At 46.2% G+C, this 133250-nt stretch overlaps 15 protein-coding genes and 1 long non-coding RNA gene across 21 annotated transcripts in view; 9 read left to right on the top strand and 7 right to left on the bottom strand.

The window, feature by feature from the left end:
* Positions 1 to 3497, bottom strand: part of LOC117836593 (uncharacterized) — an 8250-nt gene extending 4753 nt beyond the window's left edge. For all 3 annotated transcript variants that reach the window (XM_034716055.2, XM_034716056.2, XM_072291157.1), the window contains exon 1: positions 139 to 3497. In XM_034716055.2, coding sequence (XP_034571946.1) covers positions 139 to 3378 — 3240 coding nt within the window. In that variant the 5' untranslated portion in view covers positions 3379 to 3497. The remainder of the gene's footprint in view (positions 1 to 138) is intronic.
* Positions 3498 to 6357: 2860 nt separating this feature from the next.
* On the bottom strand, positions 6358 to 10316 carry LOC117835207 (putative disease resistance protein RGA3). Its single transcript, XM_034714581.2, has 3 exons — positions 9369 to 10316; positions 6591 to 8777; positions 6358 to 6423 (listed from the first exon to the last, which is right to left on the bottom strand). The coding sequence occupies exons 1-3, from the start codon at positions 10314 to 10316 to the stop codon at positions 6358 to 6360; spliced, it is 3201 nt and encodes a 1066-aa protein (XP_034570472.2).
* Positions 10317 to 15665: 5349 nt separating this feature from the next.
* Positions 15666 to 17065, top strand: LOC117835206 (protein MAIN-LIKE 2-like). The gene is made up of 3 exons (XM_034714580.1): positions 15666 to 15911; positions 16077 to 16490; positions 16898 to 17065. The coding sequence occupies exons 1-3, from the start codon at positions 15666 to 15668 to the stop codon at positions 17063 to 17065; spliced, it is 828 nt and encodes a 275-aa protein (XP_034570471.1).
* Positions 17066 to 20255: 3190 nt separating this feature from the next.
* LOC117837347 (polygalacturonate 4-alpha-galacturonosyltransferase) lies at positions 20256 to 25404 on the top strand. The gene is made up of 8 exons (XM_034716956.2): positions 20256 to 20436; positions 22196 to 22227; positions 22311 to 22371; positions 22468 to 22511; positions 22714 to 23051; positions 23126 to 23483; positions 23596 to 24183; positions 24847 to 25404. The coding sequence occupies exons 1-8, from the start codon at positions 20364 to 20366 to the stop codon at positions 25120 to 25122; spliced, it is 1770 nt and encodes a 589-aa protein (XP_034572847.1). The 5' UTR covers positions 20256 to 20363; the 3' UTR covers positions 25123 to 25404.
* A 1048-nt stretch (positions 25405 to 26452) lies between these two features.
* Positions 26453 to 31517, bottom strand: LOC117837348 (uncharacterized). Its single transcript, XM_034716957.2, has 13 exons — positions 31150 to 31517; positions 30933 to 31031; positions 30710 to 30811; positions 30120 to 30263; positions 29227 to 29321; positions 29004 to 29133; positions 28831 to 28935; positions 28564 to 28670; positions 28431 to 28482; positions 28008 to 28097; positions 27844 to 27928; positions 27689 to 27753; positions 26453 to 26746 (listed from the first exon to the last, which is right to left on the bottom strand). The coding sequence occupies exons 1-13, from the start codon at positions 31411 to 31413 to the stop codon at positions 26657 to 26659; spliced, it is 1428 nt and encodes a 475-aa protein (XP_034572848.1). The 5' UTR covers positions 31414 to 31517; the 3' UTR covers positions 26453 to 26656.
* A 3851-nt stretch (positions 31518 to 35368) lies between these two features.
* LOC117835082 (costars family protein) lies at positions 35369 to 37945 on the top strand. The gene is made up of 2 exons (XM_034714441.2): positions 35369 to 35562; positions 37548 to 37945. The coding sequence occupies exons 1-2, from the start codon at positions 35482 to 35484 to the stop codon at positions 37728 to 37730; spliced, it is 264 nt and encodes an 87-aa protein (XP_034570332.1). The 5' UTR covers positions 35369 to 35481; the 3' UTR covers positions 37731 to 37945.
* Positions 37946 to 45710: 7765 nt separating this feature from the next.
* LOC117840808 (uncharacterized) lies at positions 45711 to 46760 on the bottom strand. Its single transcript, XM_034721343.2, has one exon. It carries the CDS (start codon positions 46608 to 46610, stop codon positions 46083 to 46085), a length of 528 nt encoding a protein of 175 aa, XP_034577234.1. The 5' UTR covers positions 46611 to 46760; the 3' UTR covers positions 45711 to 46082.
* Positions 46761 to 85928: 39168 nt separating this feature from the next.
* LOC117839759 (1,4-dihydroxy-2-naphthoyl-CoA thioesterase 1) lies at positions 85929 to 92167 on the bottom strand. 2 transcript variants are annotated; one of them, XM_034720173.2, is made up of 3 exons: positions 91898 to 92167; positions 91596 to 91787; positions 85929 to 86264 (listed from the first exon to the last, which is right to left on the bottom strand). In XM_034720173.2, exons 1-3 carry the CDS (start codon positions 92063 to 92065, stop codon positions 86109 to 86111), a joined length of 516 nt encoding a protein of 171 aa, XP_034576064.1. In that variant the 5' UTR covers positions 92066 to 92167; the 3' UTR covers positions 85929 to 86108. The 2 variants fall into 2 exon arrangements, with proteins under 2 accessions (XP_034576064.1, XP_034576065.1); XM_034720174.2 differs by lacking the exons at positions 91596 to 91787; positions 91898 to 92167 and adding an exon at positions 87583 to 89630.
* Positions 92168 to 95299: 3132 nt separating this feature from the next.
* Positions 95300 to 99145, top strand: LOC117839338 (uncharacterized protein At4g38062). Of its 2 annotated transcripts, none has more exons than XM_034719642.2 (2): positions 95300 to 95669; positions 95760 to 99145. In XM_034719642.2, exons 1-2 carry the CDS (start codon positions 95630 to 95632, stop codon positions 98888 to 98890), a joined length of 3171 nt encoding a protein of 1056 aa, XP_034575533.1. In that variant the 5' UTR covers positions 95300 to 95629; the 3' UTR covers positions 98891 to 99145. The 2 variants fall into 2 exon arrangements, with proteins under 2 accessions (XP_034575533.1, XP_072147051.1); XM_072290950.1 differs by having other exon boundaries at positions 95301 to 95475.
* Positions 99146 to 99507: 362 nt separating this feature from the next.
* Positions 99508 to 100879, bottom strand: LOC140221384 (uncharacterized). The gene has a single exon (XM_072290939.1). It carries the CDS (start codon positions 100546 to 100548, stop codon positions 99730 to 99732), a length of 819 nt encoding a protein of 272 aa, XP_072147040.1. The 5' UTR covers positions 100549 to 100879; the 3' UTR covers positions 99508 to 99729.
* Positions 100880 to 105871: 4992 nt separating this feature from the next.
* On the top strand, positions 105872 to 110604 carry LOC117839780 (HIPL1 protein). Its single transcript, XM_034720198.2, has 7 exons — positions 105872 to 106063; positions 106168 to 106343; positions 107283 to 108074; positions 108151 to 108367; positions 109031 to 109209; positions 109553 to 109794; positions 109954 to 110604. The coding sequence occupies exons 1-7, from the start codon at positions 105937 to 105939 to the stop codon at positions 110420 to 110422; spliced, it is 2202 nt and encodes a 733-aa protein (XP_034576089.1). The 5' UTR covers positions 105872 to 105936; the 3' UTR covers positions 110423 to 110604.
* A 2204-nt stretch (positions 110605 to 112808) lies between these two features.
* LOC117836877 (beta-glucuronosyltransferase GlcAT14B) lies at positions 112809 to 116299 on the top strand. Its single transcript, XM_034716395.2, has 4 exons — positions 112809 to 114048; positions 114138 to 114213; positions 114305 to 114420; positions 115419 to 116299. The coding sequence occupies exons 1-4, from the start codon at positions 113436 to 113438 to the stop codon at positions 115967 to 115969; spliced, it is 1356 nt and encodes a 451-aa protein (XP_034572286.1). The 5' UTR covers positions 112809 to 113435; the 3' UTR covers positions 115970 to 116299.
* An 8499-nt stretch (positions 116300 to 124798) lies between these two features.
* LOC117835960 (uncharacterized) lies at positions 124799 to 126128 on the bottom strand. The gene is made up of 2 exons (XR_004635983.2): positions 125988 to 126128; positions 124799 to 125430 (listed from the first exon to the last, which is right to left on the bottom strand). It is a non-coding gene; the product is annotated as an uncharacterized lncRNA (long non-coding RNA).
* Positions 125172 to 126584, top strand: LOC117835959 (uncharacterized). The gene is made up of 2 exons (XM_034715297.2): positions 125172 to 125443; positions 126031 to 126584. Exons 1-2 carry the CDS (start codon positions 125172 to 125174, stop codon positions 126068 to 126070), a joined length of 312 nt encoding a protein of 103 aa, XP_034571188.1. The 3' UTR covers positions 126071 to 126584.
* A 3133-nt stretch (positions 126585 to 129717) lies between these two features.
* On the top strand, positions 129718 to 132843 carry LOC117836402 (UDP-glycosyltransferase 91A1). 2 transcript variants are annotated; one of them, XM_072291124.1, is made up of 3 exons: positions 129718 to 130340; positions 130455 to 131351; positions 131767 to 132843. In XM_072291124.1, the coding sequence occupies exons 1-2, from the start codon at positions 129921 to 129923 to the stop codon at positions 131343 to 131345; spliced, it is 1311 nt and encodes a 436-aa protein (XP_072147225.1). In that variant the 5' UTR covers positions 129718 to 129920; the 3' UTR covers positions 131346 to 131351; positions 131767 to 132843. The 2 variants fall into 2 exon arrangements, with proteins under 2 accessions (XP_072147225.1, XP_034571706.1); XM_034715815.2 differs by lacking the exon at positions 131767 to 132843 and having other exon boundaries at positions 129719 to 130340; positions 130455 to 131484.
* On the top strand, positions 131740 to 132843 carry LOC117836403 (UDP-glycosyltransferase 91A1-like). The gene has a single exon (XM_034715816.2). It carries the CDS (start codon positions 131740 to 131742, stop codon positions 132649 to 132651), a length of 912 nt encoding a protein of 303 aa, XP_034571707.1. The 3' UTR covers positions 132652 to 132843.
* Positions 132844 to 133250: the final 407 nt, after the last annotated feature.

Raw genomic sequence — 133250 nt, 5'->3', positions numbered from 1 at the left:
TGCATGCGAACATGTAGAACAAGTCAAGAAGAGAGAGATGTTCATTATATTAGATGGTTGGTTGTTATCTCATTAACAAGATGAAATAAGGATGTCACTGAAAAGCCAAAAGAGAGAAGAAGTTGACACCAATTTTACCTGTGGATGATTGAAGTGGCATGATGACCCATATGAGCAGCTCCCGTTTAACATGTAAAAACGGCAGTTCAGTTTACCAGGCCTCTGTGGGTATCCTGCAGAGAAACCAATATTCTCCCTCCTTGCCTCCTGATCTTCCTCAGCATAACCATACGTTCTTGTTCTCAGTTGATCACTGGTGCATTGCTCCACCACCTTATCTTGATCTTGTACAGAAACACCATCCTCAACTTGATCTGCCACCACAATGTCCTCCTCTTGCAAAGATTCCACAGCAATGTCAACCTTGGCTGCACCCAATATGCTAACAACACCTTCTTGCTCCACCACTTCCTGATCTTCTGCAGCATTATCATCTGTGGTTGTTCTCTGTTGATCACTGGTGCATTGCTCCATCACATTACCCTCATCTCGTACAGAAATGTCAACCCCACCTTGCTCTGCAGGCACCACATCCTCATCCTCTTGTGACTCCACACCACTGCCATCCTTAGCTGCACCTTGTTTGCTAGTGGCATCTTCCACACCATTCTCATCGTTGGTTGCTCTTGATTCGTCGCCTGCAGATTGCTCCACTTCCTTGTCTTGATCTTCAACAGTAGTGCCACCTGCAGTCGCACCCCTTTCAAAAACAGCACCTTCTTTCTCCACCACCTCTTGGCATTCTACCACATTATCTTCCATGGTTGTTCTTTGATCACTGGTGTATTGCTTCACCACATTACCCACATCTCGTACGGAGATGCCATCCCCACCTTGCTCTGTAACCACCACGTCCTCCTCTTGTGAATCCACACCACTGCCATCTTTGATTACACCTTGTTTGTCAATTATATCTTCTTGATCCACCTTCTCGTTATCTTCCACACCATTCTCATTCTTGGTTGATGTCAATTCGTCACCAGAAGAGTGCTCTACTTCCTTCTCTTGATCTTCAATATCAATGCCATCCGTGGTCACAACCCCTTCAACAACAGCACCTTGCTCCCCAATCTCTTGATTTTCTGCAGCATTATCATCAGTGGTTGCTCTCAGTTGATCAATGGTGTACTGTTCCACATTACTCACGTCTGGTAGAGATATGGCATCCCCACCTTGCTCTACAACCACTACGATGTTCTCCTCTAGTAACACCACACCATTGCCATCCTTGATCACACCATGTTTGTCAATGACATCTTCTTGATCCACCATCTTCTCGTTAACTTCCACAGCATTTCCATCCTTGGTTGCTCTTGATTCGTCACCAGCAGATTGTTTCACTTCCTTCTCTTGATCTTCAACAGCAATGTCATCTGTTGCCGCATCCCTATCAACAATGGCACATTCTTCCTCCACCACCTCTTGACCTTCTGCAGCGTTATCAACCACGGTTGTTTTTATTTGACCACTGGTGCATAGCTCCACCACCTTATCTTGATTACGTACAAAAATGTCACCCTCACATTGCTCTGCCACCATTACATCCTCCTCTTGCAATTCCACAATAAAGCCATCCTTGGCTGCATTCAGTACGCCAACAGCACCTTCTTGCTTCACCGGCCTCTCCTTTTCTTCCACAACATTGCCATCCTTGGCTACTCTTGATTCATCATTGGTGCATTCTTCTATAGCTTCCAAAGTAGTGTAATACTCAGTTGCCCCTTCTTGCTCCAGTACTTCTTGATCTTGCGCAGCATTATCATCTGCGGATGCTTTCAATTGATTACCAGTGAACAGCTCCACCACCTTATGCTGATCTTGCACAGAAATGCTGTCCTCACTTTGCTCTGCCACCACCACATCCCCCTCCTCTTGTGATTCCCCAGTAGCACAATCCTTAGCTGCATACAGAATGCCAACAGCAACTACTTGCTCCGCCACCTTGTCCTTTTCTTCCACAACATTGCCATCCTTGACTGCTCTTGATCCATCATTAGTGCATTGTTCTACAGCTTCCACAGCAATGTAATACTCAGTTGCACCTTCATGCTTCATCACGTCTTGATCCTGTGCAGCATTATCATCTGTGGCTGTTATCAATTGATCACCAGAGCACTGATCCACCACCTTATGCTGATCTTGTACAGAAATGACATCCTCATCCTCCTCTTGCTCTGCAACCACCACATCCTCCTCTTGCAATTCCACAGGAGTACCATCCTTGGCTGCATCCAGTAAGCCAGGAGCACCTTCTAGTTCCACCGCCCTCTCCTCTTCTTCCACGATATTGCCATCTTTCACTTCTTTTGACCCATCATTGGTGCATTGTTCTACAGCTTCCAGAGTAGTGTAATACTCGGTTGCCTCTTCCTGCTTCACCAAATCTTGATCTCGCCCAGCATTATCCTCTGTGGTTGTTCTCAATTGATCACCAGTGCACAGCTCCACCACCTCAAGTTGATCTTGTACAGAAATGACATCCTCACCTTGCTCTGCCACCACCACATCCTCCTCTTCCTCTTGCGATCCCACAGCAACACCATCCTCGGCAGCATCCAGTATGCTAACAGCACCTTCTTGCTCTGTCACCTTCTCATTTACTTCCACAGCATTGTCATCCTTGACTGCCCTTGTTTCATCACCAGCACATTGCTCTACTGCAGCGTTGTTACTCTGATCTTCCACTACAGCAGCACAATCCTCAGTGGCCCCTTCTTGCTCCACCACCTCCTCTTGATCTTGGACCATGCAACCGTCCACGGCTGCCCCCAATTCATCACCTTGGCACTGCTCCCCCTCCTCCTGACCAAGCAAAGAGAAATCATTTCTGTTCGCAGAGCACTCATCAACAGCAAGACCTTCCTTCTCCCGATCTTCAGCTGTAGGCCACACTTGCTCCTCCGCCGGTACTAGCCCTAGATCCTCCTCCCCCATACCTGCGCCAAGCCCAGCAACCCGATCCTCCCCGTGCTGAGGCTGGAGAGAAACCAATGGGGGCAGGTGGGGGCTGCTGATGGCCGACGCCGCGTCGGAGGCAGGGGTGCCGCTGCCGTCGGCGGGGGTAGCGGGGCCCGCGTGGAGCAGGAGCCCGAGGCCCACGTTGGGCGCCGGCGGCTTGGGGCTGGAGAACCGGCCGATCGCCGCGGAGAGAGAGGCGGGGAGAGGAATGGAGGCGAAGAGCCTCCTCCCGAGGCCACCGCCACCGCCACCAGCAGCAGCGGCGGGCTTGGGCTTGGAGGTGGGCGACGGCGACGAAGGCGGCGGATCCGCGGCCCCCAGGGCGTCCTTGTACTCGTCCTCGTCCTCCACCCCAGCCATGGCGGCGGCGGGGGGAGCGCGGAGAGAGGAGGGGAGGGAGGAGAAAACCCTAAACCCTCGATCAGTGTGGAAGCTCACGACACGCAACCACCCCTCGTCTGGCTGTCACCCACTCACGCTTTCCTCTCCTCGGTTACTTTTGTAGGAAGGAGAGCACAGCGAATGGGCTTCGTGGGCCGTGGGCCGCGGTTTCGTATTGGTTGTATAGGGATTTGTATGGAATGTTGTTACCACGAGATCGTCTTGGATCTGTCGCCTTGGTAAGCTAAACTTGTGACTTGTATGTCTAGGGCTTGGATTATTTAATTTCAAAATGCATGCTTCATCTCGGATTCGGGTCTTTTAGTTTGATTAGCTTCGTTTGCTATTGCTCTGATCGGATTTATGAGCCTCCTAAACCAAAAATTTTTATCTTTGACTAAGGATTGACAATACTAAGTTTCATTATGGAACAATAGTTTCATTAATATACAAGTATTTTTATTTAAGATAGATATTTTTATGGATATTGTTAGCCAAATGCCACTTTGTAGACACTATCGATATTTTTTATGCTCTTATATTTCTACTTGAATGAAGTGTCCAGGAATTTTTTTTTATACGGAAAATGACCAGGGATTTGGTATCAACGAGATCGAGAGAGGAGAGAATAATACCATAGCTGGGGGCCATTCCATCAATAAAATATATGATGGCCTGCGCTGTTGCGCGTAGGCCCAACAACCATGGCGTGGAAAATCGAATATTAGGTGTGACGAATTGTGATGGCACACTTCTAATATGTTGAATTATATCGGCATATTTCCAAAACGTGATAATTGTAATGGCACGTATCAAAGTGCAGACTAGCAGCAAGCCGGCACATAAAGGTGACGTAAGGAAAAGAAGTTGCGCAATGTAACGCCTAAGCAATGGAAATCTTTTTGCCTTTTTCTATAAAAATATCATGTTCAATTCAAGAGTTTTGTTACAATGTTTTTGAAGTACTAGCGGTACTTGCATCTACTTTCCTTTCTTATCCTTTTTAAAAAAACTAAATAGATTTACACATAATTGAAAAGACATCATAGTAATTTTTCATTATTTTTATATTTGATCCTTGGTACTTATTTTGTTTCCACGTTCGATTTCGCCGGATGAACGGCTCTCATTTTCATTTTTTTTGAGGCACTCTAAAATTCCTCTCAATTCAATTCATGTGGCTCACTGCTCGCTTCAATTCACGTTCGAGCGTGCCCTCGTCTCCTGAAATGCCCCGACAGGCGACAGCTACCACGCACCAAGCAGCTATCACTCTGCACAGCATATCCATCTCATCAAATTCCTTGTTAGCATTCTACCATACCCTGTCATTGAATTTTTCCTTCCCGATGACATCAATATCAAAGGCTATTGTGGCGATTTCCTAAGATTTTGGCACAGCCATCCACTTCCCTGAGTCAAAAACATCAGAGCAGATAATCGATGGCCCGGTTTTCTGACAGTATTTGGTGGCCTTAAAACATCAGGGTGCTCATCTGCTTCATGACCTCCATCCTCTTGTTCAGCTCCTGGACATTCCTTCCGATTTTGCGTGTAGCTGTGAGTATGTATGAGGGCCCCATTTGACAGTGACATGTTTCGGCCAGTATATCCCGGGGTCTTGGCAAGTGTTAGTATTTTTGGTTGGTCGGCTAGCTCCATGCAACTTCTGATCCTTGGTTCCTTGACCAACAATGTAAAAAAGTGTTAGCGGTAGAATAGAACTTGACAACTGAGCGCCTGAATCAATGGAGGGTTTTCTTGACAGAGACCTGAGACCTGCAGGAGGAATCGGTGCAGAGTAGTTGGACAGAGACATGTAGGAAGCTTACTGCAAAGACATGGTAAATTACTTGCTGAACAATCACTTCATCACTTGTCATCTGGCAGTAGATGCACCCTCAAATGTGGGAACAAATTCTAGCCGAAACACACACATGCATTTTTTTTTTCCAATGACGGAGATTTAAGTTTGCGTTCCTGACCTCCACTTAGGAGAAAGCAGAGTGATGATAATTTGGCAATTTATTCCGTGTCATGTAGCGTGTCCTAATTAGGAGGAACTGAAGAAGAAATGCACAGGACGGATGCATTAGCTATGATTACAGCTACTCGTGTTGCTGTTGTTCTGTAGCCAGTTAACGCAGCATCACAGTTAGCATTCCTCTTTTTTAGGCTGTAGTCTCAATTGCGTGCGCAATTCTAGCTTACTGTTTTCTTTTTCGAAAACAATCACCTTGTTTAATAATCAGAAGCAGCGCCAGTGCCAAGATCTGTATTCTGGAGGAAACAAGGGGTGGCAAACCGTCAAAGAAGAAATTTTAATAGTGGGAAGTTGTTAGAATAGTTGCTGAATTTATCTGCCCCTAGAGTAACTGAATATACAAGTTTCCAGTGGCTTCACCATTGCTTGGAATTAAATTCTTGGATATTTCAAGGAAGTTTTTTGTAAGAAAAAAGAAATTTCAGAAAAGTTGATTTTCACCATGCTCATTACATCCATGATTACGCAATTAATGGGATCTAAGAGGAGGTCGATGTCTAGCTATGTGCCTATATGTAGATTTACCTTAAAGGATGTTTTCACAATCTCATAAATTTGTCAGACTTTATAAACATATTTCTAATAATAAATAGTGATTGGAGACTATGGCTTGTCCAAAACGATGTATTTTGACCGGAGGGAACATGGAACCATACTGCAATCTGCAACCGACTAGTTTTGCTTCAATATTCCCAGCTCCTGAAAACTCTGTTTGGAAGCAGTAGATGGTATAAACGGTGCTTCAATTTGAAGGCTGCCTTACGAAGGTTGGAGAATATAAGCACTGATCTGAACTAGACCTTTACATCATCAACAAACAGATGACCCTCGTCAGGAAATGCCGTGCCAAGGTGCTGGCTGGTACGAAGGGTTCTATAGGAAGTTAGTAACCACCTGAAGGCTTACCGTTAGAATCATTCATGCATTCCTCGTGTTCTTCGGTTCCCCTGTTCTTGCACCACCTCCGTATCATAGGCACCCTGCAGGCATGCAAGTAAGATTAGAGGAGAAAGATGCACCATCATCATCATGTGCCCTGATTTTAAAAGCCTGAACAGTGATGTCATGTATCTGCTGTCTGCAGGTATCCAACATGAAGATCTAAACAAGAATGGATGCAAACTTATTGAGTGCATGTATGATGTACCTGCAATCTGCAGGCCTTGGTGATGTTCGTGTCAAAGCAAGATGTTGACTTGGTATAGAGGACATAGTGCTTGTATGTTCCATCAGGCTGTCTGCCTCCACGAGCATTCAGTCGTTGGACATGCTGGATCTTACCCCACTCCGAGGTGGCATCTCGCGAGGATATCATTTGGAGTAGTCTTAGGCTGCATTTAATGTCCAACTTGTTTATTTCCACCTCTCGCAGGTATTCTGGGAGTGTTTCAGCATCCAAGTCATCCCAAGAGATGCTCCGTAGCACTGGCAAATCCTCCAAGACCTCTAGCGCTGGGCAATTCATAATTTCAATCTTTTGCAAACTTGAATTGTTACTGACCCTCCAAAGTTCTGGGTTCTGACTCAAATGAAGCTCGACAAGCGATGGAAAATTCTCGATAGAGACTAGGTGCAGGATATTCATCAGACACAACTTTCTAAGGGATCTTGCCTGGCATGCAAGTCCTGGAGGAAGACGCCTCAGCTTGCAGCTGTCAATTCTAAGCGACTGAAGAACAGGCATTGCTCGAACTTGCTCGTCCCAATCCCATTCCCTCCATTCCATCACCTTGTCAAAAACAAGTTCCCTCAGCTTGGGAAATGCAACACCAACACCACAAGAAAGATGACAATGCTGCGTTGTGCCAGTGCTTGTTTCTGTTATCTCTGCTGTCTCATCTGTGCCGGTTGCATCACCACCTAAGGAGGGGAGGAGGAATGCATGTCCGATAGACTCAATTGATGGAGCATGAAGGATCTGAATATAGTCAAGGAAGGGTATCTGGCCTAAACCAGACGGCAGCTGCTTACAGCATGGGTAATCCTGTATCACCAGCAGCCTTAAGTTCTGGAATGCTGCCATCCTTGCCATCCACTTAGGCACCTGATGTCCAAGGTAGCCAGTAAGAACAATGTCTTGTATGCAAGGTGGAGGGCGTAGATCATCCAACACTTCTTCGATTTGTGTAGTATGATACTCTTTGCAGTCTTCTACTTCATTCTTGTCTTTGAGCATACTGCCACATTTAAGCCCCAACTGTGTGAGGTGGGATTTACTGCTTAGCTTAGCTTCAGCCACCATAGAACCAGGAAATGCCTTCTCCAAACCCTCTATGGTCAGCAACTTGAGTTTTGACAGAGATCCCAATTCTCCCAAGCTACACCGTTCACCTATACTGTCCTGTAAGTTGGTAGGAAACCCCCACAACTGGACCAAATTTTGTAGATTTCCGAAACCCCTAACTATTGATGATATCTTGGTTCCTCTTATGTCTAGTGACATCAGTTGTTGCAGCTTCACGATGCTGTCTGGTAGTTGCATCAAATTTTTACATCTATTAAGGGCCATATGCTGTAGGAATTTCAAATTTCCTATACCTCGTGGGATTGTCGTTATGCCTGTGCCTTCAAGTCCCAAGTATCTCAAATGCCTCAAGTCACAAATAGACTCTGGCAGTTCATCAAGATCTGCATCTTGCAGATGTAATACACGTAGATAAGAAAATTTATTCAGTAAAAACTTCAGCTCAACTGTGGTGGTCCCAAATAGCATCAAGGTTCTCAGTGACTTTTGTTTTTGTAAAGATGCACATTCTACTTCTTTCTTTGACACGGATAAGCGGCGGAACTTCAGGTCGCCCATGGAACTGCCTTTTCCCTCACTTACCAGCAACCCTGCATCTCTTATTACATACTGTGCAAAGGAGCGAACAACATCATGCATGATCCATCCTGACTGATCCTTGATTTGAGTGTCATATTCTAAAAGGTTCCTTGAGATCAACTCTTTATAGTACTCTATTCCTAAATCTTCCGGTAGCTGAGAACCAGTGTCATCTCTTACAAAACCTTCTGCAATCCACATCTGGACAATAGTTCTACGCCGAATTACTTTGCTCTTAGGAATTAGCGAACATTGTAAAAAACACTGCTTCAAAGGAGGAGACAATTCTTGGTAGCTCAAGAAGACTGCATTGTTAAGATCGTCACTCATTAAGGACCATGCAGAGTGGTCAAGAATGTCCATCCAAGCACCTCTTCTTCTGCTTCTGCTGAGTAGAAGTCCTCCAACAACCTTAACTGCAAGTGACAATCCATCACATCTTTTCACAATATCCATACCGATATCCTCTAACCCAACAATCTCGGATTTATCCTCATCGTTGAAAATTACCTGCTTGAAAAAAAAGGAATGGGTATAGTAAACAATGTATACAGTATAAATAAAAACTCTTGAAACATATGGTTTGAGCCAATAACTTGCAAGAAAAAGATAGAGCAATCATCGAACAATTTAAATGAGATGTCAAGGTGATGTACAATGTATCGCTTGTTTTCCACTTAAAAGTGTTGGACAAGAAATTTTCTGCTGAAGGGTGGAGTATTTTTTTTAACTCGAGGACCACATAAACTATTACTCCCTCCATTTTTGTTTGTAAGGCGCACAAGCATATCAAGATTCAAACTTTACCATCTTTGATCAATAATGTAACAAGTTTTATTTTTATAATGTGAACTTTATATGGTTGGATTCGTAATCAAATATACTCTACAATGAATCATAAGTTTATAAGCCTAAACAATATATATGATAAATAAATGATCAAAGTGCAGTTTGGAAGACCATACCAAGTCATACCGTGCAAAAAAACGGAGGGAGTACATGCTAGGAGCAACAGTCTTCAGGATTTAGCTTGTCAACATGGTGGAAGAATTGTGTTTTCATCCTACATGCAACTCCATGATTTCTCGTAGTGACCAACACCTGGCTACCTGGAGCACCATCATTAAGTGGGACCCTAAGAAGTTCATTCCAGATGCTATCGCTCCACACATCATCCATCACCAGCAAAAACTTCTTGTGTCTCGCTGCACGTTTCACCGCACATTCAAGTTGGTCCTTGTCTCCAACAGAACCCCTGTACTCAGACTTACCATCAAGAGCAGCTAAAACCCTCTGAAGAACATCAGTTTCATCCACATCCTGGTTAACACTAAGCCATATCCTCGTGTCGAACATTTCCTCCACAGCACTGTCATTAAAAATCATACGAGCTAGAGTGGTTTTACCTATACCTCCAGGGCCAACGATAGCAATGCTAACGACAACTATGGAATTGTCCAAACATTTGGCACTAGTACCCACTTGGCTGAAGAGGTAATTCACAAGCATTCTCGTATCTTGCTCAATCTTCTCTCCAACAATATCAGAGCGGATGATCGATGATCCAGACTTTTGATGGTATTTAACAGCCTTGTGGTCGTGATACCTGGATGAGCCTACCACCTTCGAGATGAAATCAAAGTGTTTGCTCCTTTCCATAATGCCCTCCAGCCTCTTGTTAAGTGCTTGGATCTTCCTTCCAATTTTGTATGTACCGCCGGGGTTGCAATGACAGAAGAGGATAGAGATTTTGCAACACTTGAACATGGATGAGGTTGAAGGTTCCTTTTCCCACTGCAGGATCTGCCACTTGTCAATTACGTTGTCCATGTCATACATGGCGTCTCGGAGCTCACTCACCCAATTTCCCAAAGTAGCATTGCCGTTGAAGATGAGGTTCCTCTCAGCATCGACCAATATGCTGCTGAGATCACTGAATATCCTCTGAAGCTTGCTGATCTCTCCAGGCACACCCAAGAGTATATCAGTTTCTTGCCTGACTATGTGGAAAAGCATGGCAGCCAACCTCAATGCAAATGCTTCCAGCATCGCCACTGCAGAGTCAGGAACTAGGTAACAGCTTAGAAAATTATGTGTGAATGAACGCTGCAGATTCCAAAATGTGAGCTTTTACAGTGGAGCTCTAGCACTAGTAAAGAAAGTAGTGCTCAACTTCGAGTGGTCATCTATCAGCAGTACCAATTGACGGAGACATGTTTCAGCCTGTATTTTGTCATGGCAAGTGGTGGTATTTTGTTTGGTCGGCTAGCTTCATGAAACTTTTGTACCATGTTTCCTTTCACCAATCAAGTCAAGATTGGTAGTAAGAGCAAATGTAAACTACCGGAGATTGCTTCGTATCACAGAAAGATTCTGACTGACCATAGACCACCAAACGCCCGAATCAGTGGAGAGTTGTTGACAGAGACCTGAGATCTGCAGGATCAATCAGCAGACTGCAGAGTAGTTTGGCAGAGACATGCAGGAAGCTTACTAGCAAAGTTGCAGTGACATCATCTAACAGTAGAGGCCAACTCAACTAGACAGCAACATGTGGGAACAAATTCAAGCCGAAACACACACGCTTAACTTTTTCCCTTGAGGATGGAGATTAAAGTGCATTTCCAACCACTTTAGGAGAAACCAACCCCTTGATGCTATTGACCACTTTTTCCCCCGAGTTCACAAACACATGTATAATGCTAGACTGACCATTTCTTATCTTGATCATGTAGTAGCATGCGCTAATAAAAATTTGAAGAAAAGCATTCCTTTCCACGATTAAAGCAACATGTAGTATCCTTTAGCCAACAGACATGGATATGTTAAATAGTCTAAAATTAACATTTTTTTAGATTATAGTCTAAAAGTAGTCTAAACACGCGTGCACATCTCGTTTATTTTATTTTTTGAGAAATCATCTCGTAGGGTAATCATCAACAACGTCAGAGCAGAGAGTATTTTTTTTTCCAGAGAGCCAGGCATGTTTACTTGAACTGCAGCTTTTGAACTTTTATGAGAAACTGCTGCTGGCTTTTTTTATTCTGACTTACGAAGAGGTAAAGAAAGCAATCCGCTCCAAGGCGACAAGGTGTCTTCGGGCTCACGGCTCAAAGGAGAATTTTTTTATTTTTATATTTTTTTACCATTTTGCAGAAATAAATAGTCGAACCAAAAATTGTAAAATAGTCTTATGTCGCTGCACCAAATGACGGAAGGCACTATCGCCGTATGAAACGGCGGTTAGGGTCCTTACCGCCCCCCCCCCATCCGGCGGGCCACCCACGGGTTCGAATGGCGGGGGGTTCGAGGAAGCTTCGCCATTTGAACCGGCGGTAAGGGTGCCCCGCTAGTTTAAACGGCGGAAGGCATCCCTTACCGCCGGATGAACCGGCGGGGTCGCCCATTATATAAACATCGCGCGCCGCGCCCTTCCAGACCAGACCGAGCGCCCACGCGTAGATCGACCGAGCGAGCCAGAGTGAGCTAGAAAGGGAGGGAGGGAGGGAGAGGAGAAGGAAGGAAGGAGGGGAGGAGGAGGGAGCAGTTCTTCAGTCGTCGCTTCATTTCAGGTATTTTTTTTAAATCTCGTAGTTTAGATAATGTAGATAGTGCAGTGGATAGATTTAGTAGTGCATAGATCTAGTGGTTAGTTTAGTAGATCTGATACTTAGAAAAATCTAGCGGATTTTAGACATAGAAACATGTAGCTTAGTTGTATAGTAGATTTAGCTTAGGTATTTAGTTCACAGTAAATTTAGTTTATTGTTTTATGTAGATTAAATTTATATGAATATTATTTGCATTGCTAGGGTTACATTTTGTTTAGGTATTAACAATGTAGTTTTTATAGGGGTACTCAGAATTATTAGATTTAGTGAGAACCTTTGTACTTGTCGCGTATATTATTCTGGGTACATGCCTATGATAAATTTAGTTCATAAGGTTGGTTTAGTGTTAAATAGTTGTTAGTGAATGATAGAATCAAATGATTCCACCGTTTATTGAAATGAAGGTATCGTTGTAGTTAACTGATTTAAGTTATTGAGAGTAATTTGGACTGCTCGTTTTGTGTATGTTGGCAGGTATGTCGGATAGTATATTTCTAAGTATTCTATGGTCCGGGGAAGGTTAGATATGGTCTAGAAGGGGTAGATTTGAGTGGATTTCCATATTTCTACAAGTACTTACCAAGAGCAAGAGAGAGGACTTGGTGGGCATATGTAGGTGGCTTTGTAAGGATTTCGGTGTTAATAGAGATCAAGCGGATGTGTCTGTGAGGGTTGTAGTGAAGAGACGTCCCGACATAAACCTTTGGGAGCTGCTCCCGCTTGAAGGAACCCCGAGCTACTGAACTTATGTAAAGGGTTGCACGAGGCAGGGTTTACCGATCATATGGTATGTTCAACTGTTCACGAAGGCTGGGTCTAGCAGTCAGGTGGAGAAAGAAGTGGGAGGTGCTGAAGTTGAAGCGGAGGAAGATATGGATAGTACTGAGGGGGCAAACTAAGAACTTGATAATGATGGGGAAGAAAGGGGAGATGCAAATGATGATGTTGCAGTCCGTGAGCCAAATGGGAAGGCTGATGAGGGGGAATAAATTGCTGAGTTAGTTGAGCAGGTGGAGAGGAAAGGAGAGGAGGCCAATGGTGCCGTGGATGATGACTCGTCTGATGAGGAAGATGCTTACCTTGTCCCGCGGAAGTGGTCAAATTATGACCATTCCGCCCTACAGGTCAATGTAGGGGAAAATGTCCCTTGGGAGTACAGGGAGAATGAGGTATGCGTGGGTGCTTTGTACCCAAGTGGGGATGAGGTGAAGGCAGCTGTGAAGAGATGGTCCACTTTATCTTTGCAGCGTCAGTTCAGGAGAACAGCAACCTAACGGTGTATGATGTCTGCTTTATGAGAAATGATTGCTCGTTCAGGGTGCACGCATACAAGGGAAAATGGAAGGATTACCGAGATGTGACTAGAGTGGTTGAGCACCAATGCTTACTGGCTAAATTGGAAGGAACACACCACAACCTCACTGTTGATTTAGTTGCTCAATACATGTATCCTCATATAGTGCAGAATCCTAGCTTCGAGCCCAAGTCCATTGGTTGTGCCATAGAGGAGAAATTCAAGTATAAGATTAGCTACAGCAAAGCTTACCGAGCGAAGCAGAAGGCGCTGGAGATGAAGTGAGGTACGTTCGAAGCATCCTATGACAACCTCCCTATCCTGTTGCACACCATGTGCCAGAGGAACCCAGGAAGCTTCTACGATAGGAAAACCTATCCATGTGCTCATTTTCTAGGGAAACAGGTCCTGCAACGGTCATTCCTAGCGTTGGGTCCTTGCATTGAGGCTTTCCAGCGATGTCGACCAATCATTTGCATTGATGGCACATTTCTGACTGGAAGGTATAAAGGAACAATATTGACAGCCATTAGGTTCGATAGCAACAATCAGGTGTTGTTGCTTGTGATTGCATTTGTGGAGAAGGAGTCTCGAGATAGCTGGTATTAGGTCCTGGAGAGGGTGAAAAACATGATTATGATGGACGTGGAGGGGGTTTGTCTCATTCATGATTGCCACAAAGGCATTATACAAGCAATCGAAGACCTACAGAAAGGAAGTCAGAAGCATTTCACGTTGGCGATATGGCCAAACTTGAAAAGTAGGTGGTGCATGAGCCATATGGGTGCAAACTACCATAGGAAATTAGAGAACAAGACTCTTATGACATTGTTCAAGCGGCTATGCAGCCAGAATTAAGAGAGGAAATTCAACCTGCTGTGGAAGAAACTTGAGTACCTTACAAAGAAACAATGCGAACAACTAGCGAAGAGGACGGTCAACAGCGAGGCCGACCACCCTGTGTCTCTGGAGGGCGTTGGGCTCGATGGTCCGAATGCCTGGCGAAGATGGGGAAGATCCATCAAGATCTTCTCATAGTAGATTGAGAATGAGCCGAAGGAAAAGTGGACATTACTCTTTGATGAGGGAGGTGCTTGGCGGGGTATAATGACTACAAACTTAGCTGAGGTTTACAACTAGATCCTGTGTGGTGTTAGGGGACTACCCCTTGTTGGTATCGTGGAATTCTTCATGTATCGCACCATGAAATACTTCAAGGAAAGGTACCAGTTGGCTGATAACTCAATGCATGACAATCACAGAATATATGGGTACAAGATGATAGAGTACATGGAGGAAGCGATTAAGAAAGCTCATTTGCATCGTGTGAATGAAGTGGGAGCCGTGGAACGCCAGTTCGATGTTGTTTGCAGGGACAAAGCTCGAATGGGTGGGAGGCGCGAGAAGCACACACAGGAGTGCATCATCAGCAATGAAGGATATGTTTGCTGTTGCCATAAGCTAAGGTTGCTGCACAGGCCTTGCACCCATGTCATTGCTGCATGCATCGAGACGAGGGGACTTCAGCCTCGTCGGTTCGTGTCGCACTATTTCTTGAAGGAAACCATATGGCATACTTGGAGGAACAAGATTTATGGATATCGTTTACTAGGAGACTTCGTCAACAGTCTTGGTAATGCCATATGCTATATTCCTGACCCTGATCCAAAAATGTTCCAATGGGTCGAGCGACGTAAGAACAGACGTATCCGGAACAACATGGATCAATCTGAAGCAGGTCCGGATATCCGCCTCTGCTCCAAGTGTCATGAAGCTGGTCACACCTACAAGAACTGCCCGCCAACGACATATGGAAGTGTGAGCACCCAAGCTGAACAATCAATTGTTGACAGAAATGCTGTAGCGCATGGTCGGGGTCGTTGTGCACGTAGCAACAATGATGGGCTTCTGTAATTCATGTGTTATATGGAAGTGAAGTCGTTGTGTTTTAAGTTTGTGAAGTCTTTGTGTCTTAAGTTTGTCAAGTAGTTGTGATACATGTTTCTGTACTCGTAATTCAGGTGAACCTTCTGAAATGTAATGTAATATGTAACCTAAGTTGTGGTATTATGACCATGTAATGTAATATCGTTGACTATTTCATTTGCAATATCTCATTTGCAGTTTGTTTTATTTCATTTAAGTCTTGAAGTCATTATTTTTTTGGGCGCGTACTTATATTTTTTGTGTTGCAGGTATGGCGCACCCAGTTCTAGAGGGGTTCCAGACCCCTGAGTTGCTCGATCCTACCTTGGACGGCCTTCACAGGTTGTTCATGTCAGCCGTACGGGGTTCGAGGCTGAGCACGTTTCGGGCACGTAACCCCCCTTTCGACAATGCTGATCGACGCACGTTGGATTCTGAGGTATGTCGTACTTAGTAAAATTTATATGTTTAGTTCTAACATTACGTTGTTTGAACTAATTAATGTTATGTATGGTACATGTTACGTGCTCGGGCCTTCTCCCTATAGCCAGGTTGGTTGAGGGGGACATGGTCGACGGCGCTACGCGGCCCGGGGAGAAGTCTACATGGTTCCACTTTGACATGTCACTGCTAGCAGCTCTGCTGGACCTGTGGCGGCTGGAGACGCACACCTTCCACCTCCCAGTGGATGAGATGGCCCCCACACTTAAGAACGTCTCCCTGCTACTTGGCCTTCCTTGCGTCAGGGGTGCCGTTGCCGCGGTGGACGTCCCACCTATCTGGCGTGATGAGCTGTTGGACCGGTTTGCCAACGTTCAGTGCAAAGATGGTGCCCTACCATACCGCACCTTTAGCTTAACACACAAGCCACGAAGGTGTGGCTCTTGCAGTTCAGTGTGAGTACTTAGTTATCTGCATGTCCAAATAGTTTTGTGTAACTATTGATAATTTTTCAACTAATTGTATTTTATTGTGCAGGCCGACTACATGAGTGACACCGCCGCCGCCGCCACAGTAGCGCGACACTTGGAGGCGTACCTGTTGTGGCTCTTCGGGTGGATCATGCTGTGCACGTCGCAGGGGAACTCGGTGCCTAAGCACCTCTTTCCTTATGTGAGGGCCATTGCGGAGTCCCCGCTCGACGACGTTCTGCAATACAGCTGGGGTTCAGCTATATTGGCAACCACCTATAGGGGTCTTTGCATGGGCTGTGGCAAGGTTGCCTCGGCGAAGCCAATATTCCTTGGCTGCCCGTTGCTGCTTCAGCTATGGTCGTACGAGCGGTTCCCGATTGGAAGGCCACGGATTGACATGTCCCCCTACCAGGAGCTGCCTTTGGACCACAACGACGTCAACAAGCCCACGATGGGGTCATTGTGGTGCTTGAGGAAGGTACGGTGCTTCAACTACAATTATTCGATTCATATCATACTCTGCAATTTTCATACGAGACTGTTTAAATAAATACCGAATAACCAAGAAATACATTATACTCATAGCTGCCAAATACCAGTTGCATGTTAGATACTACATTGTACCAATAAATTCTAATGCTTAATTTTTCCAACTAAATCAACATGGTATTTATGTGCAAAAAGATATATCCATTATTTATGATTCTTATTTTTTTTGAACTATCATCAATCATTATTTATGTTGTATTTCACCATTTCACTCTGAATTCATGATCTTCCCAAATGTATTGTTTACGATGGAATAAATTCATGAACTTGCTATGGAAAATGTACATTGCCTATAGTTATTAGCAATCACCTTTATTGTGATTTTATTCGTTGTAGGGATTGTGGGTTGGAGTGCAGACAAAGAAGTCGTACCCGGACTTCGTCGGTGAGTTCAACGCTCTTGTCGATACCGATGTGAGGTGGAGACCCTACACCATCGACGAGGTGCAGGCTCGTGCCCTGCATGGCCTCTCTTCGCTGTGCCATCAGGACATGAAGTACTAGAGGATGACGAGGCCACTAGTCTATGACATCCACGTCGAGGACTACGCGGTTCACCGTGTCACGAGGCAATTTGTCCTGTACCAGTAGTCCCCACTTCCTGTTACGTCTGCAGTCCCGACCGCCGTTCATAGGTACGCCCCACCCTTTGATTCTTCTTCCAATATGGATTTTTTGTTTATCTAACTCGCTGCACGATAGTTATGTTAGGGGTAGCCGTCAGGGTGGTGGTGGACCTGGGGTCCAGTGGGCTTTGAGGATGGTTCAGTGGGTCGATATGTAGACGACCGCTTTAGATGAGGTGGTGCGGGAGGACCATGCGCACGACGACGACGCTTGCGTAGCGTACCTTCAGTGGTTCTTGCCGAGGACCAGGATGCAGGTCACGTACGTTCTGAGTCAGTCACCGACGGAGACCACGCCTGTCACGCAGACGTACCCGCGCTCGAGGGACGTCAACTTCGACATCACGGTAAGCTTATGCATCATTTGTTACTCAAACTGCATCATGTGGCTAACTTGAACCCTATCCTTTTGTCAAAAGTGCGACGTTATTGCAGAGGTCACCACTGAGCTGAGGTACGGCGTCGACCACTTCCAGCTGCTGTCTATGCAGCAGCACGAGACGCTGTAAAGGAGGGCCTTAGGCGCCTGCAGTAGGTTCCTGTGGGCCGTCAGATGTCGTGATGGTCGGGGGGACATCGTGCTTCCACCATGGGCTGCCTACCCCTTTCGTCCTCTCCAGCTCCTACGCACAAGGCCAGTACGTCCTCTCAACCACCCGTTCATCCGCCGTACTCGGGCCCTTGTACTACACCACAGGCAGATGCGCCAGTGGCCGGGACGTCCTAGGGCACACCAGCACCACTACCGTTTTGGCATGCTGCTGCCGGCCCGTCCACTCTTCCGCAGTACGTGACCCTGACAGGTACGTGAACGTTATTTTTTCATACACCATTGATGAAATGTTGTCCAATTTACCTTTCTAACTAATAATTCCTTAACACAGCCCCACAGATGTACGGAGCTTACAGTGGAGCGGGACCCTCTTTAGCTGCAACAGGCATAGAGCTACGCCACTATGGTGCGTGATGAATACATGTTTTCTATTCCATTTTAAATATGCAACGAGACTAACAATACCATTTCCTTCGTTGCATAACAGGGTTCGCAGACCGCGGAAGGGCTTCGGAGGACTCCGTCGAGGAGGAGGGACAGAGGTCCAGCATCCATGCATGAGACGATCTTTTCAGACCCGAGCCTAACGTGATCGGTGCCTCACAGTTGCGTGACGCCCTGGAGGCTCCTACACAGGGCGCGACCTAGGAGCTTGCGACACCACTTGCGGTCGCAGCAGGACATCCGCCTCGTGACGTGGCCCCACGGGAGGCCCTTGACGTACGACCAACAGTAGACCAGAGCAGCGCAACGGGCAGTAAGGTGTGGTCGTGGTCGAGGTGACTAGCCTCGTTTTAAGTGAGGACACATTTAGTGCGTAGGACCTCTTTTATCTTTTATATGCCGGTGCAGACTATCATGTGTACGATTATATAACATACGATGTGTGGTCATTCGTAGACTACTCTATCTAGGTTGGGAGTTTAATGATTTTCAATGATTTCATGCAATCACTCCACCTCTCTCAAAAATGTCATAAAAAATTAAAGGAACAATATTCAAAATAGAGGTACAGCCTCAGAAGTTACGTATTGCAATGAAACTACATAATTGAAATAATCGATAAAAATGAAGGAAAAATAATTGATAAAAGTCAACAAAAATGAAAGAAAATAATTGAAAGAGTGCTTATAGCCATTTCAACCGGCTATAGCATTGCCAATCCGGCGGGGGGGGGGGGGGGGGGGGGGCGCTGAAACGGCGGAATATACCTTACCACCTTACGAAACGGCGGTAAGGCCCCCTCCGCCGTTCCAGTTGGCGAGGCAGGCCCGCATGTGGCAGCCGGTACAGCGAAAAGAGCCTTATCGCCATTTGGTCCGACTACGTACGTCCATTTTAGCAAATTTTTTATTCGACTATTTATTTCTGCAAAAATGGTAATAAAAATAAAAATAAAAATAAATCCTCAAAGGATCACTCCGCAGCAGGGCCGTGGCGCTGTCCATGGTGCTGGTGACGAAGCTCGCCAGAGTCGCCGGGGATAATTGTGGGGGCTGCTTGCCTGTTTAAATGGGCCGAATTCCGGCCCAACTGATAATTTGCTTTGACAACTACAGTCAGCCAAAAAAAATCTTTGGACCGGCGAGGAAAATAAACTAATTTCCACCTTTCAAAAAAATAAACAAATTCCATACCGGTTTTAAGGACGGTATCATTTCTTCCAATAAAATAATAAATTAGTTACTTTGTTCTAAATATCATATATTCGGTGGAGGAAATAAGAAATAGTAATTTGTCAAATTTGTGGTTAACTTAGGTCCTTTTGTCTTTTACGATGAGAAAGAGCGCGCGTAAAGCAGCTAAATATATTCAGGACATTCATCATTGCCCATTTTCTTTCCTTAGTGACATCCTGCAACTAATTTAAAATGACGTTAGGTTCTTTTCTATAACTTCTACTTTTTTATTTTTAAGCAGTCCTTTCCAACCTTTTGAGCATGGAGGAACTTCTTGTGATTATCAAAGTTTTCCTCAAGATGAAAAACAATTAGTATCTCACGGATTGATACCTTTGGACACAGGCATTTAGCTGACAAATGAGTCGAGAATAGGGGCATTGTTAATTCATTTCTAAAAATGAGGACATGTATAGAGTTACACCTATTTTTCTCATCTCTTTTAATCTTTTCTCTTTAGCCAATAAAAAGTCCGATATATTATTCATCTATTTTTTATTCCTTCCGTCCCAAATTATAGGTCGTTTGGTCGTTCTAACTTTTGTAGATTCATAAATTTTGTTATGCACTTAGATATACTCATAAGCTAAAACGATTTATAAATTGGGACAGAGGGAGTAGTCATTAAATTTGTACACTAAGTCTACGTATCAGTAATACTAGAATGAATACAGCTTCACATTTTCTCAATGAAAATTCTCTAAATTCTAAATTATTTTTCTAGAAAGAAAAAGAATTCAAAAGTTCTTTTTATTCGGGACCTGTCAAACACGGCACCGACACTAACAGGTGTGAAATGGACCCTTGTCAGTGACCGAAGGGCGGAGCAGTGCCAGTATCGAGTGTACTGGCCGCCACCACTCGTCCCCTCCCCTCGAAAGCCCGCACGAGCCCTCCCCCTTCCTCCTCCAATCAGTTTCCGATCCGACCCGAGCCGGCCGGCCATGGCGATTAGGGCTGGCGGCTCCGCCCTCCTCGCCCTCGCCGTCCTCCTCGCCGCCTCCTCCTGCCTCCAAGGTAATGCCGCTCGCGACCCAGCCCCCATCTGCCCTTCTCTCTGAACCTCCCCCCACCTTTTCCCTTGCGCCGCGCCTCCGGGGATTCCGCTCTCGCGAATCCCGCGACGGAGTGGCTGTAGATCCGTGCGGTTTCTCCCATCCGCGGCGCGGGAACGGTCCCGATCGTGAGGCGGCGTGGGGTTGCGCCGCAGCAGATTGGGACACTTGCCGAGTTTGGGAGGATTCCATCGCCAAATTTGGTTCTGTGACTGTTTCATGTGGGAATGCCGGAATGGGGTTATCACAGGAGACGACTTGTATCTGGGGATTACATGTAGTTTGGTTCTCTGACTGTCTCGGTACATTGGTACGAGAGATTCTGCACTGTAATTTCTAGCGCGGTAGAATTATGGAACGGTGCATTTTTCTATTGATTGATCGGTTTCAGTACCTTAAGCAGATTTCGATGCTAATGTTATTTGATATGTTCTAGTATACCTTGTCCTGTTGCATCTTCTAGTGTTGATATCATTGTGTCATGAAATGTAGGCGGCCACTAGGGCCCTTTGCATTTCAGAGCATACTCTCGCATATCTAAGGAATTTCCTGGAACTATAACTTCATATAAAGACAATTTTGACTGTTTTCCTCTCTGTGACACCATGGTGATCCCTATTTTTCATGTTAGCAATCATAGCTGCACTTACACCCACCTTACAGTTCGATCCTGGTTACCTGACTAACTGCTAAAAACAAGGATTAGAGTACTGCACAAGGAAATAAGGCAAATACATGCTTCTATGCAGTCTACTATTTTCTATTATACAGTGTAATAGACCTGTTTTTTGGTTACTGCTATCTGGGCCATTGGGCTTCAGCATTGTGCTAGTATCAACCTAGGATGTCATTTGTTTCATAGACTATACCTTCTATTCAATGCCTTTCAAGCAATCATTTTGCATAGCATCAGCATGTTCTATTCTTTTTGGTTTTTGTTCGTTTGTGTCACCTGGAGTGTGGCAGCACTTCAGCAGCAATGTTCGCTGTGTCATTTCTTTAAAGCACATAACATTTACAGAGGAAAACGATAGCAGGTGCCATTTCTCAATGGCTTAGAGCACATCGCAAACAATTCAGACATACACTTTTCTTGTAGTCAATAAGTGTATACTTTATTTTCACACAGTTTAAGTTATGATGCTGCATCTCAATGGCAGATGCCAACAAAGTTAAGGATTTTCATTTACTCGTTTGACTCTTGTATGACCAATTGGCTGTCAAAGAAACTCTTTACTGTCAGTTTGCTCAGACATGTAAATAAAACTCATACAGGGCACTACTAGATATGCTACACTTGGCACTTTCATTTTGGAAAGTGCCAACTGTACTTCAGATTAGAATGCTATCCTTGCCCGTTTAGATGATAATAACAGCAAAGCCTTCACTAAACTACTCAACCCTTAGTCTAAAGTTTGGGCCTCTTTTGAATTGTTGGAAACAACAATGCTGTGTTCTGTTGCTGATGTTAACAGTTTGCTTTCACCCATTTTATTTTGGTAGGACCATTATTTCGGTTGGAACCATTTTAGTGTTTGGTTAGCATTCTGACTTGTTCACATATTTAAGAAGAAATGACATGAAGTAATAAGTTACTGGAAGATTTACAATAAAGGCATGAGAACTATGGCTTGAACCTTGAATATCTTCTAGGTTTTTTTGTTGATTGTTGAATCTGTTTTCTCAACTCATGCTAATGCAATTGTTTATGCTTTGTGCAGCTCGAGTGGATCAACTTCATCATGGAAGACAGGCTAGTAAAATATTATCCTGCCTTGTTTCTTTCTTCTGTGTCAAGATATATGTGATTATATTGTCAGGCTTCTGTGATGGTAGGTATCCGACTGGAGTAGGAAACACAACTTTGAACTGCAAAATTTGTCCTCAAGTCAAATGGGTGGGTAACTGAGTATTGATGCCATTTGTTTGTTGCAAGTGAGTTTATCTACTAAGGCCAGCGCATATAACTTGGGGCTTTAATTTTTTAACGCAGACGACCTTCATCTCCTGGGAAGGCCAGAAGAAATAACACGCAGGGTAACATCTTCCCCTTCAGTACTTATCTGTGTAAATTGCAATATTAGTTGGGGTGATTTTATTTGTGCTTACTTCATCATTTTCATCAGCAGTCAATTTCCTTCTTGTGTTATTTTTTCATGAATCACACTATCACAGCTTATTCTGAAATAGAATCTTGTCTCCATTTATCTCTGACAATTTTGATACTTCCCTATTGTAGAAATTAAGGGATAGAAGAACTGGTGTGAGGAAGAAAATGGAAGTAGTGCAGCAGGATGATGAAGCCCTAGTGAAACTTGAGAACACGGGTATCGAACGCTCGAAAGCTGTTGATTCTGCTGTTCTGGGAAAATATAGCATATGGAGACGTGAAAATGAAAATGAGAAGGCAGACTCAAGGGTTCGTCAGATGCGAGATCAAATGATCATGGCCAGAATATATTCTGTTCTTGCCAAATCCAGGGACAAGCTTGATCTTTATCAGGAATTACTCGCAAGGCTCAAGGAAAGCCAGCGCTCCCTTGGGGAAGCTACTGCTGACGCTGAACTTCCTAAGAGGTGGTGCCGGCTTGAGCTGTTCTTTTGCCAAATTTTTTCTCTCTCTACTGATTTCTCTCTTCTCTAATTTGCAGTGCTTCGGAGAGAATCAAAGCAATGAGTCAAGTTTTGTCAAAAGCAAGGGATTTATTGTACGATTGCAAGGCTATTACCCATCGTTTAAGAGCGATGCTTCTGTCAGCTGATGAACAGGTCCGGAGCTTAAAGAAGCAGAGCACCTTCCTTAGCCAGTTGGCAGCTAAGACAATCCCAAATGGCATCCATTGTCTTTCCATGCGCTTAACAATAGACTATTACCTTCTCTCTCCAGAGAAAAGAAAGTTCCCTAACAGCGAGAACTTGGAAAATCCAGATCTTTATCATTATGCTCTTTTCTCAGACAATGTTTTGGCAGCATCAGTTGTGGTCAACTCAACCATCATGAATGCGAAGGTTAGGACAATCTGATCTTCAAATTGAAAGCGCAATTTCTTCATTATGTGTATCATTGAATGACCCAATTATATAGCAATATAGCATTTCTGATTTTGCTATAAATTTGCAGGAGCCTGAAAAACATGTATTTCATCTTGTTACTGACAAACTGAACTTTGGGGCTATGAACATGTGGTTTTTGCTGAATCCACCTGGGGATGCAACAATCCATGTTGAAAATGTCGATGACTTCAAATGGCTAAATTCCTCTTACTGTCCTGTTCTGAAGCAGCTTGAGTCTGCGGCTATGAAAGAGTACTATTTCAAGGCTGATCGTCCGAAAACACTCTCTGCTGGTTCCTCTAATCTGAAGTATCGAAACCCAAAATATCTTTCCATGCTCAACCATCTAAGATTTTACCTCCCTCAAGTCTATCCCAAGTTGAATAAAATCCTTTTCCTAGATGATGACATAGTTGTCCAGAGGGACCTGACTGGACTCTGGGAGGTCGATCTTAATGGAAATGTTAATGGGGCGGTGGAAACATGTGGAGAGAGCTTTCACCGATTTGACAAGTACCTCAACTTCTCAAATCCAAATATTTCTCAGAATTTCGATCCTAATGCTTGCGGTTGGGCTTATGGAATGAACATGTTTGATCTGGAAGAATGGAAGAGGAAAGATATTACTGGAATTTACCACAAATGGCAGAACATGGTGAGTTGCTAATAAGGTTTACTTGCTTTCATACTCGCTTTTCTTTTGAATATTGCATTTTCTGCTCCAGCTTGCCTGTATGGAGCCTGGTGTTTCAGATATCCACCAAGTGATCTTTCCCATAATCATGCATACATAAACAAATCGTATGCACAAAGCAACATGCGAATATTTTATCATGAGCATGATTGCATTTTATACTCATCAGTAAATAATTAATTGATTTATGAGTTCATGACCTGTGCTTTGTCGAAGGAAACTGCAGTTAAATTTTGCATACCATTTTCAGCTGCTAGTACATCAATTAGTTCATTAATGTGGTGTTTGGTTTGAGGAATCACCTCATCAATAGGATTGCCCATCACAATTTGATCCCACAATTTTGGTGGGATGACCCCATTCATCATGTTTGTACTAATTATGTGCATACGAGGAATGAGTTGGTGATGGATCAACCCATTCCTTTCCTCAAACCAAACAAGAATTTTGAGAAGTGAGATGATGATGGACCACCCCATTCCTCAACCAAACAACCCCTAACAGATGCAGGGCTTCTAAAAATAATGAAAACATAAATATACTGGCTGAGATGCGCAGTTCGTTGTGTACATTCACCGAATTCCACAACTGTATTTCACACTACTTCCCTTTTTCTTTTTACAGAACGAAAACAGGCTGCTCTGGAAATTGGGGACACTGCCACCAGGTCTTCTAACTTTCTACAAGCTGACACACCCTCTGGACAAATCATGGCATGTGCTTGGCCTAGGATACAACCCAACCATTGAACGCTCAGAAATAGACAATGCCGCGGTCATCCACTACAATGGGAACATGAAGCCTTGGCTGGAGATTGCAATGACGAAGTACCGACCTTACTGGACAAAGTACATCAATTATGAGCATCCCTATATTCATGGATGCAAGATCAGCCAATAGACACCAGCTAAAGTAAAGTATTCTTCTGTGATGAACATTGGATTTAGATGGGGCTACAAATGAAGTCCCCTGTTAGTAGTATAACTCTACAATATGTTCTTTATTCGTGTTATTAGGATTGTTAGGTATCCTGTGTATGTAGTTCCGTCACCCATTTGTGGTGCCTTCTCCCCTAGGCCATTATTGGTTCTTGTTTAAATTCCTTCACTTTTCGTCATGAAAAGAAGAAAAATGAGCTTTGTGCATCAGCAGATAAATGCAATCTGTCTGAATTTGAGTCAACCTGTCTGAATTTGAGTGGTTATGATTTCATTTGAACTGTAGTATCAAGTGTTCCTTTCAACATTCATGGCAGCATTCTATTGCCACAAGGTGTTAAATATGCCATCTTGTTGGTGCATGAATTTTATATGAATTATTAGTCTAGTTGAATAATTAATATGAGATGCTCCAGTGGGTACATAGGCCCCGTTTGGCTGGCTGAATCAGTTCCGATTCTTCTTTGAATCACTAGAAATGCTGCCAAACGGTCACAGAAGAAATCGGTTCCAGCTAGAAACGTTTCTAGTGTTTCTGCTTTTTTCTACTATGGATCAGAAACACCACCCAGGTAGTTCTGCTTTTTTCTACTATGGATCAGAATCACCACCCAGGTAGTTTCTTGTGATTCCAATTCTTGTTGTCCTACCTCCCATCTAATCTATAAACATTTCTATTAGTCCTTTTTAAGCGCAACAAGTTAAAATGGGTCGCAATTTAAACGTTCTTCAGTCAAAAAAAATCAATATTTTTTAAATATATCAATTTCTATAATTTTTTATATAAATATATTGCTTTTAACTGTGAACCTGAATCTAGCCGGTTAGCCAAACAATTCTACAAAAGTGATTCTGATTCATACGAGAAATGTTTTCGAAGAGAATCTGGATACGAAACAAAACGTTTTCGAAGAGAATCTGGATACGAAACGTTTCTATGAGAATTTAGATCCCTACCAAACACGCCCGTAGTCTGGGTATCACATAAGTAGTACGTAAGCTAGTCGTTTTTTTTCCTTGTGACAGCAGATTAGCAATTTAACTCGTACCATGTCGAACTTGATTATGCCAGCTAAATATTGGTCAAGAGTTTCTTCCAGAAACTTCTTTTTGATTATTTATGTTATTAAGTAACATATTGATTAGATTTTATTTTTCTTTGGGTTATATCGATTATATTGAGAACTGGTTCGTCAGGCTGGGTTTTTTGGATACCAACGCACGATCAGATCTCCTTATTACGTGCATGACCCTGTGCAAGATAAACATTTGCAGAGGAATGCACAAAACCATATCTATAACCCATTAATTTATTGAACATAAAGCTTCCAGGTATGCGCATATTAGTGCAATGTACATGCTCAAGCGTCCATAAACTGCTGATTTTATGTAGTATTGTTGTATACTGACTATACTTCCTATGATGCACACTGGCACACTATGCACCAACAGTCACATGGCCTCCAGAAGCTGGCTATTCAACATCATATCTGATCCTAATAGGAGTAAGCAGCTTGTAGAGCATCGGCCTTTTCGGATGCCACCGAAGCATCTGCGCCTCTTCCATCCAATGAGTATGCTTTCGCCTGGGAAAAAATGAAACAAAATCAAACTTTAATAGATTTGACTTAAAACGGAGTACAAATGGAATCCAAGTATCTCATGAAAACCAGTGATGAAAAAATGGACTGAATAAACTGTGAAGCCAGCTGTCAGGATCAAAATGAAACAAAATCAAACTTTAATAGATTTGACTTAAAACGGAGTACAAATGGAATCCAAGTATCTCATGAAAACCAGTGATGAAAAAATGGACTGAATAAACTGTGAAGCCAGCTGTCAGGATCGCAATCTCTATGATAATCCTAGTGTCATGGTCAAAGTAGTGTCCAGTTTCTATAATTCGAGACATACAAGCACACACAAAAAAAGATCTTCCTACACTACTCCATGTGTGCCTCAATAATATCATAATATTATTAATTTATCTGGTCCATTATGTAAATCTAACTGTGGGGAAAAACCAGGCTTAAAATTGTCAACAAAAGTACATTTTTCAGAAAGGTGTTACAAGAACTCAGAAGCTTCCCTATCTTAAGGTTCCCAATTTTGCTAGGATCTTCAATAACTCACAATAACGATGCTTTATGTGTGGACCAAGCATTTCAATATTTGTACCAGTTGGCCAGTTTAGAGCTGTCATCTTTATTAGGCTGGTAAATAAAACTCAAATTCAGAATTTTACATCTTAGCATCTGCTTATATGCCAAGAGAACGTCTGTGATATCTAAAGAAACAGTAAGATTGATGCAAAAATTCAGCCTGTAGTGCACAAAATAAATTTATCTTAAATCTACAAACTGTTGTTATCTATGCCTTGTCTTTCTGCAAAGTGATCCCACGGATTATCAGCCAAAAAAACTCAAATATTTACCAGCTCAGTTCAGAAATACTTCAGAGTTTTTCCGTTAGGAAACACTGGCCAATATAACAGAATGAAAAGAACACAATCGTGGAAGCAATGTTACCAGCAAACGCCACAGGAAGGGTGCCCCATCTCGTTTCCTTATTTGTTTGCCAAGCACATCAATTGCTGTGTAACATTAAAACTGCATTAGCTCCTAACACAGGGAGGAACATAAAGAGGTATAGTTCAATTTAGTGACTAAAGAAGACCACATACCTTTCGAAGTCTCTCCAGCACTTATTAGAACAACGTACCAAACTTCATTAAAGACATCCACTTGTTCATCTGATGCACCGATCATCTGATTGCACCATTTGTTACCTTTAGCAAACATAAACAAATTTATATTTACTTGTGTTAAAGTCCTAAAGGGTTCCAACCTTATAACCAAGCGCATCAAAGTCTGGACCCAGAGTGTCAAAGACCGTCTTGTGCTCTTCATTTCCAAATTGATAAACAGCCTCCGCTAGCTATGTGAAAGAAAGTAACAAAAGAAAGCAACATTTATCAATGTTCTTGGAGAAGATTTGTGACATAATTTTTATTTGTGCAGTGCTGTAATAGGCAAGGAAGTAAATAAATGAGCAAAGAAAATTACAAAAACAACAAGCTATAGGAATGCAGCTCATCAGAAAATTAGTTTGCATGTATGCCATGGAGCATAATTTGTGTGCAGTGATATTTAGGCAGAAATAAGATAAATCACACCATACTGTTAATGCTTACTACTAGGGTGAGTAAATACTCAGTACATATGATGTGTCTCTCGTTGTACTTGAACGTGTACAGAAAAATTAGCATACCTGGAGGGCCTTCTGCATCACTTGCTGCCTATCTTTGTCCATCGAACTGACCCTGCAATCAGGTAGATTTGCAGCATTAATAACTATAATGGAACCTAATTATGTTCCTTTAAAAGAAAAGACCATATCTGACCTTGACTTCAAAGATTCCAACATATTTTGTGCACTTTTTAACTCGCCCGTAATTGATAGCGCCCATAAAATAAGCAAATCAAGGAGCCATTCCACATGCCATATAGACTGAAAAAAGTTCAAACTGTCATTTAGAAGAATGAGCTTCATACAGCTTTAGTTCAGATCAGTAAAATAGGAATAGGTAGCTAATTAGTGTAGTTAACTATGTAGTCTATGTGCCAACCTACCGCAGGTGTTTCAAATGTGTTGAGAGAAATGTCAGTACCTCATCCTTTAGTGCATCGAGAAATGTTGTTAACCTCTCTTTAGCAGGATGTACATGACCACGCACATACAACCGTAGCAGCAACCCTAGAGCATTCAAATACACCTGAATGCATGATAAGCTATTCAGTGTCCCAACATCTGTGTCTAAGGAAAAATAACTAGCAAAAATACCTCCGCGGCCTCACAGTCACTTTTCTCAAGTTCCTTCATGATATTTTGATCATATACATCTAGGACTTTCTGTAAAGGGGATTCAGCTTCCAAGTAACAAACAGCGACATGCCACCAGTTGTGAGTAAGCCTGTAAGAGAAGAAAATGATGTTTTCTAAGAAACCATGAGCATGACCTTTGAATTATAACAATACAACACAAATTGTGTGGAAAACTACATACAAAAATGATGTGCATGCAATCCATGATGGAGAACATGATTCCATGAACTCAGTAGCTTCTCTGAAGCGACATTCCTGCTGAAAAACGTGGCACAACTGCACGAAGAAAACTAAAATGTTTGTTTTAGTGGAACTTTTTGTTATTGGAAATGTGCACATATCAGCTAAGTGAAACAGTACATTGTTAAGATACAATTTTTCTAACTGGAAAGAAGCCACAGAGTGCCTGCATAACTCAGCAAGAGCTATCCCATATAGCAATGAAACAATGATCATGCTCTATTCACAAAGGATAAATAGTATCCGGCTTCTGAAGCAACGGACGAATCAAATGAAGAAGCAGGCGGGGAGATGTAGGCCCACAATTAGCGAACCATAAGGATTTCTCATGCACGGACCTGATTCAACCAATTGACTAAGACAAAATCTAATTGTTTAGTTATATGCCCCATAATGCAACATGGTTCAGATTTCCCAGAGGCATGTCTATTGTCTGCTATCACCAAGCTCTACATGCCAGCTGCTGCTTGCCTTCAGTTATTGGTGGGTACCGGTTACACTGTGCTAAACAACCAATGATCTAAATTCCATATGTCCATGCATTGATGAGTGGGACCAGCATGCTCATGATAACCTTTTTATTTTCAGGAGTGTTAGAAGTTTCTGAAAACACAAACCTACATACACTTATGGGCCAGCTAAATCAAAATTTGCATTTCCTGAAAAAAAAACACAAATTGCAATTGCTAGTACTAGATCCTGCACAGAAACCCATCCAATTGTTATTCTTTCATCATATTTCTACTGAATGGATCCAACACGGGAAGCATTTAAAGTTATAGTTAGAGACAAGATAAAAGAACTACTGAAACTATAACCTGATAATGAACATACATTATGCTGCGACCAGACGTCATTCTTGTTTATAGCCAAGCCTTTTCGAGCAGCTCTCTCAGCTTCATCCATCTTTCCAAGCTCTAGCAAAGGGAAGGCGAGCATACCATATATGTAGTTCTGATCTTGATTCTCTGGCAAAACCTGATCAGTAACAAGTATCATATAAATCTAATGAAAAATTGAAAACAGTCTATTGCTACAGTGTTTTTTAAGAGGAGCTGAGTTGATGAATTATTTGGTAACAGATGCATTCGAAGTTTTTTCATTATACCATTTGGCACAGGCACAAACAAAAAGAAAAGGTTCCAAAGAAAACAGAGTGAAGAGGAATGCAATGCTATTTGAGTTCCATGCTCTGGGTCAGTGGGTCATCATGCTGTCAGGGAACAATTGGCACTGGACTTCTTTCAGCGAAATTTGATTTTATGTTCCATCCAAAACTACCATACTTGAAATTCCTTAAAGTGAATTAACGAATGTACCCAAGGTGATTTTCTTTTTTTGGAATGAATTTCAACTTTCTTGGGTCGAATACAAGAATTTAACTACTTAAGCACATAAATACACTGTAATCTGGTATAACTTACTTGTTCGACAAATTTCAGGGATAAATCCGGATTTCCTAAATAGAAGCAGAGGTGCTGCGCTCTCTTGAGAGACAGGATATCCCTGGGGAAATTCTTGAGCAACTGTCACAGACAACCGCATACCAGAAATTAACCAACTGGTCCGCTAGTACCAAAAGAATCCAATATCACACGCTTCCATTATCCAAAGCCTGAATCAACTAGAAATAAAAGCCATCGCAACCTCGAAGTGCCTCTGCAGTGCCACCTCCTCTTTCCTCTGCTCGCCCACCATCGCGGAGAGCGTCCCGAACACGGCCCTCTCGTACTCCGTCGCATTTCCCTGGAAGCAGATGAGCAAGCACATACACATACACACCACAGGTTTAAGGCAGCAGGATCATCACGGAACGAAAGGGGGCGCGGGGCAAGGTAATCGTAAAAGTAGGACGGCAGCTCACGAGGTTGTCCGCGGCGGCGGCGAGGAAGGCGGCGGCCCCCGCGGGGTCCCTGGGCGCGACGGCGTGCGCGGCGTGCGCGGCGGCGAGGGCGCAGCTCGGGTCGGCCGCGGCGGCGCGGAGGGCGGCCGCCACGCGGCCGCGGCCGAAGGACAGGAAGGCCGCGTAGTAGGCGTCGAGCGCCGCCGCGCACTCCGCGGAGGACGTCCGGTACTCCTGCCCCCACATGTCCCGCCTCACCTCCCCCTCCACCGCCGCCGCCGCCATCCCGGTCGCCTCGCTCGCTTTCCGGCGGCGTCGCTGTTCGGTCGCTTGCTTGGTCGGTGGGTGCTCGCGTCGCGTTCCCTGCGGGCGTCGGGAGTGGGAAGGGGTCTCGCGGCTGCTGATGTGCTCTGCTTGCCAGTTGCTATCGCGTTGACACGGGGGTTGTTCGTCTGTCAGCGTCTGTTTGTTCGGTGGTGGATGACAGGTGGGCCACACCTAGCGTTTGCGTGCCTGAGGCCCATCACGTCAGTGAGTGCGACACGCCCTGCGACATGTGGGGGTTTTTTCGATGGCGAGGCGCCTCGTGGGTGCCGACGCGGCGGCACGCGGAGGTTGGGGACGATCCGAGGACGAGCTGAGGTGGCGGATTTGGAGGGGTGGGATCGGATTGGAACCAAGATAATCGTGTCCTCTTTTTGCTTCAGGGGGCGTTAGGTTACCTTCGGCACCTGTCACATCGAATGTTTAGATACTAATTAGGAGTATCAAATGTAGATTATTTATAAAACCCATTACATAAGTGGAGGCTAAACGGCGAGACGAATCTATTAAGCCTAATTAATCCATCATTAGCAAATGTTTACTGTAGCAACACATTGTCAAATCATGGACTAATTAGGCTTAATAGATTCGTCTCACCGTTTAGCCTCTACTTATGTAATGGGTTTTGTAAATAGTCTATGTTTAATACTCCTAATTAGTATCTAAACATTCGATGTGACGGGTGCTAAAAATAAACAAGAGTAACCAAATCATGTCTGAACTGAAGATCTTTTCAATTTATTCATGGCATCAGGAAATGTGCAGTCGAAACTCTGTAGCCTGCTAGTTGAAAGAACTCTTTGATTTGATCATTAAAACAACTGTTTTGAGTTCGATCGTTGATTCAAGAACTATTTTGGACCATGTATAATCATGTAGTTATAGACAGATAGTACTCACCTTTACTGAATTTTCCTCTGATCTGCAGAGTAGATTTAGTTTGGTTGATTTATATAATTCAACTTACCCCACGCGTCGCTCCTGTGTAGGCGAGGCTGCCGCCCGCCTCCTACTCCCTCCCTCCGCCCTACCCTTCACTGCACCGCCGCTCGAGCCGACCGCCGGAAGTCCGAGCGGCCTGCAAGGATGGCGGTGGCGGAGCGGCCTTCTCCTCCTTCGCGTCCAAGTGGGCGTGGCCGCCTCGGTCGTTGGAGGGGCAGCCCGTGGTGGTGCCGGCGAGGATGGTCGGATCCGGCGCCGGCGGGTGCGGATCCAGCATCCCTGCGGCCAGATCCGCCGACAGACTACTCCCAGGCGTAGGGGGCGATGGTCGGCGATGGGCGAGTGCTGCCATCGGAGCGCGGCCATGGGGACCCGGCATCGGGAGAAGGGAGGTCTAGGGTGCGGCTGGCAAGTAGCGAGCAGAGACATCATGGCGAAGTTGGAAGCGGTTGCCCGCGCCGGCGCGACATTTTTTCCAGCGGCAGCAGCGGCGAAGTGATGGAGGATACGGGCACATGGATTGGGGAGGTGGTTAAGCCACGGGTGCGAGCTGTTGGAATGTGGTGGTTGGAGGCGAGACGTGCCGGTTGCGTGTGGCTAGACGGTCGGCCAGATTTGGACTGGTGCTCCATGGCGGTCAATGAGGTACTTCTACACGACAGCTTCCGTGTCTTCAATGGCGGCGACGTGGTGTTGCGATCGGGGTGGCCTATGCAAGGCATGCCAGTGACGCCACGGAGGCGCGGCAGGGACACCTGGTGCAGGGGCGCACTGGCAGCACCGAGGTGGTGCTGCGGGCGTCAACGGGTCACCTTTCCTTGGCTGAGAAGTTGCAGAGGCGGTGAGGGGAGAAGGAGGCGGCTGATTGCTGGTGGGGGCTCGCGCGGCGTGGAGGAGGCTGCGCACGCCAAGGCACGTGTGTAAGGTGGCGACGCCCCGAGGAGATGCCCGACGACGCATGATGGTGAGATGGTGTAGCGGTAGCCGCGTGCGAGGAGTGGGGTACGACGGCGTGGTGTGTGGAGGCACGGCAGCGACGCCGTCCCAAATGGGCTGCCTTGAATGTGGTCCGGGAGTGCCAAGCCGTGCAGTGAGGGGTTGGAATGCTCTGGACGAAATCCCTCGTTGGCGTTTCTTGCTAGTGGAGATAATGGCGACGCCCTAGGGCATCGTTATCCCCATTGGGGGCATGATGTCTGAGCTACAACCCTATTGCACAGGTCCTCTGGGTGAAAACCCTATCCAGATCTTGGATGAGCGACGGCGGCGCCATTGGCATCGTGCGTTCCTTGGAGGCATTTAGAGACCCATCTCGGTTTGTGGCATTGCTGGTCCATTGGTCATGGACGGCCGCAGTTGGTGGCGGCAATTCCGCCACGTGGCAAGTTGGACGGGTGTTGCTGAGGCCACGTGGAGGTGATCGCAGTTATGGTGAACTGTGGCCAGGGGTTGTCGCATGGTTGTCGATTTTTGCTGCTTGCAGCGGACCGCAACGGCTGGTGTTGCTTGGCAACGGTCAGTGCGCGCGTAGGACTGCGTCGGAGGATGGTGCTTGCGGCAACGGTATCGTGGGACAACTAGGCTTGTAGCGGATTGCGGCAGGTTGCTCAGCTTGGCTGGGCTACCAGGTGCGGTACATCGTCGGAAAACGGCGTAAACGACTCCTCTGGCTTGCTGACATGGCGGCGGAGGTTTTTGCGCGGGTGAAGCAACGAGGCGAAGTCGACCTGCGGCGGTGGCTTGGTTGATAGATGGAGATTTTGGGGAGTGGGGCAACATTGCTCACCACTCTGACGACAATAAAAGAAACGGATCCATGACGTGGAGTACTGTGGTGGGCGTGGCGAGGTCCCCCGTACGCGGTGTTTTCTTCAAGGCGACGAGAGCGAGGTGGAGTTCAACGGCGAATATGGCGAGGCTCCCGCGCGTTGTATTATTGCGGTGGCGACTGCGAGGTAGCCTGCGAGAGGTCTGGATTCGGTGGTATCACTCTGTCAAGTGGAGTGTGGTATTGCAGCGACATTACAATGGAGGATCCCGCATGGCGGTGGCCTTCTCGGTGCGGTGCAGTCTATTTCTACCGGTTCCCTGTTGACGTAGGGCCATGACTAGAGGTTTCGACGAATACATGAGTGTGAATGTTGGTGGGTGCCGTGGTAAAGGCTTCGATTCTGTTACCTTGGCGAGTGGAGTGGTGAGGCCGCGTTGACATCCCAATCTAACCGGTCGGGTGTGACGGATTTAAGTTGAGTAGTTACCCGTGTTGACGTTCTAATCCAACCGGCGATTTTTTTTCTTTTCTTTTTCCTTTTCCTGCCTATGGCCTTCCAGGGTTGTAGTCTTGTATTTTTCTACTACATCAACAAAATACGCACTATCTTAGGGGGTGTTTGGATCTGTAGTCCCGACTAAAATTCATATCACATCGAATATTTGGAGACTAATTAGGAGGACTAAATATGAGCTAATTATAAAACTAATTACACATATGGAGGCTAATTTACGAGACGAATCTATTAAGCCTAATTAATCCATCATTAGCACATGTTTACTGTAGCATCACATTGTTAAATCATGGACTAATTAGGCTTAATAGATTCATCTCGCAAATTAGTCTCCATCTGTGCAATTAGTTTTATAATTAGTCTATATTTAATACTTCTAATTAGTATTTAAACATTCTAAACATTCGACGTGACAAAAGTTTTAGGAGCGACTAAATAAACAAAGACCCCCTTAAGCGGTTCCTTAAAAAAAAGGTTGGTTGATTTGAGAATCCGTGTTGGTGAAGAGCGACGCTGTGTACCTCACAGAATATCCCATCACAAAATTCACAGTTCACCGGTTGATCCGCAAGCAGCTCAAGCGAGGGTAGTGACCAGTCAGCCTCCATCTCGCACGTCCAGTTCCTGATCAAACGGTCCACGCCCGACAGTTGGTGCCACTCCAACTATAACTACCGCAGGCTCCTCTGCATCTGAAATATCCTGCCAGGTGCCAGCGGCCGCGGACAAGATCCAAGAACTCGCGCCACGCACGGACAGGGCCGGAGATCGAGAGTGAGAGTGACCGACAGCGCGAGGCGCCATGAACGTCGAGGAGGAGGTCGGGAAGCTCAAGGAGGAGATCCAGAGGCTCGGCCAGCAGCAACCCGACGGCTCCTACAAGGTACCCCTTGTCCGTCTGGCGCCCCCCTCTCCAGGCAGATCTGAGCCATCTGCTCCGCCGCATTTCCTTCTTCTGTGCTGCCATCTCTGGCATGGGCTGCGCCGGGATACCTCCTCTCTTCTCGATGATTAGGACAATGTGCAGTTTGATGGTGCGCGCAGACCTACCTGGCGTGAAGCTGCGGAAGTCCCCCCAAAATCTTGATCGGCGGCTGCGATCTAGTCGAGTCCTAGAGATGGCGTTGTCGATTTGATGGATTTTGAGAGATCATCCTTCGGCACTGCTGATGCGAATTTGCAGCAGGGTCTTGTTCAAATAAGGGTATGCTTATTTTGCCAAAAGCTGGATGCTCGAACTGATGTGTGCAGTACCAGTCGCTGCCAAAGCTGATTTTCCCCAGTACAGATCCCCCCAAATCTGTGCACCTCTGGCAATTACCTAGTCAACTAGTGCATCAATGATATTAAAATTGAAATACAACATTTCTAGAATTCTACTCCTTTTAAATTTGGGGTGGCGTTGCATGTTAGTTCTGCAGGGATTACCGTAAGCTATTCAATTCATACATTATCCCGTATTCCAGTGAACCGATTAATTTTTGAAATTTTAAAGAAGCTCGAACAAATGGAAACATCTGTTTACCGTTTCCTAATTGCTCTAGTTAAATGTTAGGCTGTATCCGTAAATGTCATTCTCAATGAAGGTGCCCACTGTGATTGTGCAAAGAAGAGTGTAACTGATCAAGGACTGTAGTCATACTTATTGCTTACAGAGTTCTTTCATATCGCAAATCTTTGTTTTGTTAACTACTATGGATCCCTGTTTATTTGAAAATACTCAAAACAAATTCAACAGAATTCTTTCATCTTGGTTATTTTGGTTACTTTTTTATTTTTGTTTGCTTAATTAAGAGGAAATTAATATTCAGTTTGTGTGATCGTCTGTTACCTTCTAATAATCTTCTGTATTATTTTTCCTAGCCATTCGTTTCCAGGTTGTGTCTTCAACACGTGAGGCTATAAAGTGCATATGATAGCTTAGAACGGCTTGTCACCATGATTCTCCTTCGTTTCCTATTCAGGGGGTGTTTGATACTAGGTGCTAAACTTTAGCAGTGTCACATCGGATGTTCGGATGCTAATTAGAAGGATTAAACATGAGCTAATTATACAATTAAGTGCAGAACCTTGTGCTAATTCGCGAGACGAATCTATTAAGCCTAATTAATCCATCCTTAGTAAATGGTTACTATAGCACCATATTGTCAAATCATGGGCTAATTAGACTTAATAGATTCGTCTCGCGAATTAGACTCCATCTGTGCAATTAGTTTTGTAATTAGCCTATGTTTAATACTTCTAATTAGCATCCAAACATCCGATGTGACAGGTGCTAAACTTTAGCAGCATGTATCCAAACACCCCCTCAGTGACTCCAAGGTTTAGTTTTTTACCACTTAAGATTAGGCTGGTTGTTTTCATGTTTGCTGTGACTAATTCAAACTTTCCAAATCCTAATCTTGGCTCATTACATTGGTCCATTGCCCTACTAATCATCTTAAAATATTTTGACATTTGATCTTAGTCCCTAACTCTAGCCAAAAGCTATGATGAAAAGAAACAGAAATAACCTGGTATAGTACATTGCTGTAGTCCCTAGCACTATCCATGTACTGTAGCTTCTGTAGTTCTGCACATTTTATGCTTGCGCTGTATGACATTCTTAAATGAGAACACTACTGGCAGTGGCAGGTGAGGATGCTATGATTTGCTTATTGCAGACCTTTTGCTAACAGAGTTCCACTTTTGAAGAGTCTGTAAGCAATATTGTAATTGTTAGCCTTATAACACACAAGATAAAATTATGATGTTACAGGGTCTATAAGAAATTACCAATGTTATTGTTTTCATCTTTACTGTTCTATACCTTGTGAACTTGTACCGAGGACATCAATACTGCATTACTGAACTTATTACGCTTTGCAGGTCAAATTCGGTGTACTCTTCAACGACGATCGCTGTGCAAACATTTTTGAAGCACTAGTTGGCACCTTGAGGGCCGCCAAGAAGAGGAAAATTCTGACCTATGATGGCGAGCTGCTTCTGCAGGGTGTTCATGACAATGTGGAGATAACCCTATTGCCCCCTCCTGCAGTTGCTGCCGCTTGAGGCGCACAGAACCACCATTCCCCTATTCTGTATCGTTGATATGCTTGTACTGTTGTGCCTATATTTTCATGAACCATTTGGTATTTCCAGAAGACTGCTATTGTGTGATGTATGAAGTTGTGACGCTTAAAAAATTGGCTTGCTTGCTTATGGCTGTGCTGTAACATTCTAGATGACTTTTCTTTCTCCAGAAAATAACCATTTTAGTTCCATTACCTTACCATTTTCCTTAATATGTTTCTTGCGATCCTTATCTACAGACTACAGTTACTTCTCTCACCAGCATATATTGTCACCCTGATCAATACATCACCTACTTCAGAATGATAACACCTATTATCAGGACATGTCTTATAATAACCAAGTTTATAAATAGGTGAAATAAACAGAGAGTGAGGAGTGATAATTTGTTGCTGAGGAATGCAGGCTGATTTTCACCACTTCCACTTTTCTTTTCGAGAGAATTTCCTATTTGATATTTTCACCACTTCCACTTTTCTTTTCGAGAAAATTCCCTATTTGACATCGAAAAGGTAGCTTATTTCCCTATTTGACATTCAAAATTTCAATCTTTCCTATTTGTCATCGAATTCATTTTACCGTGCCTCCTACGACCCTGCCGTCGATTCTGTCAGCCTGAATCGTTTTTCGCTCGTGTATGCCAGTCAGATTGTTACCATGTGGACCAAAATACCCTTGCTTATTGGAACTTATCCTTCCGCATCCTCGCAGTCTCTTCTCTCTCATGCGCTTCTCCTTCCCCATCCGACTCCAGCCACAACACAGCCGCTGCGGGGAGGACGGGCGGCAGGAGCGCGCGCGAGAGCGGTGCATGTGCGGCCGTGCGCGGGAGGATGGGCGGCGAGGGCGCGCAGCGCAGGCATGTAGGCGCGCGCGCGAGCGAGCGAGCGGCGCGTGCACGGGAGGACGGGCGGCGGGCGTACGCGGGCAGGCGGCAAGCGGGCGCTCCGGCCACACGGGTAGCCGCACCGGCGCTCCGGCCGCGGGGGTAGCCACATCGGCGGGCCGCTGGCGCTCGGGCTGCACGCGCTGGCGGCGGCAGCAGGCAGCCGCCGCAGCCCCGTTGCTCGAGCTCCACCTCTTGAACGCGCCGCTCTACATGTCGCCGCCCATGGGCGTGACCACGTCCACGTGAGGAGCGAGGTTGCCCAGGTTCGGCTCCGGCTCCGGACAATCGCATCCTCGGGTATACTGGGTTCGAGAGGAATCAGATGCACCAGAAATTGGCACTGTTATGGGCCAGCATATGACTAAAGGATTAATGTTTTTTTCATTACATGCTAATACATAAAAATGAGTCAACGCAGTTCCTTGACCTCAAACGCCCATAAATCCAAAACGGCATTAAAGTATGTGGATTAATCAAAATGCACGGTATCATACTCAATACTGATGCAAAGAGCCACGAGGGGTAAAAAAGTCTTTTCAGATGTATGTTAACACCGTTAACAGCCAAAACTAACGGAAGTGTTAAAGGTGGCATAAAAGATATACATGGTGTCATATAGGGGAGTAAAAATTTTCCAGTGTCGTAGAAGGAATAATTAAGCTATCTTCTAGATGGAATTTTGTCTTTCTTTTTTCTTTACTAGCTTGATGATTTATGTGCAAACAGACATCTTTTGACGATCTTTGCTAAAAGAAGTTTGGGGCTCTTTGATCTCCACGAACGTATCGTGTAAGCAACTTGTTTTTTCTGAAGATCTTCAGTAAGTATCCTGTAAGATCCTCAGTAACGCGCTCGGGCGCCTCCTCCCTGTCCGGCCGCGTCCCGCCGTCGCTCGCCTCCATGCCCGCGCTCCGCCACCCTCAACCTCTCCAACAACAACCTCTCCGGACCGCTGCCGCCGTTCGGCCCGCGCGACTCCGGCCTCCGTACCGCCACCTCGGCGGCAGCTACTTCAAAGGCTCCATCCCGGGCTCCTTCGGCGACCTCGCCGCGCTCCAGTACCTGGGCCTCAACGGCAACGCGCTCTTCGGCCGGGTTCCGCCTTCCGCCCTCGCTCGCGCGGCTCGCCCGCCACCGCCTCCGCGAACCAGGAACTATTGGATCTCAGGTTATGGATGAGGATGAATACCTGGAGGTGAACTCCGCGGCCTGTTCTTGCCGGACGCGGCAGGCGGCTTCCATCCCTGCCGTGGCAGAGCGCGCGCGTCTTGTTGCGCTCCGCCGCGCACCGCCGCCGGGCGGCAGTCGGCCTGAAGCCTACGCGGACCGCAGGATGCTTGGGGTGGGACGGAGCGAGACGGGGCGGCGGCGCGCTCGCGGAGGTTGCCGGTGACCTCGCCGTGCGCCATGCCCCATGCCCGGAGGTATTTTTTGCAAAAACCACCCTAATTTGGATCCAAATATTTATAGAATACCCCCATCCGATTATTTATAGAATACTCCCTAGTTGGATCCCGATTATTAGTTGCGATCCAATTATTTACATGTAGCCCCCGTCTCAGATAGTTCGTGTGGCCCCCGTCGGCTCATCCTCCGGCCGCCGCCGCCGCCTTCCGTCCCGGCCGGAAGCGCAAACCACACCCCGGCCATCGCTGAGATCAGGCACCGGCCCTCCGCTCTGCATCTGTTCGTCGGGGAAGACGATAGGGGGTCGTCGGATGCTGGCACTTCGACTTTCAACGAGAGAGGCTGAGGCATGGAGAAGTCAACGCTCTGTCCTTGGCGTCAAGTTGTCCTCAGTCCTCGTCGCCGGCTGCATATAGCTTTAGACTTCGCCGGACGACGACACTCTCGACGAACAGCACCCGCCGCCCTGAGCCCCTCCTCACCGGCGGGAAAATGGCAGCAGCTTGCGTTGGGCCTGTGTCTTCGACACTTGGTCATCTTATTCTTATCTTTCTTTGCAGGGAGAAATACGTGAGCGTACAATTTGAAGAATTATCACTGTAAACTCTTTTTCCTGATGACTGCCTCTACCATCATAATGAGCAGTTACTGTCGTCGTGCTCGAATGCTGCCAGAACCAAGTTTGATTCAATCCCTTCCAGTTCATTAGCAGTACATGTGATCCAAATCACTAGAACGAACAGAACCAAAAACAACAAGCAACAATGCAGGTGATAATTTGGTTCTTTGGGGGAACGCAGACAGTGTTTTTACCCCACTTCCACTTTTCTTTGTTTCTACTGGCATGAGGATGGGAGGTAGAGCCGTAGAGGGCAAGATGTACACTGCCAAAGTGGCTTATAGTGGTAAGAAATGGTTTGCACTACAATGATCCTTTTTTTCTGAAATTTTCGAATTAATCATCTGGCGGGCCTGTCCACTGATTGTTACATATTTGTTAGGATTGCAGAAGCACTGGCAGATGAATCCTGGCTGCACCTGTTCAGAAAACAACTGCATAGGAGGAATCCTCCAAGTATCGTTGTTGCTGATTTAATGTGCAAACAGGCATCTTTGACTTACTGAAGTTCTTCTTTAAAAGAGTCAGGGCTTCTTTGAGTTCGACGATATAAGCAACTTGTTTTTGAAGAGTCACCAATGGTTATGCTTAGTGTACTACATAAGATAGATTTATGATGTTACAGAGATCATGGAAACTTATCCATGTTAAAACTTTTTATCTAACCTGTCCTACGCCTTTCGAACATCTACAAGAGGATAACAAAGCTGCGTTACTGAACTATTCTCGTTCCATTTGCAGGTCGAGTTCAGTGTCCTCTTCAATGATGAATGGTGTGCAAACATATTCGAAGCACTACTTGGCACCTTTCAGGCTTCCAAGAAAAGGAAAATTTGACCTACGATAGCGAACTGCTTGAGCCGGGCGGGTGTTCATGACAATGTGGAGATTACCCTCTTGCCTCCTCCCACGGTTGCTGCGTCTTGAAGTGCACAGCACCGCAGGTCCTAATGCTTGTAACTTGTGGTGTCTAGATTCTTATAAACCATTTGGCGTTCCCTGAAGATTGTTATTGTGTGATGTCTAGAATTGTGATAAACACTTACGAAATTGCCTTGCTTGCATATGATCGTGATGCAAATTAACTCAATGCTGGTATAAAATGCATCTGCCATAAGACATGAAAGAAGCAACTCGAAGGTTATGGCGGTGGGCCATTGACTCTGCACCGTTCTACGTGTTTTTTCCCCAGAGAGTTTTCTTTCTAGTTCCATTCCTTTCTCCATTTCCTTGCACTTTTATAAGGAAACAATCCTTATCTTATCTACAATTACTTTTCTCAGTAACATCTATTATCGCCTTGATCACCAATAGATCGATCACCTACTTTAGCAGAATGGCACCTATAAGTACCTGTACCTATTGGTCTAGTCTTTCCCTATAAATATCCAGGTGCGAAGTAAACGGAGCAATGAACTGGGGGTGCATGGAGAGAAAGATATAATTTGTGGTTTTAGGGAATGGATTGGAGAGTGTTCCTTGCCATTTCCAATTCTCTTCGTTTCTACTGGCATGAAGATGGGAGGCACAGGGAAAGATATACGCTGCCTCGTGCAAGGACGCAGGAAAGAAACGTTTTGCACTAGAATGCATTCTAAGAAGTTAGATATCTCCTGTACACACTGAAGCTTATTAATTTTTCTACCTGATGAAATCATCTGGTGAGCCTGTCCACTGATTGTTACGTACAGGATACCACAAAGATGCAGTAGATGATGCACTTGCTTCAAGCACTGACCGGACATTCCCAACAGCAGAGTACCATGGAACAACGCAGCGCAGAAGAGAACTACGCCAAGTCACTCTTGCTAATCGAAGATGTTCAATTTTGCTAATTTCCCAATCCAGTTAAAGAGGAAAAGATGTCTGGCTGCTTAAAACTAGCTAGAAAATGGCTTCATCGATCGTCACTTTCAATAGCCATTGAGGGAACCATTCTGCATCCTGGCTATTTCCATGGCCATTTGCAAAAACCTTGGGTGTGTCTCAGGATCGATGCATCCCAGGGCCTCGTCATCAATGATCTCTGCTTGGAGCAGGACTCACCGGAGGGATCCTCCATATCCAGCATTTACGGACTGGAGAATTGCCTGGAGAATTGGCTGGTGAAGAAATTTATGGATCCAGTGATCAGCTCCATCCAGGACTGCAGACAGGAGGAGGCTCTCCATTCGGGAGCTTTCTTCTGAGGAAGATAACTCAGCAGATTGAGGAGAATGGGCAGTGATCTGCGTCAAGACTTAGGATGTATCAAGAACAACTCGAGCTCTTGAAATGTCACTTTGTTTGACCATTTCTGAAAAAAAAGGAGAAGAGAACAACGAGTTTAAAGGTCAGTCCAGTCATAGTCAATGCATACGTTTTTTTTTACTACAGAGCCTCGTTTCGATCATGTTAACTTCACAAATACAACCAGTACTAGTTGTTTTCCACTTTCTCAATTCTCATCTGCTCTTCACTCGGCTAATATAATTGCTAGGTTCACTAAGTTTTCTTGTGTTTGTGGTATCATTCATGCATCACCCTTTTCTTAAAAAACCTTACTAGTATTGGTTCATTCCCTGAAGTCAAGCACTGCTATGGTACAGGTAGAGGCACTTGAGGTTTCCAAGCTATCACCTCCAATTTCCCATGGTAGGATTCATTGGAGGTCTGAAACAGGCTTCATGGTAGGCAACAGATACTCTCTGACTGTAAATAAAGAATGAAGCAGTCACCAGCGCAATTTTGTCATCCGAAATGCATGAAGCTGCTTCGGTTTGGGGTTCATCACTGCCGTGCCCGAGCGCGCGCGTCTTGTTGGGCTACGCCCCGCACCGCGGCCGCGGCCGCCCACGACGGCGGTCGGTCTGAAGCCTAGGAGGACCGCGGGATTCTTGGAGTGCGACGGGGTGAGGCGGAGCGGCTGCGGGCTCGCGGAGGTTGCCGGTAACCTCGCCGTGCGCCATGTCCCACGCCCGGAACTATTTTTTGCAAAACCCACCTGATTTGGATCGCGACTATTAATCGCGATCCAATTATTTACAAATAGACCTCTAATCTCGGATACTAATTTTTCGTGCGGCTCCTAGTTCGGCAGTCTCTCTTACCCCCGGTGGCTGATCCTCCGACCTTTACGCCGCCGGCCACCATCGCCGCCGGCCGTTTCAGCCGGAAGAGAAACCGCACCCCCACCCTCCGCTCTGCATCTGCTCGCAGAGTCGCAGCGGAAGACGAATGGGAAATATCGTCGGATGCTGGCACTTTGACTATTGTTACACCCGGGTTTATGGATAAAACCAAGTACTGCGTATATGTATGCTAGGATCAAGTTTCATACACACAATGATATTATAAGTGAATAACAGCAACAATATCACGTAAAAAAATACAATAAAGATTTATGAAACCATCAGGCTTAATCCTGGAAATGTAGCCTCCAAACTTCATAGTCAGATTACTTGGGCTGTGTACGCCTAAAACTCAGCACCATCTTCACTACAAACTAGATAGCAGCTTCTTCTTCTGAGTAACGTTGGTTATAACAAGGGTGAGCACATATCGTACTCAGCAAGTGTAAGGAGAACATGAATGCAAGGCTTAAACAAGGAAAGGCTGGCTGGTTGACTGCATTAAGTATTTTTAGTTGGTCAAATTTTATTAGCACCTAATTACTAAGGTATAAGTATATACCAACCCACAGTTAATAGAAACATAAATATAAGCCATAGGTATATGGCACAACCATAACCACGATTTAAGTCCATCTTCAAGTTCAATTATCGTGTGAGGGTTCAGGCTGCTCTTGACCGCGAGCACGACTGATCGATCAGTTTTACACTCCGCAGAGGTCGCACATCTTTACCCACAAGTTGCGTAAAAGTTCAAAAGAACTTTAGACCCAACCATGCGGTGCTGATCAGGCACCATACCACACTTCTGAGGTGTGATTGCATAGGGACGCTACGAGGCCTTTACAAAGATTCGCTAAATGAGGACGGGGCTAGGCGGCGTAGGCAGCAGCGGAGGCAGGGCACACGGCGCTCGCCCTTAAATAGGCGTGGAGCCCTACCTAGGGGCACACGCACGCCGAGGGAGAGAGGCCGGCGGCGCCATGGCCGACTAGGCCGGGGAGGCAGCACGGCCCCGATGCGCTTTCGTGGGCGGGAGCGGGCCTGATGTGGGTCGAGCCCATGGGCTCAGCCCAAAACGATAGGAAAGGGTTTTTATTTTCCAGAAATCATTTCTCGCGTGCACAGAAAAATGTTAATTCATTTAAGTTAAAAAAATACTTCGAAAATCCCAAAAATTCCAGAAAAAATCCCAGAGATAGTTTGGGACACGGAGAGTCCAAATAAAATACTTGGAGCTTGAGAAAAGGATTCTATAACCACCCAAACATTAGATTTAGCTCTAGGAAAAGGAGAATAAATTCTAGAAAAGCTAGAAATTTTCTCAGAAGGGTCTAGACATCGTCTAAATGTAATTTTTGAAACTTTTACACTCAAAAAATACCAATACCAAGATGCATCGGCATGAATGCACAGACATAGAACAACATTATTTAATTTAGAAAAGCAAATAATTATTTTTCCTATACTAAATTTCATGTAAAGAAAAATAAATGTTGAAATTTTTTTAAAATTATAAGAAAATCATTCTTTAATTATTCATTTTATTCACATACTAAAATTTGAAAATTTCAAGGTGTGACAACTATTCAACGAGAGAGGCATATAGAAGTCAAAGCTCTGCCGGCGGCGTCACCTTGTCCTCAATCCTCGTCGCCGGCTCTCTACATCTTAAACTTCGCCGGACGATGACACCCTCACAGCACCGGAAATGGCAGCAGCTTGCATTGGGCCCTGTGTCTTTAACGCTTTATCATCCTGTAGCTGTCTTGGCTTCATTGTCATCTTATTTGCAGGGAGATATACATGCATTACAGCATGAGCATACAATTGAAGAGTTAATCACTGCAAACTTTTTTTTTCCTAACTGCCTCTACCATCATATATAAGCAGTTGCCGACTTGCCGTCGTCGTGCTCAAATGCTGTCGGAACCAAATTCGATTCAATCTCATGTAAGTACTCCTTCCGTTTCAAATTGTAGGTCATTTTGATTTTTCTAGATTCATATATATTATTATGTACCTACACATACACTATATCTAGATGTATAATAATATCTATACATTATATCTAGATGTATAATAATATCTATGAACTAAAAAGTTAAAACGATCTAAAATTTGGAACGGAGGGAGTAGTTGATTAGCAGTATATGTGATCCAAATCACTAGAACGAACAGATTACAGAACCAAATAAACAAGTACAGTAGTGTAGCATAAGGAGTACATACTGTACATGAGATAGATGCAGGGACATGAAGCATTTTTCAGCTTTAAGCACGCTCCGGTGCACTTGCCATCATCTCTATTCTCCAAGCGCAAATGCAGCAGCATCGAAGCTGTCGGAGAGGCCGGTGCCGGTCATGAAGGTGACCTTCTCTGGCGAGGAATCAGGGACGTACACCTCCACTACGCTGAGCCAGAGCATCAGCTCCTTGGTCTTCACGCCGGTGATCTTCCTCAGCTTGCCTTTCTCGGCAAAGGCCGTCACCTCGGCGGCGTAAGACACGGTCTGCTTGATCTTCTTGAACGTATGCTCGACCTTCTTCTTCCCCTGCACCAGCCACATGAACCCTGTGTCGCGGTTGTACCCGAACTCCTGGATGTCCTCCATTGGAAGGAGGCCCTTGGGGAGGCCGAGCTCCTCCAGCAGCTCGACGGACTTCTTCCTGCAGGCGGCGTCTCCGCCGGAGACGACCTCGGCACCAGCACGGTGGCTCTCGATGGCCCGGGACGCCATTGTTCTTTGCAAATGGAGTAGGGAACTGTGTAGGTGCTCTTGAGAGTGATGAAAGTGTTTGTGTGATGGGAGATGGAGCTGCAGCACATACATATAGGCAGCTGATGCAGAGAAGAGGTGCGAGACGGCGGGCCGTCTTGTTTGATTTTATTGGAAAAGGGTGCTGAATTTGACAAGGACCATCGTGGCGTGCTTACACGTATTGAAGAATCAAGTCCGGAGTGCTGAACTGCAAAATTGACCTTTTCTCTTCATGACCATCTTTCAGAACCTGCTGACTCTGGAAACGAGCAAGTTAAATTAAAATTTAAGATATAATAAACACATCAAAATAGAGCAAGAAGCATGCTAAATCACACATCCGCACTATTGCACCAGTACATGTACTCGAAAGACATTAGAATTCCTTATAAAAAAAGACATTAGAATTTTGTGCATGTATCTTGGAACAAAAGAAACTGATAATTTGCTACATCTGCATAATAGTTACATTGGGCAGCAAGTCGCCGTTCTAGCCACCAAAGAATGAAGCTGTGTTGACAAATAACCTGCAGAGTTCCACTGAAAACATAAAGATGATGAAAATCTGAGCACCCTAATTCTTATACCTTATGCTGAATAAAACCACTAACAACAGTTCATTATACCTCATAAAAGTTCTGTCTCGACGACATGCTTCTGTTAAAAATTACTGGTAGCTTACATAAGACATAGAGACATTATGATGTTACGGAGTCTATAAGAAACTATCGATGTTAGTTTTTTCATCTTTACTGCTCTATACCTTGTGAACTTGTATAGAGGACATCAATACTGCATTACTGAACTATTATGGTTTGCAGGTCAAGTTCGGTGTACTCTTCAATGATCACCACTGCGCAAACATTTTTGAAGCACTGGTTGGCACCTTGAGGTCCGCCAAGAAGAGGAAAAATCTGACCTATGATGGCGAGCTGCTTCTGCAGGGTGTTCATGACAATGTGAGATAACCCTATTGCACCCGCACCCCCCCGCGGTTGCAGCTGCTTGAGGCGCGCAGAACCACCAGTCCCCTATTCCGTATCGTTGATATGCTTGTACTGTTGTGCCTATATTTTCATGAACCATTTGGTATTCCCAGAAGACTGCTATTGTGTGATGTATGAAGCTGTGATGCTTAAAAAATTGGCTTGCTCGCATATGGTTGTGCAGTAACATTTTAGACGTCCTTTTTCTCCAGAAAGTTATCTTTTTAGTTCCATTACTTTCCCAGTTACCTTAATTTTTTGCTTGGGATTCTTATCTACAATTACTTCTCCCAACAGCATATGTTGTCACCCTGATCAATACATCACCTACTTCAGCATAATGGCACCTACAATACTTATATCTATTCTCATTTTATCAGGTTGTGTCTTATAAACAACCAAGTATAAAAATAGGTGAAATAAACAGAGAGCAAGTGAGCAGGTGTTAATTTGTTTCTTTTTAATGTGGACAGTGTTTTTTGCCACATTCACTTTTCCTTGTTTCTACTGGCATGAGGATGGGAGTATAGGGAAAGATATACACTACCAAAGCGGCTTATAGTTGTAAGAAATGGTTTGCACTACAACAATTTTTTTTCCTAAAATTTTCAAATTAATCATCTGCCAGGCCTGTCTACTGCTTATTACTATTAATTAGGATTGCACAAGTACTGGCAATGAATCCTGGCTTCACCTATTCAGGCAACAGCTACATAGGAGGAATCCTTCAAGTGTCGCTGTTGCTGATTTAATACCCAAACAGACATCTTTGACTTACTGCATATCTTCTTTGCTAAAAGAGTTAGGGCTTATTTGAGTTTGACGAACTGTAAGTAACTTGTTGTTTGAAGGGTCATCAATGGTTATGCTTAGTTTACTACATAAGATAGATTTACGATGTTAAAGAGATCATGGAAACTTATACATGTTATAATTTTTTATCTAACCTGTCCTATGCCTTGTGAACATCTACAAGAGGATAACAAAGCTGCGTTACTGAACTGTTGAGGTTCCATTTGCATGTCGAGTTCAGTGTCCTCTTCAATGATGAATGGTGTGCAATCATATTTGAAGCACTACTTGGAACCTTTCAGGGCGCCAAGAAAAGGAACATTTGACCTACGATGGCGAGCTGCTTAAGCAGAGCGTTCATGAAAATGTGGAGATTACCCTCTTGCCTCCTCCCATGGTTGCTGCATCTTGAAGTGCACAGCATCGCGGGTCCCTAAGGCTTGTAACTTGTGGTGCCTAAATTCTCATAAACCATTTGGCGTTTCCTGAAGACTGTTACTATGTGATGTCTGAAATTGTGATAAACACTTAAGAAATTGCCTTGCTTACATATGGTTCTGTTGAAAATTGACTCGATGCTGGTATAAGATGCATTTGTCGTGAGACATGAAAGAGGCAACTCGGAAGTTATGGCTGTGGGCCATCGACTAGGCACTGTTCTACGTGTTTTTCCTCCAGAGAGTTTTCTTTCTTGTTCCATGCCTTTCTCCATTTCCCTACACTTTTATAAGGAATAATCGTTATCTATAATTAATTTTCTGACTAACATCTATTGTCGCCTTGATCATCGATACATCAATCACCTACTTTAGCATAATGGCACCTATAGTGCCTGTTCCTATTGGTGTAGTCTTGCCCTATAAATATCCAAGTGTCAAATAGCAGTAGGTGAAGTAAACACAGAGCAATGAACTGGGGGCACATGGAGAGAAAGATACAATATGTGCTTTTAGGGAATGGATCGGAGCGTGTTCCTTGCCATTTCCAATTCTCTTCATTTCTGCTGGCATGAGAATGGGAGGCGCAGGGAAAGATATACACTGTCCTGTTCAAGACTGCTGGTAAAAGCATCAGAATGAATTCACCAGGTAGATAACTCAGCAGGTTGAGGAGAATGGACGGTGATCTGTGCTAAGTAGCACAGTTCAAGGATGTACGAAGAAAAACTCAATAACTCTTGAAGTTTCACTTTAATTTACCATTTCGAAAAAGAGAGAGAACAATGAGATTGCTAGAGTCAAGCAAAAGGTCAGTCCAGTCCAAGAGACAATAGTCATAGTCAATGCATTCGTTCTTTTACTAATGAGGCTCCTTTCGATCGATGGTTTTTTTTGAACGTTAAAGGGCAGGAGCTCTACCATATCATATAAGTAGAGAAAGGAAGTACAATTTTACAATAATTTTATTACATGAAAAGATCAAACTCACAACTCGGATTGCATGAGCCACTTAACATGGAAACTAAGTAATCACTGGCGCGCCACAAGCTCTTTGTCTGATTTCTTCCTTAATGAAACTGAATACCACGAATGGGGAAGCCAATTTTCCTTGGAAAATTCTACGATTGCTTTCGTTCTAGACGTTCCAACACGTATACATCAGTAATGCTGCTGCTGTTCTCCTTTTGTCTTTAGGGGCCGATTGCATGGACCTCCTCCACCATTTTTGGATTCCTTCATGCGGTTCTGGTAGTGTCACTAGGTTTGGTGCCCAGGAATGAACGTGTTGCCATACCTGCATAGTATAGGAGCAATGGAGACACATGTGTGTGGCTGTTTCATGGGTTCCTTGGCAGAGAGAACAGACCGGATTATATGGCCAGTTCCTGAGTTGAAGTTTGTCTGCAGTTAATACTTTTCTTTGGAGGAGCAGCCATGTGAATAGTCTATGTATCCCTTCAGCTTGTGCTCTCCAAATTGTTTGTGGCTGAAACTTGCAGTAGGATCCCTGAAACTGAATTCTATAAGCTGACTTTGCTGTATAGGTCCCATCTTGTGTCCATCTCCAAACTATCTCATCAGGTTGGTCAGTTAAGTTGATGTCCTACAGCGATTTCAATAAATGTATGAATTCAGCAATTTCATTGTGTGTGGATATTCTCCACAGACCTCTAGTCCAATTGTTGGCTGTTAGTTCTTCCTCAACTTTTTTGTGTTTTCTCCAAGCCAACTTGAACAGATTGGGAGCTATATCTCTTGGGGCCTGTCCATTTAGCCATATGCATTCCAAAACTCAGCCCTTTGGCCATTACCAATATGCATCTGTGTACTTGCTCTGAAAAGCTGAAGATCTACTTCATTTACTGGTGCTTCACTTCCTTCCCAAGGTCGGTTTGGATCAACCCATTGTTGCCAAATCCATCTAAGCCTGAGAGCTCTGCCAAATTTTTCAGGTTCCAATGTGCCCAACCCTCCATAGTCTTTTGGCTTCTGTACATTTATCCATTTTACTAAGGAATGACCCCCGTTTGCTTCAAGTTCCCCCTTCCATAGAAAATTTCTCCTCACCTTGTCAATCTTCTTTATTGCCCACCTCTTTAGGGGAATTACTGATAAGAAATATACTGGTATGGATGAAAGCACTTTGTTGAGCAGTACTACTCTTTTAGATTTATTCATCAGTCTCCCCTTCCATGTTGGCAATCTGGCAGCAACTTTATCAATGAGTGGTTGTACATCTATCCTTCTCAAGGCTCTGATATGTAGTGGCAAACCAAGGTATGCGCATGGGAAAGATTTGATAGGGCATTGGAAACTTTGCATAATGTCTTGTATGTTGAGCCCTGCACATTGCATAGGATAAACTGCACTCTTGGCTGTGTTTTGATCGATGTTAGGGGGTGTTTGGATACCCCATGCTAAACTTTAGCACATGTCATATCGGATGTTCGGATGCTAATTAGGAGGACTAAACATAGTTTAATTACAAAACTAATTGCACAGATGGAGTCTAATTCGTGAGACGAATCTATTAAGGCTAATTAATCCATCATTAGCAAATGGTTACTGTAGCACCATATTGTTAAATCATGGACTAATTAGGCTTAATAGATTCGTCTCGCGAATTAGACTCCATCTGTGCAATTAGTTTTGTAATTAAACTATGTTTAATACTCCTAATTAGTATCCAAACATCCGATGTGACAAGTGCTAAAGTTTAGCACGGGGTATCCAAACACCCCCTTAATTCTTAACAAATACAACCAGTACTACTGTACTAGTCGTTTTCTTTTCCCACTTTCTCGGTTCTCATCTGCTCTTTACTCGGATAATAAAATTGCTAGATTTACTAAGCTTTCATGAATTACCCTGTTCTTAAAAAACATTTTACTAGCATTTTACTAGCATGAAAATATGTACTGCTATGGTACACAGACAGATATAGACCAAGTGGAAGTTGGCACTTATGATTTCCAAGCTATCGCCTCCAATTTCCTCAGATCAACATTGTTAGGAAAAAACATGCTACAGTGTTGAAGTGTTGAAGTCCTCATATCAACACCACTTAATGTCTCATTTCGGAGATCGTTAGTGGGAAATAAGTTGAATGAATGGTACAGTCTGGTAGCAAGAATTACAAACATTACTATAGAGGAGGGGAGAGACATCTTTCTCATAAACCATTTGGCGTTTCCTGAAGACTGATATTATGTGATGTCTGAAATTGTGATACACACTTGCTTGCATATGGTTCTATTGCAAATGGACCCAATGCTTGCATATGATTCTATTGCAAATTGACCCAATGCTGGTATAAGATGCTGTGGGCCATTGACTCTGCACCGTTCTACGGTTTTTTTTATTCCAGAGAGCTTTTCCATTCCTTTCTCCATTTTCCTTACACTTTTATAAGGAATAATCCTTATCTACAATTACTTTTCTCACTAACATCTATTGTCACCTTGATCATCAATACATCGATCACCTACTTCAGCATAATGGCACCTAAAGTGCATGTACCTATTGGTCTAGTCTTGCCCTATAAATATCCAAGTGTTAAATAGTAGGTGAAGTAAACACAGAGCAATGAACTGGGTGTATGGAGAGAAAGACACAATATGTGCTTTTGGGAATGGAACGCAGAGTGTTCTTTGCCATTTCCAGTTCTTGTTTCTACTGAGGATGGGAGGCGCAGGGAAAGATATACACTGCCCTATTCAAAACCGCTGGTAGAAGCGTTAGAATGCATTCACCAGGAAGGTAAAAGCATTAGAATGCAACCTATCGCGGAGTCAAGCGCCTCCTGACTTGCTGCTGATACACGCGCCAAGTCAGGAACGGCATCCTCATATCATTGGTTGCATATCACTTTCTCTTCTGATTGTCAGAGATTATTACTAGTTTAAGTTCTCTTCCGGTTGTCAAAGTTTACTAGTTTAAGTCCAACTCTGTAACCTTACCTTTTGAGCGGTCTTTTTCGGCGTACATAGTGTTGGTGTCCAAGCATTCGGCATTCACTGCCGGTTGACATTGAGTTGTAGAGAAACAGTTTTGCATTTTGCTCTTTGCTGCGACTAAGTTCTCAAACGGACACAAACACTGCACGGATTTGAAGTTCTCAGGCATGCTAGGGGTTTTTCCCTGCGCCCGTGCATTCTTACCTGTCGAGTGCAACTAAGGACTCAGAGATCGTACAGTGAGAAGGCCTATCAGTATGTTCTACGGTGAATGGAGTAACCAGCAGGGTTGCGACTTGCGAGATGAGGGGGAGGCAAGTTTCAGTGCTCGAGATCAAAGGCTTAAGTTGAAAGCTTGCTAATACATCACACTACACCAGTCGCCCTCCAGGACAAAGCCCAAGGTCAAATTGAACCGTGCCTAGGGGCATGACAAAGTGTAATGGGCATTGGTTGCACGCATTGTGCAAATGTACTCGAGCGACCTTTTAGAAAACTTATTTGCTTTCTGTCCTGTCTCTAGTGTAAAGCTTGACTTCAGTTCATGTCAGTCAAGCAGCATTGCGTTGCTGCCACAAGCAACAAACTTATCAATACACCACCTATATCGTCGAACATATACGTAGCTCTTCTCCCGTCTAGTTTCTTGACACATCTTCTTCAGTTCCTCTTCTTCATATATAGGAACCCAATCTTAGCAACACATAAAAAGCAGACGACGATGAGCGCAGAGCTAAGAGTTAGGCATCGAAAAAACACAACAAAGGAGAGCACGCGCTGCCTTTTAAAGATAATCTCACCTTACACGACGTATCTATCTGTAGTTTAGTTTGTTCAGTAAGGATGGGAGGTATTGGGAAAATGGTTCCCAGCCTATCAGATCAAGTCCGGTCGGCAATCAGATGTGCATCGGATTATGTGTCTGGTAGACTGGTACCTGAATTCGGGTTGTGGGCCTTGTCCGCATGAGCTTGTCTGAATTATACCATATGAGCTAGGATCAGGACCCGCTGGTGATGGAGCCGTTCGGTTCAGCGACCACACTGGGGAATTGAGGCAACAAAGCTGTTGGAATCGTGGAAACGGTGCGTCAGGATTGGTCAGGCTCCAATGATACTGAGTGGGATAGCTTGGAAGATGGTTTACACAGTTTCATTTCGAGTTCGGAATTAGAAATTGTTGCCTCAAATGACTTCAATTCTCAAGTTGTTTGTTAAAAAAAAAGACAAAAAGTTGAAGCGCTACACAAGTTTCTTGGAATTTGCTCCTTTTCTTTGGTATCCGGAACATCCAGAGCGCTTCTGTATATTATGCATGTCTTTTCTAAAAGCAGCAACATTTGTATGCTCTATTGCCCTTTCTTTTGTCAAATGAAGCTTCCTGCAGCGACTGAAACGTTGCCAATAAGCAGTAGTAGGTTTAGCCAGTTTGATGCATGTTCAAAAGACAGAAGAAATTCTAGCTTTTCTTTTTACCATTTTTTTGTGGATATACCGAGACTCTGAGAGGCACCATTAATTATAACTTAGAGGTTTGGTACCTTAAGTACCAAAAATTAGTGCCTAGGTACCAGGTACATTTTTAAAAACTCCTGACAACCTCTTATGAAGTTAGGTTTTCTCCTTTACTAACAAGTTCAGTAACTCTTCTCATTAAGGAACACGAGTTGCTACCATCACATTCAATAGTACATGATGTAGCTTTCCTCCTTCCTTTTTCATACTCGATGCTATATTCCCTAACTTTAAGCGTCTAAACTGGGATAAAAAAGGAGGGAACAGAAGCAAAAGCCATGCCACAAGAGTTCATTTTGTGTTTCTAGGAAAGCTAAGCCATGTGCAGCAAGAGTCATATGTTCCATTTTTCATCTTCTACTTTCTGTCCACATTGAGAATGGGAAGCATCGAGAAAAAGATGTGCACATCAGCTTGGGGTAAATGTAAGCAACTGATTGCATCACTGCCTATCCTGCTCAAAGAAACTGCTTGATATCGCGGTGGATCAACTGGGGATGATTTATCCGCTGGAGCATTGGAAAAGAGAGCCCAGCATGCTGTCGTATTCATGTGAAACACGCGTAGAGAGAGCTGAGAATCAAACGTGAAACCAGGCCTGGGACAGATTTGATCGCCGCAATGATCCAGCGTGTGGTGCATCCTGAGTTGTTTTCTCTTCTTCGTTTTCTTCTTTGATCTATGCAAGTAGGGCCTCAGATGTACAGGAACGTGGCCTCTCAGTTTGTTCTACAGAGAACAGTAGTGTACCAAGGCTTCAAGCTGATAGAGTTCCGCAAGTTCTAGCGCACACCCAATGCAAGTACGTTGTCTGAAATCTGCAGGTACATCACATGGCGGTCATACAATCGGTGCAGTAGACGGATGCCTTGGATAAAGTGTGATGACTAGGATCTGTTTGTTTCAGTGCTAAATGATCTGCCTAAACTTTGCCATGCTGTGATTCGTTTCAGTGCTAAATGATCTGTCTGAAACAGTATAGCTCTCACTGCTGCAGTTAAGGTAGCAAAACCCATATCTACTTGCAAGATATTTTTCCTAATTTCCTTATTCACAACAAAGAAATATAAAAAATATATTTCTTTGTTGTGAAAAATAAGGAAATTAGGAAAACATTTCTGCCTTTTCTCAGTAGTCTTTTTTTTTACTCATCTGACATCTGTAATGCATCTCTCTCCTCTCTCCATGTCTGTCATCCTCATTATATAAACGTCCAGATACAAAACAGGAGAAATAATAGATGTCATGTTGCAAAGGGTGGATACAATGGGAGCATTAGCAGTTTGTGAAAGTTATCAACTTTTACATGTATGAGGATGGGAGGCATTAGGGAAGAGATATCCAAGAGACAACATCTAAAGAGCTTCACGCGATTCACCACGGGTGTTTGGAATGGCGATTTCAGTATGGTACCGAGTGGCTGTGAAGCTGCTTTCAGCAGCCTCCGGAGTTGACGTCACGACACAAGCTATGGAAGGATGACAAGACGAGCTGCTGCTGGAGATTTGGTTTTCTTCATTATTTTATTTTTTTAGTGTACGTCTGCCCGCTGCATGGCGACTCTTCAATGATGCGTGTGGACTGACGAGTAAATGGCACAGGAAGATCAAAGGCACCATGCAGCATGATTGCAAAGAAGGTGTGGCGTTCAATATTCATCGATGCTAAGTTGGAAAACGCATTTTGCCTTTGTCCAGTACTCAAGTGCAACCACGGAATCAAATTCTGCAAGAAGGCCTTGCCAGCTTGAGAAGTGAAGGTTTCAAATAAAACAGCACTTATAAGACAGCCTCTTATAAGTTTGATGCAGGGACTTTTCAGGGGAGTGAGATGGTCTCAAAAGTAGCTAAACAAGCAACGTGTCTAAGCCAGAGCACTCTCTAGCGGCAATTGTTAGGAAGAAACTTGATTCCGTTGTCCCACCGTAAAAGTCCTCGAAGAGAACAGGCTGATGGTAGAATTTACTTATATATAAGTTATATGCATGCCCAATAATTGTTGGCAGTTCTCAATCATGAAGACAGGTTTTCTGAATCCAGTTTACGTCAGTAATTTCCTGGCATGAAACTTGAATGACATTTTTAGTGAGCAGCATCACACACCCCACCCACTATCCTTTGAGGGGCATAATAGTATAATACAAGCTTACCCGCGAGGCTGTCATATATGTAACCATCCATTTCCTTCGTATATAAATTATAAAATGTTGCCAGCAAAAGGAGTACAAGGCTCATAGCTTGTCTATAAATTCCGGACTATATATATTGAGTAGTTCATACCAGCATACCATATGTTCTCCTTCTCGGGCTGCCTGGGTTTGGGAGGTGTCAGGAGTCAGGACAAATATCGACGAGATAGGAACAAACTCCTTATTAGTTATCAACTTGCTGTTTTGAAATTTCCGGCTATTTCTGCAACTTTGCCTTCTGCAACTTTGCCAAGCAAAAGAACAAGCTCTCGAGAGGTATATAGCCTATAGGTATACTGAGATTTCATGTTGCTGATGTCAGAGTCAAGATGTGTCTTGCTATTCTCATCATGTGAACTAGAATTCTGGAAAGCCTTGCTGAGAAGTTATGACACAAATGTAAGGATCGATGCAAATTGATATGAATTAATTTGCTTTACTGGAAGGGTACAATTCAGTAGGGCAAGAATACAGTAAAACAGTTTCAAATCAGGGCGCGGAATATATTAAGGAGGAAAGCTAGAGTAGGGACATATTTCAGGTCCCAACTGTTCCCAAATCAGGGGCGGAGCCACCCTATCGGCGGGGTGGGGCGGCCGCCCAGCTACCAGCGTGCTTTCCCAAGACCTCCCACTTCTCCGTTGATCACTGCTCTCACCCCTCCGTTCCTCCGCCCAGACTCACGAACGCAGAAAGACTCACGACTGGGCCTAATGTAACCAAGCACATATGCACAAGCTTGCTCCCAGCAGTAGCCCAAGCGTGAAAAGGCCTATACCGGCTTCTGAACAATCGATCCACAGTTTTGGAGTCTGTAGCGCCCTATTAAGCCATAGTCTGTTATTTTCTAATTGAATGACAACATAATTATTATTAGGAGTAATGGTTTGTCAAGTATGTGCTTTGCAGGTTTTCTAGGTTCCAAGTATGCAAACCAAACCATGGTAAGGTCCAAATCATGGTATTCAAGCATCCAAGCTATAGTATTCAAGTGACCAAGGCATGATATTCAGAATTGTTCTACGATATTCAAGCATCCAAATGACGGTATCTTTGGTGTGCAAGTGGTGGTATTCAACTCAGAAAATTCAGTACCATCGGATGTTCCAATGGACCATCAGAGCAACCTCGGAGCAATTGGTATAACTGGAAAATCAACTTGAGTTGCAGCAAGCACCGGATGATTCGACGGTGATTTTTTAGTAGCGTCGGAGCAATTCTCGAAGAAGGTAGAAAAAGATGTATAGCACCGGATGATCCGACGGTCAGGAGTTGGAGGCGTCGGATGAAGCATATTTACTTTGCAAAGTTCCAGACAGGTTTCGGGCGAAACTCCTTTAGCACCGAATGTTCCGACGGTGCATCGTATGAAGCGTCGAATGAATTTTGGATGTGTCAGTAAAGAACTTGGACGCGGGGAGACCAACGGCTAGTTGCACCAGATATTCCGATGCATGCCAAAACAGTTCCGATAATATACTTTAACTAGCCGTTGGAGCAACGGCTCTTTGATGCCTTGAGCTATTTATACCCCCTCCACTCGTCCATTTGAAGTTGTTGTAGTGTGTAGAAGTTCATTGGAGATCAAGACTCATCAAGAACACATCCAAGTCACTAAAAGTGCATAAGTGATTATTCTAAGGCATAGCACAAGCTTAGGAGAGTGATTAGTACTAGGATAGGTCTAGAGAAAGGGAGAGTGCAAGGTGTGCCTACCTTGTGATTGGTTCTAGGAATGAACCATAGTTGTACAAGGTGTGCCAGTGTCTTGGAGCCTTGGTGGCTCACCGGCACCCTCCGGCTTGGTATGGAGCGGCGTCGACGACGACCATGTGCGGGGGATGTGGAGACCCCCTTGCTTAGTGGAGAAGCTTCTTAGTGGAGACGACATCAAGATGACCGGGGAACTTGGCGTGAGCCTTAGTCGCCAAGTCTTTGTGGCAAGTCAAGGGGTGTCCCGGAAGAGACTTGGTGACCGGGAAGCTGTGAGTACTTCAACAACGTGGACTAGTGGTGGCTTAGTGACTACCGATACCACGGGATAAATCATCGTGTCAAGAATTTGCTTCCCCCCATCCTCTCATTTACGTTTTCGCATTTCATTCTTGCAACTTGTGTGTCTTTACCTTCTTAGTATAGTATCTTGCTAGGATTAGCTCTAGGTTGCAAAATTTATTTTGGGATGAGGATTTCACAGTAGATCAAGTTGCACATCTTGGTAGCATGATTAGTTTAAGTTTGATAAGAAATAGAGATGAGGGTTCCACCCTAGATCAAGTTACACATCTTAATAGCATGATCTAGTTTAAGTTTGATGCAAAAGTAGTAAAAATCATAGGTTAAAATTTTAAGTTAGCTAATTCACCCACTTTCTATTAAGCTACAAGCACCGATTCTTCACGGAGTCCAGTTCGTTTGCCACCCAGTTCTATCTATGCGCGGTGCACGCACGGAGCAGGAACTCCGTTGGTTGCCGGACCCGGGTGCACTGCTTCGAGCAGGAGCGCTCCACCGGCGAGGGGCGACCTGACGGTAGGAGTGGAGGAGCAAGAGCTAGCCAGGGCCGACGCTGGGCATGGCTGCGTCCATGTCTCTAAAGGCTGAGCCCAGTATGAATATGGTATGAATTGGTGCATGTTCCGTGCATTTCTAATTTTGGTTGTGTTCTCGCTAGAATTCGCCCCACCTATATTCTTTTTCTAGCTCCGCCACTATCCCAAATAGAGTCAAAATTAGCGCCATCATTCACATACCCTCTATGTTTATAGCCTCCAAATTCGTTTTCTTTTGCGGTGTGCTTGGTGGTATATAGTATAGAGCTTTTTTGAGGTTGCTGGAGGTACTATGGTGCATGCATTATTCAATGTTTATCACTACTACGAAAAGGGCTTATACCGTCTGTTCAATATATTCACCCACCAGGTCCTCAAAAAATATATTCACCCACCAGACTGCCGTATGTAATAACAGCTAAGTTGTGTTTGGGTTTGTTGCCACCCACTACGGTAAACCTTAAATTTGCCGAGTGTTTTCTTTTTGTCGAGTGTTTTTTTTCGGACACTCGGCAAACAAGCTCTTTGCCGAGTGCCAAGTCAAAAACACTCGGCAAAAAAAAACACTCGGCAAATCGGGGCTTTGCCGAGTATCAAATAAAAAACACTCGGCAAAGCCCCCTCTTTGCCGAGTGTCAAAAAAAACACTCGGCAAAGAGGGGGGTTTGCCGAGTGTCAAAAAAAACACTAGGCAAACATTGTTTGCCTAGTGTTTTTTTTGACACTCGGCAAAAAAATAATTTTTTCCCTCTTTTCACCATGAAATTTTTTCTACTCCCCACATACAACATGTGGTACTCCATGTTAAAATTTGGTATATTTTTGGATTTATTTGCTATATTTATTTAATTAATTGAATTTCAAGGAAATTTTTGGTATAAGTCAAATTTGAACTGCAAATGATTCAAATTATGGAACAAAATGAGTAGAAAAATGATATTCATATTATTCGGCCCTATTTGAGACCTGACCCATGAAATGACAAGAACTTTCGAACATCTTGTTCAGGAAACACGACCACGAACGTGTGGTAGTGGTATTTTTAAATTATAAAAAAAACAAGCAAAGTCTGAAAATCATGAGATTTGTCATGATGTGATGATATCATAGGTGGAGGCTGTGGAAAAAAATTGAGAATGTTTTGCACATTTCGTCACATACGATGTTTACAAACCGAAGCATCTCAGAAGAAGATTAGTAACGTTGAGAAGGATTGCATAAGATTTGGAGTCAAAATGATGGTCGAGTTTTGATTTGACTACAAAACTTTTTGTATAGTCAATAGAGAACATATATTGGTTCATGTGAAAATTTGGTATTTTTTTGAAATGGTTGGATATTTTTAAAATTTTTTTAAAATAAGTTTGCCGAGTGTCCTACGCTGGACACTCGGCAAAGAAACCCTTTACCGAGTGTCCACGTAGGACACTCGGCGACCTTTTGTTTTTCCCCTTATCCCCGCACCTGCACCGCACCGTTTACCCACACCGCTCCCTCGAACCTTCTTCCTCTCTCCCCCGCCCCCAGCCCCGCCGCCCGGCGCCCCCCGCCCCGCCGCCCGCCGCCCGACGCCCGGCCCCCAGCCCCGCCGCCCGCCGCCCGACCCCGCCCGCCGCCGCCCCCTTCGGATCTGGCCGCCGCCCCCTTCGGATCTGGCCGTCGCCGCCCCCTTCTTCCCCTTCCCCGGCTCCCTCCCCTCCGGCCGGATCCGCGCCCCCTTCTTCCCCTCCGGCGCGGATCCGGCGGCCCCCACCTCTCTCCCCTCCGGATCTGGCGCGTGGTGGCGGGCGGTAGCGGCGACCGGCAGCGGCGTGGCGGCATCGGCGTGGTGGCGGCGGGCGGCAGCGGCGTGGCGGCAGCGGGCGGGGCGGCAGCGGCGTGGTGGCGGGCTGCAGCGGGCGTGGCGGCAGCGGGCGGCGTGGTGGCTGTGGCCGTGGATGGCCTGGGCGTGGCGGCGGCGGCGGCGGCCAGTTGGAGCTGCCCCCGGTGGCCGGGGTATGTTTTTTTTTATTTTTTCTGGAAATATTGTTTGCCGAGTTTTTTGTGCCACTCGGCACACCCTTTGCCGAGTGCCCGACCAAAAACATGTTGCCGAGTGTTTTTAGGGTTTCGCCGAGTGCCTGGGGCACTCGGCAATTTGTAGCTTTCCCGTAGTGACCCATCTTTACATAAAGGGATGCCAACAGGAGCAGTGCTTGTTTTACAGAAGAAGCTATGTGTAAATTCTGCATCCTCCGTTTCATACATTTCAGTATCCTCTGGTTCAAGTTGCCCCGGGTTTAGGAGGTGTCAGGATGAACACATCTACCTTGGGGCTGAAATGTAGAAAAAAGTAATAAACACCTAAATTATCAATTTGGCCCTTAAAAAGTTTAGTGTACTAGAAGCCTACAAGTGCAACAAGTAGCTTAAGTCTGCAGATATCTGTTATCTGGTCAAAACACGGATTTCCTGCTGTTTGTAGGGGCTATGGAGACCATGGACCCAATAACCTGCTGATTTTATTGCTCTAGATGTCTTAGACCATTTGGATTTTGCTTTCATATACTACTAGTATGGTACAGAACCACTAGCTGTTCTGATCCGGTAAATCAGAGTTGTGTAACTACGAAGTTATGCCATGAATGTATGGGCAAGATTTTCATGCACTTGCCTTTGCAATGTTGGCCTGAAGGCTGCAGTTGGTCAGCTCACCAAAGAAACCCCATTCTTACTGTTGAATTCATGAGGAACATAGTTGTCTTTCTCACAAGACAAAATTTTTGACAAGTTACAACTTACAAGCACATTGGTTTCGCTGAAGTCAGGGTACAGAAATATATGATGGCAAAGGTACGATGTCAAAGTAATATCCTATCAATATGCCAACACAAAACTATTATAAAGGTAATATAAATTAATGCGCCTATTTTTATTTTTTTAATATTTTTCTCAGTGTGCACATTAATACCATAATAATTTTTTAACAGAAGATGCAGTAAGGTAGCTCTCTGTAATAAAATAAAAGTGGGGGCGATGTATCAAGGCTCTCGTGTCCATCAATTTTTAGAAGCATCAGGCACACCGCCCACCCCCACATGGATACATTGTGTAGCACAGAGACGGGAAACAGGCTCTGAGGAGCTCGTGCTAGAATTTATTTGGCAGTTATTATAACTATTGACAATTCGTTCATCAAGGCATCTTCTTTGAATCCATCGGTTCCGTTCCATGAAACATCAGTAACTCTTCTCACTAAGGGCAAGTACATTGGTGTTATCTAATAGGCGGTCTTATGCATTGACACGTAATCATGAGACGACTTAACAAATAATAGGTTGTCTTTTTAAGTTGTCTCATAGTAATTCATTCCCTTAATTTGTGCATAGAAAAAAAAATATTATGAGTTGCATGCAACCACAACTCGTACAGTGGTAGAGTAGTCGTCTCGTAGTCCAAAATCTAGCCTATGAGGCGGTTGTTTCGCGAAACAACGACCTCTATCTCTCTCATCACCCTCTCTCCTCCACATCAGCAAAAATCCTACGTAGCATTGCATGTGACGACCTATGAGATTAGCAGACTGCTGAGGTGTAGCAATGTACTTGCCCTAAGCAGCTTTACAACTCCAACTACCATAACTTTGAACCTTTGATGAACACTTACATACTCACCCACCAGGCTGTTGTGTGTTCTGAGAAGAGTGTTTGTCTCTCATAAGAAGATGCGTGCAAATACTTGGCATTGTGGTGGTCTGGTGGATGTTCCATACCATTTACAATATTCCCCCTTTTAGGCAGCATGGGCTTAGGAGGCGTCAGGACTAACGAATCCAGCATTGCCAGAAGATATTGTAGTAAAAGAGAAGGGTCAGGGAGGTGGACCTTACCACTGTTAAGAGTCCGACAACAGGCAGGAGCAACGAGTGGAGCAGTGGGCGGGAAACAGAGGAAGGCGTCCCCGAGAAGCGAACCTTCGCTTGCTTCTCGTGCCTCGTGTTTCTCCGTACAAAACTGGCATCATGGCTGAATCCCCGTGGGGAGAACAGGACGCGACGCACGCCGTTGGGCCGGATTCTTCCGCTTCTCGTGGGCATGATGAACTAGCCGCGATTCCAAACACGCCATACATCTAGTGATGCCCACTATTTCTGCTGGGTATGATGCAACGACAGAGATACTTGCAGTAGGGTGAGCTTGGCAAAGGCATAGCATGTGTAGTGTTAGTTGGGCAGGTCAATAGCTATGTTTTCCAGGATAGTGGCATTTAGTTTTAGTTGGGCATCTAAACTTTTTTTAATGCTTTATTGATTGCTCTCAACATGAACATCCAAAAATGAATGCATGTATCACCATTTCCATACTAAAGCGGCCACAATTTCTTTTAATGGAAACCTTAAGTCACCAAAGTCAGAAAAACAATGATAATCCTGTAATCCAACATCAATATTTTTTTGAAATGTAAACCGGCAGAGATTGCCATAATCGAACATCAATATGCTTGAGGAGCAAACACTAGGCAATCACCTCCAGTGGAGATGGTTTAAATTCTGATCTAAAAGAGAAACTAAATCTATTTTTTCCCCACTTAGGTGCCGTGCCATTCTACATCAGGATTCTTGACCCAAAAGTGGGGAAAAAAAACCAAACATCAGCTCGATTCTCTCTGTTTCTTTATGCATAAGTATGGGAGGCATCATTTCAAATATATGAACTCCTCATATAAATGGAGGTAAGAAATGGCCTATATTAATTTCTATTTGTGTTTCATTGAATACTTTTCCTTAGATTAGCATGCTTATCATACATGTCTTATATTAGAATAAATCTGGGAAAAACAAGTTTTACATGTGTGCAGCCTCAGCCTCCTATAGGGCTATATATAAGTTCAATGAGTAATTTGAATATGGTTTTCCAGCGAAGTGTGATGGACTAGAGCCTACTGCACTTCAGGCACTGCTAGCAAGAGCGTTGAAGGCAGAGGCTTCACTGCAGACTTGGAGATTGGGCACCTCTGTGTTAGGCTTCTCTAAAAGCAATTCAACAGTTTCTCCTATTTTAGTGAGCTCCGTCTTTATTACATAGGCTGCAGTGATTTTTGTGTTGTCCTAGTCGTGTGATTTTTGGCAATGGAATTTTGTCCGATTCGCTTCCACGTATTCCAGATCCATTTGGGTTTTGACACTAGTCCTAATTTCATCTAACAAGTGCAACTTCCTTTGCTCAGTGGCTGTGTAGGCTGTAACAAACCACCAATAGGCGCAAGCATCTCACCTCTGATCGAAACCGCCTTCGTTAAATAGCTTCGCAAAAGGCTAGCATGTACGGTTTACATGGTTGCTGAGATTGTGAGGCATTTCAGGAGATTCTGTACAACAACACAACAAGATGGTCTCTACAATGTCTAAAAAACTCTATTCCAACACGGGCCTTTCTTCTCTAGCAAGTGTATCAGTGACATGAAAACATAGCACCGGGCATAAAATCTATATGCATTATTGTGGCATGCTAAAGAAAAAACATGGAAAAACTGAGAAAACGGGCCTTGGGCTAGGCATAGTATAAAGAGAGAATTTCCTATTTGATACTGGTAAAATGATGGCTTTCTTTTTTGACCTTGAAGATTTTGAACTTTAGTTACTTATTCGACACTGTCTCTTTTTAGCATTAATGGTGTTAAGTGAAAGGTAAAAAGACTATTTTACCCCTCAGCATGACCAAAACTATATGCACAAGATCAAGGCAGTTTTGCCATCCATGTTTCAGAAATAATGTATGTGTATTTATATAATTCTTCCTAGCATTTTTACATTTGCCAAGCAATTTAATTTTCAGAAAAAAAACTTGTAATTGGATCCGGCAACCACGACTGACGTCGCTTTTGAACTGAAATGGATTGAACGAAAGAATCATCCTAACTGATTCTAGTCTGAACTACTGTCGAGATAAATATTACAAATCGAGACTTTCGATTTGGACTTTGGAGTCCGTTGCTGCTAATCGATGTACTTGATACACATAGAAGGTCGTCAACGACACGGAAGAAGTCTAGCTAGCTAGCCATAGGAGCTGGTGCTGCTGAAACCCGATGTCCTGCCACCCCTCTGCAGCATTCTGGTCATCAACGACGAGCTCAGCAAGTCCGTGCAGGCTCAGCAACAGCTGGTGGTTGGCGCTGAAACTCATGGATGGCCGCACCGCTGGCCCGAGCACCAGGTCTGCCTCGCCGCTCAGCATCTGCGCTGCGTGCATTCCAAACCGAGCGCTGGCTCCGGGCTCGAGCACACCAACCCCACCAGGTAGCGCCCGCCGCATGTTGCCCTCCTCAAACTCGCCGCCCGGCCGAGCTGCAGGTCAACGGCATCGAGCACGTGGGCCACCACCAGCACGCTGCTCACGGTCACCTAAGTCATCCCTGTCCCCGCGCAGAGACCGGCCACCCGCGGCCATCGTCGCCCTTGTGCCGCGCGACGCGCGCTCCGCGCTTGGAGCCGCCACTGCCGCAGCCGCCGTTGTTTCGATCTGGGGATGGGTGGGGTCGTGAGGAGAACACGGGATACATGAGAAAGAGCTAGTTTTTTTTTTCATCACGGGGTAAACGAACATGTGCCTTAGATAGGAGCTGCTGTGGATAGTGATGGCAACAGGGCGGGTCGGGGTCGGGTGGAGCTTCTGCGGACCCGCTCCCAAAATCTGAGAATAAAACCTATCTCGAACCCGAACCTCATTCCGGGTGACAATGAGCACTCGTCCCCGAAACCCACGGGTGCCCGGAACCTGACAGCCCCCCGAGGCTATGCTCGCGGGCAAGGGCGCAGGCTGCGGGCGGCGCCGCGGGCGAGGGGGCGCGCAGGCGGCCGGCAGTGCTCGCCGCTCGCGGGCGACTGGGCAAGGGGGCGAGGGGCGTGGGCGGCCGGCGCTCACGGGGCACAGGCGAGGAGGCGAGGGGCGCGGCCACGTGGGCGGCACTGCGATGGGGAATTGGGGTGCGGCACACTGGCAGGAGAGTGGAAAACGGTGGAATGGAGAGTTATATATCTAGGGTTCTTGTTGGGCTAGGTTCTCAATTTTGGGTCTCGAACCTGCAGACCCGTGAGAGGGAAACAGACCCGCCCCTAGCCCCGTCGGGTCTAAAACCCGCAGGTTTCGGGTCCAAACCTGCCCAACTGCCGTTCCTAGCTATGGAGGGCATTTTTGTCCATTCAATCAGGCCTATAAGGGAACTTAGCATAATCATCTAACGGATTGGACGGAAATGTTGAACAGGGAATGAAAGTTAGATCCAGTGTTACTAAAGGTGGATTTGGAGATCTAGGTGCCAAATGAAACACAAGGTTTCGTTCGGTTGTTACTAAAGGATCGACTGAGCACTAGAGATCTTCGGCGAAGAAACATGAACTTGGAATCATATACTTGCGAGCTTTGTATTCTCCAAAATCTGTAATCAGTAACACACCTCTTTCTAAAATGAAATTTTGCTAAAGTTTGTTGGGCCTCAATAGGTATTTCAGTTATTACCTCAAGACCGCTCCTACACATCTACAACCTTATCAAACAAAAGCTGGATGTGCTATTCTTCATAGAAATTATCATCTTAATGTTATGGTGCATTTGGATAGCGAGGAATGATTGGTTGTTCAATAACATTGATCCCTCAGTTGATTCCTGCCAAAAGTTCATATATGAGTTTTCGTTATTTTGAGAACAAAACCTTCTTTGGCATCCAGCATGTCAGCCTGGGTTCAATCCCTGTAATTTTCAGTTTCTTCCTTTTTTTAGTGTAGCTTCTTTTTAAACTCCTAGCTTGTAATTCTGTTCTTTACATTTTAATATATATCCAGGAGGGGGGCTTGCCTCTCCTATTCTTTAAAAAAAAGTTAGATCTAGTGTTAGATAAGGAAGTTCAAAATTTATAGGATCAAGAAAGGAAACTTTCATTTTAACGGTGTCAAATAGAGAATTTTCTCTAGTATAAATAGGATCTAAGTACCGGCTCAGGATAGAATGTATATAGAGGTTACGGCCATTGGTTATTTACAATTCGGTCACTATAAAGCAACTTCTATGAAATAATTGGTTTCCTTCATTTCTAGGTGCATGAATCTTCTAGCCCTTGTCATTGAGACTGAGTAGCTCTGTAACTCCAACTACCATCCTTTGATGGTGAAACACTCAATTACTCCTTCTCCAGGCACTGTCTGAATGTAATAATACACCTACTTTGCCTTTCAGTTTCTTACTACGCATCTCCTTCGTATAAAAAGAATGCTAACAAGAGTAGTTCTTGTTTCTTCAGAATAGCTACATGTATTTGTGCATCCTCTGTATCATACCATTTCCGCATCTTATATTTTGGGGCACTTGGGTTTGGAAGGTGTCAGAACATGTATCCACAGGAAAGGGTTATCTTCCAAAGTAAACAACTAAATGGCGGTAACTGCCCTAAAATAACTTAACAACGAAACATCTTTGTCCCGTGAAAATGTTAACGTACTAGAAGGCAAAAATTAAAACAAGCAGCTGCAGATCTTGTCCGGTCCAAGATGCACATTATGTTGTTATTGGCCCATATATAGATCATGTTAGATGTTGCTTTCACAATACAGAATATTGTGGAGAGCCGCTTGCTATTCTGAATTTCTGATCCTGTAAATTGGAATTTTGTCTAGTAAGAAGTTATACTGTAAGGCCGAAAAAATCGTGAAATTGCCTTTGCAATGTTGAAATGACCTGTATGCTGGAGTTGGCTCAGCTCCGAAAAGGAATCACATGTTTTAATGTTGAATTCAGCAGTGCAATACTTACGTGTTTCACCAGAAGGGACTCTTAAAAGTTGCAAGCATATTGTTTTTTCCACTGAAGTGTCGGGATGTGGAAATATATTGGTGGAAAATAGCATAGCAAAATAGTATCACAGCAAGGTGCCAACATGAAATGTTATCTTATTTTTATTAATTGTTTTCTATTTGAAATTCATATCGTACTAGTGTGAAAGGAATCGGTGCTCGTAGCCTAAGAGGGGGAGGGGGTAAATTAGGCAACTTAAAAACCTTAGCCTATGGCTTCCACTATTTTCATCAAAACATAAATTAGATCATGCTATCTAGATGTGCAATCTATGGTTGATCTACTGTGAAACCCTCATCCCAAAAAAGCTTTGCAACCTATAGCCAATCCTATCAAGATACTACTCTAGGAAAGTAAAGGCACACAAGTTGTAAGTATGAAATGCGGAAACGTAAAGAGGGGATGAGGGGAAGCAAATTCTTGATATAAGGATTTATCCCGTGGTATGGGTAGGCACTAAGCCACCACTAATCCACATTGTTGAAGTACTCACACAAGATTATTGCTTCCCGGTCACCAAGTCTCTCCCAAGGTGCTCCTTGACTTACCACAAAGGCTCGCGCCAAGTCCCTCGGTCACCATGATGCCGTCTTCACTTAGGAGCTTCTCCACGAAGGAAAGGGATCTCCACATCCCCCGCACAAGATCGTCGACGCCGCTCCACACCAAGCCGGAGGGTCAAAGACTTGCCGGCGAGCCACCAAGGCTCCAGGGTGCCGGCACACCTCTTGTACAGTTGTGGTTCACTCTAGAACCTAATCACAAGGTAGGCACACCTTGCACTCCCTTCTCTCTAGGCCTATCCTAGCACTAATCACTCTCCTAAGCTTGTGCTAAGCCTTTGATGGATTACTTAAGCACTTTTGGTGGCATGAATGTGTTCTTCATAAGTCTTGGTCTTCAATGCATCTCTGGATACTCCAGCAACTCCAAATGGACGAGTGGTGGGGGTATAAATAGCCCCAAAGGCTGAAAGAGCCGTTACTCCAACGCTTAGTGAAAAAGTATACCATCGCATGTTCCGATGGTCTATTCCGTTGGACTCGCTGCACCCAAATTCCTCAAAAAATTCATCTGATGCTTTATTCGATGCCCCCTCGGATCATCTGGTGCCACTATTTACGTCATAGCCATTGGATCCCCTAACGTCATTGCTCCGATGCTTTCTCCGATGGTGCTATCGGATCATCCGGTGCTGATGGATTTCTTCCCAAAACCTTCTGTCTGATGGATTTTTTTCTATCATTTGGATGCTTCAATACCATAGAATAATTCTAAATATCATGGCTTGATCACTTAAATATCATAGCTTGGATACTCGGATACCATGACTTGGATACTCGAATACCATGACTTGGATGTCAAGAATACCATCATTTGGACCTTGGCATGATTTGGTTTGTATTCTTAGGATCTAGAAAACCTAAAAGGTACATGCTAGACAAAGCATTAGTCCTAATGACTATGTTGTCACTCAATCACTAAAATCACAAACTATGGCTTAATGAGGCCATGTTCGCTACATAGTGGTTGCTTTTCTTAACAGAAATCTGCAGTAAATTAGCTTGATGTCGAACAAAAATACTATATTGCTAATTGTGTAATTACACCACAATTATCTGAGTCTGCCCAATCCAACATCAACGCTTGGGGGTATAGTGAAGACCCGATTAGGCAACCACCTCCAGTTCAGACAGTTTTGATCAATGCTTTTGCCACTTTAATTTCTGGCATTTTTACAATTTTTCTTAAAGTTTGTACCTGTAAATAAAAATTAAGATTTCCATCTTGTTTTCTTTATATATTGACATATGCAATACTCCTCTCGTTTGTAAGAAGTGTTATTGCATTCTACTCAAAAAACCATTCCAGCTCCCATCCTTGGTTCCTGGGTTACTCAAACAACCACCCCACTTATCTGACATCATTTTATATATTTTGCTATATAAACACCTGGATATTTTGCTATATCAAGGTGCCAAATGAAATTATTATAAAAGTTAATATAAAAAATAATGCTATCTTATTTTTATTCATTATTTTCTATTTGAAATTCATACAACACTAGCGGTAGCTTTTTGAACGGAAATCTGCAGTAAATTAGCTTGATGTCGAAAGGACTATATTGAGGCTAATTGTGCAATTACACCACAAGTATCTGGGACTACTTATCTAGATTAGTGAACCAGTGTGGTGTCTACCCAATCCAACATTAACGCTTGGGGGTATAGTGAAGACTCCATTAGGCAATCACCTCCAGTTCAGACAGTTTTGATCAATGCTTTTGCCACTTTCTAGCATTTTTACAATTTTTCATTAAAGTTTGTACCTGTAAATAAAAATTAAGATTTCCATTTGTTTTTATTTATATTGACTTATGCAGAACTCCTCTCGTTTGTAAGAAGTGTTATTGCATTCTACATATTATAACCTATCCCCATTTTTTTTTTTGACATATCCGTCCTTGGTTCCAGGTTTACTCAAACAACCACCCCTTATCTGACATCCTTTTATGTATTTTGCTATATAAACACCAGGATGTGAAAGACGAGAAAATGATGCGATGGTATTAGTATTTGTTAGCATTCTGGTTGTCTCTGTTTCGGTAAGCATAAGGATGTGAGGCATCAGTAGGAAGAAATCGACTACAATCTGATTACCACCTGCTTCTTCGCCCGGAAGGTTTGGAACTCTCTCTTGACCGGCACTGGGTTGCAGGGTTTCACGCTAGAGCAGCACGACTTGCTCCTCTCAAGTAGTTGCTCTCAGCGACTAGCCGGGTGGACAAGGAACAGAGCAAGGAGCTCAGCTCGCTTGTCTTCCTCAGTACTTGGACAATCTGAAAACATGGCAACAACGAGGCAACTCTTGGAGCCTAACTGGATCCGCGAGAAGCCTGCTTCGTTCCAATTTGTTTGCTCTTCTGTATTAGTGTTTTGCCTTCTTGTTACAGTGTGGCACTGTTGTTTTTTTGTTCCTTGTTCGTGAATTTCTTTCGGTCAGTGGCTCAGTGCTGTGGTGATGAGGACACCACGAGTACATCTACACCAGCAGCACCTCAGGCGCCTCCAGTTGCTCCTCCACCTCAGGCGCCTACAGTTGCTCATCCAGTTGGGCCAATCACTCGAGCCCGTGCGAGAGAATTAAACTTCATCATGCTGTTAAGGAACGAAGGCCCATCGGAATAAGAAGATGGCCCAACAGGGCAGCCCAGGTGGGGCGCCTAGGGTTGGGCGCCGTGACCCCTTCGGACTCCAGGGGCTGCGCCCCCTTTATTTAGTCCGAGTCCTTTTTGTTTACGACTTGAGTTTTGTTTTACATCTAGCTTTAGCTACCCTTGAACACGCGCAAATACGCGCTGTCCTTGTGTGATTCAGAACTCCACCTTCGAGTGATATTTAGATTGCTCGCCTCTTTTTCTTGTTCGTTCTTCGATTGCGGACAGGAATTGATCTTCGTGATCAGGCTGATCTCGCACCGGCGAGGTTGGTAACAATCGGGAGTTGGTTCAGCGATTGCATTGGCGCTTCGGGTTCGCTCGTCGTAGTCGGATCGTGAGGGTCTACTTCCACCAAGTCGAATTTATCTCCACTCACCGAAAGATCGGGCACTCCGACCCTATCAAGTGGTATCAGCTTTCCAAGTTGATCGGTGAATTTTACCGAGTGTTTTTCCCTTCCTACAGTCCACAAAAACCAAAACAAATTTTTTCAGGTTAGATCCTTTTTGTCCCAGCAACCGTTTAGCCTCGCACATTCTTTCAATAAGTGTCTTTGTTGAATTTGTGTGCCTACTCGTTCAATTGTTGCTGGTTACTTGTGTTTAATCTCTTGTTTCTCGTTTTTCATCTAACCCTAGTTTTCGCCGCCGCCGCCGTTCCGCTGCTCGCCAACCCTACCAGCCACGCCCACCGCACCTTCCCCCGCGACAACCGCGCCGCGCCATCCCACTACTCCGATCGCCCCTCCCCTGTCAAAAAAAAAAAGATAGAAAGCAATCAAAAAAAAAGGGGAAAGAAGCAAAAAAAAAAAGAAGAAGAAGAAGAAGAAGAATCCCACAGGGAGAAGGAAGGTGATTCGGATTTGTTCCGGTGGAAACTCCCTTTGCGCGCGCCGTGACTCCCCCTGGGTCACGACTCTCTGGGGCACATTCCCCCCCCCCCCACGCATTCCGTGCCAGCCCTTCATATCCGTATCTCTCTTTCTTGGTCCTTTATTATTCTGAGGTTCGCCTTACTCTAGAGAGAGAGAGAGAGAGAGAGAGTATCTTTTTTTTACCGGAATACCCCTGTACTTTCGAAAAAAGTGTGTGCCGCAATTTGATATTTGAGATCCTCTGTGTTCATATTATCAGTTTTGGGGCACCCTCTGTGAAAAAAAAAACAGAAATAAAAAAAAAAAGAGGTGCGCCCTCTCCACCTTGCCTCTGTTCTTTCGCTTTTTCCTTGTTACCAGCAACTCTTGTTACGTGTTTGGCACTATCTTTCAACTTTGCATTATTGTTTGCTTGTGCTAATCCTTCATTTGAGTGCAGCCTTCCCAAAAATCCACATAGTTCTACGACGAGCAGCTTTTGTTTCTCCAGGCAATCGCTCCTCCAATCTTTCACAGGTTCCACCGGTTGGTTGCAGTTCGCCCCTGTGTGCGTGGTAAGAACGGATAAGAATTTGATAACAGCACTAGTGTGAGCGCCTTGTAAGCTGTTACACCCCTATTTTGTCGTCGCTTGTGTTCTTGTCTTTGCGCTAACCATGGCAGATGATGTCGACGCGGGGGCTAACCAGCTGCAGGGCATACGGGCGCAAGTTGACGGGCTTGTCACCGACATTCAGACGATTCATGAACGGCTGGACTCGACGATCTCCTCGATGACCGAGCGGTGTGATCAGCTCGACCTTGCACAGACGGCCGCTAAGGCCACACTCGACTCAGTTGTGGCAAGACTCGATGCATTGCACACTACAGTCGCAGAGTTGCAGCAGGGTTATGGTGGTGACTCGGACCAGGACGATGGCGACCGCCGAGGCCGTGCCCGCCGCGTGCCACGCCGTTCCGGTGGTAATGATTCCTTTTCCAAGATTAAATTTAAAATCCCACCTTTTAATGGCAAATATGATCCTGCTGCATATCTTGATTGGGAATTAGAAGTTGAACAGAAATTTTCATGCCATGATATTCTTGCTAATTCTCAAGTTAAAGCTGCTATTAGTGAATTTACTGATTTTGCTTTAATTTGGTGGCGTGAATATAAACACAAACATCCCAATACCATTCCAACCACTTGGGAGCAATTAAAAACTGCTATGCGCCACAGATTTGTGCCTTCTTATTATGCTCGCGATTTGCTTAATAAAATGCAACGTTTTCAGCAAGGTTCCAAATCTGTTGAGGAATATTTCCAGGAATTACAAATAGGCATGATTCGTTGTGGGTTATTGGAGGAAAACGATGCTGCTATGGCACGCTTTCGTGGTGGTTTGAACCGCGAAATTCAGGATATACTTGATTATAAGGACTACACAGATATGACAACATTATTTGAATATGCTTGCAAAGCTGAACGTGAAGTGCAGGGACGCCGCTCGAAGACATATTCTAACTCTTTTGCAGGAAGAAGCTCGACATCCAATTCCGCCCCCGCTCTCCCTGCGCCACCCACGCCCACCACTACACCGCGCGAGCGAACGGCCAAACCTGCAAGCGCTGCCCCTTCCACAGGCGCCGCCCCTCCCACAGGCCGTACACGGGATATTCAGTGTCATCGTTGCAAAGGATTTGGCCATGTGATTCGGGATTGTCCGAACAAGCGCACTTTGCTTCTTCGTGATGATGGTGAGTACTCTTCCGCTAGTGATTCTGAAGATACTCGACATGCGATGCTTGCCACTGACCATGCAGTTATGGAGGTACATGTCAATCCGGGTGACGCCGATAGGTATGAAAGTCTTGTTGTGCAGCGTGTTCTTAGTACACAGGTCGCCCCGTCCGAGAAGAATCAGCGACACACTCTTTTCCATACCAAGGGCGTTGTGCAGGAGCGGTCGATTCGCATCATCATCGACAGCGGCAGCTGCAACAATTTGGCGAGTACCACGCTGGTTGAAAAGTTGTCTTTACCCACTCGTAAGCATCCACATCCATATCACATTCAATGGCTTAATGATGGTGGGAAAATTAGAATTACTCGATCAGTCCATGTTCCTTTCTCCATGGGTGCTTATTCTGATTTTGTCGATTGTGATGTTATTCCCATGGAAGCATGCTCTCTGTTACTTGGGCGACCTTGGCAATATGATACTGATAGCTTGCATCATGGTCGTTCAAATCACTATTCTTTCATGTTTAAGGGTCAGAAAATAATTATACATCCAATGACACCTGAACAAATTCTTAAAGATGATCTTGCTAGAGCTGCGAAAACTGCTAAACAACTTGAACCATCGACATCTCTTAATTCTGAAATCAAGTTGAATGCTCCTGTTTTGCTTGCCACACGTGCTGATTTTGATGAGTTACGCGATGCTCCTTTGCCATGCTATGCCCTTATATGCTCTAGTGTGCTCGTTTCACTTGATGATGCACCATCTTTGGATATTCCCCCTGCGGTTGCTCACATTTTGCAGGAGTACGCTGATGTCTTTCCAAAAGATTTGCCACCGGGACTTCCACCACTTCGTGGTATTGAGCACCAGATCGACCTCATTCCCGGTGCACAGCTTCCGAACCGCGCACCGTACCGTACAAATCCGGATGAGACGAAGGAAATCCAGCGCCAGGTACAGGCGTTGCTTGACAAGGGTTATATTCGTGAGTCCCTTAGCCCTTGCTCCGTTCCTGTGTTACTTGTTCCAAAGAAAGATGGCTCATGGCGTATGTGTGTAGACTGTCGTGCTATTAATAACATTACCATTCGCTACCGATACCCTATACCACGCCTTGATGATATGCTAGATGAGCTTAGTGGTGCCATTATTTTCACTAAGATTGATTTGCGTAGTGGCTACCATCAGATTCGCATGAAATTAGGTGATGAATGGAAAACGGCTTTTAAAACGAAATTTGGGTTATATGAATGGTTGGTTATGCCGTTTGGTTTGACAAATGCTCCCAGCACATTTATGCGTTTGATGAATGAAGTTCTGAGGCCCTTCATAGGATTGTTTGTAGTTGTCTATTTTGATGATATCCTCATTTACAGCAAGTCTATGGAAGAGCATTTAGAACATTTGCGTGCTGTTTTTGATGCATTGCGTGCGGCCCGTTTATTTGCTAACCTCGAAAAATGCATGTTTTGCACACAACGTGTCTCGTTTCTTGGCTATGTTGTTACTGCACAGGGCATTGAGGTGGATAGCAGCAAGATTGATGCCATTCGGGAGTGGCCTACACCGACAACGGTCACACAAATTCGAAGCTTTCTTGGCCTTGCCGGTTTCTACCGCCGGTTTGTTCGTGATTTTAGCTCCATTGCAGCGCCTCTACATGAGCTTACAAAGAAGGATGTTCCCTTTGCTTGGAGTGATTCGCAAGAGGTTGCGTTCAGCACCTTGAAAGATAAGTTAACCAATGCTCCTCTCTTGCAGTTGCCTGATTTTACTAAAGTGTTTGAGCTTGAATGCGATGCTAGCGGTATTGGGCTAGGTGCTGTTTTGTTACAAGAAGGAAAACCGGTTGCTTACTTTAGTGAGAAATTAAGTGGTGCTAGCTTGAATTATTCTACTTATGATAAGGAGCTTTATGCTTTAGTGCGCACTTTGCATACTTGGCAGCACTACCTTTGGCATCGCGAGTTTATAATTCATTCTGATCATGAGGCTTTAAACATATTCGTACCCAAACAAACCTGAACCGTCATCATGCTAAATGGGTAGAATTCATTGAGTCTTTTCCTTACATTATTAAACACAAGAGTGGGAAGGAAAATGTCATTGCTGATGCTTTGTCTCGTCGCTATACCATGCTGTCACAGTTAGATTTTAAAATCTTTGGCTTGCAAGCTGTGAAGGATCAATATGTGGATGATGCTGATTTTAAAGATGCTTTCGCCCACTGTATTCATGGCAAACCATGGGGCAAATTTCACATACAGGACGGGTTCCTGTTTCGCGCTAACAAGCTGTGTGTTCCAGCTAGCTCGGTTCGTCGTTTGTTGTTACAGGAAGCGCATGGAGGCGGTCTCATGGGGCACTTTGGCGTCTACAAGACGCATGAAGTGCTGGCTGCCCACTTCTTTTGGCCCTGGATGCGCGCTGATGTTGAGCGCCTTGTTGCCCGCTGCACTACTTGCCAGAAAGCTAAGTCACGATTAAACAACCATGGTTTGTACATGCCTTTGCCTGTTCCTACTTCCCCTTGGCTTGATATTTCTATGGACTTTGTTTTGGGATTGCCTAGAACTAAGAAGGGGAGGGACAGTATTTTTGTGGTTGTTGATCGTTTCTCCAAAATAGCTCATTTTATACCTTGTCATAAGACTGCTGATGCTAGCAATGTTGCTGAATTGTTCTTTCGCGAGATTATTCGTTTGCATGGTATTCCAAATACAATAGTCTCTGATCGTGATGCTAAGTTTCTCAGTCATTTTTGGAGATCACTATGGAATAAAATGGGAACTAAATTGCTGTTTAGCACCACTTGTCACCCTCAGACTGATGGACAAACTGAGGTGGTTAATCGAACCTTGTCCACTATGCTTAGGGTTGTTTTAGATAAACACTTGAAACGTTGGGAAGATTGCTTGCCTCATGTTGAGTTTGCTTATAATCATGCAACGCATTCTTCTACAAAGATGTGTCCTTTTCAAGTTGTTTATGGTTATATTCCTCGGGCGCCTATTGATTTGTTTGCACTTGATGCCGAGGACACCCCACACATAGATGCCGCTGCACATGTTGATCAAATGATTAGCTTGCATGAGCAAACTCAACAAAACATTGCTGCTGCTAATGCTAAATATCAGGTTGCGGGTAGTAAAGGGAGAAAACATGTTACTTTTGCACCGGGTGATCTGGTTTGGTTGCATTTGAGGAAGGATCGTTTTCCTACCTTACGTCGTTCTAAATTGATGCCACGTGCTGCTGGTCCTTTTAAAGTGCTAACCAAGATTAATGATAATGCTTATATCCTTGACCTGCCTGCGGAGTTTGGTGTTTCCACGAGTTTTAATGTTGCAGATTTGAAACCGTATGTGGGCGAAGATGAGGAGTTGCCGTCGAGGACGACTTCAGTTCAAGAAGGGGAGGATGATGAGGACACCACGAGTACATCTACACCAGCAGCACCTCAGGCGCCTCCAGTTGCTCCTCCACCTCAGGCGCCTACAGTTGCTCATCCAGTTGGGCCAATCACTCGAGCCCGTGCGAGAGAATTAAACTTCATCATGCTGTTAAGGAACGAAGGCCCATCGGAATAAGAAGATGGCCCAACAGGGCAGCCCAGGTGGGGCGCCTAGGGTTGGGCGCCGTGACCCCTTCGGACTCCAGGGGCTGCGCCCCCTTTATTTAGTCCGAGTCCTTTTTGTTTACGACTTGAGTTTTGTTTTACATCTAGCTTTAGCTACCCTTGAACACGCGCAAATACGCGCTGTCCTTGTGTGATTCAGAACTCCACCTTCGAGTGATATTTAGATTGCTCGCCTCTTTTTCTTGTTCGTTCTTCGATTGCGGATAGGAATTGATCTTTGTGATCAGGCTGATCTCGCACCGGCGAGGTTGGTAACCATCGGGAGTTGGTTCAGCGATTGCATTGGCGCTTCGGGTTCGCTCGTCGTAGTCGGATCGTGAGGGTCTACTTCCACCAAGTCGAATTTATCTCCACTCACCGAAAGATCGGGCACTCCAACCCTATCATGTGGGACAGTGCAGGATTGTTACAATTCAACTTCCAGCGAGCACCAAGAAGCGGTGCTCGATTGTAGACGTTACTCCTATTCAATAATCTGTATGGGACTTTGGCCAACCAGTGGTTAGCTATTCAACAGGATCTGAGGACAGGCACGTTCTAGAATATTGGCAGTTCAGTCATCAGCAGGCAGCTTCTCTGAAAAGATCATCAGTAGTTCCCTTCATTTCACACCACAAAACTTCAGTTTACGAGTCTTCATCTCATGGAGTTTAGTTAGTTTTACTATTCCAATTTTGTTAACTCTCAGAAACCGTTGTGATTTTTGTTTTCCTTCGTGCCTTAGACCATTTTGGATGTTGCTTTCATACTACATAATATGGTTGAGAACCACTAACTATTCTGATCATGTAAATGAGAGATTGCCTGAGGCTGACACGATGCATTCTAAAGTTATGACCATCAATTGTAGACAGTTCCCTCCATCTCTATAGGCATGAAACTTCAGCGACTCTTCTCACAGAGCAACTTTACAACTCCAACTACTACAAATATATGCCTTTCAATTTCTTACCATCAATCTGTTTCATATAAAACATTCAAGCAAGAGTATTTGTCTTTCAGAAGAAGCTATGTGTAAATTTATCGCAACGTGCAAAAAAAATATTGCAATCTGGAGTGTTCCATATACCGTTTGCCACATTCTCAATTTTCGGCTTAGGAGGTCCCGGGATCAAGAAATCCACAGGTTGTTCATTGTTTGGGGTTAAAAACCTATCCTTTTCGTAAAAGCTATCATGCCAGAAGGTTACAAATGGAACCAAGTTGCATCGGATCTCTCAGGACTAGTCATTTCTTCTATCTTAATGTTACTAATTGGAGACTTCTTTTGAAGCATCCAGGTGATCGAAGCCACTTAGGATCCTAGGTGGATGCTCTAGAAAAAGAAAGAAATCCTATAAATTCTCACAAAAAAGCAAAATATCTGACCATCAATCGGTAAACTCAAATCATCATAGCCATTAGATCTATTATGTTTTCTAAAAAACTACCCACCTATGCCATTATGAAAATAGCCTAAAGTAACCTCCTAAATCTATATCTAAATTACCCACATATGCCATTATATAAAATAAACTTAAATTAACCCCCTAATCTTCATCGAAATAACCCACTTATGCTATTATAAACAATATTTAAAATAACCCCTAAATTTGCAACTAATACAAATCAGGTATCCACTAATCTTCATCTAAATTACCAACTTATACCATTATAATTTCTAAAAAAATATCCCCCTAAATTTGCATCTAAATTGCTTACCACTAGCATTATAAAAAATAACTAAAATTAACCCCTTAAATTTGTGTATATAATACCCACATATGCCATTATTAAAAATAAAATGAGATAACCTTACATTTGAATCCAAATCACCTTACTTAAAAATATACAACAATATATGATTCTAAATTGTCTATTTCTTACACTATTGGTATATGATATAATAATTAGCACATGATGTTTGTCACCATTTATAAAGATATAGATGAAGTGATGAAAATATATATTTCTATTTAAAATTACAGCTCAAACTTCAGGTCTATCAAACAAATTTAAGCACGTACATGCGATTCAAAGTGAAAAGTTAAAGACTATAAATGTGGATGAAAACATTATAGAGTAATTACTAACAAAAATCTATCACAAACAGATGAAGGCAATAAGTATATATCTATATAAGTATTATGCTAAAATATTTTAACAAATGAGATGTAGCTCAAGGTAGTTTTGTAGCAATTGGCCTCATTTTTTTCATTGGAGACTCCCCATCATTTCTCACGAGACAAGCTAGAAAAAAAGATAAATCATAAAAATTCTCATAAAAATAAAAAAATATCAAACATCAATCATGTAAACTCTAATAATCATAGTCATTGGTCTATTATATTTTCTAAAAAGTTACCCACCATTATCATTATAAAAATATTCTAAAATAAACACTAAACCTATATCTAAATTACCGAGCTCTGCCATTATAAAAAATAATCTAAAGTAACCCATAATCTTCTTCCAATTTACTCATGCATATCATTATAAAGAATAACTTAAAATGCCATTCTAAATTTGTATCTAAGTTATCCGTGTATGTCGTTATTAAAAACAACATAAAGTAATCTAATTATTTTCATGTGCATCATACTGAAATATCCATAAGTAAACTAATATATGTATGTACTAAGTTAAGGTATATACACATGATGAGTGTACATGTACACCATTTATACATGTATGTGAGGAAGTGATGGAAAATATTAATTTTTATGCTAAGCACAATGGAGATACGATAAAAAAATGAAAAAAGTGTGAATGTGGATGAAAAAGTGTATAGAGTAATTACTAATTAAAAATCAATCACAACTGGATAAAGATAAGTACACATCTATATGAATATTATGTTGAAGTATTGAAATGATGAGAGAGTATTAGGTAAATAATTTTGATTATTAGCTAGAAGTTTAATTTCTAAATAATTTTAAAATATAATAGCTTTTAAACATATTAGCCCGTGCGGGAGCACGAGTTCATAGGCTAGTTTGGCTTAACAACGAGTGAAAATCAAGCACAAGTGTTCTGATTAGTGCTAATTTCTTTGATCTTGCCGTTGTAAACCATTTTAGTTTCTTCTGTGCTGCATAAGTATGTAGTAGAGAGAGGACATCTTGTTGTTAAGATCATGTAAAGCACTATATAGATGAAATTGAAAAGCCATGCGGCGAAGGAAGACCTGATTTTGGGTCAGCTCGGCAAAGGAATCACGTGTTTACTGTTGAATTAATCAGGAAAATTGTTAGGCATTTTTACTTTTTTAGCGAAACAAATTCTTACAGTTACAAGTCATTAGAAAGCTGCATTAAGTTAACTGATTTCTGTAAACAAAAATACTGTGAACCTAGCCGTATAATTCTACAGATGCACTGGCCTACTTGGCTACTTCTGTGAAGCTGTCACGACCATCCAAGCCAACATGAAAGCTCATGGGTTGAGTGAAGAGACGAAAAGGGAATATAGTAAACATGAACGATCACTGGTCTTGATTGGGTGCCAAAAAAAGGGAAAATGCAATCCCTTTTTTGGCTTCCCTCTGCTGGCATTTTGACAATTTATCATTAAAGTTTGTACCCACAAAAAATTAAGATCACATTGTTACATTAAATATAGTATCTTCTTCATCGTCTGATATGTGCAATAACTCGTTCCCAAAAATATAGGCCATTTGTAATAATTCCAATCATACGTAAGCAGTGTTATTATTGCGCCATATCCCGTTTCTTTGAAATATCTCATCCTGGTTCCAAAGTAACTGAAACAACATCACTTACTTTACTTTTTTGACGCCGTTTTTGCTGCTTGTGCTATACATACACTCAGATATGAAACGAAAGAAAGAAGAGAGAATAAGAAAGTGACTTGATATTATTATTTCCGCGTGCGAAGTATTCTTGGTTTGGTTCTATCTGTTTTTTTGTGTCCATAAGGTATGAGAGGCATCAGGAAAAGATAAGTGCAGTGTGGCTTTCTCGTGAAAGTGGTCGCTCTGGAATCCGATCTGGCGCAACTCGGATGAGCTAGCTCCGCTGAGAAGGCTTAACTCGTGTCGCCTAGTCGCCACTGCATTTGCTGTAGATCAGTGCTAGGGTTTCTCCGGCATGAACGATTGGGAATGGGGCCATAACCTGGTCCAGTAGGATTTCAGTTCAAAAAGAAGCAGCTCTAAAGGGGTTGCTGAAAAAGATGTAAAGAGCTCGGTTGATGAAAAGTGGGGCTTAGGCAAGGTGCATCGCAGGAACAAGGTCTGATCGAGGCTGTGCTCGGAGTAGAATGCACTTAACAAAGTTATGACCATCAATTATAGACAGTTTCGCCATCAAGGCATCTTATCTGAATTCATCTTTCCTCCATATATCTCTATAGGCATGAAACTTCAGCAACTCTTCTCAGTACAGTGCAACTTTACAACTCCAGCTACTATCCTTTGACCTTTGACGAATGCAATACGTACTCACATGCAAGACTATTTAACGTAATATACAATTCATATTGTGCCTTCCAAGTTTCATATGGAACATTCAACAAGAGTGTTTGTCTTTCCGATCAGAAGCCATGTGAAAATTTATGCCAATGTGGAGTGTTTTACACCATCTGCCACATTTCCCGTTATGGGCTTAGGAGGTGTTGGGATCAAGAAATAGACAGGAGTGAGGAGTTGATTGTTTCGGGCTAAGCACTTAACCTCTTCGTAGAAGCTGTCATGCCAGAAGGTTACAAATTGAACGAAGTTGCAGCGGATTTCTGCTATTTGGCTTAGCAACAAGTAACATTGGTTTCACTCAAGTCATTGCTAGACCATACCTGATCTCTCCTTTTTCTCCATTACAAAATAGAGATGAGTTTTTTCTATGCATGGATAGCTGCATAATTAATCGGTTCTCCGTAGAAGAAATACAGTGAAGCTAGCCGTATAATTCAACAGCTGCCCTGGCCTACTTCGCTACTTCTGTGAAGCTGTCAAACATTCAAACCAACATGAATGCTCATGGGTTTAGTGAAGAGACGATTAGGCAATCAACATGAACGCTCACTGGTCTTGATACTCATAAAAAAAATCAAGATCCCGTTGCTAGATTAAATTCAGTTTTATTGCAATATAAGCCATGTGCAATAACTACCCTTATATGTAAGCAGTGTTATTGCGCATATCCCCAACTTTTGAAAATCTCCCATCCTGATTTCCAAGTTATTGAAACAACGTCACTTACTTGTCTGACACCATTTTGTGCTGCTTCTGCTATATAAGCACTCAGATGTGAAACGGAGGAAATTAAGAAGAGAGAACAACAAAGTGACTTGATATTATTATATAGTCCCGCATAGTGTTCTTGGGTATCCTGGCTCTATCTGTTCTTCGTCCGTATAAGGATGGGAGACATCAGCGAAAAGTGAGTGCGGTTCTAGCATGGAAATGGTCGTCGCAGATCGCGGCATCGGATGGGCTCCGCGCCTCCGCCTCAGTGGCAGGGCTTGTGTCGCCTAGTCCCGATGTGTTGTGGATGAGAGCTAAGGTTTATCGGATCGATGAACTGAAATACCTTGTCGTGGATGAGAGCTAAGGTATCAGTTCAGAAAGGTAGGTAGCAGGCCGAGATCATCAGCGCAGTCTTTGTGTTCGTTGTACAAGGAAAACTCAGAACACGGGATTGCGGAGTACAATACATGCTCCTGGTACAACAAAGAGAGAATAAGAAACCGGAAGCTCTTTCTAAGATACTGTAAATGAGAAATAGTTAGCCAATGCTTTTACGACAGATATTCAGATTCGTGACTCGTGAGACATTCAAGAAGGTTGTCTGTTTGGAAGAGTTTCTTTTCTACAGTTTTGATGCGTATTTCTTGAGGGCATCTCCTGCGTTCTTGTGCTCCTCCGGCAAGGGCAGCTTAATTACTCCAGTGTGACTCTGGATTCAGCGATCTGAGTGCCCTTCTCTCCTGTGGATGGATCCATCTTCCACAGCTTTACCTCCCAAACGTTCCAATTCAAATTCAGCAGTGTCTTCTCAGAAAGGAACGATTTTTTTACTCTAAAAATATTTCGGTAGCACAACCTCCTCATATTTAATTTCCTCATCGATAATAACAGGAGGGACCTTCTCATATACTACTTCCGTCCTAAATTACTATTCATTTTGACTTTTTTAGATATATAATTTTTTATACAGTAAAATACACCAACGGTCCCTGAACTTGTCTTGTAGTGTTATCCGGGTCCTTAAACTCTCAAAATGCATTTTTAGATCCCAAACTTATCTCAAGGTGTCATATGGGTCTATAAACTCTTAAAGTGCATTTTGAATAAAGTACCAATGAAGCCATTTTCAACTTATTTATATTACTAAATACTAATTACAAATTATATTACTTTTAATATTGCTAATAAATAATTATTTACACCATTTAAACTATTAAAAATTTATCTATATGACAAATAACTAATTATGTTAACCTAATATTACTAGTGATATAAAATAATAAAGTTTAATTAATTTTAATATGACTAAACATATTAATTTTAAATATATTATATTATTTAGTAAATGAATAAATCATATTTAAATGTATTAATAAACTTATTTTATTATTAAATGACATATATATTTATCAAAATACTTATTTTATATTTATTTTGATATACTTAATTATTTATTAATAATATGTTATTTTCAATAACATATCTATTATGTAATATGCTCATAATTTACTCCCTACTTGTAACATGATTTTTTTTATCAATTATAAAACTATTGATAAAGCAAAATTAATACTAGTTATGACGCTATGTTATAAGTCGAGCAGGTATCCGAATAGGAATCCAAATTTAAACTATTCGTTTTGTATTCGTATTCGATAATATTCGTATTCATATTCGAATTTAAATTAAAATATGATAAATAGTGCTATTCGAATTCAATTCCATGCGTATTCGATTCGAATCCATCCCTATCGTTATATCCAAGGAAAACAAGCTAAATTTTTTTTTCTTTGTCGTCTCACATATGCAATAACTCGTTCCCAAACATATAAGCCAAGCGCAATAAATTTAGGGGTGTTATTGCTCGTATATCTCCCCGATTTTTTTTAAACCTCCCGTCCTGGTTCCAAAGTTATTGAAAAAGTTGAAACCTTGCCTGACGCCGTTTTTGCTGCTTGTGCTATATATAAACACTCAGATCAGATGCGAAACGCAAGAAAGAAGAGAGAACAAGAAAGTGACTTTGGTATTGTTAGTTCTGCAAAGCCTTCTTAGCATCCTGGTTCTATCTTCTTTCTTTTTTTTTCCCATAGAAGAATGGGAGGCGTCAGCAAAAGATAAGCTCTGTTTTCTCGTAGAAGTGGTGGTTGAGGAGTTCGTACGGCCTCCGCCTCCACACCACAGCATGTGCCTCGCCCATGCTGTGGGTGCCTGAATGAGTCCGTGAGCAACCACAAAGTTCTCGTGTGTGTTTTCGAGTTCTATTAGTTATTACGTAATCACAACTTTGTAACCTATAATTTGGCTTATCCTTCTTAAATGATATGGCAGTGCTCGTACTAATCTATACCTGCAATTGCTTCTTCCGACCTCCGTGGTTATTTTGAAAAAAAATCCCTTAACTTTTTCATAATCAACCCACGATTCTTGGAATAGTTGTTGATGATTTTGCAAAAAGTTCCGTGCCCTCCTCCTCCAGTCCGGCTCGCGGCGGCGCGGGCGACGGCCGACAGCAGCCAGCACGCCGGCGCCGTGCGGATCCTGGATGCCCGGATAAAGGAGGTGGAGCGGTCGGCCCGACGTGCGAGGCGATCAAGGAGAAGCTGCGCGACCTGAGCGCCCGCGTCGGCGACCGGCGGGAGTACCAGCAGACGGGGCGCGCGTGCCTGCTCGCCGGCATGAGCTCGCACGCGCAGCAGCGGGTGTCAGGGGTGGAGCTGCAGGGGTCGGCAGGGAAGGCTGTTGCTACTGCTACTACTAGGGCGTACCTGACTGGCTGACTCCCAAGATGGAGGAGATGGTGGAGCTGTCGCGTGAGAGCAGCAGGAAGCGTGGCAGCAGCCAGAGGCCAGGCGGCAGGTCCGAGCAGGTTATTAAACAGGTCAAGCAAGATCTCAGCGAGAATTTCTGAGCCAGCGATTTTATCTGTGGCTTCAATCAGACTACAATACCCAGGTTGATTTATGGCTTTTTGTTTGGGAGCCATTACCGTTCAATGCAGTGGCAAGCATGCAATTGGCTGGCCCTAATTAATTTTTCATTTCAGAACATGAACTTGCGCGGTTTATGGTTCTTGCTGTACGAGTTACAATGATATTTTACTATGAAAAGTAATTGAGCAGTGGTTTGTTTACTGATGGAGTATTTGGTTAATGCCTGTCTCACTTGAATTGAAAGCGCTGAACAATACTTCACAGTAGTGGTAGAATAGCAGTTATTGTTTAACTTACTACTGACTTGATGTTTATTCCCGTGGTAACGCACGAGTAATTAAAAAAAAGCATGTGCCTCACCCAGTCGATGATACGTGTGTGGATGAGGGCTCGGGTTTCTCGGTCGGACGACAGCAATCGGAGAGCTCATTGGCCAGCGGACAAGTTCAAAGAGATAGCTCCAAAGCGATCGTTGGCTCATCAGCACAGCATGAAAGATCTTGTATCACGGCCTCGAGGCTTCAATCGGCAGAGGAGAGTTGAGAACACGGGAGCACGGAGCACAACACATGTTCATATACTTTTTTTTTTGAAGCAGCCGGCACATGTTGGTACACAGCAAAGAGAGAGCAAGAAAGTAGCAGCTGCTCTTTGTAATTAAGAAAAGAAAATAATTATTATAACCAATGCTTTTTACAACATCAGGATATCCGGATCCCTGAAGATCAGTCTCTTTTTCTACAGTTTTGATGCATATTTCTTGAGGGCATCCCCTGCGTTCTTGTGCTCCTCCGGCAGGGGCAGGTTGCTCAGCAGCGTGACTCTGGATTCCGCGATCTGAGGGCCCTTCTCCCCCGTGGATGGATCCATCTTCCACAGCTTCACCTCCCAAACCTTTCCAAACGAATTTCAGCATGCAGAGGGTTCTCAGTAAGGAACGAGTTCTTTTCAAGAGTAAAAGGAACGAGAGTATGCTAGATAACATGGATACAAAATCAATTGGACGACACGATAAATAGTTCAGAGTAAATCGATCAGAAAGGAGAGGATTTTTCTTTTTCAATTAAGTGCTTTCTGAGCTTCTCTAAAAATAGTTCAGCAGTTATTACACACGCTGCAGTGCTTCTCTGCCGGCCGAGAGCCAGAGCCCAGAGATCAGCAGGGGCAAGTTTGAAGTATTGACAACTTTGTGCATGTTTGTTAGACCACTCTCGATAGGGGTTTCATTCTCACCAAATGCAGTGCCATATCAGCATTTTTGATGATGTGGCAAAGAGTTAATGAAGAGAGAGGTGAAATGAGTTTTACGGGATAAAAACATGTATACACTGTTTCCAAGGTAGTGTGTGTCTTGCATGTAGTGTTGGAAACATCAAACTATGAAACTGTGCATTGTATGAAGTTATTTCAACTATGAATTAAATGACAATTTGCATATGTAGCATTATTGGAAACATAACCATGAAATAGCCATCGAGAATGGCCTTGCTGACAAGTTATAGATACGCCGAGCCAGCTTGTGTTTATTAAGACGTGTTCAATCAAGCCAACAACCGGTGGTTACTTCAACCGTGTGGCTTTTGTGTTCTGTCACTATGGACCATGATTTGTAATATTTCTCGTCATATCATATTATTGAGCCTTGTTAAAGAGAAGCAGGCATGATGCGAACATTGTTGAAGATACCGGCCGGCTAATTGTATCGTCCGTCCACCATCATTTGGTGGTTTATCATCACGAAGCCGTGTCTTTTTCGAAAATCCTGTCACCATCAAATCGCATTGCTGTCGTCTGGGCAGGACCGCGAATCAGTAGCCAGCAACCCATGGTGGACGCCCAGCTAAATAAACAACCGCAAAGAATAGAAGGTCCAATCGCTCGCGTTATCAGAAACAGAAACGAATGGTGCCGGTGCATTACCACCTACCACTAATCAAATCGAGCGGAATCACGCGATCCGTGCGGTGACTAAGCTCCGAAACAGTTCACGAAAGAAACCATGCCACCATGGATAGATGTAGTAGATCCCCAGTATCCCACAGCTACCTCGGCGCGGCCAAACTGGTAACAGAGGGTTAGGAACTAAACAACCGCTTGGGCAACTGGGTTTGGCTGGGTCTGGGTGGTCAAGGTCAACCGATGGTGCAGGCCGGGTTGCCGACGATGACGACGGAGTGATTGGGGAATGAAGACAGCGGAGGAGAGAGCGAACCTGGGTGGAGCGGCCGACGTGGACGGGGAGGGCCCGCGCGAGGACGGTGTCGCCGAGGGCGGCGGCGCGGAAGTGGTTGATGCTGAGCTGCATCCCGACGACGCGGCGGTACCCGGACGCCATGTGCGCCCCCATGCTCGCCAGCGCCTCCGCCAGCAGCGCCGACACGCCGCCGTGCAGCGCCCTGAACGGCTGGCAGCAGGTCGGCGTCACGAGGAGGCGCCCGGCGACCCGCGACGGGGAGAGCTCCTCCATCTCGAACCCGAGCGCGTGCAGCGGCGCGTCCAGCTCCGCCATCATCGCCTTGCCCCTGGAACTGGAATCCTGCGCCGCCGCCGGCGTGGCCGTGGCGCCGCCCATGGCGCGACCGGCCGCACGGGGGTAGTTGGGAGGCTGGGAGAGTTCGCTCGTGGAAATGGAAGGATTGAACTTCGTTTTTTGGTGGGGAAGGCGTCGTGGAGGACTTCGTTTTAGCACTTGCAACCGTTTCCCGGAAACTACTCCGAAAACAGGGGGTCCTTCCGCGGTGGAGGTGACAAGTCAAACAATCCCAAGCGTGTGAAAGACTGCCCAATAAAATAAGCTTATGCAATGTTTTGTATAAGATCATCTCAAAGTTGTTGGTTAGAGTTTTCTTGAATGATATACTCAAACCGTTTTTCAAATTGCATGTCATTTTAATTTTTCTATATTTATAGATACTACTAGGCATAGTATTGCTAAGGGTAAAAAATGTTAGACATCCCAAGTTGGTGGGCTAAAAATTATTCATAATAATAACTCTATGTTGGTGGACTAAAAAAATTATATTTCTCTCTTTACATCTCTTTACATCTCTCTTTAGCTCCCACCGACTAGATCGTGAGAAATCGGACTTCTTCGAGGGCCGAACTGCAAAACGAACATCTCATCTTCAACCTCCTGATCCGGTCGACCTGATGGCCAGGCTCTCCATCGTCAGGCCAGCCGGGAGCACGCAGGGCACGAGCGGCTGTGCCGGTGGCGGCGGCGCACGCGGGGCTGCAGGCGGCGGCGGCGGCAGTGCTGCAGCGGCGCAGGGGCGAGGCTTGTGCCAAGACGTCGCTGGCGAGGCGTGGCTTGGGGCCGAGAGGCGATGGGTGCGGGGCACATGGCACGTGCAGGGGGCGCGCAGCTCAGCTTAGGCTCGGCATGGGGAGAGGCAGCGGCCAGGCATGCGAGGGGTGAGCACCGGAAGGATGCGGCGCGGTGTAGTAGGGGGGGCGGACGAGCAGGAGCTTGGGGTCGACCATGGCTGGCCGGCATGGATAGAGAGAAAACAAGGGAGAAGGAAGAAGGAGGGATCATCAGAAGGGGAAGTAGATGGTGAAGTTCAAGTTCATGTCCAAACTCTACTTCTTCCTGCGGGCAACCGTTGCAACATAGCCAAGCGGCAGCTGGACGCAGGCAGATAAGACCAAGTTGCCTATAGTTACCACCATGGGTCCACTTGTCAATGAGATTAGGTTGGACCAAACCAAAAAAATGGGTAGAAGTGTTCCTCACTTTAATAATAGGTTTAGATTATGCATGTAGACAGTATGTCTAGGTGACCTAGAAAAGTATATAACTGACTAACTTTCAACGCAACTATGAAAACATATTTAGTTCCACCATTGTATTAAAATGTTTTTTAATCAATTTTCAATCTCAACTTGCATGGGTTATATAATATTTGAGAAGGAAGATAGACAAAGTTTTATTGTCACAAGCGAAATACTTGAGTCTGTCCTTGCAATCCTAAATAAAGCCAGGCCTCTCACTGTTGCTGCCCATTTACAGTTTTACGTCAACCATATGGAACTAGGAATATGTGAAAACTGCTTACATGACTCGATACAAAATATTATTGTACTATGCATGCCAATTGATTAGCTGGTACCATTAAACCGTAATTAACTGATCAATTATCCAGTTCATGTGTTACTAATAACAAAACTCTTACCTCCATTTGCGCTCTGTTCTATAGCTAACCAAAGATTATAATTGCAGGCAATTTTCACTGCCACCGCGCCCCTCAGCCCCTTCCCCTCCCACCCTTCACCTCGCCGCCGCCGGAAGCCCGTGCGGGCGCAAGGACGGTGGCGGCGAGGCCTCCCTCCCCGAGTTATCCTTCCCCAACAAAATGTGGATCTGGCGGCCAGCAGCGAGGGCGGCAGTGGCGGCCCGTGGCGGCGGCGGCGTCCCCAGCGGCAGTTGCCGCAAGGCGGCGGCGGCGGCCCGCGGCGGCGAGTGCGGCGTCCCTAGCGTGGATGCAGCAGGGCGGAGGCAGCATGTGGCGGCGGCGGCCCGCAGCGACAAGTGCGGCAGGGCGGCGGCAGCGGCCCGCGGCAGAGCGGTGGCACGCCGGAGCCAGCATCTTCGGCTTGTGGCCAGCACCGTGGGGGGTCCTCGCCTCCGATTGCCAGGATCTGGTGGTGCGACCCCCTGGTCGGCGGTGGCCATGCAGTGCTTTTCTTGGGTGTGCAGGTTCTCGGGCGAAAGCCTGGCTCGGTCCTCGACCGTTTGCCGGTGACGATGGTGCCGTGGGCATCGTTTTCCTTCTCGAAGGTGTTGTCGTGAGGACCTCAACCATTCAGGGACAGATCCAGGTGAAAATCAAAGAACCGACTCACTGGTTCGGGCGATGGTAATATCTTGATGGTGCTTTCCTCTTGAGGCGTCATCTTGAAGTCCTTGATGACGACACCATGGTCAGCTTGGAGCGATGGCGGTGTTCGATTTGTTTTCGTGGCAGAGATCGACTCAGTGTAGTTTCTAGACGACAAGGATTACCAGGCAGCACATGACCGTCGACGATCCTAACATCAAAAGTTTCTAAGAAGATAGGTGATGTGAGGTGTTTTGTGACTGCATAAGGACCAAAGCAAGGTTGAAGGAAGAACGTAAAAGAAGTTCAAAGCTTAGTCTTTCAAGCTTTATTTCTTAATTTCTTTCTTTCTTGTCTTTTGTGTTTCTTGGTTTGAGGTTTGAGTCTAAGTACTCGTGTAATTTCTAGCTATGTGGTCAGATTTGTCGCTTTATGGTCATAGACATTCACATGTGAATCTCCAAGATCGGATATTTTCCTAATTAAAAAAAAGCATATATGCGCATACATCTGCATCTCTTCAAATTTAGTAGGCACTTCTCCAAAATACGATCTTATTACTTGCTTGAGCCTAGATTCTTATGCAAACAATATTGCTTGTCTTATTATGATATTTCACATGGTCTTTCCTGACAAAGTACAATCACAGTTCTCCATTAAAGATTGAATTAACCTGACAAAAGAATTATGAAGTACACTGGCGGACTCAAAATGGGCGCGGCAACGGCCGCGCCTGTGTTTCTAGTGGAACCACTAAAATTGCACCAGGCGGCAGACCTGCTCGAGATTATGGTGTGTTCAATGTAGCCAACAGCTCGTGGCCAGGTCCGGTAGTTCAAGTTTTCAACGGTGTCGCATCCATGTTCATGTTCTGACTATGTGATTTCCATTTCCCATGATTTAACACTATATAGAATTATAGATCATTTATTCTGATCTATGGAGCCTGGTAAAAGTGAAGCATCATGTCTGAACATTGTCCTTCCCACTAACACTAATGGTACTGTACGTCATTGTGCTAGTACATTCTTTAGGGGTTTCTCACGGAACTCCTATCTTCTTCAAGAGCGTGCCTGATGAAGTGCTGAGCACTTTTCCGTTGGAAAATCAGGATATAACCCCAACCGCTGCCATCGGAGATCGCTGCCTCTGAAGGCAGGGCGTAGCGCCACTCACTAACTCACTCCAATTGGACGACGAACGAAACAAGACATCGATCGCTCGTTTCAGAAGCAGAAAGGAACAGCACAGGCGTAACACGATCTCTGAAATCGAATGGCGGAATCCACACGCGACTCAGAGCAGCGATCGGTTAGCTGCGATTCAAAGCAGCTTCGATAGACAGAATTGGAGACGGAGACGACGGTGATGAATTAATTAATAAGGGAGGGATGACGCGGAGCACCTGGGTGGAGCGGCCGAGGTGGACGGGGACGGCCCGCGCGAGGACGGTGTCGCCGAGGGCGGCGCTCCGGAAGTGGTTGATGCTGAGCTGCACCCCGGCGACGCGGCGGTAGCCCGACGCCATGTGCGCGCCCATGCTCGCCAGCGACTCCGCCACCAGCGCCGACACGCCGCCGTGCAGCACCTTGAACGGCTGCCGGGGGCACGCACGCAGCGCGCACGGTCAGTCGATCATCAGAACAGCCGGCAGCCGCGAGCGCGAGCGCGCGCGCGAGGACTGCTACTAGATAGTAACTGACTGACCTGGCAGCAGGTGGGCGTGACGAGGAGGCGTCCGGTGATCCGGGACGGGGAGAGCTCCTCGACCTCGAAGCCGATGGCGTGTAACGGCGGGTCCAGCTCGGCCGCCTTGGCGCCGGAGCTGCCCTGCTCCGCCGCCGGCTGCTGCCGCCGCCGCGTGGCGTCGCCCATGGCGCGTGCGCGACGACCTGCCGTGCCGCGGCCGGGGGGTAGTTGGGCTGTGCAGCTCAGCGGAAGGTGCGCGTGGTGGAATGGAACGGCTGGGTTTCCTAGAGTACTTGCGCTTCGGGGTGTCCGACGACCTGACCCACCCCTAAATCCCAACTTTAGTACTATGAAAAAAAAGATTCTTCATCACATCAAATTTGCGGTACATGCATGGAGTACTAAATATAGACGAAATTAAAAACTAATTGCACAGTTTTGTTGTACCTTGCGAGACGAATCTTTTGAGCCTAATTAGTCAATGTTTGAATAATAATTCACAAATACAAACGAAACGCTACAGTATTGCTACAGTAATTTTAACACTCAAAGTTGAGCAACTAAACAAGACCCAACTTGGGAGTTGGGATTGAGTGATTGACGGGTGAGCCGTACCTCTTCCTCTTCGCGACGTCATCACACCACACACATGCTCAATTGCTCACACAAGTTTAAAAAGGACTCGTCTAGTCTGTGGCCACTTGAGCCGTTGCTCGTTGGTTCCTCAGTACTGTGCGGTCTCCTCTCTCGTTTACCTTTTTCACATTATTACACGGGGTTTTCACTGTGCGAATTTCTGAACCGGACGTGCTAAGAATTTTTTGGTGCATTCGAAACACGTAGTGGTAGTGCTAACTGGTGTTTCGCTCGGCAGTAGACCACTAGTATAGTAGTATGGTCGTGGTCACGCGGTAGGCAGCGGCATGGTCTTGTCGGGTGCCCTGATTGGGCCACTGCCCGGGCCAGATCGGCGTCATTGGCTACCCATCCGAATCGAGTGGTTGATGGTTAAAGCAGACAGGGACGCTGCCTCTGCCTGGACCGGCTTCTTTGCACGCGAACCACGCCTGTTTTTTTAGAGGGCAAAACTCTTTATTTATAAGAGTTACAAACGCCTTGAGGCGGATTTAACAGCCAAACTTGCCTACCAATCTCAGCATAGATCGCACTCCTTACGATGGTGTGAGCATCCACATTGGAGCGCCTATTTTTATGAACAAAATCAGCAATGCCAAACTGCGTTGCTGTAGCATTTATCTTCCTGATGATATGGCCATGAGCGGCCATTTCTCCCTCTTGATTCCTCTGATCACATTAGCATTGTACGAGGCTAGCCTGAAGTGTTGAACCATGAGGTCACTCGCCAATGCCAAGCCTTCGCTGCATGCAATAGCCTCGACGATCTCTGCATGTCAGAGTCCACAAATCACTAGTGCAGACGCTCCCATGAAGTTTCCTGCAGCATCCCTAGCAATGGTAGCCGCCACTGCCTTGCTTGAATTCTTCAAAGTGGCTACATCGACATTGATTTTAACAAGGCCCGGTGGTGGAGGGATCCACCGAGGTGGGACACCTTGGGTACATTTCACCGATGTCACCTGCACCGTCCTGATCATCTCCAGATCAGTTATAAAATTGTTCACAAAACAATGAGTAGATAAAATTTTCTCTATGCCTCCACATTATTTCTTCTCTATGGTTCAGTTCCAAAATTTTCTCCTTGATTTTAAGCTCCACATGAGTTGGATCCGTCCTCTACGGGTCAGATTGTAGCCACTCTAGCTCTTGTTTCAGCCTGCACAACTCCCCGCGTACATGCTCAAATGTGTTCATGTCCCACCTCACAAGGTGGCTAGAAACTTTTTTCAGTTTCTCTGTAATTCCCGCAGGTCGTTGCCTCGTTCTCCTTCTACCATGACTCAAGAAAAGAATTAGAGAACTTAGAATGGGATTCCTACGTAACTTCATACCTGAATCGTTTCTTTCCTCGAGGCCGCAGCTCCTCCAACCTCCAGCTCAGCAAGATCAGTACATGATCCGAGGCAGCCACCGACAGATGCTTGCACTTCACCAAAGGAAAACGCACGCTCCAATCCAGAGTTGCCAGAGTGCGATCCGGGCACTCCCGACAATAGGAGCCCCCAGCTACCTTCTTTTCATACATCCAACTATGACCTTTATAAACTAAGTCATTTATGCCACATACATCCACCATCTTACGGAATCCGGTAATTTGAGCATGGCTTCTCTCCTATACGTCCACGTGTTCTATTCGATGTAGCACTTCATTGAAATCACCAATACACAACCATGGAAGGTGCGATGATGACTTGATATGTTTCAACATATCCCACATCTTGTGCCTCTCGTTTGTGCCTCCCCGTAAACACAAGTCAAGCGTCACGGGTCACCATCCCTTTCCTGGGCTAATGCATCAATGCGGTACTGAGAGTAAGGCAACAAAGTTACACTTATATTATTATTTCAAAAAATTTCTAATCTGCCACTGCAGCCCGAACTACTGACAGTAAAGGAATTATCAAAATCAAGAGTATACTTCAGTCCTTCCTCCCGTGTATTGTGCACCTGAGTCTCAAGAAGACAGATCATCGATGGGGCAACATCCTTTGCCAGTTCGCGAAGTTCCTTAATTGTCACGGAGTTGCCGAGTCCCGAACTACTGACAGCAAAGGAATCATCAAAATCAAGAGTATGCTTCAGTCCTTCCACCCGTGTATTGTGCACCTAAGTCTCAAGAACACAGATCATCGATGGGGCAACATCCTTTGCCAGCTCGCGAAGTTCCTTAATTGTCGCGGAGTTGCCGAGTCCGCGATAATTCCAACTGAGGCAACTCATTGGGACTGGCGGCGCTCCTCGCTGGAGGAGTTCATTCACAACAAAAGCACCCCGCTTGGCCCTTGTTGCTATCGTCATCGCAAACAGTTTGAGTATGGGGAAGAAAATCAATCTGCACACACCCACGAGCTCTGAGCACTGCTGTCCTGCTAAGGCTAGATAGCTGAGCCGATCAACCCCTTGTTCAGCCAGAGTAGGAAGACAAGCAGGAGACGTGATGCAGGATAGGGACCAACCTTCATCGGCGACGATCGCCGCCGAAGTCGCCAGACCGTAGGAGAAACCTAGATCTCCGCGTCGCCAAACCTAAGCTCCGTCCGGTTGGTGCTCAGTCTCACTCGCGTCGTCGTGCACGAACAGGTGCCCGCTAGCGCTAGCCCAATGGTGAACACGGTTTGAGCTTGGTCAGGAGCGCGACATCAACTGGGTGCAAGGACCCGTGGACTCCTTCAGAATCACGCACGTTGGGCCAAGCTGGATGTGGCACAGTCTTCCTGGGCCAGTTTCAGCGTAGCAATATGCAGATACGGGCCCAATCTGTGTGGGCGCCGCTAAACTGTTCCTGTTTCATTCAAGCCGAGCACACTTCTCTTCTTCCTCGCACTCGCACCGGCCTCGCCGCCGCGCAGCCAATTTCAAATCCTGGAGAAAACGGAACAGAGCCGCCCGCCGCCCGCCGCCCGCGCCCAGATCCGATCCGCCTCCCGCTGCGGCCACCTCCTCACTCCCGATCCCAGGTAAATCCCCCGAAATTTCAAATCCTCCCACTCCGCTAGGGTTCCGCCGCCATCCCCATTCCCCACCGCGCCAGCCCAGAGCCCGGTCGCTGGACCTGCGCCGCCGCTTGCTCGCCCCGTCCATGCCGAGCCACTAGCCTCCTGGCGCCGCTCCATGTCCCGTTCCTTCTTCCCGACCTGCTCCTCCCAGAAAGGTGCCCGCCGCCCTCCGCTGCGGAGAGATTTATTTCTTCAGTTGCTTGGGATTTCGAGGTTGACGTTTTGCTTTGATTTTTTTTGCGCAGCGGAAATGGAGGAGATGAGCAAGGAGCTCGACGACCTGCGGGTCGAGGTGGAGTCGCTCGCCGCGCAGCTCCGCGCCAAGTCCGACCTCGCCGACGGCCTCAAGCGCGCGAGCGCCGACCAGGCCGCGCGGCTGCGTGACGCCCGGGAGGACGCCGAGCGGCACGCGGCGGAGGCCGCGGCCAGGGGCGAGGAGGCCGCCGCCGCCGGGGAGCGGTGCGGGCAGCTGGAGGCCAGGCTGGCCGAGAAGGAGCAGGCGCTGAGGCACCTCTGCGGGGTGCACGAGGCGCTCAAGGGCACCCTCCGGGAGAAGACCGAGGGGCTCGAGGCCGACAAGATGGGCCTCCTCGCGGCGCTCGAGGACGCCGAGGCGAGGCAGGCGGAGCAGGAAGCCGCCCTGCGCGCGCGCGACGAGGAGGTCGCGCGGCTCAGGGGGCTCTTGTCGGAGAAGGAGAGGAGGTGCGGCGAGGCTGAGAAGAGGGGGGTGGCGCCGAGGGAGATGGTGATGAGGGACGACATGCTGGAGAAGCTCGAGGAGGAGAAGGCTGCCGTAGAGGGCAAGCTCAAGTGGAAGGCCGAGCAGTTCAGGCACCTCGAGGAGGCGCTCAAGAAGGTCCAGGATGACTTCAGGGCGGCCAAGAGGGAGTGGGGCTCAGATAGGTCAACCTTGGTTGATCGGATTGGTGCTCTTGAGGCTGATTTGGATTCCAAGGCCAGGATTTCGGAGGATTTCCGATGCAGGCTTGAGATGTGCAGCCAGGCGTTGGCACATGAGGAAGGCCGGAGGAAGTGGGTGGAAGCAGAGATGTCTGAGCTGCGCCACATGTATGGAAATGTGGTCTCGGAATATGAAGAGGCCAGATCAATGGTTGAGTCATTGACCGCAAATAGGGATGGCGAAATTGCATCTTTGAGGAGCTCACTGGCTGAGAAGGTGACGTTACTTAAGGAAATGGGGTACAGTAAGGAACGTCTTGAGCAAGAAAATGATGATTTGCGGTCGACACTGAAGGAGTATCAGGAGGCACAGATTAGTGGTGCAGATGCTGTTGTGTCACTGAAAGATCTGCGGGAGAAGTTCCGAGCTCTGGAGCAGACACATAGAAGCTGCACTGAGAAGCTAAGAGATAAAGAAGACAAATGGAGAATGCAGATGGAGAAGCTTGGGAGTGACTTGGATGGATGCTTATCACAGTTGGAATCCAAAGATACGCTTACCAGGGAATTGCAGAATGAGTTACTGGGCAGTTACAAGTCCCTTGAGCTGCAAACTGTGGAGAATTGGGAAGCCTTGATAATTGCCATTGTTGTACAGTCAAAATTTCACGAGTCCTGCTCATGTATTGATACTGTTAGACTGAATATACATCATCATTGCGAAGGAACTGAAAAGGAAATTGCATCTGTCAGAAAGCAGTTGGAAGAAAGAAATTGCACAATTGTTCAATCTCAAGCTGAACGGAAACAGCAATCTGAGGTAATAGCAAAATTGCAGGGAAGAATTGAGGAGCTAGAACGTACAGAACAAGAACATGAGAAGATGCAGAGGCAGCTTGATACATACAAAGAGATGCTTGAAGACACATCGAGGGATGTTCACTGCATAAAAGATGAAGCTTCAGAGAAGGAAAACAACCTGCAGGAGAAATTGAGGGAGGCATTAGGTGCTCTTGATGAAGCAAACTGTGCCCTTGCTGACAGGAACAATGAGCTGAGCCAATTAGAAATCAACCTTCATCAGCAAAAGCAAGCAACTGAGCATTTGGAAAAACTGAAAGTTGATATGCAGAGTGAACTCAAAGGCTATATGGATAGCAACCATACACTGAAGAGAGATCTTGATGCTGCTCTTGTTGCCAAGATGGAAGCTGAGGAGGTGCTTATACAAGAAAAGGTGAAGTTACTAGGTGCCCTCAATGAGGCAAATTATGTCCTCTCAGAGAGGAGCAGTGAGCTGAGCCAAATTGAGAACAATTTTCATCAGCAAAAGCAAGCATTGGAGCATTTGGAGAAGCTGAAGGTTGATATGGAAACTGAACTCAAAACATATATGGATGAAAACTGTGTACTGAAGAGAGATTTGGATGTTGCTCTTATTGCCAAAATGGAGTACGAAGAGTGTCATACAAAAGAAAAGGAGAAGTTATGTGGTATAATTAGCGAGAAAGGAAAGGTGATTGATGAGCTTCAGCAATACATCGCTGTACTAGAAGAAGAAAACCTGGGCCAAAAACTTGACTTAGGCGGTCTTATCAAGATGCAGTATGAGAAATCTATTCAAGAAGTGAACAACAATTACTCTGAAATTGTTGAGGTCTATGACATAAAACTTTTGGAGCTTGAAGAAAGGGTTAGTTTCTTTGAGCAGAAATTCACATCCAGGGAGCAGGAGATCATGGATATGTTTGATCAAGAGGAAGCATATTGGTATACACTAATTGCAGAGAAAGAAATTGCTATTTCTGACATTCAACGAACTGTTGAATCTGTTAAAGTTGACATCGAGAAACTTCTTGAAACTGCAGCAGCAAAAGTCACAGAAGTTCAGCTCGAGGTTAATCAACTTTATCGATTTGCAGAAACTCTGAATTCACTTAATATCATACAAGAGCATGATAGAGTTTTCAAGGATATGCTGATTGCAGAATGTGATAGAGAACTCGAGTCCTTGCGGGTGGCTTTAGTGCTAGAGAAAGAACAGTCAGGAAATTTGAAGAATCTTACTGAGCAACTCAAAGCCCAGGCTACTGCAGAAATGTTAGAAAAATCAAAGGAGCATCTGGAAGTTGCAAATAAGCTGAAGTCATTGGAGGAAAGAAAAGAAATGTTAGAAGAGCAGCTGGGAGTGCTAAAGTCTAGAACAACAGATCTGTCTAATGTTGTTCTTCAAGAGCGGAATGAGTTAGTTGATGAGCTGACTGGACTCACCAATACTATTGGGGAGGTAATTTATGGAGGTGAAAACCTGATGTCAAATTTGAGAAGGATCACGCAGAAAGTTAATGAAGAGGAGCCATACAATGACACGCCTAGCTCAGAAAAAACTAATGGTAGAACTTCTGCACCTTTGATCAAGAACAAATCAGGGCATGTCCTAGATAGAAGATCGCCTTTGAAGGAGCACAACTACTAGTCTTTGTACCTGGTAGATCAGATCGTGTACTGACACTGTTGTAACATCTGTACTCTGTTTTCCAAGAATCCGAGAGGCTTCACATTTAGTCCATAGATTACTAGATTTGTACCTTTTCTTTTCCTTCCCTAATGCCATCTGTGTTACGTTATTTACACGCAATGGCTGTGGGTTATCCAACATTTTTATTTTTATGAATTGGATTTGAATTACATAGTTTCCCCACTGTTGAATGGAATGAAGCCTATTGCTGGATTTACTGTCGCTCACTGTTAAGCACAGTTGGATACTCTGATAAATAAACTTCATTGGTTACATGATGATATCTGCCTGATTTTCTTATTTCCTGTCTGAAGCTCTGATTAATGGAAATGCCAAGTTTCTGTTTTACAGAGATATGAATCCGAGTGTTACTAAGGCTGTACAAGTTTGGCTGCTTTAACTATATTTTTATGATTTGATTTAAATCTGCATGAGTTGTTAAACTGAAACTTATGAAGATGCTAACTTGACTTTAAAATAAATTCATGCATTTGTAACAAATAAGATGACAGCTTTGACAAATCAGTCTGTATTTATGCAGTTCTGAGTAGATATCAACTGAAGGGAAAAAAAGACAGTCGCTCCTTTTGGATGTGGTTGATAAATAAAGAACAAATTGTCCAAAGTAATCTTGGACGAATAAACAGAGACCATTTACAAATTACAAAGTAATCTTGTATTTTAAAATCTGTATTTACAAAGTCTAGTATATACATCACCAAAAATTACAAACTACTTACAGCTTCTGCACCTAGCCAATTCAGTGATGGCAATAAGCCAATAAGCGTCAACGCAACCTAAGCCCTAACCGACTCCCAGATCGTCCTTCCGTTCTCCATGGCCGCCTGGGCGGCTCTGCTCCTCGCCTTCTCCCTCGCGGCGTCGGTGAACACCAGCCGCCGTGTAGCCTTCATCACGGGCACCGGAGGAGCAGCTACTTTCTTGGACATGCAGGGCAGTGCGCCCACCGGACGCGCCGGCGGCGGCGCAGGCGCGCACACGTCACGGCGCTGACAGTTGCAGCAGCACTGCTGCTGGCGACGGTGGGGGAAGGACGGCTGCACGTGGACGTGGGTGGCCCGTGCGAACTCCTGCGCGCTCTGGATGCGCCGCATCGGCGCCGGCAAGGAAGGGCGCCGGTGCAGTTGCGCCAGCTCGCTCTGGACGCGCCGCATCTTCGGCGCGAGGGGCGGGAGCCCTGCCGCCGCTCTCCGCCCTTGGAAGCCGCCGCCGCCGCCGCCGGAACCGGCGGAAGCGCTGGTGATCACGAAGACCCGGAACCTCGCCGTCGGCCGCGTGGCGCGCAGGCGGTCGTACTCGTCGCGCATGTGCGCGAGCTCCGCGTCGCAGGTGACCGACACGATCACGTCCTCGAGGCCCTCGTCAGCGAGGCGGTGCCTGATCGCGCGCACCTCCGCGCCGCGGGCCACCTCCCGCGACAGCCGCGCCGCCAGGTCGTGGAACGTCGCCGCGCGCGGGACGGCGAGGACGCGCGTCTCGCCGCCCACGTACCGCAGCGCCCCGTCGGGGCCGCGGGGCAGGAAACGGCCGCCGTGGCTGCAGTTGACCCTGATGAGCGCGTCGCCGAAGGACGAGGCGGCCTCCGGCACCGCCATGAGGCCGAGTGGAGAGTGGAGGGGATCGTTTGGGAGTGGGAGGCTCGCTGGGTCGTGGTCGTGGGTTTATAGCCCCGCCATTGACGCGTGAGCGTGGATTGTGCGATCGAATTGGACTCGAAGTCTTGATCGATTCCGGATCTAGGTGGGCGGCGGTTGCTGGTGCCGTTCGTGGGACGCGATTCTTCGGCAGGACGACGAGTCGGATTGAGCTCGGAAGCTCTGAGGCAGCTCTTCACCGTCGGAATCAATTCCCGCGGTCGATGGGATGTACTCGGAAAACGACACGTGGCATGGTAACAGCTGAGGCGTGTGTGGAGAAGTGTTAGGGAATTATAGATTCCTTTTCTCGATCCATCCGAATTTCTACCCCTGCTTACCCACTAGCACAATTTCGCATCTCCAAACTCTTATTTTTCTATCGAGAATACGTAGGAGGGCTGCGTACCTTTGTATTAAGAAGAACGTTACAACGCGGGTCTACCAGGCTCACGCACACGATTTTGAAATGTAGCTTGAGCTTACATGGCAACTTATTTACATCCGTTTAAACACAAAGGTCAGGGTAAGAAACCACTAAGGTACCGTTGCTTCAGCGTCATCCTGCTGTTGTCGCGGCTATTGGAACATTGCTAAGTGTTTGGCTCCTGCCGCGTTCCAATCAGCAGCTTGTTCTCGGATTAGCTCAGTTAGTTGCAGAGGATTTCTTTTTGGGGCTCTATCAAAGTTTCTGTCGTTGCGCTGTTTCCAAATTGTCTAGAAGATCAACATAAACAAAGAGTCCATCCTTTTTCTTAGTGATCAGCTCATGGCTCGCCGCTTATGCACCCAGTAGTCCGTTAAGGAGGTTTCAGACAGTGAGGTGGTGTTTTGTATGTGCAGCACTGTCGAGATGATGTGCCAAACCTCCTTTGTGTAAGGGCAAGCAGCTAGCAAGTGCACTGCCGTTTCTAGCTCCTGTTCAATCAAATGCTCTTTAGTACTCCCTCCATTTTAAAGTATAAGATGTATTATGATTCGAAAATAATCAATCTAGATGACATTTCACTTTGTGAGCTGAAAATGTAAATTATAAATCCTGAAACATTGTCAAGGCTGTATGCAATAATGACAGTGGCGATCTCCTTAACCTGACAACAGTAGCATTCTTTCTTGTATGCTTAGAGAAGAACATATATCTCTAACCAAGATGCAACAACTAGCTTCTGATGCTGGAGCCATGCGAACAAGAGGGCTGACGTGGTTGGATTGGTATTGAGCTGTACAAAAAGCAACACTTTGTTCATGACATGAGAGATTATCCGGGTTTTCGTTAGAGTAGTAGTTTTTGCCATGCCATGTTCAGTTCATTGAACATGAGGGAACTGCAGAATTCAGTCTGGTTGCTGAATTTTAAAACTACCGCTAACGTTTCATCAGAAAGCAATAGAGACCTTGTGCACTTGTTTGAGCATACAGGACACTTCTGGGACTGCAAAATAGCAAGTTGATCCGTACTCCCTCCGTTCCAAATTGTAGTTAGTTGACTTTTCTAAATTTATAGATATTATTATGTATCTAGACCTACGTTATATCTAAGTGCATATAATTAGAAAAGTCAAAACAACTTACAATTTGGAACGGAGGGAGTATTACATAGTTGAAGTTTGCACCCATTGCAGACAAGGAGTCAAGGATAAGAAACAATGTGGCTGACAAATAAACCACAATTCGTCCAAAATAAAACAGAGGAGAGAGGACGTCATCAACTCAGATGGCTGTACATATTTTTTTCCTGTTCCAACCAAAGATACAAGTTTACTCATACATGGCAACCGTATGCACAAACAAGATCACCGGCAAGTAAGCACGTAACACGTATGCTTCTCTCGAACTCCCAGATCGCTCTTCTTCTCTCCATGTCCATGGGCACCTAGGTGTCTCTGCTCCTCGCCTTCTCCCTCGCGGCATCGGTGAAGACCACCCGCGCTGTTGCCTCCGCGGCGGGCATCGACGGACCAGCAGCTACTTTCTTGGACATGTAGGGCGCTGGGTACATCCGACGCGCTGGTGCCGGCGCGGGTGCGCATAGTTCACGGCGCTGGCAGTGGCAGGAGCAGCAGCACTGCTGGTGGCGATGGTGGCGGAAGGACTGCTGCGCGTGGGTGGCTCCCGCGAACTCCTGCGCGCTCTGGACGCGCGAAACCGGCGCCGGGTAGGCGGGGCGCGGTGCAGCTGCGCCTGCTCGCTCTGCACGCGCCGTATCTTGGGTGCCAGGGGTGGGAGCCCTGCCGCCGCCGATCTCCCCCGGTGGACGAAGCCTCCAGCGCCGGAGCCGGCGGACGCTGCCGTGGTGGTGACGAAAACCCGGAACCTCGCCGTCGGCCGGGTGGCCAGAAGGCGGTCGTACTCGTCGCGCATGTGCGCGAGCTCCTCGTCGTAGGTGACCGACACGAGCACGTCCTCGAGGCCCTCGTCGGCGAGGCGGTGCCTGACCGCTAGCACCGCCGCGCCGCCGGCCATCTCCGCGAGCCTCCTGGTCAGCTCACGGAAGGGCACGTCGCGCGACACGGGTGGTCAGCTCGTTAGAGTGGGAGCTGGCCATCCCGGGTTCGATTCCCGTCGGCCGCATTCTCGCTAGAGTGGAGAATGGGCCGGCTGGGGCATGAACCCCAGTGGCTAGCGTCCAGCCTGGTTAGGTTCAGGTGACGCAGGGCCGCAGGGGGCTACTCTAGCCTCTGGCCTCTGGAAGGTCTCTGGAAGGGCACGTCGCGCGACACGGCGAGGACGCGCGTTTCGCCGCCGGCGTACCGGATCGCTCCGTCGGGGCCGCGGGGCAGGAGGCACCCGCCGTGGTTGCAGAGCAGCTTCATGTGCGGGACGTCGCCGTCTCGGCATGAGGGTGCTTCGGGCGCCATGTCCGGGGGTGGATCGATCGAGTCGGATAGAGTAGTGTGTGGGATCGGGGATGGAGGGGGGAGGTGGTGCCGACCGAGGAGATTGGTTTGGGCGAGAAACAAAGCCATGGCGGGGGCAATTCAACTTATACGGACTAAAGCTAAGCATGGCGAGCTCCGAGTTGGTGCGAGGCGGAGAGTCGGATACGATGCAGGTCGAGTCCGACGAGGAATTTCAACTCGTGTAGTAAGGCCGTGGCGCGTCGTGAACCGCAGCTGCGAATCGCGCCAAGCCGCCAACTACGCACGGGGCACGGCAGACGGTACAGTGCGCGACTTCAATTTTTTTTTTGGCCGTGTTGGGTGGGTACCGCAGGGCTCCTATCTATCTACGGGAAGATAGATCCGAGAGATACCTATAAATTCATTAGACCCATCTCTTTCCCCTTCTTCTTCCCTGCCAGTTCACCACCCCCGCCACCTCCTCCACCAACCTCGGCCAGCGGCTGCCGCTCCGCTCGTCCACCGTCCACCACCGCCCTCCACCTCGTGTCCCCGCCCTTCCTAACCTGACGCCGCTCATGACCCCGGCCGCCGACCACCGCCCACCAGGTGTCTAGCCCCACCCGCTGGCCGGCAGTGCTCCCGCGCACACCTTACCCCTACCGTTGGTCGAACCACCACCACCGCCGGACATGCCGCCGCAGGCGGCCTCCTCCTCCTCCTCCTCTAAGGCCGACGGCCATTAGAGTCCCCGAAACCCGGACCCCTAACCCTAACCCTAAGTACTGCCGGCCTCGACCACCGCCCGCGGCCGGCGGCGACCTCGCCGCCAAGCCGCCTCGCCCACCTCCCGCCCCTCCGGCAAGTTGCCTTCTTCCCCAACCTCCTCCGGCGGCGGCGCGACGAGCAAGTAGCGACGAGAGAGAGAGAGAGGAGGTGAAGGGAGAACGAAGGAGATCGTGCGGCCCACAGGGACCACACGAATCTTAAAGATTGGAAGATTCAACCTCTTCCTACCATCCGGAAGATGGATAGGTTTTTCGGGTACCGCCACTCTGGGCCATGTCGGGAAACAAGCGAGTCCGTCGACGCTGAGCTCAAATGTATGTTGTGGGCCGAAGGTCCTGATGAACAACATATCGACTTAGGGGTTTATCGACTTAGGGGTTACTTGGTTCCCGTCACAGATCGCCACCACTACAGTTGTGGCAGCCACGATACATCGTGCTCCACCGTTTCCAGTAGATTCCTAAGGTGTTGTATTTCCCGTCACAAGCTGTGGTGCTGCCTCACCTTGACGTAGGAGCTTATAGTTGGAAACCAAGCAACCCCTTAGATGTCTGACCCATTAGAATTTGACTTACGCATAGTCGCTTCCATATTCTTCCTTTTCAATTTTGATCTACTCAGCTCAAGACAGTTATAAATTCGGCTCTCGTTGCAAAATAAGACAGTTCCAAACATATATCACCACGAACCAGCATCTTTTTTCATGAGAAGAAAGATTTTGTGTACACACTATGCTATTACACTACTAGTAGTGAGCAAACATTGCCGACTCCAAGCCATTGAATTGTGCCCTTGACCGTGACGCGTGAACCGTGCCGACGTTTGAATCGAAGGTAGAAAAGCGACTTTGAGCTCACTTTGCACAAAGCTTTTAATTGCTTGCTTGTTTCCGCTGGAAGGACGACGTCTCTGCCATTGACTTGTGTGTGTTCGCCTCACGGATGGTTCTACACGGTTGACAGTGTCAATATGTACTCGCGCCGTGCATGAATTCGTTGCGATATTTTAAAATGGATCCTGAGAAACCAAGGTCAAACAGTGCGCCGCTCATCGCTGCTCTCCTCTTCAGGTGCGTTCGCTTTGCATCGACTCACTTGAGTCAAACGCAGGTGAAGACACTCGCGACAAAAACAAAGCAAATCTTTGATTTTCTTTGTAGAAAAAATAGAAACCTCTGAAATTTCAGCTAGACCATTTGTCGTGAAAAGACTAAAGAGGCAGGAGTACTCCCTCGAATGCAACTCTCGAGTAGTCAACCAATTTTAAATTTAATCAAATTTATATAAAATAATATTAACATTTATGATATAAAATAAATATCAATAGATTAATCATGTAATATATTTTCATACTAAATCTATTTAAAGATGTGAATATTAGTATATTTTTATATAAATTTGGTTAAATTTGAAACTGTTTGACTTCTCAAACGAGAGTTTGATTTGTTTTTTTTTTGACGGAGGGAATAGAAACCAGCCTGAGCAGAGCAGTGAACTGACTGAAGTGATGTAAAGTCAGAGTAGTCGCCATCCGAGCAGGCGAGCAGCGGTAGACAAATGTCTCCCTTCCACTTGCCCTCGGTATTTAAAACCAACTTGGTCAACACTCACATGCGCCATGCTGCCGATGCTTCCAATAAATCTCACCTGCTCCTCGACGCGGCGCGGCTCGGCCATGCCCGCAGGAGGCCAGCGCACGCGCTCCCCCGCGGTAGCCAGGGATGAGGAGGCCTCCACTTGCGGCGCGCGTGCGCCGCTCGCTCCTCCCCCTCCTTCTCTGCTGCTGCTGCCTCGCCGCGTGGTCGCCGCCGCCGGCCGCGCGCGCCCTTCCGCTATGCACCGACGGAAGTGAGCGGCGCCTTCTCCGATTATTCTCTCGCTTCCTGGCTCCTCCTCTCGCGCCGTCTTCTGATTCGATCCTTGTCTGCTTGTCTGCTTGCTTTGGGTTGCAGGGGCGCCGCTGCCGCTGAACAGGACGCTGGCCTTCTGCTCCGCCTACGGCGGGGGCAGCGGCAACAGTAGCAGCTGCTGCGACGCCGCGGCGGACGCCGCGCTGCGGAAGCGGTTCGACGCCATGAAGGTCCCCGACGCGGCCTGCGCCGGCGTCGTCAAGTCCGTCCTCTGCGCGGTAAGTACCGACCAAATGATTTGAACCTTGAACTGCCTGTGCTCCGCGCTAGCGTGGCTGAACATCTGTTGTGTGTTGATTGTTGACCGGGACTCTGGGTTGCATGCGGCGTGCTCGATAATTTGCCCGAGGGGAAACGAAAGCTCAGGGATTAATGTAGTGGCACTTGTTTCTTTTTTTTTCATTCTTTCGGGAATACTAGGTTGTTTTTACTTTTTAAATAATAGGGCCACTAGTGTTGATCCGTCATATATATGAGTGTTCGGTCAAATACTATTGGATCTCGAAGAGCTGGACAATAACTAGTTGGATCCTTGTTGAGAGACGAGCTCGCTGTCTACCACTACCGTGCCCATGTTAATAGTTAATACCGAGAATCTTGAGAAGAATATACTAAGAAACATCGATGTGCATCCCCAAAAGGAGAAAATAAAAGGACGGACTTTATGCTGGGTATGTTTTCAGGTGTAGTGCTAGTGCAAGTAGAGGAGTATGTTTATTCAACTTCACCGCAGTTAAAACATAACTGAGACGAAGCATATTACTGTAGCTGAAGATAAGTTCTTCACGCCTTTTGTTTTGAATCTAAAAGGTTCTCATGCTGGAATGGACAAAGTCAAATCTCGAGAGACAATCCTTGTCTCATGCTAGGTGCCAGGCCTTCTGGGTTTCTGGATGGGCTTTCTGTTGGAAAATAGGAAAAAAAGTCATGGTACAGAGAGAGGGAGAGAGAAAAAAAAACTTGCATAAACTCATTCTTATCTTTGGGAATCAAGATGTCAACCCTATGTTCATACTACATGTCACTATGTCAGCACTGTTGCACTGTGACTGTTTTTAAAGATCTACAATTCTTTATGTTTTCCTTTAGGCAGTATTTTGCTATTCCTTTGTTGCTCTTACATATTACTACTGACAAATATCTCGGTTTACCTTCAGGAATGCAGTCCATTTTCAGCTGAGCTGTTCAACTCAAGCTCAAAAATTCAGATGGTTCCTCTCCTGTGCAACTATAGTTCTTCGGCAAGTTCTGCTCAATCAAAAGATTCTACACAAGACTACTGTAAACTAGTTTGGGAAACTTGCAAAAATGTGACAATAGTGAACTCTCCCTTTCAACCTCCATTGCAAGGAAGTGCGAGACTACCTAGTTCATCATCAAAGCTCACTGATGTCTGGCGCTCAGAAAATGACTTCTGCACATCAATTGGTGGCTCGTCTAGAGACCAGTCTTTATGCTTCAACGGAAATGCAGTTTTCTTCAACACTACAGAACCATTACCCACACCTAAAGGGATATGCCTTGAGAGAATAGGCAATGGATCCTATCTGAACATGGCTCCTCATCCTGATGGATCCAACAGAGTTTTCGTGTCTACCCAAGCTGGAAAGATATGGTTGGCAACCATCCCAGAACAAGGCTCTGGGGGCACTCTACAATTTGATGAAGCAAACCCATTTCTTGATCTAACTGATGAAGTTCATTATGATTCTCAGTTTGGCCTCATGGGTATAGCATTTCATCCAAAATTCACTACCAATGGACGCTTCTTTGTTTCTTATAATTGTGATAGAACTCAATCGCCTAAATGTGCTGGTAGGTGTTCATGTAATTCTGCTGCTAACTGTGATCCGTCGAAGCTCGGCACTGACAATGGTGCTCAGCCATGCCAGTATCAAGTTGTTGTTTCAGAGTATTCTGCAAAAGTATCATCATCTACTGTTTCTATGGTATGCTTTGTTTACCTTCACATGTAAAAATCTTGATATCATAGTTATATTTTCTCACTGTTATTTTATTTTCTAGGCAACATCTGCCAATCCATCTGAGGTTAGAAGGATTTTTACAATGGGACTGCCATATACGGCTCACCATGGAGGGCAAATACTATTTGGACCAACAGATGGATACCTTTACCTTATGATGGGGGATGGCGGAAGCAAAGGAGACCCTTTTAATTTCTCTCAAAATAAGAAATCACTCTTGGGGAAAATAATGAGGCTTGACATTGATGGCACACAAAGTAAGTTGGCAATAAGGGTTTTGTTCTTGTTTGTTGCTAAGTCATGTGCTTGTAATCTTAAGTGTACGTGTGCATATTTGTTATTACTTTTACTGGACTATTGTAGACTATTCAGTTAGCAGGATTGCAATTGTTTAGCTTATAGTTGTATTGTTGTTCTGAGTGGCAGTGTTAAGGTTAATGTTCTTAAATATGGAATTTGATTATGACCAAGAATAATGAAATATATTCCTCAACCATACAATTTCTCACTTTGTGGGCAATTATTTGAAATGTTTGGATTAAGGAAAGTTTTCATACTCTGTGTGTAAAGAACAGTGTTATACTACTTTAATGTAAAAAAATGGTTTTAAATGAATCTAACTCAGAATCAGAAACATTAGAATGACACGAATTCCTCAAAAATTTGATGGCCGGATGTTTCATATGCACATATGGTTGTGGATTGTGGTTATATAATTCTAGTTGACAGTGCTAATTTGGTGTATGGCACCGCTAATTTGACACCTGAATGACAAAGTTACTTGCTGATTTCATGTTTCCTTCTTCGGAAGCCAAGTCACTTTTTTGAGATGTCATTTTAGCAGATGAACACCAATACCTTTGAAGCTTTCTACATGTAGAATGATGTATAAGATTTAATTTTGGGTTTTGCTCTTTCAGGCCAGAGTCAAACCCTAAACCAGAGCTTATGGGGTAATTATTCTATTCCAAAGGACAATCCGTTTGCTGATGATAGTGACTTACAACCAGAGATTTGGGCCTTGGGTTTCTCCAACCCATGGAGATGCAGTTTTGATTCTAAGAGGCCTTCATACTTCTACTGTGGAGATGTTGGGCAGGTACCACTTCAATTATAAGTTTATCAAGCCACATATTTCGACCTTTTAAAACTAGAAAAATACTGAAGCGCTGACAGTTCTTCTCTAAGCCTCTTGGGACATTCTCTATACTTTTTTATTAAGAAATAATATGATGTACATAAGACTAGTGATAGTGAGCTAATCTCCTTGTTTATTACTATACTCAAATATAGTAGGATAAAAGTCTTGCTTTATTTTCGTTGACTCTTACTTTACACTACGAAATCATTTCATTAATCGTTTGTACTTCTGAAGAGAACTAAGATAGTGCCGGGCATCACCTTCTGAATTTGTATTTCGACTTTTTATCTAACATGAGCAGGATGCATACGAAGAAGTAGATTTGATTACCAAGGGAGGAAACTATGGATGGCGTGCATACGAGGGTCCGTACATTTATCATCCACAACAGTCGCCTGGGGGGAATACGTCACTTGACTCCATAAACGCCATTTTCCCTGTCATGGGCTATGACCATTCCTCTGTCAATAAGGAAATTGGATCTGCATCGATTACAGGCGGATATGTTTATCGAGGGTCTACTGATCCTTGCTTATACGGAAGGTAGCACTTCTATTTTCATTGTTTTACAAGGAGTACAGGATATAGCTCATATTTTTTTCATTTATCTTGAGTAATTTATTTGCCATAAGTTTCTAGATAAATTCGTTTTCTAGTTTGTTGAGCTTAGATTGACAGTCCTATCTGCTAATGCCCTGCCAGGTACCTCTACACCGATCTGTACTCATCAATGATGTGGACCGGCACAGAGACCCCAGAGGGCAGCGGGAACTACACCTCGGCTGTGATTCCACTGAGCTGCTCCAAGAACTCCCCGATCGCCTGCGAATCCAGCACCGGGAGCACCGACCCGTTGCTCGGTTACATCTTCTCGTTCGGGGAGGACAACAGCAAGGATATCTTCGTCCTGGCGAGCAAGGGCGTGTACCGAGTCGTCAGGCCCAGCCTCTGCGGCTACACCTGCGCCGCGGAGAAACCGGACACCAACAACGGAACGACGACGACGCCTGGATCTTCGTCTTCTGCTCCGGCGACGCGGCTGGGGAAGTCGGTGGCGGTAGCTTTGGCGCTTGCTGTTGTACTCTTGAGATGCCCACACGGCTTGTTCTTCGGTATAGTCAGCTTCGCGCTTTCTGTGCAGGCAGCCTTGGTGACTCCACTTGTACTGTAAGTAATGATGTGGTACGTAGTATATATTGGTTTTAGTTGAAGTTTTTTGGGAGAGCGCAATGCAGCAAGCATGGTATCGGTAACAGTCTGCCGACATTTTTGTGCTTCTGATGCCATCTGTATTCTGTAGCGTAACTGTACGTTCATTTCTCGCATGGATCTAACAGTGTTGCTATTGTGGCATCTCGTGTGGTGTGGGTCCCTAATTTTCATGGTTTAGGGACGAGGAAGACGCGCCCGTGAGCGAAGACGGACGGGAGAATTTGCAAATCCTTTTCACGCGAGAATCCCGTCCGGAGGTTGCGTACCCCTGAGGTGGTTTCTAGATGCCGTTGAATTGGAAACCGACGGAGATCTCCCGAGCAAGTTAAACAGATAATGAAAAAGAGAGAGACAAGATTAAGAAGTAGACTACTATATTCCCTAATTGACGGCATTACGTTTTCCACCGCACAACCACCGTGTCTCTCTCCTCTCTAATCCTCTCTCGCCTCTCCAAGTCCGGCGATGTAACCGACGCCAGCCCGACAACCAAGGACGAAGGTCCTCCCCGTCTTCCCTGACGCCGCGGAGGCAAGATCCGGTCCGGCGCCCGCGTCAGCGGGGCGCTGACGGGGACTTGACGCCTCATTCATGTAGGAAAGTGCCGGGGAGTAGCCGCCGGCAGACTTCCCCGCCTCCGCGTCGCCAGATCCAGGTGACGGCATCCCGTGGTGGCCGTGGCGCAATCCGTGAGGGAGGAGCATTGGCTTCCATGGATACCCGCGGCAGCGCGCGACGATTCCGCTCATATCCCGGCGGCGCATGAAAGTCCTGACGGTGAGCCATCCCATGCTGGAAGATGCCAACAACATGAAGCCCGAGACGCCGCCGCCGCCTTTCGACCTTTGGCCGTCCATGTCGCCCTCTGATGTGTTTCTGTCCTCAGTGAGCACCCCATGGATTCTCCAACTGCTCGTATCTTCTTCCACTTTAGGCTGGTGATGGAGGCGACGGATCATGGAGGCATCCTTCCCCAACGTTGCTCATCGATGGGGAACGACAATGATGACGGCAAGCGGAGGAGGATCTGTGAAGGTCCATAGGTGCGGAGGATGCTCCAGGATGCTAAAGGATGCAATCTTTTTGTGATTTCGTTTTTGTGGATGTAATTTGTAATTGTTTGATGTGTTCATGAACATTCTTGATGATGCAAGACATTTCTTTTGATTCTTGGCGGATGAATATTTATTAGAATTGGGACTACATGTGCGCGTGCGTTTTTTTCTCTAAAAATATGAATTAGAAATTTTAAAGATTTTTTTTGTAAATTTGTTCATTGTTTAAAGAAAACAGAAGAAGAAGATATATTTTCCCCTAAAAATGCTGAAAATAAAGAAACGATTTTAGCAATGCAAAAAAAAAATGTTACTTTTGTTGTGAATTGTTTATGAGGGAAAGATGTGAAATACTTGTGATATAAAACAAAAGTTGCTGGAAGGACCTTGGTACATGCACATGCTTATGCGAGACAAAATCCATTAACTACTTCACTAATTTAATCGCTGACACAACTATACTTCCCTCTTACACGCGTCAGCCAGGAGAAGATGCCCTCCGGGATACCCTCCGAATTGCCCCGTCCCTTTTCATGCCGTGGCTGAAAACATGCAGGACCTTCTGTGCATTGCTTTAGCATTTGGTTCAGAAAAGATTGGAGGAATCTGCCGGCCCCCTCTTCTGTTCTCTGTGCTTGTCCTTGTCCCCGTCGAGGAACGGAACGGCTCCTCGGCTCTGGCCCCACCCACACCCACGAAATGTCCCTCCCGTCCGGCGGTTGCTCGCTCGCGTCGTGCGGAGGTGTTGGCGTCCAACCGAGAAAGCAGGAGGAACGAATCGTTCCAAACGATGGCCTTGTTTAACATTCTAGCACCAGACGGAACAAAATCCAAGGACGAAATCCACGTTGTCAACGATCAGTGGTTGGATTCCAGCTCGCCGGATTGCTTAGGGTCAGTTTCTACCGGTTCCGGCTCCTCCCGACAGTACACTGTAACGATACTGTTCGCGGAAGTCATTTTTCTCTCTTCTCACCCTCCCTCTCACAAACTGGCAAAGAACCGGAAGAGAAATCACAAATTATGACTCATCTAGCTTCGACTCCTCTGCCCCCATGCTACAATGGCATACGAGCAAGGTGCATGGCACCGCACGACCAGCCACTACACCCCGCGCCAACCAGAGGTGTGCGGCCTGGTGGGTGCGCGCCTGGCGGCGGCGAGCAAGGGAACGGGACTCGGACGGACATGGACGCAACGAGGACGGCGCCGCCCCGGGCGCTGAGGGGGGGCACCCTCTGCTTCATGCTGCTCCGGTTGCGCGCGCCGCGTCCTGCTCGAACAGTCGAACTCCGGACGAGTTGGCACGGCGCCGTACGGCCGGCCGCCGCGCCCACGCCTGGCCGATCGGTTGGATCGAGCACGCCCGGTCACGCCAACGTCATGGTGGCGGGGCATAACGCGGCGAGCAAGGCATCGGCGCCTCTTCATCATCGCACGCACGTCGCCGGCCACGGGCCACAGGACCAGGAAAGGAAACATTGGTTTGACCGGAACCTCTCAGATCATATCGTGTCGCCGTCGCTGTACCGCTCGTACTGCACGCTGATGCACGGGCCCGGGAGCAAAGACAAACAACAAACTAGCGAGCTAGGCAGATGTGACATTTAAATTTGCGTCTGGGTTCGTACCACATCATCTGAAATCCAAAGTTCCTGGTTCAAATTCAAATTCAGATTCCAAAAGATACAAGCTGCGGCTCTCGCTCAAGCTGAATTGCTGGTTCAACCAACTCGCAACCGCTCCAAATCTCCAATACTTCGTGACTGGCTTCGTGCTCCCCCTCACACACACACGCCATGACGTCAGGGCTCCGAGCTCACGCTGGCACGACGCATACATAAAGCCGCGATCCCGCCTCCCCGGCATCTCCCCACTCCCGCCACCGACCGCCAGCCTCCAGTACGTCCTCCAGCCATGGAGTCCGCCGCCTGCCCCGCGCGCACCGCCTCCGCCGTCGATCTACGCTGGCTGCTCTCGGTCGCCGCGGGGGGGCTCTTCGCGCTCCTCCTCCTGCTTGCCACCTCCCCGTTCCCGCTCCCCACCTCCTCCCGCCTCTTCGTCTCCCCCGTGTCCCGCTCCAGCTCCACCACCTCCTCGCCGCGCCCGCTGCCCCCGCTCTTCGTCGAGTCCACGCTCTCCCGCTCGACGCCCCCCGCTGCCACCTCACCCCCGCGCTTCGCCTACCTCATCTCCGGCTCGGCGGGGGACGCCGGCATGATGCGCCGGTGCCTGCTCGCGCTCTACCACCCCAGGAACCGCTACATCCTCCACCTCGACGCGGAGGCGCCCGACGCCGACCGCGCCGGCCTCGCCGCCTTCGTCGCGGCGCATCCGGTCCTGTCGGCGGCGGGCAACGTCAGGGTGATCGAGAAGGCCAACCTCGTCACCTACAGGGGCCCCACCATGGTGACCACCACGCTGCACGCCGCCGCGGCGTTCCTGTGGGGGGAGGGCCGCGGCCGCGGCGCCGACTGGGACTGGTTCATCAACCTCTCCGCCTCCGACTACCCGCTCGTCACGCAGGATGGTAACGGACTCTTTGTTTCTTTCTTTTCATTTCTCCAATTGTGCTTTGACGCTTAAAAAGTTGCTCAAATTATGATGCTTCTGATGCAGATTTGATGCATGTGTTCTCCAAGCTGCCGCGCGACCTCAACTTCATCGATCACACGAGCAACATCACCTGGAAAGCGTACGTGCTCTGCTCACAATCGATTGCAAAGGCCTATGCGTTCTCGATGTACCTGATCATGGTAACTGAGACGAGTGCGTGATGTTGACAGGTTTGCGAGGGCGATGCCGGTGATCATAGACCCGGCGCTATACATGAAGACAAAGGGTGATCTGTTCTGGGTGCAGGAGAAGCGGAGCTTGCCGACGGCCTTCAAGCTCTTCACTGGTATGGATACTCTGCCTCCTGTTCATCCGTGATCGTTACTTGACAGAAGAATCTCCGGAAGTCGTTAAGTTTTCAGTGCAAGCACGCAATTGTTTGCGGCAGTGCCTAGATGTGTCGTTTCCTCTGGTTCATGATTACTAGTGTACAGTCTGGATCATCGGTAGGTCGTCTCGTGTTGTCGACATTTAAATAAAACTGAACTGTTCTAACCATGAAGCAACTAACACTATCTAAAGTTGGGTAGATGGTGGCTGCAAACACAGTAATGTTGCGCATTTTGCTCTTGGTGGGAGCATAGAAACAAATTCTTGGTGGGAGCATAGAAACGATAATTCCACGCATGCCATTATAATTTTCAATAATTTGAAAAATGCCATGGTCAGAGGTGACCCCACCTATCAACGACACAACCGATGGTAAATTTCCAATTCTTAAAAATTGTAATGACATGAATCCAACTAGCCCAACAAACTCACTACTTTTTGGACAAGAGCCTACGTCCCTTTTCCCTGTTATAATAAACAGGATGGGGTATTGGACTTGTATGTTGGGTACAGAATCGCCGTGGTTCCGTGGCTAATCTTCTTTCTTTTCTTTTGTTAGCAACTCAACAAACTTTGTTTTCAGGCATTGACAATGACGCATTTAGTTTGATGTGCAAAACTTGGTTGGATCAAGGAAATTGCGTTGGGGGATACCTTTATGACCTTATTTTTGCCTTTGCTAACACGAATTGCTAAGGCAGATGTGGCTGGCTTCAATTCAACTGCAATATTTTGTTGTCGGGGAACCTCCTCCATCACCGTGCTTGTTTTTGTTCCTGGCACGACTTCCTTGACCTAAAAAAATGATTGTGCTTTTACATGGTTGGGATGATATTCAGAAAGAATTTTTTAAAAAAATACAGCAGAACAGCATGGCAGCCACTACTTCTCCACAACCAGCATGAGGATTGAGGAAACAGTAGAACAACCTAACCTGATGCTACGTGCTCGCAGGTTCGGCGTGGATGGTGCTGTCGCGTCCGTTCGTGGAGTACCTGATCTGGGGTTGGGACAACCTGCCCCGCACGGTGCTCATGTACTACGCCAACTTCATCTCCTCCCCGGAGGGCTACTTCCACACGGTGGCCTGCAACGCCGGCGCCTTCCGCAACACCACCGTCAACAGCGACCTCCACTACATCTCCTGGGACAACCCGCCGATGCAGCACCCGCACCACCTCACCCTCGCCGACTGGGACGCCATGCTCGCCAGCGGCGCCCCCTTCGGGCGCAAGTTCCCCCGCGACGACCCCGTGCTCGACCGGATCGACGCCGAGGTCCTCGCGCGCCGGGGGGCCGGGACGGTCGCGCCCGGCGGGTGGTGCGCCGGCGGCGAGGGGGAGGAGCGTCGGGGGAACGGGAGCGGCGACCCGTGCGCGGCGGTCGGGAACGCGGGGTTGCTGAGGCCCGGGCCAGGGGCCGAGCGGCTGCAGACGCTCGTCACGTCGCTGCTGTCGGAGGAGAACTTCCGGCCGAGGCAGTGCGTGGTGGAGGAAGAGAACTGATGAGCTTGGCGGCCAGGCATGGCTGTGTTCTGGCAGGCATTTCAGCGTCGTGCCTGACGTACGCGATGCGGATGCGAATCCTTGTTTGTAGTTTGTACACGATGTACCAGAGCCTACTAGTGTCTGGTGTATACGATGAACCCCGGTATATGTACAAGAAGGAGTACATGTACATACTGGGGTGGTGTCACGGGCTCACGGACGGCAATGGCATGTAGATGATACCTGCAGGTGCATGGTACATGATGCTAGGTGCCGGCTATACTCTGAGATGCACACATCATGCAAAGGGGATAAACACGTGCCCCCGTATCTATTCGTTTTTGCTCATCTGATAGATCGTGCTCTTTGTTTGTATCCCTCCATCCTAAATTACTATTCATTACTATTCATTTTTATCTTTTTAGATATATAATTTTTTTATATATCTAAACATTAGTGCATATAAAAAACTATGTATCTAGAAAAGTAAAAAGGAATAGTAATTTAAGACGGAGGAACTAGCTGATGTGAGCACTTGTCGCCCACCCAGAGCCGGAGGCGTGCAGCACCGCCTTCTTGATCTCATCTCCTGCAGCCCTGCACTGCAAGCACACTGCACACTACTCCATGGTCTTACGATCTTATCCCCGTCTCCCGGCCTCCCGGGAGAGTGGATGCGGCAAACCTAGCGCAGCGCACAACGCGCGGCCTCGAGGCAGCAGCAAGCTCCATGCTGCAGGCACACGGCTTGACGCCGGCGGGCATCAATGGCGCCATCCGCAAGCATCAACGACGTCGCGAGCTTGAGCAGATCGCCGGAGCAGAGGTGATCCGATCCGATCTTTCGCGCCGCGTGAGCCATGGCGGGTCAGATCGGCACGGATGTGGCGGGCCAGCCCCGAGAGGCGGATCTGATGTTGCCAAAACTGAGAACGGGGGCGGGCACGGGGGTCGAGCGAGCGAGGAAGAAGAGGGGGTCTCCTTGTGTAAAATCCGGGGCGATCTCGGTCGCACAAGTCCGATCCGACGGTGGATAGGGGCCCAGGGGGTGGACGGTATTTCATTTACCGTCCATCCCTGGGTTCGTTGCCTCGCCGGACAACCGGCGCGTCCCTGCCGTTCCTCGCGCGCTCGCCTCTCTTTCCGGTACGGGAGGCCTCCTGAAGGTGTGGCCATGCTTCCGGTGAACTGAACCAAGGCCCCCTCCATCCCAGGCCGCTGCTCGCCAGCCCAGCCGTGTGCCTCCGAGACGCGCGCTGGGCGTCGCTGCAATCTCAGGCCAGCCCCAGATGGCGTAGGCCGTGCTTGGCTGGGAGGCCGCCGGGTCGCGTGTGTCCGAAGCACATTGCCTGATTGATCTGCTCAGCAGCACCCGGCCAAGCAGCAGCACTGCTGGTGGTGGAGGCGCCCCGAGAACTCCTTGCGCGCTCTGGACGCGCCGCACTGGTGCGGGGAAGGCAGGGCGCCGGTGCAGCTGCGCCTGCTCGCTCTGCACGCGCCGTATCTTCGGCGCCAGAGGTGGGAGCCCTGATGCCGACGATCTCCCGCTGTGGACGAAGCCTCCTCCGGATCCGGCGTTAGCTGCGGCGGTGGTGACAAAACCCCGGAACCTCGCCGCCGGCCGGGTGGCGCACAGGCGGTCGTACTCGTCGCGCATGTGCGCGAGCTCCTTGTCGCAGGTGACCGACAGGCGGTGCCTGATCGCGCGCACGTCCGCGCCGCTGGCCATCTCCTCCAGCCTTCTTGTCAGCTCGCGGAAGGACACGTCGCGCGGACGACGAGGACGCGCGGCACGCCACCGGCGTACCGGATCGCGCTGTCGGGGCCCCGGGGCATGAGGCGCCCTCGGTGCGTAGTTGCACAGCAACTTCATGCGTGGGCCGTATCGGGTACTGGGCTGTTGCGGTCACCGTATAGTTGGGGGCCCGTACTCGCATACTAGCCCATGATGGGCTATCTACTACTGTGCTCCATCCAGGCCGCGCGGACAAAATTTGGGCCCAGCAGCACAGACGTTTAGACCTCAGCTGCTTTGCCCAGAGACAAATCGTAGCAGAATTAGAAGAAACATCTTTCTATACCAATGGTTGTAACACCTGAAATTAACCCATAAGAAATCATGCTACCAGTTGAGAAGTAAAAATCATGAAAGCACTCTGAAAAGCTGAACGGTAACGCTAGGACTCGACCGTCCGGAGCCAACAGAAATATCGGATGTAGACATGGACGGGTGGTACGTTTTCATCCACAAACCTTGCGCTCTCTGCCATATCTATTTTTTCTCTAATACTGTTGCTTGCTTCCATGCTTGCTAATGTCTCCATCTTTCTTCATTCCCGGATGCATCTGCTACTCTCTTCTCGCTTGCTACTGCCGCTTGTAGCTGCAACTCCTCCTGCCCGCATCTCCTAGAACTGGGGGCGTGCTTCTAGACGAGAGCTGGGGGCCGTGCTTCTAGATGTCTACAGGGATGGATGGCCCTTCTTCCAGCGCTTGGCCCGTCGATCAGGAGTACCCGAGAATCGTTGAGAAGAGCGTAGCGGAGAAGGATGAAAGGCGATGGCAGATGGATAGGCCTGACGGTGTTTTATACCTGGCAACTTACTGAGGGATATTCTGAGATAATAGATTGGTTGGTAGGGAATCGTCGGACCTGAAATTTGAAGGTAAAAGCGAGGACACAAGACACGAATTTATACAGGTTTGGACCACCAGAGTAGCGTAATACCCTACGTCCTATTTGGAGTGTTGTATATTGCGCCTTACGCTTGAGTGTTTGGTGTTGAGGATTTAGTCTTCTGTTGTGGTTCTATGAGATCTTGGCCAACCGATCTAGGGACTCCTGCTTTCCTTTATATACTCCAGCGGGCGGGATTACTAGTCAATTACAAGGTAAGAGTCCTAGTAGGATTACAGGGTATAGGGGAATCCTAGTTGGAGTTCGTCTTTTTCCTTCCTTACGAGTACTAAGGATCTATCCCAGACAAGCTCCGAGCGCTTCATAGCCGAATGCAGCAGTCTTTGAGTAATTTTTAAATCCTCGCCGAGTAATTTTGGTGCGCTTCGAGTACTTTGTCTGGCTGAATCTTCAAAGTTTTTCAAAGCTGTCATAAGGCTATGGTGTGTTCAAGCCTTGATAGTCTTGATTTTGCAATCTTTATCTTAGGATTGTGATATGAAGGGCGGCGAAAGTCGCACTTAATATGGAGTAGCTCCCGAGCCTTAGGTTTAATCGAACAATCAGGTTGCATCTTAAAAAAATCAACTGTTGGGTGTAGCTTATCAGCCCTCGAGTCTTAGAATGATTAAATGATCAATCTGAGGATCTTTAGTCTTCATGCAAATCATCATCCGAGTAGTTTTGCGGCATCCACCCCCGAGCTTATGCGCCAGGCTAACCGTACGAGGCACGTCGAGTAGTTATGGCTCTTAGCCTCTGAGCTTGGAAACTAGCTAAACCATTGGAGATATTCCAAGTAGTAATTGATGCTTAGCCCCCGAGCCTGGGAGCTAGCGAAGCCATTGGAGTTATGCTGAGCGTCCTAGAGAGTCGTCACCGAAACTTGACCTGCAAAAATAGATGCATATATTATGTAGCATATTGTAGAATTTTGAAGATACTACCGAAATTTATTCAGTGATGAATGTAAATATTGTGTGTCATGCTCTTGTTTCAGCCATATTTCTCCCGAGTAGCTAGCCTGTTACGTTTAGGTTCCCAGTCCCTGTTTAGCCATTGCCACTGCGTGTGAGATCTTTATCACGTGTATGCGTACTGGCACTGCTGCTACAACGATCTTTGTCTCGCGTCCTAGCGTTTAGGCATGATAGAAGATCCGATACTTTCACAAATTGAGGTGTGTTCTATTCGAGTAGATTAACAACCGCTAAGAAAAGACATTTAAAATAAGTAGTTAGCATTGCGAAAAAAAGACTGCGCGTAAAGTAGTCATTGAGACTTTTCTACCTTTTTTGTGAGGAGAGTATGTGTTGCCTCCTAAGGGTGTAGACGCTGCGAGCCTCCAGAACTCAGTGCACCAAACGCGTGGTTGTAGCCTCCGAAATTTGATGTACCAAGCCTGTTGGCGGAGCTTCCGGAACTTAGTGCATACAACCCGTGGCTATAGCCTTCGTAATTCGGTGTACCAAACCCATGGCTGTCGGTTAACATGCCCTAGGAATAATTGGAAAAGTGTAGCTCTGTAGGTTAATTTCCGTCGAGAGGCGTACACAAAAAAAAGTACTTGGTGAGTTGCCCTGGATGCAGAAAACAAGTTGGAAAAATTATATAAAATTATTAAAATAGTGACTTAGCTTGATTCGTGGACGATTGTCGACGAAGTCGTGGCGGTCGTCATGAAGCTGCGACGGTTGTTGATGAAGCTGACTAATTGAAGCTGATTCCGACTAGTTGTTTAGCACGTGGAACCCGCCCTCGACTAGTTTTCTAGTAGACGAGTAGTTGAAGTAGACCGTTCTCGACTAGTTTTCTAGTCAAGATGAGTAGTCAAAGTAGTCGTTGGCGACTTGATGCGGCCGGACGTTAGGGTAGCAGTGCTCGCGTACATTTTCTATGTACGTTAGGCTACGATTTTTAGATCTTGCGGTAGCCTTCCATACGCGTGTGGCATAAATCCCTCAAAATTGCTTTTTACAGAGAATAATTGGAGCTGATAATTTGCCTCAATCCACGCGTGACAGTAACATATCTTTGTCATCTTGGGAATTGTGCGCATGGGTCGCTTGGTTTGCCTGATCTCCCAACTTGAATCAAATTTGCCTCTGCCTTGATCGATGAGCTGTATGCAGCAGCCTGCGGCGGAAACCGACTCGGTTTTCGACTGGAACGTGGAGCGCAACGATTTTGTCTCGGCATAGATTTGTATGCTCAGAACTTCGACTCGGCGACTTGCTTCTTGTAGAGTAGATTGATCTTGATGATGAGATCCTTCAAGCTTGCCCGATGATCTCGACGATCACCCCTACCTGGCGCGCCATATGTCGGTGTTTTATACCCGACAATCTACCGAGGGGTATGCCGAGGTAGTAGTTTGGTTGGTGGGGATCGTCGGACCTGCAACTCGAAGGTAAAAGTGAGGATACAAGACACAGATTTATACATGTTCAGGCCGCCGGAGTAGCGTAATACCCTACATTTAGGGTGTTGTATTTTGCGCCATGCGCTTGAGTGTTGTTTGGTGTTAAGGATTTGGTCTTCTATTGTGGTTCTATGAGATCTTGGCCTACCGATCTAGGGACCCGTGCCCTCCTTTATACACTTCAGGGGTAGGATTACTAGTCGGTTATAAGGTAGTAGTCCTAATAGGATTACAGGGTATGAGTTCTAGTAGGATACAGGGATCCCTAGTTGGAATCCGTTTTCTTCCTTCCTTGCATGTACTGAAGATCTATCCCCGACAGGCTCATGCAGTCCGCAAGCCATGGCTCGACACTGCTGCCACCGACGAGCTCGTCAGCCTTCATCCATGTCATTGCGAGCAGGCAAGTCAATCGGGTGTTGCATCAACTTGTTCACGATGTTGCATATAATTATTTTTTTGTTTCGACCTCTTCTTCTTTTGTTCAACATGTGAATTTATATGTTACAAAAGATTATTTGGCATGTTGTAAGAGATGTTTTTTGTTGTTGCAATGCTTGATTTGGCTGAGATCGCGAGATTGTTTCTATTCGAGATGTTGCAACTGGTGATTTTTATTGTTGCAATGTGTCTATTTTGAATGTTGCACGAAGCGATTCGAGATGTTTCATGCATGTAAAGGTGTTGTAAATTTATCTTCTGATGAATGTTGCGTGAAATATGATGAAATGCCGCGCATGGGAATTTTTTTATCCTATAATGAGATGGATGGCCTGCATGAGTTCCAAAATTGATGTTGCCAGTATTGATTTTTAACGTTTCGATAATTATTTTTTAATATTGTGATGGAGCGTCCGATAATCGTACGCTCCGAACATTAGCACGTGCGAAATCTGAATTTGGAAATCTGGTGTCTGTCAGAAGTGTCCCCCTGATACTTCTCTATTTACAAATAGGCTCCTTTCTTCTGGATAGTCAGTTCATCGTCGCCCCCTGGTAGTCTCCTCCACTGCCGCCTGACTCCGCCGTCCTCCCCACCATGGCACGCGCGTGATTCACCGCATCCAAGCGCAGCGACGGCGGCGGCCCGCGCCCTCCGGCGCCACCCGCTATCAGGATTCAGGACGTGCCTTTTGGTCGTCCACCTCCCGTAGCCATCCTCCGGTCGCGCCGTCTATCGCGGATAAACAGAAACCGCTGCGCCTGTCCGCCATGGCTGGCTTCAGAGTAGGCGAGGAGGGCAACTCAGATGCGCTGTGGGCGGCGCCGGAAATGACGACGACGATGGCCTCAACGTCGGCCGCTTCTGCTGTCTCTTCATACAGGGTTCAACGACTGAACGATAGAGGATATATCTGTTTCTGAAAAGTATACTTAAATTTGTCACGATGTCTCTTCATTCAGACTGTCAGACATCTTAGGTCAGCACTGCTTAACCAACACTACAGGAAGAAGGCCGCACAGGTCCGATGATACTGATGTTGCGTGACTTCAAGGAAATAATGGCGTGTTTGGATACTAGGTGAGTATCACATCGGATATTCAGATGCTAATTAGGAGGACTAAATATGAGTTAATTATAAAACTAATTGTAGAACCCCTGTGCTAATTCACGAGACGAATCTATTAAGTCTAATTAATTCATCATTAGCAAAGAGTTACTGTAGCACCACATTGTCAAATCATGGATTAATTAGGCTTAATAGATTCATCTCGCGAATTAGACTCCATTTATGCAATTAGTTTTATAATTAACCTATATTTAATACTTCTAATTAGCATCCAAACATCCGATATGACAGATGGTAAATTTTAGTAGGGTATACAAACGGGCCGAAGGTGCTCGACTGATGGCACCATAGTGAGCCTCTTCAGTTTTTGCCCACCTTCTTGGACTGAAAAGATCTATCATCGTTTGAACAAGACTAGGCATTGGGCAGTAGTCTGGCGATGTCAAAACGCAAGGAAGTGGTGTTTCTTCTTCAGATATGTTGCTGACTACCATCAAGTGAAGTGAACCGTAGGACTGATTGGTGAAGATCTGACGAAGGATGATGTTTGCGATGCTCGGCCAGAGTCCCTCCCAAGTTTTTGCCAAATCCGTTCGACGTGCCCCGGCCTCTCTATGCGCACCGGCAGCCGCCAGCGGCGCGTGGCTCCACTCATTGCAGCACGCCACCCCGTTGGGCGTTTCGCGTTGGTGGCTCGCGGATTGGCAAGCCGCTGGTCCGTGGTCCCTCCACGGTCCAAGGGTCCGGAGGCGGCGGGACCGGGCGGTCAAAAGATTATCCCCTCCCCGGCCCGCCGGAACAGAGACATTCCTCCGTCATGTCCCTGCTGCAGCTAAGCTAGCGGGATCCTCTATCTGGCGGTGTCAGGGCCTCCATCTCAAAAGCCGGAAAAGAAAAGGCCAGGCCAGGCCAGCTCGTCCGTTCCTCCGTTGGCCGTTCCACGAGGCCGCCGGCCCGCCGCCGTCACTGCTCGCCATCGCCACCAACGACTAGGAGTAGGATTCCGCCCCCCGGGCCGGGGATAGCGATGCGTCGTCCCTGAGGGAACCTGGGGTTTCGAGTGTTTTTTTACCGGCGCCGCGCGGTCGCCGTACAGGTTGGTCTTGGTCGGGAGACGGGGCGGGCAGGACTCAGGAGCGCGCGGCAGGCTGGGACTGGGAGTGATTGCGATCGGTGCGGCAAAGTTGGGAACGGATCGGAGGAGAGAGGGCACTGTAGGGCCGGGCGAATCCGGCTTTGTTCCCTTGCGAGGACCTCACATGGGGGTAGAAGGATTGTTAAGGATATCCGTTCCAAAGGGCAAAGCGGGAGAGGACGCCGATCATTGCCATGGCGTATGTACTCGCACTTCCTCTTATAGTCTTTGTGTGTGGTGGATCGGATGTGATCATGTAGCATGCTCTGCTGGGCCCTGATAAACCGCCGGTGGTTTGGAAGCTTGGAGTGGGAGTTCATCAGACCACCAAACTAGCTACCCTTCTGTGAGACCTTTCATTCAAGCCACCAAGTCCGATTGCTGTTAACCGCGTCAGCATGTAGGTGCAAGATCTGTTCGTGGGTCTGGCCATCTCTCCTAGGGAAACTTAGGGACGACTGTTTTCGAAGTAAAGATGAGTTAAGACACAGTGTCGATTGCTACGGCTACTACTAGTGGCCACACAAGACGAGCGGTGAATAGTGCAGTAAAGAAGAAAAAAAAGAACGACATGGTGTTTGCAAGGCGAGGATAGAGGTCCCTGGCCACAACCGTCCAAGCTGTGATCACCGGCGCTGCGCAACTAGGCGTACGGTGTTGGTCTCGTCACCACTGCTGCTTTCTCAGTCAGCACCGATGCCAGCCAACACAACCGCCATATGCAGCGAAATCATTGATGCCACGCCGCAGCGGCCGTACGCATGCAGCCATCATGCCTGCTCTGCTCGTACCACCAGCAATGGCCGATTCCAAATTCTAGTGCGAACTCGGCATGCTAATCAGTTCGCTCAGGCAGCGTAGGCCCCCTGCGCCCTGCAGATCGCCTTGCCCCTTGCTGGCAAGTGCGGTACTGCTCTTTTGGAACTTCCCTGTCTTCCTCGGGCGTCCAACTCATAGGCTGATCACGACTAGACCTGGTGTTTCTGATTTGTACTTTTTGAGCGAACCAACAAAGGAGAGGAAACCCAAAGCCGCTCTCGGCACACATCTGCATCCATGTAGCATCAATCAGCATCATTGGATCGGACTCCAAAGCCAGGGCTTCGGTAGAGCAGGATGTACATATATATAAACATCATGTGCTGCAGATTGCTAGGATCGTCATACACACTCTTCCTTCACCAGTCACCACTTGTCACTCTCCTCTGCTTCCTTGCATTGCTCCCAACTCCCAAGAACCTTGCATTGATCCCTTCAGTATATTCTGCAGCAACCTTTGCATCTCCTCTGAACAACTGCCGTTCATCTCTGCACAGCATCGGAGACGGAGAGTCGCTATGGAGAGATAGCACTTGCTGTTGCAGGTGATCATCGCGACTTGCAAGAGAGAGATCTTTTGCAAGGGCCTAGCTAGCTGGTAGAAGCTAGTGTGATCAGTGATCACCGTACCTGAAAAGCAGAAGCAGCGGCAATTAATGGCGGGCAGGCTAGCCGTGCTCGTCTGCGTCGCGCTCTTGTCGGCGGCAATGGCGAACGGCATCAGGACGGCGGGGACTGTTGTTGGCCCCGGCGCTCCTAGCCCTGCTGTCACAACGACGGCGAGCACCGCCGCTGAAGTTGTGCCTACGCCGCCGGTTGCCACCGCTGCAGCCACAGTGTCTGCAGACCAGCAGCAGGCTCCCTTGGATGACCCGTACAAGGACAGCAGGAGGAAGGTGCCCAACGGACCTGATCCTATTCACAACAGGTACTAATCTCATCTGATATTCCGTTATATACTATATGGAACACATTGTTCACATTTGTAATGCAAATCTGTGAACAGAGCATGTATTAAGAAAAATGCATGAACTTACTACAAGTTATAACCATGCCAAACTGTCTTATCGTTAGCACAGAGTTACTATATGGCAGTTTCTTAACTGTTCAAAATGGATTCAAAATTTCGAATGGTTTGGTACTTTAATTTCTATTAGTTTGCAATATGAACTTCCTTTGGCAGTTCGTCAGAAAACGCCGTTTAGCTAGCGTTGCCAGGTAGGGGACCATAGAAACGCCGTCACAAATACTAACAGACATGCTAGGCTCTGAAAAGAAGAGCTTAAGCATGGAGTCATGGAGAGATATGCCTCGACATTTGTGCTCGTCGAGACCAGGCAAATAGCGCAGTTAGCAGAAACAAGCAAGTGATAGCATGACAAAGAGCCAGAGACACAACAAATGAGTGCACAGCAATGCAATACTACACCTTTCGAATTAGGCATGCATGCATGGTCCCATTGAACACTGACCTCGATTCAGGATTTCACCATCATGATTCGCTTGCTTTTTCAGGAGAGCCAGATGGGGAGACGCACCGGCGAGGAGAGTGTAGGGTGACGACGACGTACAAATTTCTCAAGACTAAACGGCGGCGAGCATGCATTGATGTGGAAGCTAGGTTCCATCCATGGCGGCTCTCGCTTTAGCTAGCCGAACACACGCATGCGATGCGCTGAGCTCCAGCTAGCCATGGTGGTGGTGGTGGTCATGATGGCCGACGACGACGACGACCCAAGTGAAGACACTTATAAGTATGCATGTATTAGAGGGTCAGAAAGGAGGAGAGACCGAGATCACAAGCAGGCCATACGCAGGAGGATGGTACGGTGATCTTCTCACTTTGGCCAAAGTGATCTCTGGTGGATCCTCTGATGAGGTTTTTGATGTTCTTCTCTTTTCCTTTTTTTTTTCTTCTTCTTTGGGGGGTTAATGGTGTTAAAAGGAGCACTAGTCCAACTCCAAGCACTCACACAGAGAGAGCACGTAAAGCTCACACAACGCTCGAACATTGATGAACAAAGACTCTGCAGAATTCTTGCCTTGTTGCATTGGCACATATTTTAGCAGCTTGGCTTTTCCTCGTTCCCGATGGCCATCACTTTAAACGATTGGGTGCAGTACGTATATGCATGCTTCGAAAGGGCTGAAAGAAGGGTTAGGCGGCATGCTGCATGTTCTTGTCAGTAGTCACCAATCAAATCAAGCTCCAGATCAGCCGGCCGGTAGCTGATCATTGGGCAGCTACGGACTACTCCGTACGTCTCTGGGAGAGGTTCTTGTCGATACACTGGCTGGCTCCGGCGTCGGCCTCTTTTGTTGGGCATCGGCATTGGCGTTGCCTAGCTTTGGCCTCTTTTGCACACAGGCAGCAGCAGGCAGCGGCATCTCATGTCTTTAGTCGCTTTATCTTTTGCTGCCGCCGCCCGCTGCTATCGAGTCGCGCATTTTGAGGTTTTCGTGCTGACCCTGGCCTTGTATCCCGAGGACCGAATATGATGCCAGGGACGACGACCGATCGAGACTGTGAATGCATCTGTGCACTGATCGATATGGCACGCAATAATAAACAAGTCTGCTACCTGATTTGCTACATGGAAAGCGAGTTCCAGTAGATCAGTTTTCAGTTGCGTGGGAATTAGCCCCGTTTGGATACCGAAGTTTAGCACCTATAATATCAGATGCTCATTAGAAGTATTAAATAAAGATTAATTACAAAAGTAATTGCACAAATGGAGTCTAATTTGCGAGACGAATCTATTAAGCCTAATTAGTCCATGATTTGACAATGCGGTGCTACGGTAACCATTTACTAATGATAGATTAATTAGGTTTAATAGATTCATCTCGCAAATTAACATGGGGATTCTGCAATTAGCTTAATTAGCATCCGAATATTCGGTGTTTAGTAGCTGTCGTGCCTACAGCGGCTAGAGACCAGAATCCAAGGAGGGACGAGAGGGGCTAAGATGTTGATGCAGGCCTCCAACCATTGGAGTTTGGGATTTTAGTCCTGTGCGTGCAATCGTGTTTCGTCAGTCCATCTACAGGCACCTCATGTTGTTGTACGGAGTACGGAACATGCATGATGGTTCCGTGCGAAATGTTTTGTTTCCCTTTCTTCGTGGAACTCCATCGTCATAACAAAAATAACTTAAAATAGCTCTCTAAATTTGAATCCAAATTACTCACACTAATCCATCAACTCGTGCTCCCGCAGATGCTAATTATTTGAAAAGCCATTGTATTATTTAAAAATTAGACCCCTAACTAATAATCAAATTGTTCACCTATAACTCTCTCATTTAATTAATTATTCTTATATAATACTCGTATAAATGTGTACTTATCTTTATCTAGTTGTGGTCGACTTTTAATTAATTACTCTATACACCTTTTCATCCACATTTATATTTTTTTTCATTTTGCATTGCACCTTCATATATTACGTTTAACATGAAAAATCAATATCTTTTATCTCTTACTCCTATTAAATAGACTTTAATGATTAATTACTCTAATGTGTGCGATAGAATTTAATGATTAATTACTCTATAATGTTTTCATCCACATTTATAATCTTTCTTTTTTCTCTTTGCACCGCAGATATGCGCTTGAATTTATTTAATAGATTCTAAGGTGGAGCTACATTTTTAACATGAAAAATCTATATTCTCATTACTTCCTTTATATATAATTATAAATGGTGACACAGATCTTGAGTATATACCTTAATTATCATTTTATATACCAACAATGTAAGAAATACGCAATTTAGAATCATATATTGGTGTACCTCGGAGTATATCTTTAATAAAGGTGATTTGGGTTCAAATTTAATGTTACCTCATGTTATTTTAAATAATGATGACATACATGAGTAATTTAGATGTAAATTTAAGGGGTTATTTTAAGTTAGTTTTTATAATGTTGGTAGTGGGCAATTTAGATGCAAATTTATGGAGTTATTTTAAATTTTTTAATGACATAAGTGGATAATTCAAATGAAGATTAGGGAATTATTTTAGTTTATTTTATATAATGGTAGAGGTGGGTAATTTAGATATAGATTTGGGGAGTTAATTTAGACTATTTTCATGATGGCAAAGGTCGATAATTTTTTAGAATGGCTATGATGATTTATTCTACCAAATTTTCAATTTAATCTACAGAAATAGACCCGAGGGAGTAAATTACAAGTTAAAAAATATTTCTGCTAAAAACCAATTTTGATAAGCAAGATGTAAAAGCTCTGCGACATGCGGGGCGAGGTTGGCAGTGCATCCACGAATGGAGACCTGGCTCGCCAAACCCGACTGACGGAAGGAGCCTCTTTTTTTTTCTTTCCACGTATGTACTCCCTCCGTTCTGGAATATAAGACATTCAAGGATTCAAAATTCATCCCCGAATAAAAGACGCTCTAGGAGTTTTTGTCAAGTACTAAATTAACTCAATTAAAAACTTGCCAAATATTTTCCTTGTTAACTGGAAAACTTGTCTTATATTACCATTAGCTAAGGGTATATGAGATATTTGCCCACCTCATTAATCTGTCCTAAAAATCCTATGATACCTTATATTTCAGGACGAAGGGAGTGAATAATACGACCACAATAAAAATATACTGACTAACTAAACCCACGTGATGGAGAGAGAGTAGTATGTAAGCACAAATGACATAATAGGAATATTTGGACTAGCTTGAGGTAGGAGACGGGAGAGGACATCATGATCTAACCCATCAATGCTTGGCCCTACTGGACATGGACGTGTAGGATATAGGCCGGTTCCTCTTTCTTTAAATTAGCTTCTTGCGCGTGCATGAAGCCTGGTTCTACTTTTGTCACGTTACCTAATCCCTTCATTTCAAATTGCAAATCATTTTGACCTAAATTGAGAACGGAGGAAGTACTAGAGACCGATAAGTACCCGTCTCGGAACGGTTGGCACATATTTGGGAATAAGTACCCGTCTCCGAACGGTTGGCACATATTTGGGGGAATTAGAGCAGTGCAGTTGAAACGTGCGCGTCCGAGCGGCGCTAGCTGATGGTCCATGGTTTCAAATAATTGCTGTCCGGTGTCGGCAAATAATTTGATGCCACGATCCAAAAACGCTGAGGTTTGCATGTCCGGGTGTGGTAGCTGCGATGCATGGCTCAGGATCCATCTCGGGAGCTTACAAGTAGCACGACGCCGCGCGCCGCCTCTGCAGAATTCGGGCTGCGACAGAACGACTCCTCGGGAGCTTTGTGGTAGCTGCGATGTATGGTCCGCAACGCTCCTCGAGAGCTTTGTAAGTGGCAACGCACGGTGAACGCCGCCCCTGTCAATTCGTGACGCAACAGAGCAACTCTCGCCGGCACCGGTCGCCCCTTCCGCAAGCAGGCAGCAGGCTCGCGCGCATGGACGCCGCCGACTCCTCCCCGCTGCACATCGTCATCTTCCCGTGGCTCGCGTTCGGCCACATGCTCGCCAGCCTGGAGCTCGCCGAGCGCCTGGCCGCGCGAGGCCACCGCGTGTCCTTCGTCTCCACCCCGCGCAACATCAGCCGCCTCCGCCCGGTCCCGCCCGCGCTGGCGCCGCTCATCGACTTCGTGGCGCTGCCGCTGCCGCGCGTCGACGGCCTCCCCGACGGCGCCGAGGCCACCAGCGACATCCCGCCCGGCAAGACCGAGCTCCACCTGAAGGCCCTAGACGGCCTCGCCGCGCCCTTCGCAGCTTTCCTCGACGCCGCCTGCGCCGACGGGAGTACCAACAAGGTGGACTGGCTCTTCCTCGACAACTTCCAATACTGGGCCGCCGCCGCCGCCGCCGACCATAAGGTTTCCCCAAGATCTCTAGCAAACTGGGAATTGGGCGCGTGCCTTATTAATCGCTTCTCCTTGACCGACAGATAAACTGGTTCTTGCATGGCATGCACGCTTGATTTACTGCAGATACCCTGCGCGCTGAACCTGACATTCGCAGCGTCTACGTCAGCGGAGTACGGTGTGCCGCGCGTTGAGCCGCCGGTGGATGGCTCAACAGCCTCAATACTCCAGCGATTTGTGCTAACCTTGGAGAAATGCCAGCTTGTCATCCAACGCGCCTGCTTCGAGCTGGAGCCGGAGCCCCTGCCTCTCCTGTCAGACATCTTCGGCAAGCCGGTGATCCCGTATGGCCTAGTCCCGCCGTGTCCCCCCGCAGAAGGTCACAGAAGAGAGCACGGCAACGCAGCTCTGTCATGGCTCGACAAGCAGCAGCCCGAGTCTGTCCTGTTCATTGCTCTGGGAAGCGAGCCTCCGGTGACTGTCGAACAGCTGCACGAGATCGCGCTTGGGCTGGAGCTCGCCGGGACGACATTCCTCTGGGCTCTGAAGAAGCCTAACGGCCTCCTCCTCGAGGCGGACGGCGACATCCTGCCCCCAGGTTTCGAGGAGCGGACGCGTGACCGTGGGCTCGTGGCCATGGGCTGGGTTCCTCAGCCCATCATACTGGCTCACAGCTCCGTGGGCGCGTTCCTGACGCACGGCGGATGGGCCTCCACCATTGAAGGGGTTATGTCCGGGCATCCCATGCTCTTCCTGACGTTCTTAGATGAACAGAGGATAAACGCGCAACTGATCGAGAGGAAGAAGGCCGGGTTGCGAGTGCCAAGGCGTGAGAAGGACGGCTCGTACGATCGCCAAGGCATCGCCGGAGCGATCCGGGCTGTCATGTGCGAGGAACAAAGTAAGAGCGTCTTCGCGGCTAATGCCAAGAAGATGCAGGAGATTGTGAGCGACAGGAATTGCCAGGAGAAGTACATCGACGAGCTTATCCAGCGTCTGAGATCCTTCGAGAAGTGAAATAAGGTGAAATATCCTACAATAACCGCCTGTTGATGGCTTGATGCAACGATGTAGTATAGCATTTCTGAAATAGAGGTGGCCATTCGCGCCTCTGATCTCCATGTTCCGGCGATAAATCCACCATATGTTATGGCTCTGACTTACTGAATTTCCTAATATGTATGCCCAAACACATGCGTAGGTTGCTAGTTGCTCCTGGTTGCCCCACGCGCCGGCATTAGCGATAATGTCACCGCAGTCGCCAGCACAGGTGTAGCAATTTGACATGAAACAGTTCAATTCACGAAATAGCAATAAAAAACATCAACATACTTCACCATGGTATAAAGTAACTGGTTCTCCTTGACCGGCGGGTTCATTAATTAAACGTAGTAACTGGTTCTTGCATGGCATGACATGCACGCTTGATTCACTGCAGATACCCTGCGCGCTGAGCCTGCCATTCGCAGCGTCCACGTTAGCGGAGTACGGTGTGCCGCGCGTTGAGCCGCCCGTGGAAGGCTCGACCGCCTCAATACTTCAGCGATTTGCACTGACCTTCGAGAAATGCCAGCTTGTCATTCATCGCGCCTGCTCCGAGCTGGAGCCAGAGCACACGCCTCTCCTGCCAGGCATCTTCGGCAAGCCGGTGATCCAGTACGGCCTGGTCCCGCCGTGTCCCCCCGCACAAAGCCACATCGAGCACGACAACGCAGCCCTGTCGTGGCTCGACAAGCAGCAGCCCAAGTCTGTCCTGTTCGCTGGTTTCGGAAGCGAGCCTCCGGTGACCGTCCAACAGCTGCACGAGATCGCGCTTGGGCTGGAGCTCGCCGGGACGCCATTCCTCTGGGCTCTGAAGAAGCCTAACGGCCTCTTCGAGGCAGACGGCGACATCCTACCCCCAGGTTTCGAGGAGCGGACGCGTGACCGTGGCCTCGTGGCCATGGGCTGGGTTCCTCAGCTCAGCATACTGGCTCACAGCTCAGTGGGCGCGTACCTGACGCACGGCGGGTGGGCCTCCACCATTGAAGGGGCTATGTGCGGGCTTCCCATGGTCTTCCTGACCTTCATAGGTGAACATAGGATAAACGCGCAGCTGCTCGAGAGGAAGAAGGTCGGGTTGCGAGTCCCAAGGCATGAGAAGGACGACTCGTTCGATCGCCAAGGCATCGCCGGAGCTATCCGGTCTGTCATGTGCGAGGAACAAAGTAAGAGCGTTTTCGTGGCTAATGCCAAGAAGATGCAGGAGATTATCAACGACAGGAAGTGCCAGGAGAGGTACATTGACGAGCTTATCCAGCGTCTGAGATCCTTCGAGAAGTGAAAGAAGCTTGTGCAGATGTAAGAGACCGGTTTACAGTTATACGCTTCGCAGTTGATGGCTCGGTGCAACCATGTACTACATATAGCATTCCTGAAATAATTCTCGACTTCGAAGTTTGTATTTGCTTTAAATGTATCCACGTTTGCCCAATTATTATTATCATAACAAGAAGACGCTGCTATCACAATTGTACATTTTGATCCGTTCGTTGGATACTCACTCAATTACAAATTATAATTCACTTTAGCTTTATCGTAAAACAAACTTCTTTGGCGTCAGTGGCGGATCGGAGGCAAGATCAAAACTTGGGCGGGGGCTTGCTTCTTCCTCCTCCGTCTGACTGTTTCCACCCTTTCTTCCTCTTTTTCTTCTTTTTTCCTCTCTTCTCCTCCTCCTCTTCCTTTGCTTCCAATAAAGTTCTTAGGGAGTAGGGGGCTGGAGCCCCCCTTAGATCCGCCCCTGTCCAACGTTGATTAAGTTTAAATAAAAATTCACATCTACAATGTCAAATTAATTTTATTGAATCTACCATGAAATGCATCTTCATAGTACATTTATTTGGTATTGTAGGTATTTTTATATTTTTCTACCAACTTGTC

The sequence above is a fragment of the Setaria viridis genome, chromosome 9 (assembly GCF_005286985.2).
Source record: "Setaria viridis chromosome 9, Setaria_viridis_v4.0, whole genome shotgun sequence".
Lineage (NCBI taxonomy): Eukaryota > Viridiplantae > Streptophyta > Magnoliopsida > Poales > Poaceae > Setaria > Setaria viridis.
Note: the sequence above shows the minus strand (reverse complement) of the source record. Positions and strands in the feature narration are given on the sequence as shown.

Excerpts from the sequence above, each read along its gene's own strand:
- LOC117835207 (XM_034714581.2), bottom strand. The coding sequence starts at position 10,316 with ATGCTGGAAGCATTTGCATTGAGGTTGGCTGCCATGCTTTTCCACATA. Across the intron at positions 8,778-9,368 it reads ATGGTGCTCCAGGTAGCCAG|GTAATTTTCAACGATGAGGA; the intron begins GTGTTGGTCACT and ends TTTTTCAAGCAG. Across the intron at positions 6,424-6,590 it reads CCAAGGCCTGCAGATTGCAG|GGTGCCTATGATACGGAGGT; the intron begins GTACATCATACA and ends GCATGCCTGCAG.
- LOC117835206 (XM_034714580.1), top strand. The coding sequence starts at position 15,666 with ATGGTCGACGGCGCTACGCGGCCCGGGGAGAAGTCTACATGGTTCCAC. Across the intron at positions 15,912-16,076 it reads TGTTGGACCGGTTTGCCAAC|GCCGACTACATGAGTGACAC; the intron begins GTTCAGTGCAAA and ends TTTATTGTGCAG. Across the intron at positions 16,491-16,897 it reads CATTGTGGTGCTTGAGGAAG|GGATTGTGGGTTGGAGTGCA; the intron begins GTACGGTGCTTC and ends TATTCGTTGTAG.
- LOC117837347 (XM_034716956.2), top strand. The coding sequence starts at position 20,364 with ATGGCGATTAGGGCTGGCGGCTCCGCCCTCCTCGCCCTCGCCGTCCTC. Across the intron at positions 22,228-22,310 it reads AACTTCATCATGGAAGACAG|GTATCCGACTGGAGTAGGAA; the intron begins GCTAGTAAAATA and ends CTGTGATGGTAG. Across the intron at positions 23,484-23,595 it reads CAACCATCATGAATGCGAAG|GAGCCTGAAAAACATGTATT; the intron begins GTTAGGACAATC and ends ATAAATTTGCAG.
- LOC117837348 (XM_034716957.2), bottom strand. The coding sequence starts at position 31,413 with ATGGCGGCGGCGGCGGTGGAGGGGGAGGTGAGGCGGGACATGTGGGGG. Across the intron at positions 29,322-30,119 it reads ACGTCTGGTCGCAGCATAAT|TTGTGCCACGTTTTTCAGCA; the intron begins GTATGTTCATTA and ends TTCTTCGTGCAG. Across the intron at positions 28,671-28,830 it reads TCGATGCACTAAAGGATGAG|TCTATATGGCATGTGGAATG; the intron begins GTACTGACATTT and ends AACTTTTTTCAG.
- LOC117835082 (XM_034714441.2), top strand. The coding sequence starts at position 35,482 with ATGAACGTCGAGGAGGAGGTCGGGAAGCTCAAGGAGGAGATCCAGAGG. Across the intron at positions 35,563-37,547 it reads AACCCGACGGCTCCTACAAG|GTCAAATTCGGTGTACTCTT; the intron begins GTACCCCTTGTC and ends TACGCTTTGCAG.
- LOC117840808 (XM_034721343.2), bottom strand. The coding sequence starts at position 46,610 with ATGTATGTGCTGCAGCTCCATCTCCCATCACACAAACACTTTCATCAC.
- LOC117839759 (XM_034720173.2), bottom strand. The coding sequence starts at position 92,065 with ATGGGCGACGCCACGCGGCGGCGGCAGCAGCCGGCGGCGGAGCAGGGC. Across the intron at positions 91,788-91,897 it reads TCACGCCCACCTGCTGCCAG|CCGTTCAAGGTGCTGCACGG; the intron begins GTCAGTCAGTTA and ends TGCCCCCGGCAG. Across the intron at positions 86,265-91,595 it reads ACCTCGGCCGCTCCACCCAG|GTTTGGGAGGTGAAGCTGTG; the intron begins GTGCTCCGCGTC and ends TCGTTTGGAAAG.
- LOC117839338 (XM_034719642.2), top strand. The coding sequence starts at position 95,630 with ATGTCCCGTTCCTTCTTCCCGACCTGCTCCTCCCAGAAAG. Across the intron at positions 95,670-95,759 it reads GACCTGCTCCTCCCAGAAAG|CGGAAATGGAGGAGATGAGC; the intron begins GTGCCCGCCGCC and ends TTTTTTGCGCAG.
- LOC140221384 (XM_072290939.1), bottom strand. The coding sequence starts at position 100,548 with ATGGCGGTGCCGGAGGCCGCCTCGTCCTTCGGCGACGCGCTCATCAGG.
- LOC117839780 (XM_034720198.2), top strand. The coding sequence starts at position 105,937 with ATGAGGAGGCCTCCACTTGCGGCGCGCGTGCGCCGCTCGCTCCTCCCC. Across the intron at positions 106,344-107,282 it reads TCAAGTCCGTCCTCTGCGCG|GAATGCAGTCCATTTTCAGC; the intron begins GTAAGTACCGAC and ends GTTTACCTTCAG. Across the intron at positions 108,075-108,150 it reads CATCATCTACTGTTTCTATG|GCAACATCTGCCAATCCATC; the intron begins GTATGCTTTGTT and ends TTTATTTTCTAG.
- LOC117836877 (XM_034716395.2), top strand. The coding sequence starts at position 113,436 with ATGGAGTCCGCCGCCTGCCCCGCGCGCACCGCCTCCGCCGTCGATCTA. Across the intron at positions 114,049-114,137 it reads CCCGCTCGTCACGCAGGATG|ATTTGATGCATGTGTTCTCC; the intron begins GTAACGGACTCT and ends CTTCTGATGCAG. Across the intron at positions 114,214-114,304 it reads AGCAACATCACCTGGAAAGC|GTTTGCGAGGGCGATGCCGG; the intron begins GTACGTGCTCTG and ends TGATGTTGACAG.
- LOC117835959 (XM_034715297.2), top strand. The coding sequence starts at position 125,172 with ATGGCGGGCAGGCTAGCCGTGCTCGTCTGCGTCGCGCTCTTGTCGGCG. Across the intron at positions 125,444-126,030 it reads CCTGATCCTATTCACAACAG|GAGAGCCAGATGGGGAGACG; the intron begins GTACTAATCTCA and ends TTGCTTTTTCAG.
- LOC117836402 (XM_072291124.1), top strand. The coding sequence starts at position 129,921 with ATGGACGCCGCCGACTCCTCCCCGCTGCACATCGTCATCTTCCCGTGG. Across the intron at positions 130,341-130,454 it reads CCGCCGCCGCCGACCATAAG|ATACCCTGCGCGCTGAACCT; the intron begins GTTTCCCCAAGA and ends GATTTACTGCAG.
- LOC117836403 (XM_034715816.2), top strand. The coding sequence starts at position 131,740 with ATGACATGCACGCTTGATTCACTGCAGATACCCTGCGCGCTGAGCCTG.